Genomic DNA, 138272 nt, shown 5'->3' on the forward strand with positions numbered 1-138272 from the left:
CTAAATACTTCATTCTGAAGGTGCATAAGGCATCTTTCTATGCCAAGCAAGTTCCTCACTGCCAACATAGTTACTGCAGATGTGGATAACTCTGAATATTATATACTATGTCAGTTTAACTTGGAGGGGCAGGGGTCATCTTGGCTGTTTACACATTACCTTTTAAATATTTTTTGTTGTGTTTGAACAGGATTACTGCTAAACCACTAAATCACCCATCCAAATGATTTACTGGACTGAGTTAAGAGAGATGCCCACTCAGTACTAAAAATCTGAGGTTGCCTTATTGAATTGAGTTGGTATCTCTATTCTGTCCCTAAAACAACAATTTGGACAGCATATTTACACTGTGGCTGAAACCCTAACTTCTTTCTTTGTCTCCCCTCAAATCTTTTATTGATGTTGGGGATGATTAATAATAAGGAATATGCTTACCATCTCAGCTTATAACTCATACCTGGGTTGTGCTCTCCAGCAAAACCCAGGAGACCAAGTGGCCCACAGCTGAATTCTTTTATTACTACAATCCATGAAAAAGCTGGTTTTGATGGATGTGACACACTGCTTCGGCTCTGAGGCCTGCAATAGGTAGTCTCACCTAGACTTCCAGAAGTGATGAGCCAGAATTTAGCCATTTTGTACTTTTCAGCAATATTAATACTTTGTATGACCTTCCCCACCTCTTTGAGAAAAGCATGCCCAGTAACAGGCATAGGAAGTTAACAATGCAAACCACCTACCAAGCTAAAGTGATAAATTAGAGTCATAAAGCTATTTTGTTGTTCTGGCGTCTGAGTAAAGTAACCCTGACAAGTGGAGATGAAAAATAACAGACCTGACTGATTTCAGTTTGCTTTTTGATGCCTATGTGATATATACCAGATCTGAGAAATGCTTGTAGGGAGATGTCAGCTTGTTTTGATAACCTCTAAGACCACATGATGCTTGCTTGAGACCACAGGTATAAAAGCTGTTGGGATTTGATCAGGGTTGTACGTGCTTTGAAGAATAATCCCCAGGTGCCCTGTTCTAACTTGTTCTAACTCCACCCTTGGTGTGTGATTCAGTCAGCTGTAGCACGCCAGGCACAAATCCAGCGTTTCTGGGACAACAGAAGGAAACAACATGAAGCTTGCTGGAGATCAGGCTGATGTATTTGGAGACTTCTTCTGGAATCTTTGATGCTTCGGGCCAAGTTTCAGCTCAAATACAGCACTCAACCAATGTAATAATATTGATTCAAATATGTTTTCTTAGAAAAGCACATTTATCTCCACTGAAGAAACAATATTACAGTAATGTTTTCTTCTTTCGGAATACAGTCTGTTCCATGCCTCGGCAAGATGTCTAAAGGACTGAACCCCTCAGGAACTGGTGGCAAAAAACGATTTCCAGATCCAGCATCCCAGCCAGCCAGTAGCAAGACTTCCCGCTCGCTCCTCACAGTTGAAAATGTGAAAAAACTTCAAGAGGAAGACCCTGTTGCTAAATCAGATCTTGCTCAATGGTCAATAGAAACATATATTAAAGAGAGTAATCGCTTTTTGAATGCAAGTGGGACCAATACAGTGGGAAGCAGGGAGCAGACTGTGTCATATGAAGAAGAATCAGGAGTTCCTCATGAAGGTTACTCAGAAGATGGTGAAGAAGCTTCAGGAAAAGGTAGCAGTAGCTTATTTTCCTAATATGTACCTGGAAGTACATTCCTTGAGTTTCTTCCATAAAACGGTCAATCTGTGACAGAGATTACTAACTAAATATTCTTTTAAATAAAGTTCAAAGGTGTCTGGAGATGGATTGGTCTAGTTCAGGGAAGTGTTTTCCTCAATGGGCCTGAAACCCATCTTTCTCTCCCAAAAATTCTCTTGCCAAGAGGCCCCACTGAAAAAAACTATTTTGCATTCAGCAAAACTATTGGAACGTGTCTGTACTGTGCATTCACAAAGAAACAAAAGTGAAGAATTAAATAAATCTCAGTACTCAGTAAGCTTTAAAACATGTTGGGAGGTATCAGTGGAAAAACTCAGAACTTGGTTCTTAGTTTTATAGTGACAATTCTTAGGATGCTCCGGGGACAGAAGGATAAAAATGGGTACTTGGGCTGTAATTTTTAAGTGAGCTGAATGTGGTTGGAGATATATTTTTGTTTTATCCCTTTAGTTGAACAGATTTTGAGATTTTTTATAGATTACGTAGACAACTCCGTTATTCCCCTCCTGATTCAGCCCTATCTCTTAAGCTAACCCCCCCAAATCTTACAAACTTTTCTCATAGGAGAATTGCTGTAACCCTTTGATCATTTTGAAGGCCCTTTCTGGAGATCTTTTGCAGATTTTCCATCTCTTCAGAACTGCAAGCAACATTCCTAGTGAGGACTCTTCATATATTTACTTAAAGGCATTCTAATCTTAGTAATTTTAGTTTCCATTCCTTTCTGATGTCCCCAAACATGTAATTTGTTTTTCACAATGGTAGATCAACGATTCCATCAGATTGTCCATTACATCCCCCAAATTATTTTCTTGGTCAGTCATTGCAAAATTTTAAAAAATTGCAAAATCAAAAAATATTTATAGTTAGAAACTTTTATGATAACAAACACTTTTTTCACTGAATTGGTATTGCAATGTTATATTAAAGTTTGAAGCCATCTTGGTGGAGCTCCTGATATCCTTTTTTGGTTTAACTACTCAGAAGAGTTTTGGGTCCTCTGCAGACCTGGCCTCTTCCTTGCTCAGCCCTCTATTTCAGGTCATTTATAGAGAAGCCAAAAAGATGGCTTCCAGCAGAGATACGTGGTAGATATTGGTAACATCTCTCCATCAATTCATCTACTTCTAAAACAAAAATTACAGTGACCCCACCTTTATTGAGCCAAGTTATATTAAAAAATCATCATGGGGTGCTGTGGTTAAAAACTAGAAAAACGGAAGGGAGGGGGAGTATGTTTGATCGATAGGAGAACTATTCCTGCATGGATAGAGATAAGAATGTACTGTAGCTTTGTTTTTCTCTGGCACAACACAGCCCTCTCTTGTAGATCTAGGACAGTGTTTCTCAACCTCAGCAACTTTAAGATGGGTAGACTTCAACTCCCAGAATTCCCCAGCCAGCATTCACCCACAATTCTTTTCCTGTTACAATATGTGTGAATTAGACCTTAACCTCTTCTCCATATACTGCTGCTGAGTTTATCCTTCAAGGGAGAGCTGCAGCTAGTCCTAACTTTCTGACAAACAGGCCTATATGATACAAGCATTTAGTTCATGCTACCAGATCTAGGATGCACAAATTCAGACAGCTACTAAACACTGAAGTTAGAGGTTTCTGCATCTGTTTGCTTCCATCCACTAATCATCCAGGATTTTTGCAGCCCTAATTTACCATAGCCATGCTTTATGTTAGAATGGGTTTTGGCCCAAACCCTGGATTTTGCTCCAGACCCCTTCCTGTAGGCTGTAGGACATCTTTAGGGTTGGGGCCAAAGCTCAGCATGGGAGCATTCAATTGCAGAGAAGAACTGTTTTTCCTTGGTAGTTAAAACTTAAGGACCCTCCACCCCCATGAAAAGTATTAGGTGATGAAACATTTAGCAAATAGCACTTGAAGGATGAGCTGGCTTTAAACTACTTGGCACCTGTTCTGAAGGAGAAAGATGCAGGACAAAGGTTGCTATGCTTAAAGGCTCTTGCAAGTTTTGGCTTGAGGGAGAAAACACCCTTGCTCTTCTCCTCCCACCCAAACCTCTCCTCTCCACTCCCAGATCCCCAGCAGCATGAAGACTTTGGCTTGCAGGTAATGTCACTCAAGTGCCTGCAACTTCTTAGATCTCTCCACAGCGTTTTTTGAGGGAAGAAGGCAAGGGACAGCCCAGGCCAGAACTCTCATGAGAATGCTCCTTCTAGAGTGTCTGCAAACACTTGGCCTCCTAGTGTTTCCGTTTGGGGAAAGTTGTGGGACCAGCCAGTCCAAGATGCCATTGCATGTATTCCAGCTGTTCTCCATTCACTGATGGAGGAGAGCTCTCACAGGTTGGAGTCAGCTTGGGGGCTGGATCAGGCCTGCAGCTTGGAGGGTTCCTATCCTACTCCCCTTGATAAGGGGACATGTAACGTATCTTGCACAGACATGACAGAAGACATAATCCATGATATGAAATATTCTGGAATGCATTAAGTTGACATGAATCCTCATTAAAAAACACTATCTAACCAATGGAATCAGAAAATCAAATGCGAGAACTTTAAGGCATTTGAGGATTTACTTGCAAATCAAAAATGGATAATCTTGCATCTAGTAGAACTAGTGAAAGCAACTTTCACACTTCTATTTTTATGATTTGAAAAGCCATCTTTTTTCTCCCCCCATTTAGATTTCCAGACAAGACCTCTGTCAACTTCAATTCCTGAAGCTCAGTCATCAAAGTAAGGATAGTTTCTGCCTATTTCGGTCACATTCTTCCTAACACTGACTAATAGCAGGAATTGCACTGTGTCTGAACACTTCATTAAGTAGGGCAACCAGATCTGCAAAAATTCAGACATTGATTAGATGGCAGCAAAGAAACACAGAAATATCTAACGTTTGGGGCCATTTATTTAGTCCAGATCTGGTTGCCCTAAATTAAACCCTCCAACAGAGCCAACAATGGTGCCTGTTTCTACTCCTCCTCTTCTATCACAAGGTTCTGAGGACACAGAAACAGTGTTACCCCCTATTTTAGGGATGTGTTAGATTCAGTGGTAGGACTGAGTCCTAGTCCAGTTGCTCCTCTGGCATTTCTCCTCCCAAGCTATCTCAGCATAATGGAGGGCAGATTTCCATTTTCAGTTATGTACCATCTGAGTGCACCCATCATACTAAAGCATGGCTGGTTTAACCATTGTGTGAGGATCATGGCCCTTGCACTCTTATTAGTAGAAATCCACAGTACAAGCCATTAGGATATACAAAGATTCTTTAATAAGGAGAATTGACCAGCACTCTGTTTAAGTCACGAATAAGGCTTCGCGCCCAAAGCATTTGAATTAAAACTTTTCCTTTCCCCCTCCTTCCTTGTTGCCATGGCTACCAGTCACTCATGTGCCCTCTCTGTCCTTTGATCTTCCCAGATGGTGCCAGGCTATGATAAAGTTTCCCCCAAACAACCTTTTACAATCTGCAGGAATGCAAGCCTTCCTGCTTTCACACTGTTCCAAACTGCACTATCTCTAACGCTGTACTCTAATGGTTTACTTGACTAACTCAAAACCCATGTCAGGAGGATGAATCCAGATGCCATCAACTATTGCTTCTGGATTGCTCCAGTTCTGAGACATTGTTTATGGAATAAATCATAAGTTGCTGGGTCACACAACATACTAAGCCGTAAATCATGGTATATAAACTCAACGGCTGGATTGACGTAGTCTCTTAAACCCAAACCAAAAGTCACATTTAGCCCAGGGCATGAAGCCTGTCCAAGTGGCGTAGTGTGTCTCTTCTTCTGCATATCACAACCCAGAGCACCCCCTGTTGCTTCTGATAAAGCCTTGCTGATTATCATGGGACTTTTATTGTTTGTTTGTTTGTTTGTGTAGCTATTTGATCTGAAAAACATTGAAAGGAAAGCTATAATTAAGCCCACCTCTTTTTACAGGGGATGGAAGTTGAATAATCATAGAACAATAATAGGGAAAATTGATCCTGGTCCCCAGATATCAGAAAAGGCACTGGTGGATATTTTAGATCATAGGTAGGCAAACTTTTGGGACAGTGGACATGTTTGGCATTCTGAGGACACATTTTAGGTGCCACACAAAATGGCTGCTGGGAATGTTGCACCAGAAGACAACGTCACCGTATGTTGAGATGGCCCCGTCCTTTCCTTTAGCCCAGCAAGATGCTCTATGTCACCCCTAAATTAGCTTCCTCTTTTTTTCCCGTGCTCATGAGCATAGCGTAGAAGAAAGCAGATGATCGTTATTTCAGTAAAGTGTGATCTTCCTCCTCAGAGTTGCACTCCATCTTTTGCACCCACAACAGTTTTAATGGATATGTCACTGAAATAAAGCGCTCAGAACATTTTAGAGAGTCCTTTGCAGATTGTTGTATTAAGTAAATGGTAATATATGTAAGAACTATTAATGAGCAAGCAAGCATACAGTAGTTCTTGTCATTAACAACGATGCTCAGAAACAACAACATTGATTTAGCAGAAACTGGCTTCATTTATGAGGAGCGTGAAGCTAAACGTCCCTTTCATAAATGAGCAATTCTGATTTTCCCAATGCATAATGACATCTCTCGCACCACTGCAGGAATTTAAGTGTGATAAAAGCAGGTGAGCAAGAGTATTCATTTGATTTTTTTCCCCCTTAAAGCCAAGAGAGAGGCAGAACTGAATTCAAAGTTCCTTTTCCTGTTTCTCTTTTTTCTTTCATGTTTGATATTTGGAAGATTTAGGACTCTTTATATAAGGAATAATAATAATAATAATAAGCTGCTTCTGCACTGTTGCCAACATAACTGCATGGACACATGTAGGTTATCCTCAGATTGACAGATTTATAATATATAGAATGATTGACTGAATGACTGAATGAAAATATATACACACACACACACGCACACAGAGAGAGAGAATGAGAGAGAGAGAAACAGTATATATTTTCAAATGTTTTGAATGGTCTTATGTCAGGGCCAGCTTCGCTTCGCAATAAGGCACAGACTCACTTAATGGGTATTAAGGATTTCTGGTTTATTGGAATGATAGCTGACAGAATGAAAAACGGGAATGGGGTAGGTAGTGTGGGGGCGCCCCTTTTATACCCTCCTGTATTGCCCCGGGCTTCCCCACCCCTCAATGCCTCGATCCCTCTTGATGGGACCCTTGATGGCTGCTTGGGCGTTTTCCCCGGTGTCTGCTTTGTCTCCCTGCGACGGTTGTGTCCTCCGGGGCACCATGTGCGTCTTATCTTCATTCCTCTGACGTCTCTCTTTTCAGTTGCCTATGGGTCCATGGGTGTGGGTGCCTTTGGGTGCTTGTGTTAATCCCTGGTTTGATTATCTCCTTCCTCTTTTCCTTAATGATCATGATCCACGTTGTGAGGCTCTTTGTGCCTTGCAACGAGGTCATGACACTTATTTCTGAGAAGGTATACTTATGTTCTTTTAAACAATTTGTTTTTGTAAAATGGATCTAATATATTTGTCTAAGTATTTTGAATATATTTGCAGATGAAGAAATAATTCTGAAATGCATTGGACAATAACCACCAATATGCATATTTTTTTCTCTCCTGTCTTATGTGATACACGTAATATTTTGGGGTTATATATTTCACTGGCATATCTGCAGAATAAGGTCAACAAAGTCAGGATGGGAGCCACAACAGTGCGATTGAAGCTTTGCCCATTTATACTTGCTTATGAAAAACAGTGGAGCTTTGATTGGACTATTGCATCCACCATCTTGATTTAGGTGACAATATTCCTGCAGACTCCCCTGATATTTCAGACTGGTCCCTTCTGGTACAAGGCAAGCTAACCAACATCACCTGCTTTATAGGTGTCATGCGCTGCCTACCTCTGAATAATGCTCAGACACTGGTTCTGTGGAACAGGCTCTGATTTATTCACGGTGTAGGTACAGTATAGAAAAAAAAGCTGAGAGTGACAGGAGCGCGCCGGTGCGGGGTTTAAATACCCCGCGCCGGTCAGCGCCCCCTCACTCGCGGTTACGTCACCCCCCTTTGTCCAACACGTTGTCCTGCCGGTAGGTGAGGGGTTGCGAGGCCCCGCTGGCGTTCCGGGATCGCCCATCATCGGTTTCTCTATTCCTCCGGTGATTGCTGTCAGCTGGGCGATCTCCGTTGCGTTAGCGCTAACAGCTTGGGTGCGCCTCGCGATCCGTTTAGCCATTGTTTCTTGTCCTTCAGTCTTTGTGAGTTGATGGCTACTTATCTTGAGCCCCTTCCCCTGTTTCCTTGCTATTGTCATGTGTGCCATTGCGCTGATGTCTTCAGCTCAACGGCACTCATGACAATAGGCAAGATTGTGATAATTTTAATTTATTCTGCTATTGCTTCTCATGTTTTTTTTTAAAATGTATTTTGGTGTAATGTTATTTAATAATTATCTTCCATTATTTATAGTAATGTAGTTTGGTTATAAATTATTACAACAGTTAAGTAAAGAAATAGTCCCCGTGATAACAGCAGAGTGTCTTCCTGAATTTTTATTCACCTCCTGCAGAAAACGGGAAGTTGCCAATTTGGAGACTCAGACCGAATGGAGTTATTCAGACAGCTTTGCAGACCTGAGTATGCAAAGTAAGTTCTTGAAGTGGTTGTGCTGAGAGTTTGGGTTTCAAAGAGAATGGTAGGAACAAGAAAATAGAATTATTTTTTTGTTCCTACCATTTCCTCTAGGCCATCCTAGGGTTCCTCTAGGGCATCCTCCTTTGCCTACCTGCATATAACAAATCAGTGGGGCTTTGATCACCAACTTGACTTTTTTGACCCATTCCCCTTCCCTGTGGTCACCCTGATTCAACCCTGCTCAGTGCAGAAATCCACTAAACTGTTTCCAAAGCTGGCCTGCCAACCAGCTAGATCTTGCTCTAACTTCTCCACATACTTTTTAAAGTGCAGTGTCCATAATTGGAAACAGTGTGACTAAGAAAGCTTACGAAGAATTGTATCAAAAGCTTCTTAGCACTAAAATAAATGATATTTTCTTTAGGTAAAGCAAGAAGAACTGTTATGGTTAGAACACTGACTTCCCAGTTTCATAAATTTAACAATAGTCACAATTTTGTTTGAAGTTAATAACCAGATCCTGGGTAACTGTGGTAATTTTACATTCTGCAAAAAAGAATCTGACTCACCTGTTGATGAAGAATTGGAACTATAAAAATTTTTTAAAAAATTAAAGCCCTGTTGATTAACAGATATTCTTGCCCAAAGAGATGATACATTATTGTGCTGTTTAATTTGTTGAAGCCTAAAGGCATGTTAGTTACAGTATTAGAATTCTCTATCAGTACGAATCCCTGGTGCAATATAATGAGAATTCAGTTTTGGAAGCATAAAACTTGTAAAGTTCTTATTTAGCAGAGACCAAAGATTTGTATTGCTCAGAAGATGGATGAGGTGCATAAAGAGTTAGCAATTCTTCTATTTTCTCCTCTAGAGAGTTAGCTTTAATTGCTGTGTCTTTTAATGAGAAACAGATGGGATAATATGACCTCTAATACGATACTTTTGCTGCTTCCCATACCAAAGACTGTGATGTAACTTTTTTTGTTCCTTCCAGTCAGAGCTGACTCCTGGTGACTGCCTGGACAAGTCCCTGCAGTTTTCTTGGCAAGATTTTAGAAGTGGCTTGCCATTGCCTGTTTCTTAGGACTGAGAGAGAGTGACTGGCCCAAGGTCACCCAGCTGGCTTTATGCCTAAGGCAGGACTAGAATTCACAGTCTCCCAGTTTCTAGCCTGGTGCCTTCACCACTGGACCAAACTGGCTCTCTCTGTTTAAATGGTAGCTGAGGCCATAAATTTCATAGGAGCATGGTCTGAAATAATTACAACATGTCACATGCTTTAAATTCAGTTATTAAAGAATAAGGTACCAGGAAATAAACTAAAGAAAAACATTTTTTTTCTGTTTTCAGAGAAAAGAAAAGGAAGTATATTTTATGTTAGGAAGTATCAAGAGGCATCAAATATCTTCTTAATTAAATTCAGGCATGTGAATTTGCAAACACCAAGAATAGCATTTTGATAGTAGCAGGTTACAGCCTAAACAAATGAACTCTGATCGTTATATGATCCACTGATTTAGTATGCCAATACTGAAAACAATTATGTATTTGTTTTGGAGGATCTGTAAATTGGGCTATGTAGATTCCGGATTGCTAAATGTTGATCATTCAGTCTGACATGTTAAAAACAACCTTCTCATATTTCTTCTTCAATTTCTTTCTTTTAGAAAATTAACTAATCAAAATTGTAACATTTGAATTACCACCATGTCCAAGTTTTTTCTCACCTTTTGGGAGAAAATGCATCTCCCATAAGAAAGCAATTTCAATTGCCCTTTTAAAGACTTAGATAATTCTTAAAAGGAAACCCCAATCTCTTGATACCCCGTGTTTCAAACGATGTTGCCTTCAAATAAAATAATATAGAAATTGAGAAGAAGAAAAAGGCATTGTATCTGGAGTATCCGTTCCAGATCAGAAATAAAAGTCAAAGAAACCTGAAAGGTGGTAGATGATAAAAACAAGAACACACACACAAAAAATGACACTTTCCTGACTGTACAAAAAATCATATTATAGCAATTCTACCACCCCCAGTAATAGTCATACAGCAATAAAAATATTTTAAAAATTAAAAATAAGTCTTGTAACTCTTAAGTCTGCAGTGGTCAGTATTGTACAGAGCATTCCTGATAACACCTACATATAGTAATAAACAGTAATTATTAATATTACATGAAACAATAGGGAAGGGAAGGGAAGAGAAGACAAGAAACAATTATATGGAAACATAGAACCTTTAAATAAATGTTAAATGTTTAAAAAGGGAAGCACTGGGAGGGTGGAAAAGAAAAGTCAAAACACAGCTGTAAATTGTAACTTTCTTGTATCCAAAGACATAAATATATAGAAGAAGGAATAATGGAAACCCGATTCCATACTGAAGATTCTTCTCTTGAGCAATATCAAGTCAGTTGTATTCTGACTCTATATTGTAACATAATGAAAAATAAAAAATAGGAATTCTAATTACAAATTCTTGATGTGACAAGTTGTATTATTGGAGAATTGATTCTATAGTAGTTATCCTCAGATATAATGTGATACAAAATTAAATGCAATTCACCTGATAAATCACTGAGTTTGATTTTTGTCATAATATTTCTATTTAAAAACAGAGGAAAAGGACCAGAGAAGTACAGATGGAAAAGAAAAAACTGAGAAAATAGAAAGTAGTAAGTTGCAAAAATGGCAATATTTCCTTAATGTTCCTGAAGTTGGCATCAAGTCCAATCCTATTGGGATTTCTTAATGTTTAGAAACCATTAATAGACGTTATAGTAAATCTTAATATGGAAAGATCCAATTGTGTATCATAACATAAAGAGGAAATTCTAAGATACTGGTTGCTTCTACACTAGGATTGTCTATTATTGCTGAGGCAGCATTCTGCAATCAGCTGTAAAGAGAATAAAAATTGTGGTTCTTGCTAGTATGTCTAATTTTGTCATTATAAAGCCAGATTGTGCAATATAGCAAGTCAGAGTCCATATTTAGAAAAATGCATATCATATTCAGTACAATTTAGTGTATTTCTTAAGCAAGCCTTCCTAATAGGGGCTTTATAAATATATTACACTACACTGACCATCATCCACAGTTAAGGAGCTGTAGTTCTTCTATTTGGAGTTCTTAGACCGTATCAGGAGGAAAAGAAGAAAAATGGAAAGTATGGTGGAAGGAATCATGTTCATGGTACCATCAGAGTTCAGCCAGGAACATACAGAAGAGCAAAATCTGACAACCACTAAGTCACATTACTAAAATAAACAGAAGTCTTCCAAATTGGAATAAGGTTTGGATGTGCCAGCAATACCAGGATAGATCTTATATAACTCCTGGAAGAGCCTGTTTCTCATGATTTTTTAAGGAATTCCCAAACCGCCTCCTGGTTTCTGAAAAGGCTGTACCATTCCAAATGGGTCTTCTCATAGAGACTGGGGAGAGGGGAGTAGTTCCTAAAAGGAAAAGGCAGGCACTGGTAGACTGGTCCACACTGGAGCCAGCCAGTGGACGGGAAGGGCAAGAAGCAGAGGAATGATCAATCTGTTTGTGCCGTGGCCATAGACTGGGCTGAGTACCAGCCTTGCCCTTGCCCAAGCCACTGCAGTCTGGACTGGAATGTCTGAAGTTGGCTTAAGACCAGTCAAAGAGTGTGTTTGTAGCTCAGGGTTGAACTGTGGAGCCCTTGGTGCTCTCTGAGCCTTGTTGTTTCTTGCAGTCGTTTCATTGCCAGACTAGGGAACATCTTCAGTGCCCAAAAATGTTGCCTAGTCAGGCAATGAAAGATCTTCAAGAAAACAACAAGGCTCAGAGAGCACCAAGGACTCCACAGTTGGCTTAAGAATCAGTTACAAGTTGCAACTTAGGCAGCCATGCAAAATGGCCTGATGTCTAAGCATGCGTGTTGGTTTCCACAGCCCCTCCTTTCCCTGTTTCTGACCCAACCTCTAGGAAAACAGGTCTTCACTTGTACAAACCCACGTACAGTCCTTAGTAACCCACGTGCTTAGGCTATCCTGCATTTACACTTTTTACCCAGAATCCTTCCATGGTATTGCTTCTCCTGTTCCCTTTCATGTACCTAGACCTACATCATCTCTAGAGAAGGCTTTCACTTGAGACTTAATATGTGTTCAGGCCTATCACTTTTTTGTTATTGTGATTTCAGGAGAAATACTCTATAGTGCAGAAGAAGGAGGAATGTCTGAGACTGAGACGGAGACTCACGGTATGCTATGTTCTATTAAAGGTCCTCTGAAACCCTGAGCTATTTCATACAGAAATAAAATGGTTCCACAGCCATTTGCCCATGGAGAATTTTGCAGATTTGCAGTACCTCTAAGTTAAGAATTACCTATTACATAAAAATCTGTGAACTCAGCATTGATATTTCAAGATAGACCGCAGTGAGTAGATGCTTCAGTGGCCTGCATGAGAGAATGAGGTTTTCTCTATTCATAGTACAGCTTTTCCAAGGTCTGCTTTCTATAGCACCAGCGAAGTCTACCATATCCGTGCTTTGCTTCATAAATTACAGCGTATTATATAGTATAACCAGTAACTGCTGTAATTGCTAGACTGTGAATGTGTAGAACATGGAGGTGAAAACACGCTTGTGTCTATGGAACATATCAAAACAGAGCCAAAGAAGAGACATATATAAACCTACTTGGTTACATATTTAGTTATGTATGTTAAGTATATTTTTTTTTTTAAAAATTAAATTATATTTTTTCCTGATCTAAGTTTTCTAATATCTAAATTAGTCATTATTTCTCATTATTCTTGTGGATCTTTTTTCACAGTTAGGGAGCTTGGTCTTCGATTTAAAAAATGGTTATGTAAATAAGTGTAACTTTTATTTATCCAGAATGTTTCCTAGACAGTTCTTGCATATCATTCCACCTGGAATGTTCTTTTGTGAAAAAGGACTAACTTTGGAGTCCTTAGTGCTCTCTGAGCTTGGTTGTTTGCTTGCAGACATTTCATTACCTGACTAGGCTGATGGAGTTTTTAAAGGTTAATAAAAGAACTCCAAGCAGCTAACAGCAATCTTGCAGAGTAGAAGCGTGAACCAAAAAAGGAACTTGCACATTAAGCTTAATTACGTTCAGAAATAAATTCAGTCTTGACACTGTAGTTAGATGAAGAAAAATAGAGATAGCTTACTTTTATTCAGTAGATCTGGATACAAGTAGATTCATAGTAGAAAGCACTTAATCCTCACTGGTTCTTTGTAGACACTTTCTACGTGGAATAGAAAGGGCGAGGAGCTGCATTCTGCAGCCCCCCTGCTTGCATGTCTGCCCCCAAGGTAATGGAGACTGTTAATCCCTAAGCCCAAGAAGGAGGAGGAAGTGGAAGTCAGGTGACCCACCTGACATCCCACAAGCACAATAGAGATGCGTTTGCTAGAGCGACCCCCTTATGCTTATGAGACAATGCTGAGTTGACCCCTGATAATTCCAACGTAGGTAACATCATCAGTGCTAGTGAGTGTGGGGTTCTCTTCTATTGGGATTAACTTTATTTTCTTTCCTATTTTTCCTAGTGAAATCAATTTCATACATTGCAAATCTATACTTCAAAGACAGCACTTCTGAGGAGGAGTCTTTTCCCAAAGATGAGGTAAGATTTCAGATGTCTTATTTCTTCCCCAAAGCAGGATTATCCAGCTTTTGATGCAAACTCAGGGTATTTATTGCAGCCAGAAATAACACAACATACCTTGCAAACTCAAAGCTTTCTGCGTAGAAAACTGGTGTGAAGGCTTAGTTCTGCAAAATTATCCAGAGAGATAAATCTGAGGTTTAGGAAAATCCAACAACACTCTATTTCCAATTCAAGATTCCAGATAATCCAACAACAGCATACAGGTAGTCCTCGCTTAACGATCACAACTGGGACTGGAATTTCAGTCACTAAGCGATGTGGTCATTAAGTGAATCTGACCCAATTTTACAACCTTTTTTGCGGTGGTTGATAAGTGAATCCCTGTGGTCGTTAAGTGAATCACATGGTTGTTAAGCAAACCACATGGTCATTAAGCAAATTGTGTGGTTCCCCACTGATTTTGCTTGCCAAAAGCTGGCTGAGAAGGTAAAAAATGGTGATTGCATGACTGTGGGACACTATGATGGTTGTAAATGCAAACCAGTTGCCAAGCAACCAAATCGCGATCACATGACCATGGGGATGCCACAACAGTTGTAAGTGTGAGGACCGATCACAAGTCAGTTTTTCCAGCACTGTCGTAAGTTTGAACTATCGCTAAACAGATGGTTGTTAAATGACCTGTTACCTGTACAGACTGAACCCCAGGAAAATCAAATGTTGTTTGCCACAGAGATCCAGTCACAGAAGCCATCTCTTTTAGGCAGCCCTTGCTACAAATTCAACTAACTGGATGAGTCACCTTTCTTTCAAGGAGACATCTCCACTCCCTTTGCTCTTTCCTTTATAATTTGCCGTGAGTTGCTGGGCTTGGGACCTGGCCTAACTCAGGCTCTGGATCAGCTGACTCAGAGGCTGCCCCTGTGTCTCCACTGGTCAATCTCTTCAGGCTGTGAATCGGAAGACGCAGACTGATCCCTGACACATATGCATTTTTCGGGAAGCAACTGCATGGCAAAGATTTCTAAAATCATAAACTCGAAAGCTACCGTTGATCCAAAATGTTTCAGAATGGAGATGTTTTCTTGTTATGTGACTGCTCTGGAAAAAGGCAGAGGACACAAATGCTTAAATAATAGGTTGCGTGCAAGAAACGTTCCTCTCCTCCCCGTAGCTTTACGTTCTTTGAGAGCCTTTTTGCACTTTCACCAGCCTCTTTCTCTCTGCCATGTCTCTGTGATGGTGTAGGAAGACTTTAGGTGTGTAAAGCCGTGCAGTGGTCTGAGCACAGAAGATGCAACAACCATTTTAAAGGAGTCTCACTAAATTCTAAGAAACAGTGTCACCGGAGTCAGAGGAGAAAGCAGGGAGCCAGTTCTTTAGGAAGAGAACAGACAATTCCCCACCCAGTGGGTCTCTTGGCGAAACTGAGAGATTCTCAATTCTTAGGGGTCTTCTGCAAATACCAGCTGATTGTGGGCAGGCACTGCTCAGCAGTCTCATTGAGAAGTCTTGAACAGGAGACACCCCTCGTAGTGTGCCCCGTCTGCCACGGAAGGAGTCTGCAATCATGCCTTCCTGCGCCACTTCAAAAGTGGTGTTTTCTGCCAGCATGAGCCCAGCCATGCAGTTTTTCTGCCACGCTTTAATTCAGTCCAGGTACAGTCTACACACCTATTGGCTGTCGTATGGAGATACCTGCGTGCCCCCTCCTCTCTGGTCCCAGGTCGCTACCCTCTGTGGACATTTTTGGGATGGCTGTGGCCAAGGAGAGGAGAGGAACAGGCCCACATAAAGCCTGAACCCCACTGTGCTTTGTAAGGCAAGTCTCAGGCATTAGGCTGCTTCGTGTGAGATGGGCAGTGATGAAATTTGAAATACAAACAAACAAACAAACAAATAAATAAATAAAAGCAGTGCTCCGAAGCACTGATTCACCAGCTCCTTTCTCCACGTGCCTTTGAGGTATCAATAGTTACTGTAAGAACCTGTTATTATAGCCTACTGTATGTTGATAAAGTAGAATTCTAGTATTTCTTGTAATATCCGTTTCCTGACCTGGCCTATCTTGAAGGGCTGACATCAGTCTTGAATGCCTGACAATGTGTCCCCTCCACTTCCACTTACACCAAAGAGGGTCAAGGAGGGGCAATCTTCAGTTTCTTTCTCACCGTCTCCTGTTTTCCAGGAATAACTTCATGTTTTACTAATGGTCGCTGCATGTTTTCTCCAAGGTCCTCTCTGTACTCATCCACACCATCATAACTAAAAAGAAATCCTATTCACAACGTCCACTGTTTTTCTATCCAGCTGCAAATACAAGGTTATTGTTATATGAAAACAATTGTTTTCATGAATGTAGAAGCAGTTTGTTATACTGGATGAGCTATGTATAATCAGGTTTACATACAAAACTTTTCACGCTGCTAATTAAACCTGAAGAAAAAAAATCAATGCCTTGTTTCTTTGAGGATCTTTCCACTGATCTGTGCTCCATCGGTCACTGTGAGTTTTGTACCACTCGCTTGAGGCCTTTACCAAGGCCAGAGGAACTGGAGGGGAAACCAGAAAAAATGGATCTTGTATGTATCTTTCTAAATATTTAATCTGCCAAACAGTCCAATGATTGTGATTTCCTGGCAAACTAATTGCTTTTTTTCCTGATGAAACTGTAGATAAAACTGTAAAATTGTAACGCCATCAATTGTTAATGGTATGAACCTTCCCCACACAGTCATTATTGTTGGAAAAGACCTTTGGCTTTCAAAACTTACACACCTGTTGACCACTAGGGGTAGTAGATGCAGTTTCGCCTAACAGAAGAATTGTGCAGTTTTCATTCCTTGGATGGAAATTCATATTTGCATATCTCTATGTAACATGCCGCCTATTGCCACAATTAACGTCGAACAAGTTTTTAAAAATAGTGGGTGTGCATATTCCTAAGCATTTAAGGCATCTGAATTTGGAATATTTATTAACTACATTTTTATACTGCCATATGGCATAAGGACTCAGAGAAATAGAGATGTCTATAATAGTAGGTATAACGTTTTGCAGTTTAGGAGGAATGTCAGTGCAAAATGACTGACTTTTAAAAATTAATCATAAAATCTTATCCTTTCACAAAAGCTTGAAGTTCCTCCTTTATATACGAAGAAACCTATGCTATTTTAGACAGGGTAAGAACCATATCACCCACAGATAAAATCAGTAAACAGTCTTTACCTTCGACGTATATTGATTCCTTAGATTTAAAATCTGCTTATAAGGCACTTGCTGATAGTTACACACGAATATTTCTGTAACTAAGCTGAACAATAAAGGAGGTAGCAGCAGATGTTATCTGTTTAGTAGCTTTAGAAAGAGTGAGCAGAGCTGAGTCAAAATTACTGATCCTTATTTTTGCCTCTGTATATTGGTATCTATATATTGCCTAGAGTTCATTGGATGAAGGCCATATGTAAATCTCTTAAGTAAGTAAGTAAGTAAATATTAGTGGCTTCATTTGGACTCTTGACCAGGAATACCTGGAGAGACCGTGAAGAGTAAGATCAAGACATCTAGACAAATCCAGGACCAGGAAGGCTGTGGTCCAGGATAATACCATGAGCAGTGTAGAAAATCTAGGCGGAAAGCAGCTAGTTAGGACATTGCCCCTGTCTCAGCCACAGTGGAAAGGCAGATTTGCTCATCCTGACCAAGCTGAGAATGTCCTCCAATCAGCCATTTGGAAAATCAAATGTTTTCCCATTTTAGGGGAAAAAAATCAGGAGATGCCCATGAGCAGTACCAGGACACAAAGCACGCATATTCTTTCCTAGAGATTATTAAATACTGAAAAGAAAATGCCAGTCCTAAGGAGGGTCAGCAGTGGCTGTCCCTCATCTGAACACTGGGGTCCTTTGCAGTTTCTGTGTTGCAGGACATATAAAGAAGTTTTCCAGCAGGTGATACAGGAACTTATGGAGACCCCAGAAAGTGAAATTGACATCCATCCTCATCTCCATCCCCCACTGCAACAAACAGTGATGGAGACCAAGATTAAACATATGCTGGTGGAAGAGTAAGTAATGTTCAAGTTGAAAGTCTCAGTCTCCTACTTGAATTGGGTCCACTTGACAAAGGTATGGTAAGAAAATAATACTCTGGTAGGAAAAAATACTTTGCAGGGAATGGTGGAAACTGAGTATTAGACGTGGACTGCAAAAATCTAGTTGACTAGTGGTCAACTAGATTTTTGCAGTCCACGTCTAATACTCAGTTTCCACCATTCCCTGCAAAGTATTTTTTCCTACCAGAGTATTATTTTCTTACCATACCTTTGTCAAGTGGACCCAATTCCAAATGAAGCACTGGGTGTGGCCATATTTAAGTTTGACAATGTAAGAATTGTCTATGTAAGAAGCAGAGTATCCCTGGGAATGATTTATTTAACTAAAGCATGTTCTTTATTTCATTACTGTTATCAGATCAGGGCTGCAAATTCAAGGAAGATCAGTAGACATCCAGATTAATTGCAGTCCAGTTCTGGCAATGTACCAGATTTCCACTGAATGAAAAGACACTTCAGATAAAGTCGGATGGGGAAGGGTCACAATGAGGCCCAAGGAAATTTGCCTGTCTGTAATTTAGAGTCTTAACTGTCCTTCTCATCCATATATTCTTCAATTGCTTTTCCTGATGAAACATTGCCCATGTGGTTTTATGGTGTAAAATATCTTAGTTTGCCTACTGATCATTTATTTTCAAGTATTTTTCTCCTAGACTACAAGAACAAGGCTTTGAGAATTACAGGGAGATATTTAAGCAATATATAAAACTTGGCGCAAGTGAGTATAAGCCTTGTGTTAATCCAGAACCCATCCCATCCTGCTCTTCCGTCACCTGTTCATTTCTCCAAATGATGCCTCCCTTCCCGCCCTCCGCATCTCCAGAAGTACAAGCTCAAAAGCGAGAACACATATTTCCTTCCTTTTTCACTTTGATAAAAGAGACAAATCCTATGGTCCTTACCATACTGAAGTTCCAAACTATTTAATCTTCTCTTCCCAATATTCAGGCACCAAAATTAGTTTCAGATTATCAGACTATCCACCCAAACCAGCAATGACTGTCCCAGAGAAGCAGTATCCAAGTCCCAAAGAGCTACTGGAGATTGATCTGGAGTTCAAAGCAGAGCAATTAAAGGTGAGTCGATCTACTATACAGTGACCCTTTTTAGTGCCCTCGTACTCATGAACAAGAGTGGGAACTCATTTAAGAAGTTTGTACTCATTACCTTTTCTTTGGGGTCAATAGAAAAATAAAGTGCCATATTCTTTCTCCGACACACAGCGACCTGCAGTTTTTTAATGTATTTGATTGATTTCTATCAAGCCTTTCCTCCCAGGAGCTCAGGGTAGCATAGATAGAATTTCCTCCTCCAATTTTTACCCACAACAATAACCCTGTGACAGAGGTTGTGCTGAGACAGAGTCACCCAGGGAGACTCTGTGGCTGAGGATGGATTTGAACCTGGCTCCTTTCATAAAGGACTAAGAACCTGGGCTCTCTCAGACTCATTTAGCTAATCCAGGTGTGAGCTGATAACATCCCTTGGCCAAAGTTTAGGTGGACCTCCACTTCCAAAAGGCTTCTGCAAAAGATCATTGCAGACCTCTGGTGCAAGTGATGTGTCCCTTCCATGGCAACCAGGTAAGCAAAAAGAAAGAGAAGTCCTACACCCTAGTCTACCATTTCCAGATTTGGGCTGCAAGAACTCAGAAGACCACTAGAAGAACTCTACTACTATCTAGTGGTCATCCAGATTTTGGCATTCAGGTATGGTAGTCCTCTCCTTGTCCTAATGGAAGCACTTCCTTCTCCTGCTCAAATCTAATAGATTTTGCAACATTTGGACCTGTCTTCCTCTTAAAAGAGAGCTGCCTTTTTCATTTCCTTTTTTAAATGGGAGACTTCTGGACTGAATAAACATGCTACCCTAAAAGATCCAGAAATGTAACAAAAATGTTCTAGATAGTTTCAGAAATTCATAATTTAATATTTGAAATGCACAACATCCTGAGAGAATTAATGTTTACATTGTTTACATTACTTTATTTTTATGGGTCATCCCTTCAGAAACTTGGAGGGGATGTTGTTGAGTCGTTAGCTCCTGTTTGAATATGTTGATGTGATGGATTTCGAAGCTGCTGCTGGTTCTCAGGAAAGAGAGACCGCATTCCAGGGAGATAAGAGGACTCGCAGTGTGGAAAGCCTTGGCAGAGAGACAAAGAAAGGTAGAGTAGCCCCGCCCTAGAGTCTCCTGGGTTATTTCCCCGTAGGTCAGTTAGGATAGCTTTAGTCTGGCAAGATTCTGTCTATTCGGCTGGGACAATAAAGAACTAGAGTTGGAATACACTGACTCAGCATCATTTCTTGGTTTGGCCCCAACGGTTATGATCTCTATAGAGACTCTCTTAAGCACCTGTTCTCACTCAGGGTGACAAATACGTTTTATGTGCATCATCTTCTGTCAGACGAGGACTCTAGAATAACACTTATCATAGCCAAATCTGTCGCCTGCAGGGTACAATCACTCTTAACATCAGACCTTTTTTTGTGTGTGCCTTCAAGACAGTTTTTGACTCCTGGAGACTGCCTGGAATTTTCTTGGCAAGGTTTTTCAGAAGTGGTTTGCCATTGCCTGCTTCCTAGGGCTGAGAGGGAGTGACTGGCCCAAGGTCACCAGCAGGCTTTGTGCCTCAGATGGGAGTAGAACTCACGGTTTCCCGGTTTCTAGCCTCATGCCTTAACCACTGCACCAAACTGGCTCTCATAACATCAGGTGTAAGTACAATAAAAGGTATCAAACTTCCCTCCACAAGCTGGACTCGAAAGAGGTGCAACAGTCATTCAAGAGACAGGAACTTCTGATAAGCAGATTTATTGTAGAAAAGCTAATGAAGTCATCGCAAAAGAGTTCCAGGAACTGCTTATGTTTCAAATGCGTGCCCTATCCATAGAGAAGTCACAGTTTAAATTCTTGTGTCTCTTTCTCCCATCCATGCAGCATAACTGGCTTGAAGCCTGTCTCCACCTCTTTCTGACTGTCTTTGATCTGGTAAAGAACTAGTCTGGTTTTCGACTGGTTTATGCTGATCTTGTGAGAATGAGTTCCTTCCGCATGCCTTGCTCTGCTGATCTTGACGGTTACCGATTCCCTTGTGTATATCAATAGTATTGATATACTATTGTACGTTGTGTTATTTTTGTATGTTGTGTTATTTTTATTTGTTTTTTCATTATTGATCCGTGATCACAGTAAAATACATGTCAGTTTGAATATGAGTTAATATCATGCTATAGCTACAAAATGAAAGCAAATGCAATTTTTGTCTGCATCAACAAAAATAGAGGTTCTCAATTATGAGCTTTGCTTTAATTCTGCATTTGTCAGATTCCCCCTGGGTATTGTGTCTTGTTCTGGCCATCACACATTAAGAACCTGTGCAGATAAACTGGGATAGGTGTGGAGATAAGGCAGTGAAGAGCTAGAAAGCACGTCTTCTGAAGAGAGATTGAAGGGACTAACGGGTTTAGAACTGAGAAGGAAGACTGAGGAGGGGATATGAATGAAATGACACACAGGATATTGCCAAGGACTTTTCTCTGTCACCTAGAATGCAGGACACAGAAAAACAGGTTTAAGTAATGGAAAGATTTTTACTGAGTATTGGAAGAGAATCTGCAGGAAGAGCAGATAGACAGTGGGGATGATTGAGTAAGCTCCCCTTTTCAGTGCTGTTATGAAATAAAAATAGGAAAGAGCTTTGGGATGGAAAAGGAATAGAAATTTGCTTGTTTATAAAATTGAAGGACACTTTAGCATGAATGAGAATGGGATGTCATTTTGGAAGCAATATAGATCACTGGTTTCTTTTTTGAAGAGAGTGTCACCAGAACTGAAGACACTGAATCTCCCTCCCCCCTGCATTTTTTTTACCCATCCAAAACACTGCAGATGAGGAAACCAGTTGCAAGAACCACCCTGACTTGAGTCTTGTCCAGCTGATTCCTGAATCCAAACCTCTCCCTTCTCCTGTCTTTCCTAAGCACCAAAATGTATGTTATTTTTAAAATCCTTCTTTTTGATGCTGGGCAATGCTTTGTCTTTTCCAATTGACGCACTGGGTTTTTCAACTATATGTCCAAAGCTATGTGACTGGTGCTGGAGGACCCAGGTTCAAGTCTACCCTTAGCCATGGAAGCTCACTAGGTGACCTTGGGCCAGTCTCTCTCAACCCAACGTATCTTATGGGGTTGTTGTAGGGGAAAATGGGAGGAGGGAGCATTATGTACATTGCCTTCATTTTCTAAATGAAAGGTGGGATATCAATCTAACAAAATAAAAGTTCAAAAAGTTGCATAGGCTTTGAACACAGATGAGTTCAGAGACACAAAGCACCCCATGCCAGGTTTGGAAATCAGACTCAACCAAAAGACAGCCTTTGTTTGTTTTGAAGACCTGTAACTCTGCCTCCCTTAGGAAGGGAGTTAACCTCATACCTCTTTCTTTCACGTATCAAGTCAATTCTTTCTTACTTCCTCTTGTCTGAAATCTTGATCACTTTCTCTGCTCATTAACCAAATGAATATTTTTCTGCCAGAAACTTGGCATGAACAGAACTTAGGAGAACCTATGTTTAAACAGCATAGACAAGGAAATTGTATAGTTATTTGTTTATCTGTAAGCAAATAAGAAAGAATCTTTGTGTTTACTATTAATGAATGTTTTCATATAATTTATTCTTGTTTTCTATTAATTATTAATACTATTAATAAAGGTTTCCATATAATTTATTCTTGTTTTTGTGTAATTTATTCTTACTAGTTATTAGGTAACTATGATTAATTCCAGAGAACCTCTTTCTCCATATCTTTATTTGTTAAACAGCTCCCTTATTTTCACCCTAAATATCTGTTTGCTGAAGTTTATTTATTGTTTAAAATATTGCTTATTGTATTTATTCAACTTGTATGGATGCCCAACTCACAAGTTACTCTGTGCAGTTTACAAATTAAAAAGAATCATATCTAAGACAAAATAAATTGGAAGCTGAAGACAATCCCCACCCCCAAACATTCTGGCTCAAGGCCATCTTAAAAGCTCCCTTTCATTTTAGTGGCTGTACAGCAGGTTGGTACTAGTGAGGTCATATGATCAAATGGGTGTGCCATGTTTCAGAAGGACTGCTGCCTTCCCTCTTTTCTTCTGCTTTCTTCCTCAGCTTTGCCATCCTTTCAAGCCTGTGAAACGATATTATCACAATGGAAAGATATTCTTCCTTCTTTTTCCAGATGGAACGGGCCAAGTTTAATATCCACCAATACACACCCTTTAGAGAAACAAGAATGAATGGTTTGGAGATGTATTAGCTCAAGATTCCTTTCTCTCTGAAAAATAAGAGCCATATGGAATCTGAGTGATGTAAAAGCCTAGGGACGCCTGGTAAGCCTTGTTGGGTGGGGAAGGGAATCCTTGGTTTATCTCTACGATGGCCTCTGGGTTTTGAGATGCACCCCTGGCTTGGTGGATAGAGAGGCAGAATGACAGTGGATTCTACCTCCTTTTCCAGGTACTTCTCTAAAAATTGTCCATTTCTGTATTTGCTGCTGAGCTCTTCCATTAAACTGGAAATTTTAGTATAATCAGGCATAGTTTTGTCAATAAAGAGAAGACCAGGCTACTGAGATAAACTTAATATATCTAGCACTCTATATAAAAATATCTTTCCTTAGCTCTTAATCAATTACCCATCAGGCCGTATTGCTATCCTCATTACTTATATGAGAGAGATTCAGTTCACGTACTTCATCCTTAATGACAGCAAGTCCCATGAACTTCGGGCGTTGTTCACAAATCAGGGCTGTGCAGCATGTTACCAACAAAATGGAAAGCTTAGGTAAGTAAAGGGTAGTTGTCACAACCTACATTTTACAGGGTAGTTGTAATAGTATGATGGAAAATGTTTACAGAGTAATTTTTATATATAAGAAGTCCAAAAATTAGGGCCTAGATTAGGGCCAATCTAGGGATCTGCAGGCTTCCCTTGGTTGATTCCACCATCAGAAAAGCACTGGATAAAAATGGGATTCCTGGAATAGCAATGTGAAAGCCAGGCTTCACTAAGAAGAACATGGGTGCCTGTCTCAAGTTAAAAACTGCCTGGTGATACTCTAGGCTTCTGGAGGAATAGTCTATAGACAGATGAGTCAAAAGTGGAACTTTCTTGCTAAAGTGAGGGTTGTTATGTCTGGCAGAAACCAAACACTACATCCCACAGTAAGAATCAAGCGTAGCACCTTTTTTTACTCAGGGTGACAGATGAGTTTTATGCCCATCATCTTCAGTTAGATGAGGACTCTAGAATGACACTTACCATAGCCAGAGCTGTTGCCTGCAGGGCACAATCACTCTTAACATCAGCCTAACACAACTCCTGGTGACTGCCTGGAATTTTCCTCGTAAGGTTTTTCAGAAGGGGTTTGCCATTGCCTCCTTCCTAGGGCTGAGAGGGAGTGACTGGCCCAAGGTCACCTAGCTGGCTTTGTGCCTAAGGCAGGACTAGAACTCAACCTGGTTTCTAGCCTGGTGCCTTAACCTACACCAAACTGGCTCTCAATAAATAATGACAGACTGACTAAATAAAAGCACATGCTGAATCACCATTTGATCCTTGGTGGTACATCTATCATGTGCACAATGAAACTGAGAAGATGGATTCACATTATTAGAGCACATGTGACTTTTTAAATATTATTTATCTCTAATGAGATTTCAAGGACAATTGTCTCAGCACAGACAGTTATGTAAATCCTTCTCTTGTTCTCATTCTGACAACATCTCTTTGACATGGGTTACACTGAAATACTTCATTTGCAAATATTCAAATGAAAGTCTCTTGACTACTAACATTACAACACATACAGTAAGCTTCTTGGACCTTGTCAAATAAAGCATACACTAGGGGAATAAGGTACCTTGAGTAGATATTTTATTGCTTTTAATATCATCATAAAAGAAGGCTAAGGATTTGACAGCCCAACAATTAAGCCAACAAAGGGCTGAAAATGTTCACAGACCATGAGACCAATAGGTCTGAAGTTATTCTAACCTGAGAAATTTTGCTGTTGCATATATCCTTTCCCCACTAGAAATCCAAAAAATTTCAGTAAGTTTTAATTTTGTTCTTTGCTGTAGGTTAAAGTTGGACCTTTGCACTGGCTCTTCCTTTGATAAGAATGGACACCGGCAGAAATACTGGAATTGGTGGGACTACGGGTGCCATGTTCACATGCCTCCTTTCCAGCCCATCTATATTCAACTAAATGTTTATATCCAGGTTAAAATTAAAGCCCAAGATCAGATTTTCCTTACATTTACGAAGCACCATGATTGTCTCCATCTGAACGTTGGTGCACGGCTAAAAGTAAGTGCTGGTGGCCTTTTTTGTCCATGGGCACATGACTTATTTTGGAAGAATGAGGAGCAAAATGTCTTTATCATTAACTAAAATCAATCATTACTTATACATGGAGATCTAAAAAGTGGGTAAGATTGGCAGATATTGGTCTGCATAGTAAGAGAGTAGGGGTAGCTTGCTCATAATATGACAAGGCAGTTATAACTCCTATGAAGGAGGCTGAGCAAAATCATGAGAAAAATTTTCTTTCCTTCCTATTGGAAATGGGAAGAAGTATTTTTGAATGTTTCTTTATATCAGAAGGCTGTCTTTCATAAGGTGGTATTGAGAAAGGCCTTGTTTCATTTATGGGTTATTGTTTGTAGAATAAGCTCTTCAAAAAGATACATTCTGGGATGAACTTAAGAACTAAATTAATTCTATCTTGTTATTGTTGGAACTATCAGGGGTCAACTCAGCGTTGTCTCATAAGCATAAGGGGGTCTTTCTAGTAAACACATCTCTATTGTGCTTGTGGGATGTCACATGGGTCACCTGATTTCCACCTCCTCCCTCTTCTTGGGTTTGGGGATTAACAAACTCCATTACCTCTTGGGCACACCTGCAAGCAGGAGGTGCTGCAGAATGCGGCTCTCGTCCCTTTCATCTCGCTTGCACACAGACATTTCTATTCCACATAGAGAGTGTCTACAAAGAACCAGTGATGATTAAGTGCTTTCTACTATGAAGCTACTTGTATCCAGATCTACTGAATAAATGTAAGCTACCTTTTTTTTTTCTCTTCATCTAACTACTGTGTGCAGACTGAATTATTTTCTGAACGTAATTAAGCTTAATGTGCAAGTTTTGGTTCACGCTTCTACTTTGCAAGATTGTTGTTAGCTGCTTGGAGTTCTTTTATTAACCTTTAAAAACTCCATCAGTTATGTGTACTTATTATATGGCTCTTTTTCTGTTGATTTGTTTTCTTCTTTTGTCACACTTCTTTTAATCACTATAATTATATTTCTTCAGCAAAGGATCGTTACCTTGTCATGGTGCTGGAGCTTGAGCACCTCAATGATGCCATGAGCTAAACCGTGAAGGGCCACCCAAGACGGGAAGGTCATGACAGAGAGGTCAGACTAAATGCGATCCCTGGGGAAGGTAATGGCAACCCACCCCAGTATTCTTGCCGTGAAAACTAAATGGATCAGTACAACCAGAGATATGTCGGTATACCATCGGAAGATGAGACCCCCAGGTCGGAAGATGGTCAAAATGCTACTGGGGAGGAACAGAGGATGAACTCAACTAGCCCCAGACATGACGACGCAGCTAGCTCAAAGCCGAAAGGACGGCTAGCGGCCGACGGTGCTGGTGGTGAACTGCGAATCCGATGTTCTAAGGATCAACACGCCATTGGAACCTGGAATGTAAGATCTATGAGCCAGGGCAAATTGGATGTGGTTATTGGTGAGATGTCAAGATTAAAGATAGACATTTTGGGCATCAGTGAACTGAAATGGACTGGAATGGGCCACTTCACATCAAATGACCACCAGATCTACTACTGTGGACAAGAGGACCACAGAAGAAATGGAGTAGCCTTCATAATTAATCGTAAAGTGGCTAAAGCAGTGCTTGGATACAATCCAAAAAACGATAGAATGATCTCAATTCGAATTCAGGGCAAGCCATCTAACATCACAGTGATCCAAATATACGCCCCAACCACAAATGCTGAAGAAGCTGAAGTAGAGCAGTTCTATGAGGATCTGCAGCACCTACTGGACAACACACCTAAAAGAGACGTTATTTTCATCACAGGAGACTGGAATGCTAAGGTGGGCAGTCAAATGACACCTGGAATTACAGGTAAGTATGGCCTGGGAGAACAAAACGAAGCAGGACATAGGCTGATAGAATTTTGCCAAGACAACTCACTCTGCATAACAAACACTCTCTTCCAACAACCTAAGAGACGGCTTTATACATGGACTTCACCAGATGGACAACCCCGAAATCAGATTGACTACATCCTTTGCAGCCAAAGGTGGCGGACATCTATACAGTCGGTAAAAACAAGACCTGGAGCTGACTGTAGTTCAGATCACGAACTTCTTGCACAATTTAGGATCAGACTAAAGAGATTAGGGAAGACCCACAGATCAGCTAGATATGAGCTCACTAATATTCCTAAGGAATATGCAGTGGAGGTGAAGAACAGATTTAAGGGACTGGACTTAGTAGATAGGGTCTGGAAGAACTATGGACAGAAGTTCGCAACATTGTTCAGGAGGCGGCAACAAAATACATCCCAAAGAAAGAGAAAAGCAAGAAGGCAAAATGGCTGTCTGCTGAGACACTAGAAGTAGCCCAAGAAAGAAGGAAAGCAAAAGGCAACAGTGATAGGGGGAGATATGCCCAATTAAATACAAAATTCCAGAGGTTAGCCAGAAGAGATAAGGAATTATTTTTAAACAAGCAATGGCGGAAGTGGAAGAAGACAATAGAATTGGAAGGACAAGAGACCTCTTCCAGAAAATTAGAAACATCAGAGGTAAATTCCAGGCCAAAATGGGTATGATCAAAAACAAAGATGGCAAGGACCTAACAGAAGAAGAAGAGATCAAGAAAAAGGTGGCAAGAATATACGGAAAACCTGTATAGGAAGGATAACAATATTGGGGATAGCTTTGACGGTGTGGTCAGTGAGCTAGAGCCAGACATCCTGAAGAGTGAGGTTGAGTGGGCCTTAAGAAGCATTGCTAATAACAAGGCAGCAGGAGACGACGGCATCCCAGCTGAACTGTTCAAAATCTTGCAAGATGATGCTGTCAAGGTAATGCATGCTATATGCCAGCAAATTTGGAAAACACAAGAATGGCCATCAGACTGGAAAAAATCAACTTACATCCCCATACCAAAAAAGGGAAACACTAAAGAATGTTCAAACTATCGAACAGTGGCACTCATTTCACATGCCAGTAAGGCAATGCTCAAGATCCTGCAAGGTAGACTTCAGCAATTCATGGAGCGAGAATTACCAGATGTACACGCTGGGTTTAGAAAAGGCAGAGGAACTAGGGACCAAATTGCCAATATCCGCTGGATAATGGAGAAAGCCAGGGAGTTTCAGAAAAACATCAATTTCTGTTTTATTGACTATTCTAAAGCCTTTGACTGTGTGGACCATCACAAATTGTGGCAAGTTCTTAGTGGTATGGGGATACCAAGTCATCTTGTCTGCCTCTTGAGGAATCTGTATAATGACCAAGTGGCAACGGTAAGAACAGACCACGGAACAACGGACTGGTTTAAGGTTGGGAAAGGTGTACGGCAGGGTTGTATACTCTCACCCTATCTATTCAGCTTCTACGCAGAACACATCATGTGATGTGGTGGGCTGGATGAATCCAAGGCTGGGGTTAAGATCGCTGGAAAAAACATTAACAATCTCAGATATGCAGATGATATCACTTTGATGGCTGAAAGCGAAGAGGAACTGAGGAGCCTTATGATGAAGGTGAAAGAAGAAAGTGCAAAAGCTGGCTTGCAGCTAAACCTCAAAAAAACCAAGATGATGGCAACCAGCTTGGTTGATAACTGGCAAATAGAGGGAGAAAACGTAGAGGCAGTGACAGACTTTGTATTTCTAGGTGCAAAGATTACTGCAGATGCTGACTGCAGTCAGGAAATCAGAAGACGCTTAATCCTTGGGAGAAGAGCAATGACAAATCTCAATAAAATAGTTAAGAGCAGAGACATCACACTGACAACAAAGGCCCGTATAGTTAAAGCAATGGTGTTCCCCGTAGTAACATATGGCTGTGAGAGCTGGACCATAAGGAAGGCTGAGAGAAGGAAGATTGATGCTTTTGAACTGTGGTGTTGGAGGAAAATTCTGAGAGTGCCTTGGACTGCAAGAAGATCAAACCAGTCCATCCTCCAGGAAATAAAGCCAGACTGCTCACTTGAGGGAATGATATTAAAGCCAAACTGAAATACTTTGGCCACATAATGAGAAGGCAGGACACCCTGGAGAAGATGCTGATGCTAGGGAGAGTGGAAGGCAAAAGGAAGAGGGGCCGACCAAGGGCAAGATGGATGGATGATATTCTAGAGGTGATGGATTTGTCCCTGGGGGAGCTGGGGGTGTTGACGACCGACAGGAAGCTCTGGTGTGGGCTGGTCCATGAAGTCACGAAGAGTTGGAAGCGACTGAACGAATAAACAAACAAAAAAATAATAATAATATTTAGCTTTTCTTTGTTCACTTTATAACCACTATTTGGGTTTGTGTACATATGTTACAGTTTTTTGTATTTCACTATTATGCTATAGTCTGCCAAGAAAACGTTGCGAAAGCGGCATCCGTCCAAAGGCTCAGACATGACTCGATGCCTGCACAGGGGACCTTTCACCCTTTTCATTAAAAATTAACCTGGCCCTTGGAAATGTCCCAGCAGTAGATTGTTACCTCTTTCACTGACGTCAGTTCTTTTGAAACTGCAGGCTTTCTTTGGGTCCGTATGAAAAACCTAGATGCAGAAGATAAACAAGTTGTTAAGCAGGTAGCTTTGATGGTGGAAAGAATGTGTATGTCTTTATTCTTTTGTACGTAAGACATAGCTTGTTTATTATATATAAGCAAACATATGAATGACAAACAAAGGAACTATTGATATTAATGTTATGGATTAATAATAATGATACCATTTGTGCCCCAATACTTCAGTCTCTGTTATTTTGGCTATAGTCAATGCTGTCTTTTTTCTAATGGATTTTTGCAGTTGAAAGATCCAAATATGCTTTGGGTTCTTCAGCAATATGGAACCTCAGACCAGCTAGGAATCCATTCCCTGCTTGAGAAGATAAGCAACGTCTTGACCCGTGTGAAGATGCTATTGAAGAAACTGTGTTCTGATTCGTCTGAAGAATCCAGAGACCTGGGTCTTATCCCTGAGCTGTATGACATAATGTGCCAACGATGCAAAAAGGCAAACTACAAACAACGCAAAAAGAGGAATTAATCTGTTAGGCAGTGGGAAGCAAATCTTTCTAATATTTTAGTAGTAAGGAAACTACTAAGCTAGCTTCATATAGAAACCATTAAACACCTTCAGTCTGTCTATAGTGTATCTTTTCATGTCTCTGTATAACAGCCTTAGATTATACATCACATTTGAACTAAGAGTTGACTGACTGTCGAAAGTCTCTTCAACTGCTCTGTGAATGGAAGAAAGCTAGAACTGGATGAGGCCATTTAGGCCTGGTTTAATGTAGGGATTCAGACTAAAGCATCTGTGTCAGGTGGATGTCTAACCTTGATTTGAAGTCATCCATTGAAGCAGAGCTTACCACCTTTCTGGTTCTACTAATGAACTTCCAAAGTGGCTCCACTGATGAATTTTCTAACATTTTAGGCCTGGAACCTAAATCCATTATCCCATGTCCTGCACTCTGGAATGTTAGTGGAACACTGATTGCTGGAGATGGAAAATCCCTGATATCCCATAAGCCCTTGCACCAGCATGATTGAGGCATCATGACATTACCAGCCTCACTCCCATTGCTTGTTGCAGTGAGTGTGGAAAGGAAAGGGAGAGGGGAAAAATGGAGAAAAGCAAAAAAGCTGCACCCAGATTTACAACCACCACTTAGTCTCACCTTTAGCCAGTTCCCCCTTCCTACCCTGCTTGTATCCATGATTCCTGCTAGCGCTACCACTTCACCCCAACACTCAGGCTGTTGGGCCAGCACCTCAGAAGTTGGGAAAACTTCTGTATGGGACAATGCATACATCTTGCAAGGAAAACAAAACCTTCAAGAAGTGGAAAAAAGAAATCTATCCCAAATTGGGTCATAAGGCAGCCCAACAGGCATAGAAAGGGGAGGTACAGAAACACACCAGTAATTCAGAGCACCAGGATACCCTGCCATCCAGGATAGATAGTCATGACTGGCAGCCCCAGGAAAAAGGGAACCCGCCCCCCCCCCCCCGCACACCTCCTTCCCATCCTCCAGGCCAAGTGCTCCAAAGGGATGCTGCCCAGCAGAATTGATGGCAACCACCTTCCCGAGCCATGGTCTCACCTACCAGCCCATCCAAAAAACTCCAGGTGTAGCCTTTTCAGCAGCCCTTCAAGATGCTCCAAGGCTACCTCTGGTAGTAGAGAAGCCCAGCAGGAACCCGAAAGAGTCCTGCAAATGGACTCCAGACTTACCTTGTGGGACCATTATTGCTCTAGCAACTGCCCCGGATGGATTAACAGCAAGTCAAGGGAAATTTAGGAGGGTGCCTGTGCAAGGACAAGGTTGGGGATATTCTTCAAGTCAAGCCTTCAGCATGGCCCCCCACTGTGACTGGGACTTCTATAGCGAATGTCACAGAACTTGCAGAACTTTGAAATCAATGGTCCTTCTTGCTCTCCCCTGGTGTAATGGAATGACCTTGGGAGACATGGAAGAGCTGCAGAGAGGGCAATGGTTGGATAAGCTGCATCTTAGCCTGCAGAAGGAGTGGGGGCATGGCAAACGTCTCAGAAGGGGCCCTCCCTAGTTTCTTGGGCTGTAAAGGAGACGGGGGAGAAATGCATTTTCAGACGTGCAAGATTCTGTTAATGTAACTTTATAATAAAGTTAGAGCTAGTACTTCTGGGTGTGCTTCTTGGCTGGACTACCTTGCAAGGCTGACACCTGATGGGGCTACTTCCAGCAGTCTCTCACTTGCCTGGACATCCCACTGTGGTCTAGTGCTTCTAGCAAGGGGAAAGCATGCACACTCATGGAGGCTGGTAGGCATCCATTGAAAGATAGTTTTCTGGATGGAGCACCAAACTATGCTCCCATTCCATGTGAAGTGTGTACGTTGTATCCCACATGGCCCCAAGTGGCTTTGAAAGATAGGTAAGAAGCCATCTCTGAAATATATGCACAACTGCAAAAAAAAAAAGATGGAGGATAATTTTATTCCATGTCTTTAAGCCACAACGAGGCCATCAGGAGTAGCACACATTAGACACCTAAAGCAGTTGTCAGCTACTGCAGGAACTTCAAGGTCAGCTGGCATGTCTGGTGAAGTGCATTACATTGTCTTGGCAGGAGCAAAACGAAGGCAGACAACTATCCCACATCCTCCTAGAGACATAGGTCTAGAGGACAAGCTCTGTTGTCATGGCAATGCCTTCAGAGGAATGATGAGGAACTGCTCTGAAGTCAGCTGGAGAATGCCTGCAGAAGCTGAACTGCCAGGTTATGCGGGGGGCGGGGGGGCTGAGTCAGGAGCTGAGCAAAGCTGCTGTTATGGAAACAGATAACCCATCAGAGGGCTTTTCTCAGTTGTAGCCCCGTATTCTGTGTCTTCCTCCCCCTCTCACCCCTGCAGAATCTGTGAATGCATGCACTAACCATTTCCTGTCCATGTACCTGGCAGGTATGGCAGAGACCTTTCTCATTTCGTTTCATTGGTTCTTTGATCAGCCTGATTATTTACTCCCTTTTCAAGGGGTTTGGGTTTGCCCTTTGAAAGGTGAGGAGTCTGATGAGATAGACAGTGTCTACCAGGTCAATGGACTTCTGAGTGGATGTCTGAGAGGGTAGTCTCAGATGACTGGGGCTTGCGTTCCTCTACTGATGTTCTTCTGTGGCCTGTTGTGTATTTGGGGCTCAGGGCCTTTGGGAACCGGTTTCGGGGTGCTGGTAATCTCTGGGATCTGTGCGTGAGGGGTGGCTGGAGCTGTCAGGGCATGGTTTTGCCAGGCAAGGTTGGCAGCCACTGGCACGCTTACTGAAAATATACCTGGTCTTTCCTGACCTGAATTGATTAGAATAGCTATGTAACTTTTCTGGAGAAGACCATGGTCATTTATCTTCAAATAATTTCTACCCAAAATCATGTTAAAATATTTAAATGGGGCTGCCCATAAATGGAGCCACCAAACTACTGTCAGGGGCAGTTTACATATGACTTTGTTGTAGCTTGATCTGTACTGACTATTATTCCAGGCTCAATTTTAAGAAGCAGATTCTCTCTTTCAGAATGTTTAATTACTTGAGATCTGCTCCAGCTACCTCAAGTTTACGTAATTGTAACAGGTATTGATGAAGAACTGGGGCATTTCTATTTACTATGTAGAAAGAGGAGAGAAAGAAAGATAGAATAATATGCAAATTGTTGGTTTTTGTTCATCATCACATCACAATGGGATTTTAAAATTTTTCCTGCTTGTTTTCATGTGGTTTGGGCTGTTGCTTTGTGTTTTACCATTTCTGTTATTTCCCACTGTGCTATTTTCTGATTACTGGTGTCAAAAAAGTGAAGATGGCAGCCGTGACTGCACAATCAAAGTCCCACCCCCTTTTTGTGTGCATTGCATGTGACACATGTAAAAAGGGGCTGGGGCTTTAATCACTTGGTTGCAGCCACCATCTTGACTTTTGACACGTCCCTGTGGACATCCCTGTATCTGGTTTTTAAATTATGGTGCCTCTTGATTTCTCTGTTAGCCACTTTCATTTCTTCTGAAGAGAAATCATTGACTAATGGCCACCTAAATGTAATGGTATTGGGAAAAATCTTGGGAGACCAGGCTGGATAGTGGGCATGGCAAGGGGCTCAGAAGGGACCCTCCCTAATTTCTCAGACTGTAAAGGAGATGGGGGGAGAATAGTACTTTCAGACTTCCAAGATTCTGTTAATGTAGCTTTACAATAAAGTATAATTAGCTTCTGGTTGTGTTTCCTGTCTGGTCTACCTGGTAAGGTTGACATTAGGTCAGGGAAATTATTTTCTTCACTGTTTGGTCAGACTTATCAATCTGAGTTCAAATTCTCATTGCTTCATTGATTGATTGTATTTGTATACCATGGATTCAGAAAACAGTTTCTGGTGGTCTGCATCAACCAAGCATAAAACAGAGTTAAATCTAAACTAAAGATAAAAACAGAAATATGCCACCATACATTGTGTGTAATGGTGACCATTCATTACCCTAAGGTCAGCTGTCTATAAAGCTTCTGGAAGGCCTGTTGGAAGTCCTGGCAAATCCAGCATGCCTCATTAGCATGTGAATTAGCATGTAAATTGAGTTGTCCCACAATGCAACTCTGAGGAAGCTGTTGCCACTCCCACTTCCTCTCATTCTCTTTCCCCTTCTTCCACCCAGGGAGAAGCAAGCATGCTGCTCTGCTCTCCATTCATCAGGGCCATGTGCTCGGTCCTTGATGAAGGATTCTGCCCTTTTTGTTCCACACAGCTCTTGGCAGCTGTAGGGCTGAGAATTTAGAGCCAACTAAATATTTAGAAAGAAAAGAACAAAGGAACTTCATCTTTTCCACCAAGATGGATGTAACAGAACAAAGAATAAAGTCAGTAAGATTCTTTTTTACTTCTTAACCTAATATGTCTAAGCGTGTGATTCTTTATGCTTGGGAGGGCTGAATGTGTAAGATCAATGACCTGTATTTCTCTGGCATGCTCATTAAAGCTATCTAAGATAATTTTCTTTTTCTGTGCCAGCTTCTCCGCTGTGTTATAAGCTCTAGCAGGCCACTAAATTGGCTTCAAGGCCAACCATGAGTGTGTCAGCCTCATTTCCAGAGGGAGGCTCTTGCAAAATATGGGGGCTTCAACTACAAAGCCATTGCCTGTGAGCTCCCGTCCCCTTCACTGCACCTATGGAAAAGCCCCACGTAGCTGGCAAATCCAAGAAGCGAGAACCACAGGATTTCAGAAAGGAATATTTAATGTTAGTCAGGGCTAAAAACATAACCTTGAAAATGGCAAGAATACATTCCCAGAAAGACTTATACCATGCCAATTAAGGTGGAGTTTTTTTTGGAACCATTTCTTCCCCACAGGCCCCATGCCTGGGCTGGTCGGCTTCTTCTCACCTCAGCTGAACTCTTCCACTGACTTCTCAACTTGTCCCCCAACCTACCTGGAGGGATCTCAAAAGAGGTTGGTGGCACTCATGCATTGGACAGGTTGGGCAGCCCACTTCTATACGGAGAAGGCGTATAGACCTCCACAGGTTAAAATCAGCTGCAGCTGGAAACATACTGGTACCCAGTGCACTGACTGTAAGACAGATGTTGCAGGATTGCAGTGGCACTGCATTTTGTACCAGTTTGACTATTTGAGGGTAATGTTTCATTTACGGCTTTAAGGTTTTTAGTATTTTTAAAATTTTCAATGTTTACTCACTTGTTTGATTTGTACTGCTTTGATCAGCAAGATGACAGAAAAATAATATTAATAATGTAAGTTTTGCATATTTCAGTTAGAAGACTAAATAAAAGGAACACTAACACCAGGCAAATTTTGCTTTTTGATGGATCCTAAAAAAAGTTGAGCAAGATGGCGCCCGCATAATACTTGGGATGCTTAATAGTGAATACAACCATTGCCGTGAACTCCATTTCTGCAAACAGAGAATACACAAATCAAAGTAAGGTGGGGAAGGTATGATCTTCACATAGTCAGTGTGAAGAACTGCAAGCAGACCCTTAGTGTCTAAACCACTGACAACACCAACACCAACACCAACACCAACCGGGTGTGTAGCACTGATAGTATTCAGCCACAGGAAGTATTCAACCGAATATGATTTATTTCTCTGAGCAAATCCTCAGAGGGAAATCTGCCGAACACCTGGGACATCTGAGGCTATAGGGGAGGAATTGGTGTGTGCAGCTAGCTCTCTTTTGCCTACATGTGGACAGGTGATATACCTGCATACAGTAAATGACTAGTGTAGATGGAAGTATTCACTATCCGCCATCTGAATCCAATTCCAAATAAACAGAATTTCATATGGAATTGGGAACTAAGTATACTGTTCCCCACTCCCCCAGGAAGTATACTGAGAAATCGTGTTACAAACATGCCATAAGCCTTCTTAAAAGTGGCTTACGGTGTGTATTTTGTAACACTGCTTGAATTGCTTCCTTATTACTCACTTACTCTAGAATTCAATTAAATCAGGATTAGCTCCACTGACTATCATACCATCTTAAGACCTCAGGATGGTATTTTGTGAGATGAGTGCTTAACATTCTCACTTCCCATACAGTCAACATGGCAGTTTTGCAAAATTACTCTCAATATTAAGAGAACTATTTAACTTATTAAACTACTACCCTTTAATTGCAGTTGGTTCAAAATTCCTCCTTCTAATGCAGTATTCTAACACTCTAACAAAAAGATAAAAACCTCAAGCAGATCTCTTGTTCACTGAGATGATTTTATTTCTGATATTTGTAAGCCATTGCTTTAAGGCTGAGGTCAAGTATCAGACATTTTCTAAGTAAAAACAAAAAAATAAACGAATGCTTAATATATTACAAAAATATCCCCCACGTTTTTCATTAGAAGTAGACTATGAATAATTTCTGTAAGGACCAGAGAAAAGAGAACAATTCACAAGGCACGTAATAAACTATATAACAGATAATTTATTTTACAGCTTTCGTTAGCAGATTTCCTTAACTTTCTATACTACAGTGTGACTTTCTGGGGGTATTTCATTACAGTGGGCTACGTATCCCATGACCAAAGGCATTCTGTGATGCTTTAAAGTGAGAAGTAGAGCCACTTTTCCAAATCTCCAGAACTGGATAAAGTTGCAAGATCTTCGGTCTGGGTCCTTCTTTAATTACAGTGAAAGTGGTATTTTAAGTTAAAAGGTCCATTTTTGCAAACATGGATGTGCAATATGTGGATGCTCTAATTCAGCCAACTCCAGTCAAGACTCTGTAAAAGAAACAGGGCAATAAACTGAAGTGCTTTCTGTATTGTTATGACGTAATAAATATTAAATGGGCAAAAATTCAAACTAGTAATTGAGGAGCTCTCTCCGTTTTTTCTTTACTGTGATAACTGCATGGCAGTTCTCTTGCACAGAAGTCATCTAAAATATCTGCGTCCCAAACAAAGTGAATTGTGGCTTTCCCGCAAGTTAGTCTTCAAGCTCCAAATATTTTTGCAAGCTCCAAATTGCAAGGTCCAAATGTTTTCTCTCAAGTAAATGCTTTTGAGAGATTGCACTAAATATTACTGGGTTTGCTGTTTGGAAAACCCAAGTATTTTCTTTGGTAGTAGGAATATTGCAATTTGGTGGAAGAATCTGGGATTCCTATTGGCTAGCACAGTAGTCAATCAGGGCAAGAGGAGAAAAACCTTCACAGCCCTGAACAAGACTATTTGCATAATTAAAGCAACCAAGTATACTAGAATTAGCAAGTCACTCCACAGTGGCCTTCATCTGGCAGGGTAAACGGTAATCTAGATTAATGGACAGGGGAAATGGCGATCTGTAACAGATTAACAGGAAATGCATGGAGGACATTTAAGCCCCCGCTCCCCCATTTGAGATTTTGAATTCTGATGCTGAAATTTTGAATCAAGTGTGCGGGAATTGTTGGAAAAAATGGCCAAATCCCAAAAACAAAACAAGAGGCAGAGATTGGGAGCTGTTGGCTTTAATAGTAAAAGGACCAGGGATTGGAAGATTCATTTTTACCACTCCCTTTTACTCACAGGATGGGATTGATCATCCTACTCACTTCATCCCACAGAGCTGATGTATTTCTTGTTGACTTTCCAAAATTCCTTCAGGGCACCTGTCTTGAGCAAACTAGGGGAGAATTCTTTGCATTCCAGTTCATATAAGGTCAAGTGGTGTTTGTGGAAGAAAGCATGAATTATCTTTCTTCTCACCCCACCCTCAGTTAACAGGATGAAACAGAAAAAAACCTGCTGAAAAGTCACCCCAATTTAAATGGTTTTTTCCCACAAAAATGCTTATGCAAAGTATTTGTTTGGAGATGAGCTTCTCTTGCTGAATTAGTGAATTACCCGCTTTCCAAACTGCCTTTTCTTCTTAATAAATGAATTGTTTATTACAAGCAGCAGTGCCAAACGGAGTCTTCAACTCACCATCATGTTGCTATTCTCATCGTGTCTTGCTTCTTGTATAACGGTGCTAAAACTGTCAAGATAGCTTAGATTTTCTTCTAGCAAATGTGCAAAAGACAGTCTGTCAAGAAAAAAACAAAGATGGCTGCTTTCTATTCCAGCTACTCCTAATAATAAAGAAAACCATTTAAATAGGAGTATCAAAATCAGGAGTCACAATTCCAAGTCTCTTTCTTTTTAGAGGATGGATGAAAAGATGTTTTGTGATATGAATTATAAGATCATATGCTTTCATCAAGTATTACAGACAGGTCTGCTTGCCCTTAAATGTGTTAAGTTGCCACAGAACTGAACAACAAATAAGGGGAAGACAAGTAGGGGCAGATTTGCAACGCTCTGTTATTGTAGCCTATCTCAATAAAGTATCATTCTACATGGAGTCAGTTTCCCAGTCTGGTCTACCTAACAGAGTCGTTATTACAAGATGGGCGGTAAAGGAATATGACAACTAAATAAATACATAAACATCAGTCTTGCAAGTCTCCCCATGTCTTCCCTTCCCTCCCTCTTGTATCTCAGGGAGTTGGGGGGGTGTTTATCCCTTTGCAACATTCTCCCCCCTCTCTGGACTTAGCACATTTCTTCCACAGCAGATGTCTCCCTAACGGCCACTGGATTCCTTCTCCAAGGTCATCTCCCTGGCTCCCTGCTGCGCAGAACATCATGCAATATTATTTGATTTTGTCTTTTACCAAAAGATTTGCTCACCTGCAAAAGCTTAGATAATAATAGTTTTTTAAGGTGCTACTAGATTTCTTTTTTGTTTTTGTGAAAATTAAATTCATGGCAATACAAAATGTTCTTTTCTTAGCAGAGGAAAATGTTATTAAGATGGTAATAGAAATGTTTATATTGCAGGAGACTCACACTCTGCAAAAAAGACCTGAGGGATGGGAGAGCAGGCGAAGTATGAAAGGAGCAATTTCAGCCTGCAAGAGGTGTTGCAATTTAATTAGCAGATTTGCTTGCTGATTGCTGAAGAAGAAATGTCAGGTGAAAAAAGCCATAATTTAATACCTATTCTTAGATTAGTGAATTAACACCATTAAAAAACAGAATACACAATTGTTTCCAACATTTATAAAATCAAACTTTGGAACCTTTTTGGAACTAATTATATCCTTGGATTCATAATATTCTGCATGATTGTAAGTGTAAATCTAATTGAAAGAACATTGACATTCGCTTAACCCACCCCAATGGACGAATGTGTCTACAGCAAAGTGGCAGCAACTAATAACTTGGCTGATCTCCAGAGAAGCTAAACAAGATACTGTATAACCTGGTTTGTACTTTGAGGGAAGGTCCCCCAGAAACCCTTGGTTTCAGGGGTGGATTGGGAGGTTAAGAACATATTGCCAGGAGAAGGCAATAGCAATTTTGGGAGAAGAGAAATCTCCGTATTATTACCAAGGAAACGACATAAAGATATCCAGAAATCACCAGGTGTCAAGCTTAACCTTTACTAATGTGGAGACATATTTCTTCTGTACACACAGAACAACTGTACATGGAGTTGTTTTGTCTATTTTCAAGCATTCTTTTCCTTAAATTAAATTTTAATTTTAATTTCATATCATATAGATTTTATTTTTTTCTATTAACTGTTCATTCAGAGCATATGGTTTTTAAATATTGTTAAAAATGAAAGATGTCATATTTGTGTGTTTTAGTTGCCATCATCATTATACTGTTATAGCTCTTTTTTGTTTGTTTCATTGTTTAATGAAGCATTGCATTTCCTGACAGAAGTATAAATCACCAACTCTGAGGTATGATTTCAAATAGGAAGAAAGAGCTACGTTCCCCTCATCTTACGCATTTCTAGAAGCTTCCACAAAAGGAAGGGGTTGAAGCACATTTGCTGGCGCTGTTTGGGAGAGCCAAGCAGGCACAGAAGATGGAACGGTACCGTCGACACTGGAACTGGCAGACCGAGCAGAACTTTGAGTCTACAAGGAACAGGAAACATGGGAGGAGTCAGAGTAGAATTGCACGCTTTTAACACAGTATCTGCATCCTGCAAGGCTATGCTCTTATTCTCAATGACTCTGATCGCATGATATTGTAAATGGGTCATGAGGACAGATGTTTGTTGTGAGAATAGGAAAACTGGGCCAACTGACCCAGCTCTGGAATTGTTTGGCTTTAATTAAACTCTCTCTGGTGGGCAGTAGCATCCAGGAAGTTAAGTAACTTTTCCTCCATCAACAGCATCAATTGTTTTTCCAGTTCCCTCTCCTGGCCACATGAGAATGAAAAAATGTATAAAATACACTTGGCTGTTGTATTGTTAACATTCAGAGGTGAAGTAACTGACTGGGATTAAAGATTGCTGGGTCAGCTATGTCCTATGAACATGGCCAATATGGTGTCCAAGGTGTAGCTATCCCGTAATTACCAACTTAAGCCTTAAACAGTTGTGGGAAATGAGGCAGTCTAGGACAGTACAAGTCCACTCATGATTGATATTTACCATATTCTGTTCTATATGGTGCAGAGGTGACCAAGGGCAGTGTGTCATGAGTACTGATGGCGAGCAGGAGGGGGCCTCTATCCAGGGGGGAAAATGCATGCGTAGTACTGAGGAATTAAGCAGCCATTCAAAGAGACGCAGATCAGACCCGCCTTAACTTTTGGGGTTTATCTGTCTGGGATTTCCCACGCTTCTTCAGTTTGTTAGGATTTTCTGTCTTATGTAGCAGTAATAAACACTAGAGACCTACTCCTCGTCTCAGCGTGATTCCTGACTGTTAGGACACAGTGTCTTTTTAGTACGCTAATCTGCAACAGGGGTGAGGCTGGTAACACTGGAAGGTCATCAGAATCAGCGCAACCCGTTTTTCAGACCTGTTGTTTTGTGCCCAAACATTTTTGTTCTGCCTAATCTAGGGGTACAAAATGGGGTCTTAAGAGTGCTGCATCCTCTCATGTCCTGTGATGTCCAAATCTGTACTCAGCTTTTCTGAATGATGTACAATGAGACTCTGAATTCTACACATGACTGGAGAGAAAGTTGACTGAATACTTCTGACCATTTCTCACTTTGGAAACAGACATACGGTATGAATGCCTCTCCACATGGCAATCAGACACAAGTATAGGCTAGTATTTGAAACAAATTTCATTTACATGTTAGCAATGTCAGCAAACTGGTACAGGTAGTCCTCGACTTACGACCACTTGTTTAATGACAGTCCAAAGTTACGATGGCCTCGGAATGGGTTCCTGTAAAGCACTTCTGAGCATCGCAAAGTGTTGCACCCCTCCCCGCAGTCACACGATTGCATTTTGGGCGCTTGGCAACCAGTTCGCATTTATGAACAGTTGCAGTGTCCCAGGGTCACATGATCACATTTTGCAACTTTTTTGTCGTTTTCCAGCAAAAAACGCCCATTGGGGAAGCTGGATTTGCTTAACAACTGTGGTGATTTGCTTAACAACTGCCATAAAAATGGTTGTAAAATTGGGTGTGGTCACATGGTGACTCAACTTAGGACTGCAATGACCTGTGATGAAAATTCTGGTCCCAACTGTCATAAGTCAAGGACTACCTGTATACAAACACAACACTTATTTATAGTGTAACATTGATAGGCTGTATTAAATATTCATAAACATTGCATTACTGCTTCTCTATCTGGAATCCAATTCCTTACACAAGCAATTTTCAGCAAATGCCAGATTTCCCTCTGCCTTTTCCCTTGCATTTGCATCACTGAATTGTCCGCCTCCTTGATGCTGTTCAGAGCCATTTCGATCTTTGGAAGCAAGTCAATGATCTTCTGTTTACAGCCCAACAATTTGCTATGATTCAGAAAGAAAAGAGATACTTAGAGGATAGGCGTTGATCTTTTCCCTCAAGAGAAGTACTAGATTATCCAGAACAAATAAAGGACAAATTCAACAGTACTTTTAGGGATGTGGCGGCCTCCATAACAGCCAAGGAACAGGTACAGTAATTTCTCTAGCTAACTTCCTTCAATCCCCTTCTTTTGCCACTGTTTTCACACAAATGTTCTGGCTCAGTGCTTAGTGTTTCCTTCACAGAAATTGTAACATTTATTGCTATTCTATTAAAGAGAAATTCAGCATGTGTAAAAAAAAGTATTTTGGAGCTTCACAACTGTAGTGGCACATGTTTTAGTGCTTGTTTGTTTTTTCATTTGCTGAGCACTTTAAAGAAAATATATAAACAAATATAAGAGAAAACATGAAAAGAGAATAAAAAATATAATACAGAAAAATAAACCAGGAATTTAAATATGTCATGTAGGTTATAGCTTTCTAAAATATTAAACAGTAATAAATAAATAAATATCTCACATTAAGAGATTAAAATCACTTAAACTCAAGCTAAAAAAGAGTAACAAAGACGGTCCACACACAATAAATTGAATGAAATCGCACATTGTAATAAATTCAGTCCATATTATTAAAAATATTGTCTGATTTAGGTATCTCGTAAGATTGAAATATAGATTCTATGCATAAATAAATCCAAATTTGGCTCCTGTTTAAGTTGAATCTGCGCCAGACTTATTTTAAGATAGGAAGTTACTCGGGAGATTGAAGCATATTCCCACAGCTTGGTTAGCCATTTTCCATTGAACAGTTCAGCTCTCTTTCCATAAAGAAGCATACAGTATAATATCCTTGCAGCAGTTTTCATATATAGCACTCATTCAGTATACCTTGAGAGGGGAGAGTGAGTGTAATAAGAATATGGTAGGTTAAATGATTTCCCAGAATAGTTGAGCTTTATGGCATTGCCACCAAATGTGAAAAAATGATTCAATCTGCTCATTTCATTTCCAGCAATGTTTCAAAAAACAAATCATTCATTTTGGCAATCAGAACTGGAAAAATACACCAATGACAAAACATTTTATACTAGCTTCTCCGAGAGGACACGTTATGGTTGCCTTGCAGCCCTTGACATCTTCCATTCTCTGGAGCTGATTTTGGCCCCTGCAGTGTCCACAACCCATTCCTAAGGGTACACAGGATGTTTGTTTCTTTCACAACAAACACCAGATCAATTTAAGGAAGCATGTTTTGAGACCATGAACAAGCTTTGATCGACTAGAAATACATTTGAAAGAATTAGTTCCACATGGTTAGTATTTACTTTTTTAAAAATGAGGAACAAGAGCAAAAGGTTGAGTAAATTGATAGAGAACAGGCACCACATATGAAACTCCACGCTGACCTACGACGTTCCTTGGATCATGATCATTCTGTCACCTGGTCACTGAACAGGAATGAAAAAAACAGTGTAGTGGTGGATGAAAGGTGTGCCTGCAGTATTACCTAAGATGTCTAAAGAGCTCCTTGAGGACCCAGTCCTGACTCTGAACTGTCTGGACAATTATCTTCACCATCTCTGTGCTGTCACTGTATGAATGATCTGGAAGAGAGAGGCTCCACATAAAAAGAGGGTATGAATGATCTGAAAGAGAGCTGTCCACCTAAAAAAGCACTGGCAGTCAGATGTTAACTTGAAGGATGACGTTAAAAAAAGCCACATAAACTTTTAATTAGCATTAACGAGAATACTAATCTGAACTTTTTTAACCGTTCAGATACATCAGAAATCCTGGTATATATAGCTATAAAATTCTGCTGTCATCAAACAAGACTTTCAATATTGCATCTTTTAATATTTCCCCAACCCTTAAGAGTGCCCCAAAGACTGCCAGTTTGGTCTACTGGTTAAGGCAACAGGCTAGAAACCAGGAGACTGAGAGTTCTAGTCCCGCCTGAGGCATGAAAGCCGGCTGGGTGACCTTGGGCCAGTCCCTCTCTCTCAGCCCAAGAGCCAATCAGGCGTGGTAGGAGAGTTCTAGTCCCGCCTTAGGCATGAAAGCCGGCTGGGTGACCTTGGGCCAGTCCCTCTCTCTCAGCCCAACCCACTTCACAGGGTTGTTGTTGTGGGGAAAAGAGGAGGAAGGAGCATTAGGTATGTTCCCCTCCTTGAGTTACTTATAAAAATAATAAAGGTGGGATAGAAAATAAATTTTAAAAACCCACCATTTAAAGGAATGGTAAAGTATCTGACTAGACATGAGATAACAACATCACTGTAGGAACAGCCTATATATTCTAAATTTTCACCCTGTTTCTAGTGGGGACAGCTAGAAATGACCATAAAAACTTAGAAAACCAATGAAAAATATGCAAAATGAATAAGATGATTAAGCTGTTCAGTTTTGTTTTTAAGAGATAAAGCAAATATTTGGTGTTCCCAAGCTTGCTTAACACGTCTATTCAGGCACCTGCCTGCCTTTGAAAACTTCCCACTGCGGGCCAATGCCTCTTCCATACCTGTGACAGATTCCTGTCCTAATGCCATACCTGGAGGCCTCAATTTCAGCTGCTTGTAGAGTTCTATAGCTCTCTGTTCCCTGTGGAGAGATGCTGCAGCTGTGAACACAATTTCCTTGTCAGTTCCCCTTTTGTAGTCAAGGGTTAGGAGTTCATAAGGTTTAGAAATGCAAACATGACTAACTGTTAACTTTTGATGGTAGTGAGAGTGGGAGCTTGAAGGTGTTTACGTTCAACAAAACTGTGGGATTTTTAAGTAGATCTGGTAGAAAAGGCAGCAAATAAAGGCCGTAGCAAGCAAGATAATTATAGTTCTGCTCGGGAACAACTGTACAACAGGAGAGGCAGCAAAACCATACAACTGATCCTGTTAAGGCTAAATGATGTTTTGTTGTAAATGTGTAGTGCACCCAAGACAGCCAAACTTTCAGCTTTTTACTCAGTTCAGTTTAGAGGGCCACTTATAGAGCCATGGTGGATTTAATGTTACAACTCAAAAAATAAGGAATATATGGACATAAAGCTCCAGAATCATGTTATAACCATAAGTACTGTATCCTTTTTTTCCAATATAGGAATTGATTAAGAAGGGAGAGGTGACTTCAGCCTTTCAGCCCATATCCTTGACACTGATGGCCATTTTCTCATCTCTTTCACATCACTCAGCATCGCCCAGCCCTCCTCCTCCCACTCTTCCTGCTACTGGATCTCAGCCCCATGAGTCAAACAGAGAACACTGGCAACATGATACTGCATCCGCATCAGAGGCAGGGGGTTGCGGGGGCCAGGGCCGCAAGTAGGGGGGCAACAGGGGCATGTGCCCCGGGCGCCACGCTGGTGGGGTGCCAAAATGGGTGCGGAATCCATGTTTTCCCTGGGTGACACAGACCCTAGTTGCGGCCCTGGCGGGGGCGGCATCTATAAATAATCCTGATCAGAGAAGACTCTGAATGGCCAGATTAAGACATAAAAACTTGAGGTCTCTAGCTGCCTGTTGGTAGGTAGATTTATTTATAACATTTTGGGGCACATCCAAGGTTTATTAGTTACGGCTCTATTAATGATAGAGGTTAGTCGAGGTTAATTAATAATAATAAACCGTACTACTGTTAAGTCAGTTGCATAATGAGAAAAGTTTATTTTCTTACAGATTTTCCATTATATCGCCTTGACGTCGTACATGGAGGCTTCTCTGCAGTTCTACAATTTCAGTGTGCAGTGCCATGATCTGCTCATCTAGGGAGCCAATATCTGCAACCTGCAAAGGAGAAATAATAATCTCTATACAACAGACCGAAAATAACTTTGGACTGGATTACTCGTCCCCCCAGGGTGAATAAAAGGGTTTGCACTGTACATGCAATAAAATTATAAATTTTATATGTTAAATTATTCTCCACTTGTGTGCTGATGACTTACTACCTGAATACCAAGAGGCAGATCAATGAAGGAAAAGATGGGGTGCACATTATGTGGAGAAGAAGTGTCCATCAAACTGGTTAGCTGTGAAATCATGAGAGGCTGGTACACTCTTTTGCAGGGGTGTCCATAGGGGGGTGTCAAAAAAGTCAAGACTCGTTGCCCCAGAGGGAGAACCAAGCTTAATGTTACAAAGAAGGGGGTTCAGGCTACAGATGAGAAGGAACTTCCTGACTGTACAAACTGTGAGCCAGTGGAACAGGCTGCCACATGAGTTCTCCTTCACTAGAGAGTTTCTAATTGCGGCTGGATGGTTATTTGTCAGAGATGCTCTAGTGGCTTCCACGCCAAGCAGCAGGTGGGGCTAGATGGCCTATATTTTGAATAATAAACAGTAAAAATGTGGAAGATTAGAATGTTCTCCATTTAAGAGACCTTGGAAAACCAGAAGGGCTTCATCAGGGACTCAGGGTTACCTCTGGGTGATGGGCAGCATGCTACCAAATACCAGTTTTTTCAGGGGTACAATGATGGGAGAGTTACGTGTCCATCTTGAATGGCAATAGCTGAGCACCTGCTAAATGACAGCTTTGGTTTTTAATGATAGTCTCAAATTAGTGATAATGAAATGCAGAACAAGAAGGAAGTGCTTAATTTTTATTAGCTTCCTATTCTTTCTCTGTATCTGAGGTGCTATCTTGGATTTAAAAACACAAGTTCTGATAACAACACCACCACCACCACAATAAATCTGGGTTTAAAGCAATGCACTCTGCTTTTGATAATGGGAAGATTTTGATCACTTCCCTATCTTTCAGTTTAAATTTAATTTAATTTAACTATTTAATTTTGATTAGTTTCCTCTCTTTTCTCTATATATGGATGAGGTGCCATCTCAGAATTAAAAACACAAGTTTTGATGATGACGACGACGATGACGACAATAAAAGTAATAGGTTTAAAGCAATCCATTCTAGTTTTGATAATGGGGCAGTTCCATACCTCTTCACATTGCAAGGCCTTTTCTTCCATGTCTTTCCAAGCTTTTAACATTTTCTCTGAGGCTTAAAGAAATATACTGGAGTTAATTTAGAGAAGCAATATTCTCTGAAAATGAGCAACGCTTATTTTCAAACAGACACTACCTCAAAACAGAAACAGTAATACTGATGATGCATTTCGGAAATGGGTAATAAATGCTCCACATCCAACATTTTATCTTCACTGTGCACCAAAATTATGCAGTTTTTCAGCCTGGCTTCCTTCATCCCCTTGAACATCCCTGCTATTTTAACACGTTTTGTACATTTCAGACAAGAAAGAGGTAGAAAACAAGGTTTGGGATTTCTGGATTTTAGGGCATTTATAGGCTTTGGACTGTTAAGAAGATGAACTGACTGATAAACAGATTCAGTTAGAAAGATTCTGTTCGATCCCGATCATATGCATTACAACCACCCACGGGAGGCTGTGTGTGAGAGGGGAGTGACCTTGGGCAGGTAGCGTTCCCATTGGTTAATAAAAATGTGTGCATTTTGGACAGCCTGGGGCTATCACTGCCCCAAATACTTACAGATTCCATATGTCATTTGATCACTGTATCTTTCCAAGTCAAGGTGGATACTCTGCTGAAAGAATTTCAGTTTTGCTTTCAACTGCTGTGATGCTGATATCATATTGTTTTTCATTTTGGTTAAATTGGTATTGTACCTTAGAAGACTTAACCTAGAAATTGGGACAAAGTTAACATTAATTTCTGTCATATCTACATATACACTGTTGATAACAGACTTGGTCATTTGTTCCATTGGATGTTTGTTGCTCAATCATTACAACCACCACAGTTTAAGTATAATTTGAAGTAGTTAATGTCCATTTTACTAAACGGATTCATTTTCTTCTTCACTGTATATATTCATAAGAGAATACTTACAATTTAGTAATAATAAACATGCCTATATGTTAGTTTTGTTGTAACTGCATCTAGATCTAGATTTTCCCTTGGCTTAATGCATCACCCTGCTTGTAAGAGAACATCTCTTTGAATATTCAACAACGTTTACAATTTCAATCCTTCATTTCCCCAGGGCAAAACTGGAATATCCATACTTACCATAAAAGTTTCTTCCAATTTGCTATGTGGAGATAGCAAAAGGGAAGTGGGTTAACTCCAACTGACTTGGAAGAAAGGCAATAATATGGCTTCACTTTTGTACTGTATCTTTTCCCAGGGAATTCTCTTGCCACCTTGAGGTCTGAGAGAACATCCTGGAGAACTGAACTGATTATCCAAAGGTTTCTTTATAAGTGTTCATTTTTTTCCTTGTACAGTATACCATGTTGCTAATTCATCCAGTGTACTATTGATAGATGATGACATATACCACATTAGAAAATGAGCGACTGCATGTCCCTCTGGTGCTCTAGGTGATATTAGGAGGTCCTATAATAATGTTTCCAATGTAGGTATGGGAATAGAATTATCTGGGTCTGCCATTCTACTGGGTGAGGACAAATAAATGGAAAAACCCACAACCCTTTGGTTGTCTCTGTTTATAGAGTTGCATAAGGGCTACATGCTGCCATCTGGATAATTATTTTGGTCTTCAGTTGACTGATGTAGATTATGGACCCTTGTCTTGTGCATCAGTTCAGTTCTGCTGAACATCTCTGCTGACAGGCAGTCACATAGAGGAAAGGTGAGAAAATAAGATGCTTTCATGCTATCTTCTTTCTAGCATCTTTCATTCCTGTCGAGTCCTTGGTGCTCTCTGAGCCTTGTTGTTTGATTGCAGATGTCCCATTACCCGACTAGGTAACATCATCATGATGTTACCTAGTTGGGTAATGAGACATATGCAATCAAACAACAAGGCTCAGAGAGCACCAAGGACTCCACAGTTCAACCATGAGCTACATATATTCTCTTCTATTGGTATTTTTCATTTTCCTTCGCTACACCTGTTCCTGTTCTGTTTCCTGAATCATCCTAAAAGGTGTGCCCAGAAGTACTAATCTCCTGATCATCTACTGAAATGTTAGCTATTCCACTGGTGTCATGTGCAAATCTGGGAAGCATGTGCTCCACCTCTTCATTCAAGCACTAAATAAAAATAGTGAAGAATAGAAGGTCAGGATTATACACTTTGGCACCCCAATTGATATCTCACTCCAGTTTGATGAGGAAATAATAAGAAGCACTCTTTGCATCATGCCATGCAACTAGCTTGCTAATCAGAATGTCAAAGGTGCTTTCTCAAATGCTTTGCTGAAATCAAAACATGTTATTTCACCTGTTATCAGCAGGGTCAAGATGGCAAGTCACAGGCACAACCAAAGCTCTACCTGCTTGACATTCTGGATAGCCCAATGGATGCCTACTGGGGATCAGAGGAAGGACCAGAAGGGCCGCTGAGCCGATCCTGCAACCCTCTTATATGCATGTCCTTTTCACCGTTGACCTTTCTTAGGGGGACCTGGGACTTACATCGCAGCTCTCTGACCCTGGAACAGCCGGCTGTAGTCTTCCTTCAGGCCAATGACGTAGTGCACAGCTTCAGCCCAGATCTTTCGAAGCTGGAAAATGGGCAGCTGAATTTTGCTGTCTTTTACTGAGTGAGAGAGGAAAGGGGAAAACGGCCATCCTTATTACATATATTAAGAAGTTATAAAAAGTGATTCCCTCTGTGTTGGTCAGGCTATCATTGCTTAATGCATCTTTTTTTTCAAAATAAGAGCAATGCCTAACGCTTTTAAATTAAATTATGAATTATAAAATTTAGGAAAGTTAACACAAATCCATTCACATCAAATAAAATAAAGCAGGAAAATATTTGTATCATTCTAAAAGCTCCTTGACCCACTATTTGGATGGACTTCTTCTTACCCTGAAACCAGTTAGGATTGCGGCCTTTCTCCTTGCACCTCCCTCTCTGAAGAAAACGTTACTGGAGCTACAGCTGATACAGCAGTGAGAAGAGAACTGAATGGGAAGGGTTTTGCTTGGATCCTTCAGGCAAAAATCCCTTCCGAAGGAGAGGGGAAGTGAGAAACAGCACTAAAGTTATTGCTCTTTCATTTGGCAGAACGGGCTCTGTGTAGATCCCATCGTCATGCTCCCAGATCAAATGTTCCCAGAACAACTGATCCGACTCGCATGCATGAATGGAGTCAACCCAGGTTGAGACTTGCGAGTCAGTAGAAGTGGGAGGGGGGACAAGCCAGGAGCGTGAAAGCATCTTGTTTGGACTATCTCTGGCATCCAAGGTCAGCCAGCAGAGACATCTGCACAGAACTGAACAGGCTGGCACGGAAAGGGGGGCTGTATTCTGAAGAAGGGGGAGGGGGTTGAATTAATTGGACTGTTTAACTTGGGGAAAGTGCAGGAACTTCTATTCACAACTTTTTCTCTGTACTGCACACAACAATATCATTAAAGAGATTACTACTTAGCATGTAAGGGACGCGGTGGCGCTGCGGGTTAAACCGCTGAGCTGCCGATCGGAAGGTCGGCGGTTCGAAACCGCGCAGCGGGGTGAGCTCCCATTGCTCGTCCCAGCTCCTGCCAACCTAGCAGTTCGAAAACATGCAAATGTGAGTAGATCAATAGGTACCGCTTCGGCGGGAAGGTAACGGCGTTCCGAGTCGTCATGCTGGCCACATGACCCGGAAGTGTCTATGACAACGCCGGCTCTAAGGCTTAGAAACGGAGATGAGCACCGCCCCCTAGAGTCGGACACGACTGGACTTTACGTCGAGGGAAACCTTTACCTTTACTTTACTTAGCATGTATGAATCGAATTTAATGGTAAACTGAGTGGCAGTCATTACACCATGTGACTGCCCAGAAATTACAGCATTTACTCAGAAGCAAGAGGACACTGAAATTAAGTCAGTTTGTCCCCTGCCCTGAAAAGTAGGCAGAACAATTTTTGAAAAGCAGGCAAAACCAGGCAAAAGTCAACATCTTCACCTTCTCAACCTTAGGATGGCCACTTCCAGCTGAAACTAGACCTGGATATTCCCTTATTCCTCACTCCATAAACTGTCCATGGGACACATGTGTATTCAAAAGTTTAGGCCCCTTGGTCATATTATACAGAATATTTCAGGGTATTCCTGAATGAACCAAAGCTGATACAATTCCTGCATATTACCAAGTTGAACATGACATATTTTTGCAACTTTGAATGCATATTTACAATTTGTATGTAATTGTTTACAGATTCAAAATAAGAAAACAGTAAATAGGGCAGGTGCAGAAGCTTGTATAACCTTCTGACTGATTCAGTGTCAGTATTTTTTTTTACTATAAAGTTTTAATAAAGCCTCAAAGGTGATTGCAGAATATTTTTCCTACATATGTTTTAGCTGAATCTTTCAGAAAATTAGTTATTCTGAAAATGATTAATAATTGTTATTAAACTGCAACATACTTACCAATATAATTTACGCAGTCAGAAAGACTCCTAGAAGCGAAAGGGCCTTCATATATAGTTTTGCTTTTATCAAATAAATATACCATATAGCTATCCCAGCCTTTCTGGTAAAGAAGAGAAATTATAGAATTAAAACATTTCCATGCAAACCTTGAAAAAGTACCAATAATTCAGATAACCACTAATATAACATGAAGAATGAGTGAATGAACTCATATACTATATATATACATATGGTACACATATACACACACACACAAATTCTGGAATAATTTAAACTGAATAATTTATTTTACATGTCTTAAGAAAGGAGTTGGAAGAACATAGCTCTGCTCTAGGTGATTTATTTAAATGATTGGCAAGCGCTTCTGATTTCCAGTTCTTGCACTATCAGTCATAAAATGCCTTCTTCCTTGGGAACACTAACTTATTCTGTCAAAATGAAGAAAGCTTGAGCTAACAGGAAAAGGATCTCTGTTCCTAGGACACAAAAGTAATACAGTATCTGCTTTTTGAACAGTTTAGCATTCCATGCATTGCAGGCTAAAGTTCACTAGTGTAATAGTGTAACAGACTTGTAGCCTTTTATAATCCTGCCAATGTGAAATTTAAATGAAGAAAAGGATGCAGCTTACCAATGCTATTGATCAAAAGTCTGACAGAAAATAAAATAGGAGACAGCAAAATGTTTCCACTGTGGCATAAATTCATATATTCTGCCTGACTGCTGTGAATCATCAAATCAAAGAGGCACATATAGCAGATCTCATTTATTAGAATTCAAAAGGAAATCTTACTACGCCATCAATGACACACTGAGAGGCTGGTTTCCGAGGATCTAAACAACTTCCCATCTCAAGGAGAAGCTCTTGGTTTCCTGTGCTTATTCCAGTGTCAGATTCGATTCGGGATTGCAGGGAATGAAGACTTTCCTCTGGATGCAACGAATAAGAGAGGATCTTGGCAGAAGTCATATTTAAGATGTGAACAATCTGAAAAGAAAATGCCACAAGGAAACATCAAAGTACGCAATAATTTGAAAGAGTTTATTTTTGAAGATGAGTTTTGCAAGCCCCTATGAATTTAGGAGAGAGAGGTTTAAGATGTTCAAAATAAAATGGAAAAAAACTATGATCAAAACTATGATCAGTTGTTCTTTGTAACAACTGGAGTTTCCATCTCCGTTTGCCCCAAGTTCCAACCATGTACTGTTATTTCAAAAATAAAAGTGTATTGGGAAAATGGTTTTAATTAATTTCCTACCTTTGAGCAAGGGCGAATATTTTGTCCTGATGTTTCAAAGTCTGAGTATGTTGAGATTTCAAAGCAACGAATGAAAGCTTATAAAATGATTGTGTTCTTAATTAGTTGTTTTGATCGAAGTATATCATCTAGCTACTTACCTTCAGACCCAACAATTGTTCCATTACTTGAAAACATCTGTAGCTACCCGTGTCTGGATCTATACCGCCTCCTCTTTGCTGTGGATCCCAAGTTAGCATCAACTGAAGCCAATGCTCCATGATTTCTACAATTGTACTAAGCCGAAAACAAAATAAAAACATAAGCCCAATAGATGGCCATCAGCATTACAAGTAGAATCAGTAAGATATATTTTATTAAACAGAGTTTATCAGTATATTACTGAATACAAGCATTGTAAATGTCATGTTCAGTAAAACGGATAGGCATTTATATACATTTAAGAAATAGCAACAAAAATTAGCAATGATCCATTTATTTCTTATGCTACATCAGGTTACAGTATATTTAACTATAATCTATTGATCTAGCCACGAACTCTCTTGAAGATGATAAAAGAACAGGACCTGCCATCCAAGTTGGTTAGTTCCCCCCCCCCCCCCTGCTTTGGGATAGAAGCACTAAACTTGGTTTGGTGGCTTCTACAAACCCTTCTAGGCACCTCAATCCTTCAGTCAGGCATTCTTCTCCTTGAACACATGTAGCTTCTGGGGTTTAGATAGTTTATTTTGTGATTGTAAGATGCAAGCATGGCTACCAAGTCTGTCCTGTGGCCACAAGAGAAGGAAAAAGAAAGGCTGATGCTTGCAAAACGAGGATAAGAATAGCTGGAATTAAAATGCCATCTTTTTGGTTCATGCCTCATGAGATCCTAGTATCTCCGAGGCAAGATTTGCTATTATCTTATAGAGCTGTATGATTATGAATGGTGGTCTCATGGGCTTCTTAATGCACTGTATAATGCAGTGAAGGCTCCCCAAGCACTTTTCCTTAGAGGATACTTAAAAATACACTAATTTTATGAAGCATGTTTCTGAGATGCTTTTACATTTCCAGGGTTATCTCTGTCTCTTATACAGAAGCTTTGGACTGAATTCTGACAGATGCCCGAAAATTCTCTGTGTCTTCAGCTGTCATGGATGTGTTGAAACTAAGGAGGTTCAAAATGTTCTGGGCACAAAACAGCTGGTTTTGGACATATGTAGGGTATTTGGGCCCATGCGCAGCGCAAGAAGGATCAGTTTTGCTCCAGCAAGAAATAAAACAGGTAGGAGACTGGAGAAAAGCCAGACTTCAGTGGTTGAGTGGAGGCAGTGATATATCAAGAAGATCAAGGGTGAACAGGTCAGTGGGGCATCCTACATTGGGACATAGCTGGGAAAATTGGGAATACTAATGGGGTATCATGCTAGGGCATCAATGATTGCAGCCAAGTTTTGTATGAATGTAGTTTTGGCTCCACCTTTTTCAGACTTCGGTCCTACCCATATATGAAAGAATGCAGACCTCTGGTTAAAAAATTGTTCTATCCCATTAGTAGAACTTTATCCCAAAATGAAAAGGGGCAAAACTAAGTAAGTTCTTGGTCCTTAGAATTCACTTTTGTTAAAGTTGATATTCTATCTTGCTTGCTTGTTTACCATGTTAAGACTTAACTACCATAATGCCACACTACATGGCATAGGGCATGGTTACTTGAAGGACCACCAGCCTTTCATAGTATTTACCTTGCCAATTTGATCAGGCAGGATTGATGTGCCCTAGGTGCCTTTGATTAAACAATGCCAGCTATCGGGACCCCAGAAGCCACTTTCTCTGTAGTTCTACCCTCTGGAATGTGGTCCCCCCCCAAAAATCTGAATGGCCCCCAACCTGCTTGTGTTTCGAAGAGCTGTGAAGACCTGGCTCTTCTCACAGGCCTTTGTTGAGAGAGTGTTTTCCTTTGTTCCAAGGAAGGGAGGGAGGGAGGGAGATTTAGTGCGGTGAAGAATTCTACCAATTAAGGAGAAAAGAGTAGAATGAATGTTACCTGCACAAGCTGTTTGGATTTGGCAAATAAGCGCTGAATCTAACTTCCCCAGTCATCTCTTCCCATGCAAAAATGCATTTTGGGTCTTTTCTCTTGATTCTGTCATGCCTACAGGAAAAGAGTAAGAAGGAAGCAGATCAAGGACTAGAAAATAATAAATTAATCAGTTAAGTCCAGTCTATACAATATGAAAAACAGTCGGTATCTTAGAATCTACGACACCCATAGCAGGATGGGTGACCTGCAGCTCCTGAAGAGCCCTCTGGGACCTATCAAAATGCTTATGATTCATTCTCCTTCCCCTGCTGCCAACTGCATTAAAATGTGAGCATACAGAGGTATTTCAGAGCAGTATACATTTAAATATGGGCTGGATGATATATCTAGCAGGTGCCTCTACTCATAATAGCTCACGAAAGCTTCTTAACAATCTGGAATGAGGTATCCAGTGGACTGAGATGAGGTTCAGTCCCAGACCCAGGATTCTTTTTCATTTCATTCATGACATGGATGAGGAGCTGGAAGGGCTGTTTCTCACGTCTGCAAACGACACACAATTAAGTGGGATAAATAATATTTCAGAAGTCAGAAGTAAAATCCAAAATCATCCTGGGCTGTGGATCCTTCCAACTCTGTGATTCCACGGTGATGGCGGTAAGAGAACGAGGCAAAAGGAACACCAAGAAGTGTGTTGGGGCAAAGAGATGGAAAAGAGTCGGCTGTTTCTGTAACTGCCTTTGGCAACGAGGAAGGAGCAGTCCTATTTCCAGGGGTTGGCAGTAAAGTCATGGGTGGGCACCCGTTAACTGGCACAGCAGGCGATCCTGATTTCTAAGGTTCTTTGTCCATGCGTTCTTTCCAAGCTAATTTTTTATACTCTCATCCAAGATGGCTAGTACAACTGGAGAACTGGGTTTTCATTAGAATATACGTGTTCCCTTCCAGACTCTTGCTTTATTCTCTATAGTCAAACCAGCATTTCATGTTCCTCTGTAATCTGTCTTGGAAGGATATTTTTATTTATTTATTTATCAGATTTTTATCACCGCCCAATTTCCGCCCAAAGGAGGGACTCTGGGCCGTTTACAAGAAAAACAAGGTTAAAATTCAAAACAATTATAAATACAAACTGCAATGAGAATAAAAATATGATAAAATCTAGATGGCTAAAAGTTACATATATAGTCTTGAAAGGCATATAAAGTAGATTAAGCAAACAAACAAATCATAAACGATTGTTCCACTTATTTCATTCTCAGATGTCTTCCCTAGGCAACCCAGCACCCATTCCTCTGGTATTTGCTTTCTAGATGGTTGATCATACTCACAGATTTTCTTCTTCACTTCCTGTCTTGTCCTCATTGTCTTGAATAGTGACACCCTGAAATGTCTGCAGTCCTTTGCAAATGTCCAGCAAATTAATCTCCATTCATGGATATACATGTCCATAAGTCACCTACAGGGAAGATTTGCTCCACCTATTTTTGACCAAGGGTGCTGCATCTAGTTGCCCAGAGCTGATCCTAGCACCATGAAGATGTGACTGTGACATGCATAAAGCAATACTCCACACAGAATTCATGACTACCCACTGGATTTTCCGAGCAACAAATATTATTGTTTTAATTCTTGGAAAATCCTGTTAGTGCTGCAGATCAGAAAGCATGGCTGGAGCATTTATAGCACGTGTATAGTATAAAAACAATAGTCTAATGCAATGTTTCTCAACCTTGGGAAATTAAGATGTGTGGACTTCAACTCTCAGAATTCCTGCTGACTAGGGAATTCTGGGAGTTGAAGTCCACACATCTTAAAGTTCCCAAGGTTGAGAAGCACTGGTCTAATAGTTAAACATAAAAATACACAAATTGCTCCAGTTTATGTTCTTAACTGTAAGTGTATGGTGCAGGGGCATATGCAGAGGGCCAAGATAGTGGTCAAGATCATGTGATCAAAGTCCCATTCTTTTCTTTTATGTGCATCACATACATGGAGAGCCAGTTTGGTGTAGTTGTTAAGGCACCAGGCGAGAAACCAGGAGACCGTGACAAAGCCAGCTGGGTATCCTTGGGCCAGTCCCTCTCTCTCAGCCCTAGGAAGAAGCAGCAAGGGCAAACCATTTCCAAATATCTTGCCAAGAAAATTGCAGGGACTAGCCCAGGCAGTCACCAGGAGTCAAGATTGACTTGAAGACACACACACACACACACAAAAATCGCTCACATAAGGGATGTAAAAAGGGCAGGGCATCCATTGTGCAATTGCGGCCACCATCGTGACATTTCCATCGCTCCACGCGTCAGTCCCTGGCATGGTGGCCCAGTCTGGATTGGAACACTGTGATTAATTAAAAGGACCTCCCTGTCCTGATAAGCAGAACTCACCGCCTGCAGAATACCACAACACAAGATTCCCCCAACACAGCTTTTCCTGGACCTACAGCACCCTGGGAAAGAACATGTCAGAGGGGAAACTGAATCTCTTTCCCTGTTGAGTCTTCCTGCTGACCATCCTCCCTAACCACAAAGCCCCTGCGCCTTAACGTGGCCTTTTAAAAAGCGTGCGCCTGCCTTAATACCCCTGTGTGTATACAGAAACAAAACCAGTTATTTTGCAAACACAAAACGTAAACCAGGTTCTAATTGTCCATTTAGTCAGAGAAACTTACCAGGTAAAAGGCTGCTGATTATGCAAAAAGGGTCTAAATCCGGTAATGCACTCAAAGATCACAGTCCCAAAGCTCCAAAAGTCCACAGTCATTGTATAGGGCTTATTATCAAAGAGTTCGGGGGCCTTAAACAAAACAGCAGAAATTGCGATAAAAATCAAAGATAGAGGCTTTCCTCCATAGCTAAGACTGCAATTTGCATTAAAATCTTACCAAATACTGTAAGGTCCCAACAAAAGATGTGCATATGCTTCCTTGATCCAGATCCTTGGCATATCCGAGGTCTATTATCTTGTAAATTATCTGGCAATAAAATCACATGCAAGTTATTTTTCACATAAGCTTCTTCACGTTTTCACTGTTTTTGAAACTGAAAACTGTTTTTTCTCCACTTTTTCCCAGCTGAGCCTCTGCAACAGGAGAGACAGGGAGTGCCCTGCTTTGGTTGGCTCAGACTGGACAAGAAGGAACAGAGAGCTGAAATGCATTTTTAGACATTGCTCTGATGCTGGAGAACCAAGACAACAAGCATCTGCCTGTGGCTACTATTTTGCTGGGCTTTTGACATTTCTTGGTTATGAGCCGTGGCTTCCTGACTTATCCGCCCCTCCTCCCCAAGTCCATTAACGATTGAAATGCTTTAACTTTATTTTTAAAGCAGTATAAAAGCTGGTGAGAGCCCATTCGGTGTAGTAGTTAAAGGCACCAGCTGGAAGCCAGGAGACTGTGAGTTCTAGTCCTGCTTTAGGCAGGGTGACCTTGGGCCAGTCCCTCTCTCTCAGCCCTGGGGAGAAAAAGGCAAGGGCAAACCACTTCCAAAATCTTGCCAAAAATGCTGCAGGGATTTGTCTGTATAGTTGCCAGGAGTTAACACTGACTTGAAGGCATGCCCACCCACAAGAAGCTGGCAAGTGAGAAGGAAGAGAGATCGGGGTGAGGGTTAGGATTAGGTCTGTCTAACCCTAACCCTCTCCTTAACTTGCTTTTCAATTCATCCCTCTTTAAAATTAAAATGACATTTCTCCTACCTCCTCCACATGATGTTTGTTTGCTCTTCTGGAAGAAATGAATTCTTCTAATCAGGTTACTTGTCCAATAGCACCGCTCCTTTTGTTTTAAATCAACATTTGTTTTTGTGGGCCCTCCCTGCCCCTCCCTCCCAGGCTATATCTGGTCTCTTAACACCTATAAAATTTTCATTCCCCAAAGCCAAGTACTGCAGTCAACTCAAATCTTTCTTTCAGTCACAGACTGAAAGGAGCATGGGCAGAGGGAGAGTGGCTCCTGCTGGGTTCTGGGTAGGTATATAATCCATAGACGCCCTAAAGAAGAACCCAGGGAAAAATCAAGTATACTGCTCACTAAGTATAATCCTTGGCTCAAGGGCAGCCTTGTGGTCCAAAAGAGTAGGATGAGAGGACCTGCTGGTGTAGAAGATGAGGGAGGCCTAGGCCGACAGGCAGGGTCCAATTTCTCAAGAGAAATGGTGCTGCAAGAGCACCACTTCCTCAAATCTATTCATGTACCTCCTTAAAAAGACCAGTCTGTGCAGCACGTGTGGGAGTCAACAGGTCAGGGCAGAGTTGCAACCCAGGGGCCCACTACTGTGGCACGTTTCTTAGAACAGTTGATGGGAAATGACAGCAGCCTTCTAGACCCACTATTACAACACTCGGAGCGTTTCACCCACCTTCCCAGCTTCATCCTGAAGAACAATATTTTCTGGCTTAAGATCTCTATGAATTATTCTGTTTTCATGTAAATACTGGATACCAGACCCTAGAAATCATGAAAAAATACGTACATTTAGAAAAAAAATATTTAGAGATACTTAGACCTTGTCTCTAGAAACCCCTGAATTGCAATGACATTGCACTGAAATTACTGCTTTTTCCTATTATCTATCCAACTTTAAAAGAGTTTTGTCATTTGAGAGTAGAGGAAATGAAAACCTTTTCACTGAGAAGCCTTGGTAAGTAAATAAATAAGATGGCAGTGCAGCCCAACACTCTACTCTCATCCGTGGGTTGTGTGTACACATCTGAGAAGGGAAAGCTCCTAGGCATCAGCGTCCTCACCACCTGGAATTCCCAGTGATGCGCTGTGAGCCAAGCGTCATGTGAGAAATGGGACCAAAGTCTCAGAGCAGCTCAGGGATTCTACTTGTATCTTGTCCAGGTAACATCCTGTTAGGTGGTACAAAAAGGAAGTGTAGGACTGGCCCAAGATCACCCAGTGAGTCACGTGACTGAAAAGGGATTAGAAGCCAGGTTTTAATGCACGGGAGGTCATTTCACTTTGGAGAAAGTTGATACAAAGCACCGTTAGGATGCTGCTTTGCAGCCTTTTCCCTCCAAATCTGAAGCAAGAACACAGCTTGGCTCCAAGACCACACCCAGAAAAGCTTTGGGGCATGCCTACTCCTTTGGTCAACAGAAGAGGCCTCTGAAAACACTGAATCCTCTTCCTGCAGCTGAAACTGGCAAGTGAAGCAAGGCCTCGATGGAGCAGATGGTGCTGCCTCTGGCCACGCAGTGCCCCTCTGAGGGGAAATGCGATTGCATCACGCCCTCCGTTTGTACTGCCCTGAGTTATAGGAACACGTTAAATACATTTACTGCAACAACACTACTTCCACGGCCCTAGTCCAGCAGAATGTGTAAGGAAAACAGCATCACGCCAATGGGAAGCAAGCTCTGCCCTTTTTGTATGTTGCATTCTGATGTCGCACACGTGTGTGAAAGGGGCGGAGTTTGCATCATGATGACATGACACTGCTTTCATCATTTTGACAACAGCAGTGAATCCAGGAGATGCTCTAACTTCTACCCCAATGCCCTTCTGTAGTCTAAAGAAATAAAGAAATAGTAACTATTAGTACACCTTCAGGCCTGCTTGGCTTTTTGAATAAGCTTGAGGCACAATAAGAAGACTGGGAAGCAAAGAATTTTCAAATCACAATATCGTGGGAAAGAACAGTTGACATACCAATGTCACTAAGCAGAGAGAGGATTTGGCTTTCCTTAAGACCACAGCAATTTTCGGGTGTGTTCAGCAGCTACAATGATAACAGTAGTAATAATATAAAGGTTAATAAGTTTATTCTATTTAACAACCAGTATGCATAGTTCAAAGGACAAAATGCGTTACTAGCAAGCTCTATATTGGAGAACACAACAGATAGTTGTGCCCACAAAGTGAGTGTTGCCTTTCAGTGAAGTGAAATAATGAGCCGGCTATTACAAGCTGAAGCTTAAAAGAGGGGTGACTCCTGGTGTCACTGGCATTTGGCTCTGAGGCTCAACTTCTGGGTCCCAACATCTGGAGTGGGGGAGAAGGAAACCAAAGGGCAACCAGTCAATATGGACAGCAACCAAACAGGCCCAGAAATGCTTAAAATACAGATAATCCTTGATTTCACAACCTTTTTTGTGGTGGTCATTAAGTGAATCACCATGGGCATTAAGTGAACCACATGGTAGTTAAGTGAATCAGGCAGTTTCCCATTGATTTTGCTTGCCAGAAGCCAGCCAGGAAGGTCAAAAATGGTGATCACATGACCACAGGATGCTGCAAAAGTCATAAATGTGAACCAGCTGCCAAGTGCCCAAATTGTGATCGCGTGACCGCAGGGACATTGTGACAGTCTAAGTGCGAGGACCGGTCACAAGTTGTTTTTTCTCAGCACCGTCGTAAGTCTGAACTGTCACTAAATGAATGTTCACAATTGGTGAACATTCTATATTTGTGAAAGACTTTAGAGCTGGTCCAATGTCCTGGCCCAATGTCAGGAAGGGAGCATTAAGGGAGGAGAAAAGATTACTCAGATCTGTAAAGAGGACAGTGTGAGAAAGAAATTCAAAACATTCCTGCCTTGTTTTTGTTTGGTATAAGATGTGATAGAAAGAAACTCTGACAGGCTTTCAAGATTCTGCTATTATACCCTATTATTTTACCCTACAACAGTGTTTCTTAACCTTGGCAATTTTAAGCTCTGTGGACTTCAACTCCCAGAATTCCCCAGCCAGCGAGGTTGAAGTCCACACAGCTTAAAGTTGCCAGGATTGAGAAACACTGCCCTACGATAATAAAGGAGCATTCCAGAACCTGTTGCTTCTCTTTCTTGTCCTGACCTACCTCTGAGGACTGACAATATTATATAACCATTAAATTTCTGCATTCTTCTATAAGAAACTGTGTAGTGAATGTGAACTTGGTTGTCAGCGTTTAAACAGTCTCCTAGCTGAGATAAAGAATGAAAGGGAAGGACAACTTTAGACAATGTAGAAACTTCTTTCCCTATTTAGCAACTTAGCAATTCATTATCTATGGTATCTTGAAAAACTGCCCCTTCTCTGAGAATGCTAGGGAATATACTACTTTTTCCATTCTGCTCAGGCAACAAAACTGACCAATAACGAATGTTATACAGACGTTATCAAAGTGATATAGTTTAAAAAAAAAACACTGATTCATTGGCAAATCAATATTAGGCACATTACCAGGAACTTACTGAATCAAAATTACCTTTCATTCATGCTGCTGAAAATCTCTTGCCGGTATTTTTTAGAAAGAGGGCAAGCATCATGGAACTTGTGCCAGAGCAAGCAAGAAGAGGGAAGTGTTGTGCGGGAGTTAGCCAAGACGGACACTGGAGGAGTAGGGAGTGGCCAGCAGACAACTAAGTCGGTCTCCTCCCAGATCAATTACACTTTTTGCTAATGCAAGTCTATCTCCTTCTTGGAGGAGAACGTGAAAAGACTGCAGATGAATCTCCCAGTAAACTTTGCAGCTGGGTGGGAATTTGAATCAAGGACTTCTTGAACCCATTCCAACATCTAACCACTACAGGATGTCAGTTCTCAGCTACTATGAACTTAGTAGAAATTGGGGTCATCTCTTTGTTACACATCTGGCTTCAAGGACAAGGGTTTGTATGCTTACTACCTATTTATTTATTTATCAAACATTATCACTGCCCATCTCCCCCACACGGGGGGACTGTGGGCAGTTTACAATAAAACATGATTAAAATTCAGAATGATTACAAATACAATAATACTACTATTATAGAGATATAATAGAATCTAAACGGCTAAGAGATTTTAATCTGTCCGTGAGTGTATTAGGTTCATCAAAGTCACTTTAGGGCGCTAGCCATCCCCAGGTATGACTGTTCCCCCTCCCATTCCAAGCCTGCAGACAAAACCAGGTCTTTAATCTTTTGCGAAAGTCCAGGAGCGAGGGGGCCTGTCTCACCTCTGGGGGAAGGTTGTTCCAAAGGGCGGGAGCTACTGCAGAGAAGGCACGTTTCCGAGACCCTGCTAGATGAAATTCTTTTATAGATGTGGTCTGTAACATGCCCTCCCTGCATGACTGGATGGGGCGGGTCGATGTAATAGGGATGAGACAGTCCCTCAGATATCCTGGCCCCATGCCATGTAGGGCTTTAAAGGTGATGACCAACACCTTGAATTGGACCCGGAAGCAAACTGGGACCCAGTGCAGCTCACACAACAAAGGTGTTACATGTGCAAACCTTGGGACACCCAAGATTGCCCGCGTGGCTGCATTCTGGACCAGCTGTAGCTTCCGGATATTCTTCAAGGGTAGCCCCATGTAGAGCTCATTACAGTAGTCTATATTCAGAAAGTCTTTGAATGATAGCATCAGAATCTCTTCAGAGCAGATCAGGTGATATGGAGGGCAGTGAGAATAATTCATGGTCAACTAACTATCTTCTAAACTCAAGAATGGAAGTAGGCCAAGTACAGTTTATAATCCAAGGTAGATCTGATGGTGGAAGTCAAAAAGGAATATTTATCTCCAGCATGGGGGTTTGTTATAGGCGACGCTACTCAGCACACTGGAAAAGAAGCTGGTGAATATGGAGTCAAACTTATTTAGGCATTCCATGTCTGATTCCATTGATAACATATCCACATTGTATCAAAGATAGAGCCATACAATTGAAGCCATGGAAAAATAAAGATCTTTCTCGAATAGATATTTTTATAAAAAGACAGTGCTTTACAACCAAGATTGCGAATAAACATCTATTTCTTTTTTGGATTTTTTTTTTCCACAGAACCTAAGGGTATACCGTATATTAAAAATTTCTCACATTTTCTTTGAAATACATTACAATGAATCCACCACAAAGTTAAACGAAGCAGGAGATTTAGATTGAGCGATTGGTAGTCTCTATGGCAACATGAGGGATTCTTACCAGCATTTATACAGGAAATATGTCTTAAACTTTTAAATCAGCGACATCAAATCCCAATAAGAATCTCACATATATCTTTTAAATATTCACTGAGTTGCCGGCAAGGCTATAGACTGAAAGAAACATTATTTCATCTCTCGTGGGAATGTGATGAAGTTTTAGATTTTGGAAGAAGGTGTTTAATAAAATGTTATATACTGTCAGCCCCACTACGTAGACCAGACCAGGATATCAATCCCACAGGCTGATATTAAATTATAAAATTAATATTAATCATTTGGATGAGTTGGAGAGAATGCTTACCAAATTTATAGATGACCCTGAATCCTCTAGATGAGATTGTTTGTTGTTTATTCGTTTAGTCGCTTCCGGCTCTTCATGACTTCATGGACCAGCCCACGCCAGAGCTTCCTGTCGGTCGTCAACATCCCCAGCTCCCCCAGGGACGAGTCCATCACCTCTAGGATATCATCCATCCATCTTGCCCTTGGTCGGCCCCTCTTCCTTTTGCCTTCCACTCTCCCTAGCATCAGCATCTTCTCCAGGGTGTCCTGTCTTCTCATTATGTGGCCAAAGTATTTCAGTTTTGCCTTTAATATCATTCCCTCAAGTGAGCAGTCTGGCTTTATTTCCTGGAGGATGGACTGGTTGGATCTTCTTGCAGTCCAAGGCACTCTCAGAATTTTCCTCCAACACCACAGTTCAAAAGCATCGATCTTCCTTCTCTCAGCCTTCCTTATGGTCCAGCTCTCGCAGCCATATGTTACTACGGGGAACACCATTGCTCTAACTATGCGGGCCTTTGTTGTCAGTGTGATGTCTCTGCTCTTAACTATTTCATCAAGATTTGTCATTGCTCTTCTCCCAAGGATTAAGCGTCTTCTGATTTCCTGACTGCAGTCAGCATGCGCAGTAATCTTCGCACCTAGAAATACAAAGTCTGTCACTGCCTCTACATTTTCTCCCTCTATTTGCCAGTTATCAATCAAGCTGGTTGCCATCATCTTGGTTTTTTTGAGGTTTAGCTGCAAGCCAGCTTTTGCACTTTCTTCTTTCACCTTCATCATAAGGCTCCTCAGTTCCTCTTCGCTTTCAGCCATCAAAGTGGTATCATCTGCATATCTGAGATTGTTAATGTTTCTTCCAGCAATTTTAATTCCAGCCTTGGATTCCTCAAGCCCAGCATGTCGCATGATGTGTTCTGCATACAAGTTGAATAGGTAGGCTGAGAGTATACAGCCGTGCCATACTCCTTTCCCAATCTTAAACCAGTCCGTTGTTCCGTGGTCTGTTCTTACCATTGCCACTTGGTCATTATACAGATTCCTCAAGAGGCAGACAAGATGACTTGGTATCCCCATACCACTAAGAACTTGCCACAATTTGTGATGGTCCACACAGTCAAAGGCTTTAGAATAGTCAATAAAACAGAAATAGATGTTTTTCTGAAACTCCCTGGCTTTCTCCATTATCCAGCGGATATTGGCAATTTGGTCCCTAGTTCCTCTGCCTTTTCTAAACCCAGCTTGTACATCTGGCAATACTCGCTCCATGAGTTGCTGAAGTCTACCTTGCAGGATCTTGAGCATTACCTTACTGGCATGTGAAATGAGTGCCACTGTTCGATAGTTTGAACATTCTTTAGTGTTTCCCTTTTTTGGTATGGGGATATAAGTTGATTTTTTCCAATCTGATGGCCATTCTTGTCTTTTCCAAATTTGCTGGCATATAGCATGCATTACCTTGACAGCATCATCTTGCAAGATTTTGAACAGTTCAGCTGGGATGCCATCGTCTCCTGCTGCCTTGTTATTAGCAATGCCCATTCAACCTCACTCTTCAGGATGTCTGGCTCTAGCTCACTGACCACACCGTCAAAGCTATCCCCGATATTGTTATCCTCCCTATACAGGTCTTCCGTATATTCTTGCCACCTTTTCTTGATCTCTTCTTCTTCTGTTAGGTCCTTGCCATCTTTGTTTTTGATCATATCCATTTTGGCCTGGAATTTACCTCCGACGTTTCTAATTTTCTGGAAGAGGTCTCTTGTCCTTCCAATTCTATTGTCTTCTTCCACTTCTGCACATTGCTTGTTTAAAAATAATTCCTTATCTCTTCTGGCTAACCTCTGGAATTTTGCATTTAATTGGGCATATCTCCCCCTATCACTGTTGCCTTTTGCTTTCCTTCTTTCTTGGGCTACTTCTAGTGTCTCAGCAGACAGCCATTTTGCCTTCTTGCTTTTCTCTTTCTTTGGGATGTATTTTGTTGCCGCCTCTTGAACAATGTTGCGGACTTCTGTCCATAGTTCTTCTGGGACCCTATCTACTAAGTCCAGTCCCTTAAATCTGTTCTTCACCTCCACTGCATATTCCTTAGGAATATTAGTGAGCTCATATGTAGCTGATCTGTGGGTCTTCCCTAATCTCTTTAGTCTGATCCTAAATTGTGCAAGAAGATGTTCATGATCTGAACTACAGTCAGCTCCAGGTCTTGTTTTTACCGACTGTATAGATGTCCGCCACCTTTGGCTGCAAAGGATGTAGTCAATCTGATTTTGGTGTTTTCCATCTGGTGAAGTCCATGTATAAAGCCGTCCCTTAGGTTGCTGGAAGAGAGTGTTTGTTATGCAGAGTGAGTTGTCTTGGCAAAATTCTATCAGCCTATGTCCTGCTTCATTTTGTTCTCCCAGGCCATGCTTACTTGTAATTCCAGGTGTCATTTGACTGTCCACCTTAGCATTCCAGTCTCCTGTGATGAAAATAACATCTCTTTTAGGCGTGTTGTCCAGTAGGTGCTGCAGATCCTCATAGAACTGCTCTACTTCAGCTTCTTCAGCATCTGTGGTTGGGACGTATATTTGGATCACTGTGATGTTAGATGGCTTGCCCTGAATTTGAATTGAGATCATTCTATCGTTTTTTGGATTGTATCCAAGCACTGCTTTAGCCACTTTACGATTAATTATGAAGGCTACTCCATTTCTTCTGTGGTCCTCTTGTCCACAGTAGTAGATCTGGTGGTCATTTGATGTGAAGTGGCCCATTCCAGTCCATTTCAGTTCACTGACGCCCAAAATGTCTATCTTTAATCTTGACATCTCACCAATAACATCCAATTTGCCCTGGCTCATAGATCTTACATTCCAGGTTCCAATGGTGTGTTGATCCTTAGAACATCGGATTCGCCGTTCACCACCAGCACCGTCTGCCGCTAGCCGTCCTTTCGGCTTTGAGCTAGCTGCGTCATGACGTCTGGGGCTAGTTGAGCTCATCCTCTGTTCCTCCCCAGTAGCATTTTGACCATCTTCCGACCTGGGGGGTCTCATCTTCCGATGGTATACCGACATATCTCTGGTTGTACTGATCCATTTAGTTTTCACGGCAAGAATACTGGGGTGGGTTGCCATTACCTTCCCCAGGGATCACATTTAGTCTGACCTCTCTGTCATGACCTTCCCGTCTTGGGTGGCCCTTCACGGTTTAGCTCATGGCATCATTGAGGTGCTCAAGCTCCAGCACCACGACAAGGTAACGATCCTTTGCTGAAGCTAGATGAGATATAAAATTCAAAATATCTGAAGAACTTAGAGCCATGATTCTCCACATTTTCTTAATATAAGAAGCAGCTTTTAACAAGGAAAAAATGTATGGACCCCCCATGAAAAGAACTGCATTTTTAGTGTCTTTTAGTATATTTTTAATGTCTGTTGACTGAAATAAAACATAATGACAAAAAACTACTTTTACTTCATAACGTTTTAAATGAATTGATATTTTATTAATCACAAAATTAGTATTACATACACATGTCAGTATTTATTCATCCTGCAGGAGGTTATAATTACCTTTCTGTTCAGGGAAAAACTCCTGCAGTTAAGTGAGCACTTTTCTCACTTAAGGACAACCAAAAGAAGTTGAAAACAAACTGGAAAGATTTATAACAACCCCAAATCTCACCTATCTATATATAGTTATTCTCTTAGATGGAGATGCAACAGAGATAGCCTTCCTTTTTTTTAAATACTCTCAAACTACAGAGAGCTGTTAATTCTGCCTGGCCTCATAGCAGAGGCCCCAAGACAGTGCAATTCCTGTGTCTTCCAGATTAACTGCAGTTAGAATTGCAGAGAGTAAACATGTGCTTACTCATGGAGGCATACTTGGAATCCACAGTCATCTTGGCCCTTTCTTAATGAACTTTCCTTTTTGTTTGTTTTAGTTCTTTCGTGGGAGTTTGAGAGTCCCTGACAGACTTGAGTCAGGCAGTTTACAGACAGGAAAGAGAAACTCAAAACAAGTTGCCATTTTAGAAGCTCAAAAAGAAATCCTAAAGTTTCTTGGTTTTGATGGTGAACGTACTGAAGTGAGGGATAACTTCTGTCTTTTAGGATCAACTATCAATCGCAAAGGAACCAGCAGTTAAGAAAGACACTACAGTGCTCGTAACACTCGGCAAAACAGCCACAAAAGCCTTGGAAAAGCTATTCAAATGCCACAACGTGTCTATCCCAACGAAGATCAGAACATCCCAAGCAATTATTTTCCCCGGAACACTTTATGGAAGCGAAAGCTGGAGGCAGGATAAAAACAGGATTGCCACTTTTGAATTTTGGGGTTGGTGAACATTCCTGACTATACCCTGGATAGTCAAGAAAACAAACAAATGGCTCATAGAACAAATCAATCCAGAGTTCTCGCTCAAGACACAAATGGTCAGGCTCAAATTATCATATTTTGGACATGCTATGTGAAAACCTAGCACTCTTGAGAAATCAATAATCTTGCGAAAGGTGGGAGGAAAGAGGAGAACAGGATGACCAGTGGAAAGGTAGGCGGATTTGACTGCAGCAGCGATGGGGGCCTCATTGAAGGATTTGAAGGGCCAGGTTGGGGGCACATCACCTTGAAGGAGCTTCATCTATGTGGTTGCTAAAACTCAGTACCAGTTTGATGGCATACGATCTGCCAAAAAGGCTCCTGTTCAGTTTGTTCGTCAGGACAAACTTTTAGGAGGTTCTTTAATAAAAATATAAGAAGTAAGCATGTTAATATTCTCTGTTGGTAACAGATATACGAGGAGAGATTGCCTTAAGCCTAGAATGGCATTAAAGAGTAGAAGCACAATACAGTGTAATCTGCTTCTAAATTCTAGAGACTTAAGAATATTTGGGGTCTCTCCTGTCGTGTACAGGTTGGCAGGGATTTCATCCAAACTTCCTGAGATGGAATGCGATCCTAGTGCAAAAGGAGGCCAAGTAAAGTAGCTGCCTGTGGAGAAGGACCAAGGTATCTTCTTCAGCTTTTCTCCACTGCCCGCATAGCAACAGAGCAGGAGGTAAGAACCAAAAGGCAGATCCACCAGTCCAGCCATTTTTCTTGAGGAAGGAGGACTTACCTTCCGGAGGTCTCCTCTCGAGCAATACTCCATAGCCAAAAGGGGCACATCGTTGACAAGGAAATTCATCTCTTCTGGCACATCCTGCGCTTTTACTACATTAGGATGATTCAGCCTGAAGAAATGAGAGGAAGGAAACAGGCTGAATGCTTCTGATAACATGCTAGATATTCAGTAAAAGCTCAGTGTGATCTTTTGGTATTACCCAGGAAAGTGGAAAACATCAGAGGAGTAGTTAAATACTGGCCCTCCATCCAGGGGTCCTAAGTGGAAAAGCTATGGGCGGGTTGGGGTGCAGAGCACGCCTGCTTGCTTTCACCTCTTGCCCCAGGCTCTGCCGGCCCACCAGAGGATTCCTACTTTAGGCAAGGTCAAAGGGAAGCGGCCCCCCAGGGGATCCGCCAGCCGAGATCTGCAAGGTAACTGGCTGGTGAAGAACAGCAGGACTATGTCCCTCCCCAGTCCCATCAATACCGGACGGAACTGCCCATTTGCAACCCACCGCCCTCCCTCCCCGGCCCGACCGTTCTTCCCAAGGCATGCGGCCTCCCCGCAGAGCGCCGGCGAGGGAGGGGACGCTTACTTCTTCATGATCTGCAGCTCCTGGCACCAGCGGTCTTTGTGTTTCAGACTCAGCTCCAGGCGGCAAGCCTTGACGGCGATCTTCGTGCCCAACTCCTACGGCGCAGCAGGAAGGAGGAAGCGCGGAAGAGGACGGCGTTAAGGAGACCTCCCGGGGCTGCGCGGACCACGGCGCCGGCGGGCGCTCAGGCCTCTCCGGAGAAGCCGGAGGACGCTGGCCAGGGCGCTGCGGCCCGGAGCCCGCCCCCCCTCCCGCTTTCGCCGCGCGCCTACCCACCCGGTGCTGGTAGAGGGAGACGTTGCCGAAGCCGCCGGTGCCCAGCCGCTCCCGCATCTCCCACGGGCCGCACGTCGTGGCTCCGGGCGAGCCTCCCCGGAGCGCCACGGCGGCGCCCGCCGGCAGCCTCTCCATCCCTGCCCAAGCGCAGGCCGTGGTCCCGGGCTCGGCGACTTCGCCGCCGCTCCTCCTCTTCCGGGACCGAGTCGGTGGGTGGAGAGAGACGCGGCCGGTCCCGCTTCGCCACCTCGGGCTGCGCTTCCTGCGGGCGCCCGGCCGGCGCTCCCCGCCGCCGCGCCGCCCGCCGGTTCCTTCTCCCTGGAGGAGCTTCTCCCGGCGCAGTCGGGAGGCTCCCCGGCCGGAGCGCGGGGGCGGGCGGCCAGGCAGGAAGCGGGAGGAGAAGCCTTTGCGAGGCGGCGGCGCGCCCAGCGGGGCAGCAGGTCCGAGGCGCCCCAAAAGCCGCCCGCTGGGGCAAAGACCCTCGGCCGAAGCGGAGAACGCGACCCCGCTCCGGCTCCTCAGTCAGGATCTGTCCCGTCCTCCCGGGTTCCGGGCCCTCTTCCCTTCATGCGCAGAATTTGTGCCCTGGTTTATGGCCGAGCGCAGACGGGGGTACCGCATGAACTTTCCGATGCACCCTTCCTTCTTCACGGACTCATAGTCGAGAGGGGCCGTTTAGTAACCGGCCTCACTTTTCTTCCAACATTCTTCTTTCCTGTGACTTAAATCTATTGCAACGCGTCCCGCATTCCGGAAGCGAGAGAGGATCGGTCTTGTTCTATGTAACGTCGGAAGAACGCGATCGCTACCCTGCTCAGGTGGCCCTTCTCAAGGCTAGACGGGCGGAGATCCGCCCGTCTCTTTGCAAAAGACTTCGCTTTAGCGCTCTGTTGCCCGTCTCCAAACCTGCTAAAGGCTAAACGCTTCTTAAAACGCGATGCCCCGAACTAGATGCACCATTCAAGATGGAGGAGCTGACCAACCCGAATAAGGTGGAATGATTCCTCCCCACGATTTGGAAATTTTACTTGCCTTGATGCAACTTAAAACTTTGAGTCACTTTTTGACAAGCATTTCTGCTAATTCATATTTTGCAATCAGCTACCATTTCAACGTCTTTTTCCTAAGTACTGTTTCCATTCCAAACCTGGGCATTTGATGTTTTTTCCTAAGAACATTGCCCTTTTCTCCGTTAAAATTCACTCTTGTTACTTCTGCTAAATTACCAAAGTCATTTTGAATTCTATTTCTATCTTGTAGGAATTTTGTGTCATTGAAGATTTGTTAAGCATCCCCTCCACCACTGCTTCCAAGTCATTAATGGAAATATTGAAGAGTGTGGAAAACCTAAAAAACTAACCCTAACCCTCTGGCACTCCATTTGATACTGTTCTCCAGTTTGATGAGGAACTATTGATGAATACTCTCTGGGTCTGATTTGTGAGCCAGTTATGTATCCATTTAATTGTCATGCAATCAGCATGTCATGAGATGCTATGTCAAAATCTTTTTTAAAGTCAAGATGCATTATGTCTTAGCATTCCCCTAATCTATTACATTAGCACCCATTCAAAAATATGGTAAAGTTGTCTGGAAAGATTTGCTCTTGACAAATCCATTCTGATAATTACCACATTTTTTCAAAAGTGTTTACAGAACTATTTCTTTATCCTTTCTAGAATATTCCCAAGTAGTAGTTCTATAAAGAGAGCCAGTTTGGTGTAGTGGTTAAGGCACCAAGCTAGAAACTGGCACTTGGGCACAAAGCCAGCTGAGTGACCTTGGGCCAGTCACTCTCTCTCAGCCCTAGGAAGGAGACAATGCCAAACCACTTCTGAAAAACCTTGCCAATACATTTCTAATAAATGTATTAGAAATTAATATTAAATACGAATATATAAATATTAAATATGAATATATTCATATTAATATATATGAATATTTACATTAGATAAGTATATATAGAATTGTAACTTAGTTGTTATAACAATATATTATCCTGTTCCTTTTTTGTTTTCCTTTTTTCTGTTGTATTTTTTTCACTTTTTTAAAGCACTTTTTATACATAGTTTTTTTTTTTGAGAATGTATTTATTGGCATTATAATTAACTTTGTGTTTTGTTTCTTTTCTTTTTCTATTATTATTTTAAAAGCAAAAATGAATGAATGAATGAATGAATGAATGAATGAATGAATGAATGAAACTTGCCAAGAAAACTGCAGGGACTAGTGCAGGCAGTTGCCAGGAGTCAACAATGACTTAAAGGCACCAAAATAAATAGATCTATAAATCCCCCTTTTCATTATAAAAAAAAGGGGTCACATTTGCCCTTATCCAGATCTAAAGACAGATCCCACCTTACTGCAGTCCAGCAAGGTGCTAGAGATCATCACAGGTCAAGATTAGCAAAATACAAATCTTGCTGGGAGGATTGGCCTTTTTCTAGCAAGGGGACACACCCTGATCCAGGGGAAGCATCATTCCCATTCTTTCAAATCTTGATGTAATTGTCAAACGGAGACAACGCACCATCCAGTACTGGGGATTTTGCATGTCTGTGTGCTAAAGTTCCAGGTGGAAGGGCAGCTCTGCCCCCGTCCCTCCTGCCAGAGGGGCTCTGGCACACCCAGTACACATCTCCTTTCTGGTGGGGTCTTTAGCACATGAGCAGCAGGACGTTTTATGAGCGGCTCTATCAGCATGCCAAATAAATAAGCTGCTGTGCTGTGCACCGTCTTCCCAAACAGCTCGGGTAAGTGGGAGGAATTACCCCAAGATCCTGGTGAGGATCGAGGGGCACAGAAGCAGAGGACTGTGTTTTGGGATTCAGGGGTATCTCTGACAGAATAGGCAAGGAATGTGCACTAGAGCCTTGATGTTTATTTCTTTCTGCTATGTAAGTCCTGTTTTTTGTTCTTCTGTATCAACTCAGTAACTGTGGCTTTTTTTTTTTACCCTTTTCATGCATAACCCAGATTATGCATGCATTGTGAATTTATCTTCAATCTACAGGGGGATCCTTTTTTTAAATCGTAGAAGATTAGTGCCATCTGGTGGCCTTTTGGATCTTCCAATTTATTCAGTTTATCAGGAGCTTCAAATTTTCCTTCTTGTCTTTGTAACCAAATTGTTTCCCCATAAATTGGGCAGCTCTGGGCCCTTTCTTTTCCAGCAATGCATGCTTGCATTTGAAGGTTGAAAGCTAAAAAGTGATGTTTACCTTTTATTTCTACTTGCGACAACACCAGAAATTGCATTAAAGGTAGTCCTCGACTTATGACCAATTGTTTAACAACTGTTTGAAGTTACGACGGCATTAAAAAAAGTGACTTATGATCGGTCCTCACACTTATGACCATTGCAGCATCCCTGCGGTCATGTGATCAAAATTCAGGAGCTTGGCATCCAGCATGTATTTATGACAGTCGCAGTGTCCTAGGGTCACGTGATCACCATTTGTGGCCTTACCAGCTGGATCCAGACAAGCAAAATCAATGGGGAACCATGTGGTTCACTTAACAATCATGTGATTCACCTAATGACTGTGGTGATTCGTTTAACCACTACGGTAAAAAGGTTGCAAAATTGAGTGCCACTTAACAACCACATTGCTTAGTGACATAAGTTCCAGTCCGAATTGTGGTCATAAGTTGAGGACTAGTGGTATTGAAGTTCTTTTCCCTCCATTTTTATTTTGTCAGAATGGAAGCACTAGCTATGGGGCCCCTTTCTGCCCCTCTCTCTCTCTCTCTCTCTGACTGAAATTGGAGGGGAAAACCCTAGGTCAGTGCTTCTCAACCTTAGCAACTTTAAGATGTCTGGACTTTAATTCCCAGAATTCCCCAGCCAGCTTCAATTCTGGGAGTTGAAGTCCAGACATCTTAAAGTTGCTAAGGTTGAGAAGCACTGCCTTAGGTGGTGGCAACAGGAACAACGTACACCTGGGCAGGAGGCTAAAATCTATCCTTCCCCCCCATCCCCATGGCCAAGCACCTGCTGCTACAGTTCCCTTTTGCTGCCTTGCATCATAATCCTTGAAGAAAAGCCAGCAGTTAATTAAACCAGAGTCAAGGCTGAAATAAACTCCTATGTCCCCCATTGTCTGCATATTCTATTTACCACTTCAGGAGCTTGATCCTGTTGCCAAATACCCAAACTGAAATGCTGCCATCCTTAAATATAGCCATTTGTTTTGATAGACCTCTTGCATAATTTGTCATAAATAAATAGACGGGGATTGAGGCAACAGCTCAGAAGCATAACGAGCAGGTCCTGGGGTGAGGCGCAGGCTTCCGTGGGGGAAAGGTGGTAGGTGGAGCAAAGGGAAAATGAAAAAAAAAAGTGGGTCTTTTCCTTCAAAGCTTGGTTAATGTTTGACTTTCCCGCCAGGCACTTACCACATGCACAAGTAATGAACTCTACCAATGTGTAAGATATCATAGAAGAATCCTGTGCCTCACCCTGGCCCCATTTATTAAATTGCATTTATTTATTTATTTAGAACATTTATATCACCATCCATCTGAAGGCTGGCTGGGGAATCCCGAGAGATGGTCCCCACATCTTAGAGTTGCCAAGGTTGAGAAACACTGCTCCACAGCCAATTACTTACGGTTTGCCATGAGCGGTAAAACTGCTTGCGCCTGTTTTATGATCCCGTTCTTCCAGCCATTCGCTGTAGCTGGAATAAAGAGCCCTGTGACAGCAGCTGTCCCATTCAAGGATATGATTCTTTACCGGATTTATATCCACTTTTGACTCCGCCAGCGCTTAGGCTGCTGTAGCAAAATACTGCGCCATCACAGGAAAAGCAAAGGTAGCTGGGATCCCTCCTTCCACGCCAGCCAGCTGCCTGAACTCCTTACCCTCCAAAACATTTTCACACTAGCCCAGGAGAGCCACCCTCATTGCTACCATCCTCCCAAAGCTTAAAAAACCATTTAATCTGCTTGATTTATTTATTTAAACTCATCAAATTAATTATTTTTCCCCAGCTGTATCTTGTGTGCCCATTGTGGCAATTCCTGGACTGGGAAGCCTACCCTAGCCACTCACGCCACAGACACCGTTTGGATTACTGCAGTGTGCCCTTTGTGGGGCTGCCCTTGAGCATTCCAAAGCTGCAGCTGGTACAAGCCATTATGTTTTTCCTGTGACGACCCCACTGTGGGGTTGGCTGCAGGTGGCTGCTGAATGCATTCAAGGCGCTAGTAACCCCCTTTCAGGCCCGATATCACTCCATCTGGAGGCTGCCCAGTCCTGTCTTCATATAATCAAGTCAGGGCTGTCGCAGGATATGGTAAAAAAAGCCAAGATGTTGGGCACAATGGTACAAAGCTCTGCCTTCGATTGCACAACTGTGGCCACCATCTTGACCTTTCTTTTCCTATACCCTGCGGACTGCCCTGAATTGGGCTGAATGGGGTGAACTCCCTCCAGGTCCCATCTATGGCAGGGCCTGGAGGTTGGTATTTGCAGGCATTGCCCCTCTCCTTCGGAGCCCCCTGCCCATGCAGGTCCAGCCTGCTTCCTCCCATCTAGCCCGGATGAAGGCTCACTGGGAACGTTGGGGTGTGCTGGTGACCCACGGCTTGCTTTCCTTTGTCCCTTCCAATGTTGTTGGGAGGGCTTATTCGTTCACTTGTTTTGGAGGGCTTCTTTGCATGCTGTTTTCGATGGCTGGCCGCACACAGCCCCCCAGAATTGTCAACACATAAATATACTAAGGAAATTAATATTTTAAAACCACTGACAAGTGAATTCGAAATGGAAATAATAAAGGATCCCCCCTTTTCCCCGTGCCGCCCCATTTTTTCAGGCTCTTTTCCACCTAGCGCTGGGAGCTGTCCTGATTTCCTGCCCAGCCTTCCCGATGGATCCTGGGGGGGGGGCGCCTTTCTTTCCCGGGGCTTCCTCGGCTTTTGGTTAGAGGGGTCTCTGCCACGAGCGTTCGGATGCCAGGAAGGCAGCCCCGCCCGCTCTGACGCCGAGGGGCGCCCAGAACCCCCTCTCTGGAGAGCCCTCAGTCCTTGCCAGGGATGGTTCGAGGGCCGCGTGGCCCGAGCGGGGCAGAGGGCAGGGCAGGGCGCTGCGTGGCGCGGCCCGGAGAGAGCAGGGCTGGCTGCGGGGAGGGCGCCTCTGCCCCCCACCCACCGGTCGGGCGTGGAGGGCGCGGCAAGAAGGCGCGGGCGGGGAGGGGGTCGCGGGCGAGGAGCGCGCAGGCCCTGCCGGCACGCGGCGGGGAGGGGGCCCAAAAGACGCCATCTGTCCCCGGAGGGGCGGGGGCGACTGCGCGGGGGAGGGCGCGCGATGACGAAGGGCGAGCCGAGCCGAACCGAGCCCAGCCGCCGCTGCTCCTCCGCTTGACGGAGCCGCCGGGGCCGCGCGGAGGGGCCGGGCGCCGGGGCTGTCGGAGGGCGGCTTCGGCTTGCAGGCGACGCTTCTCTCCGGCGGCTGCCGGCAGACCAGAGCGGGCGCGGCGCGGAGCAGCGCCGGGGCTGCCGCGCCGGGAAAGCCACGGAGCGACCGAGGGGGAGCCGGTACCCGTCCTGGCGGCGCCGCGCGTTGCTGGGCAGAGGGAGGGAGGGAGGGAAGGACGGAGCGCTTCTCCTGCCCCAGTGCTGGGCGTGGGGGGGGACTTGGGGCGGGTTGGACTCATCGCCTCCCCCCGGGGCGATTGAAGGCGATGCCCCTGTTCCCGGGCGCGGTGGGGAGGGGGCTGCCGAATCGCGGCCGCAGTCTCCCTCGGCAGCCTTTCGGGGAGGAGAGCGCCGTTTCGGGGGGCACCAGTTGGAGACTGGTTTTTGGACCCTTGGTTCTTCAGGGAAAGCGACGAGGGTGGGACCCTCAAGAGCACACACAGCCGCTGTTCCCTCGGGGGAGGGGGGCGATAATCTGAATACATTAGAAGTCGAAATCTGCAGTGAAATGTGCTTTGGGGGGGATTATTTTAAAAGCCTAGCCTAGAAGTTAAGGTTTGTGCATGCTAAATCGATTTAACCTTGGCTTTCCAATAGCTACATATAGTTGGGTTCACTCTTCACGCTAAGCCATAAGCAGGCCACAGTATTTAGGTCTGTATCAAACAAACCATGTTAAAGCTTAGGAGATAGGTAAGCCCAGCTGATGTCTCAAAAAAAGGAATCAACATCTCACAGGGATGCCTGGGCAAATGAGAAGTGGGATTCTGAAAAGATAGCTAGCGGCTGATTTTAAAAGAAATGTTCTTTATTGATAGCAGTTTGATCATGCAGAACAGGCTTGGATCTATTTTGCATTGATCAGGAAGAGTTAAGCCAGCCCATGGTGAGAACTGCAAGGGCGATCTAAGAGGCAACGTTGCTGACTTGTGGGGCAGCATGTGGGATGGAAAAAAAGGGAAAATGAGGCTGAAACGTTTTAACAAGTGCATATGTAACTACCTTAAGACATAAAACAGTTCTATACAACAATTAATTATTATACAACATTTAAACAATTAAGACAAAACCATTCTATATATAAGAAGGAAAGAAGCAATGAAGTCTACAGACCTCATTCCATTCCATGCAGGAATTGCCAAGCACTAGCCAGATTGTATTGTGATCAAGGGAGGGCTCTCCCTGGTGGACACATTTGACATGACATGAATTCGAGAGTTTTACGTGTTGGCGGTGATCTGCCCCTACCAAAGATTGCGAAGAAAAACCCGGCCTTCTTTCCACTATCAGGAAAATGGGCCAATTCTGACCTTCCCAGGTTGGTTTCATGGCAGAGATTCTTAATCTAACCCACTGAAGCACCTGTTCACCCAGGGGTCTCTTCCCTGAATTTCAGTTCACCGCCTCACTGCAGTCAAAGGGTAGCCACTGTCGTTTCCTGCAGTGTCAGTTATTGCCAAACAATGCAAATTGTGTCTTGGTTAGCAACTTCAGTACCTTGCTGGCACCATCCCAGGAGCACCCATGCTTCTGAGCTCAGTTAGAGTTTGACGACCAGGCACTGTGTATCTAAACTTAACAGTTGCCATGGTGACAATTCATTTACCAAGAGCATTTTACTCCGTTATCAACCATTCCCTAGAAGGGAAACTAAAGAGGCTGCTCTCCTTTCCCTCTTAACCCCCCGGAATGTTCTACTCCATCCCAGCTTCCACCTGATTTTTTCTGTGGGCCCCCTTCTGTACAAAGCATTGGGCTGCAGCCCCCCCCCCCCCCAATTTGTTTTCTGACAATACCTTCCAGTGGGCCCAGAAGCTTTCTTGGGAATTATGCTTGAAGCTGCTGCGTTGTTTTGTAGTATGTTTTTATGTCTCTCTCTTGATCTCTAAAACAAAGGGGGAACAGAAGTCTTCCCAGAAATGGCACCATCAGTCCCACACCAAGGACCCAGGCCCTGTGGCCTATCCTTGTCTGATGAGAAAATGGAGGGCTCTAGATCACTTCTGGAGGCAAACTGAGAGCTGCTTGTCTCCAAGCAACAGCAGCCCTCATGTTGGATGCCAGGTCTAACAAAGCCAGAGAAAGTCTGGGCTTTTTAGGGTTAAATCTAAAATCCCAGGAACCCAGGCAACCATGGCTGTACTTTTCTCCACACTGCTGATAATATCCCTCTTTGTACTTCCTTTGCAGATCAGGCCCACTCCCTGGGGACAATGATGGTGAAGTGCAGCCCGGCTGTTTGTTGGACACTCGTTTTCCTGGTGGCCATTTTCGTGGACGGCATTGTCTGCAAAGGGGGACGGGGCGGGGCTCGGGGGGCAGCCCGGGGCAGTGCTCGGGGCACCTCGCGGCGGTCCAAGTCTTCACCCCGCTACAGCTCCTCTGGGACAGCCTTGCGAGTGGCAGCTGCTGCTGCAGGAGGAGCAGCGGCTGCAGCTGCGGCAGCTGGCATGAGCATGGCCAGGCCAGACAGCCCAGAATATGCAGAGACACAGCCCGGCAACAACACTGCTAGGGGTACTTATGGCCCCCATCCCTGGCACCTTCTGTATGTGTCAGCTTGCCTCTGGTGTGTGGCCCTTGCGCCTCATGCTCTCTGATGTTCAGAGCGAGTTGCCTCCACAAGTGATCCAGGGAGCTCAATGTTCCTACCCTGTGCTAAGAACTGCCCAAGGGTGCCAAAATGCATTATGACCCACTCTTACCCCGACTGGTTTTCAGATGTGTCCAGTTTTTAGTTATTTATTGAGAGTGCCATTCTAAAGTCAATCCAAAGGGGAGGGAAAGGGCGAAAGGTGTCTGCTGATGGACATTCTGAGATGCAGCATACCTTCCTATTCTACCTGGACCATATCTGTCTGCCAAATTTTTTCATGCAGCCCTTTTGCAAAGATTAAGGTATAAAGACCGTCTGTCAACAACGCATTGCTACTTTTATACGGTGGATCTCTAGGGAACAATTTATCTCTCCTGTGCCTTGTAAAAAAAGGAGCGTACTTCGGAGTCATTCCATGCTGGATCCACACCAGGTGACGCAAGAAGTCAAGAGTACTAACACAGAGAATGAGTTGGACATGGGAGAGCCCGACTGAAGTCGGACTCAACTGTGGGCAATTTTTGGCTACTCATTCTTTGGGCCAAGTTGTGGATCTCAGGGTAATCTTGAGGATAAAAGGAGGGGACGACGCCTTGTCTGCTATCTTGAGCAACTAAGAGAAGTTAAATATTACCAGCTGCATAATATTCAAGACTTCTATTGAAAAATCAATTATAATTTATTCCTGTTTCCTCCCCACACTGTCCTTTACCTGAGACTTTGCTATAAAACATGTTCTTCTTTTGGCCAAAAATGAGGTAAACACAACCTGTAATACACAATAATAGTCTGGCATTATATATTCTTAACTGGCTCAAGGGGGCAGTTACCATAGTGTACAAACAGCTGAATTACCTGGAGGCAGCCATGGTCTTTGAATAGGCAGGAGAAGATGAGGATTTAACTGCCCCATCAGTTGCTAAAACACAAATGTTGCCTGATAAAAGCTGGCCTGGTACTCTTTCTGCTGCCATGCGGTGATGGATGAGGGCAGAAGGAGTTGTGGGGGGGAATAAGGTAGCCTGAACAACAGTGTTGTTACGAATATGATTTTATTTCATGTGGAAAACCCCCTCAAATGCCTTTGCAACAGCTGGGAGGATGCTGAAAATGGCTATTCTTTTGGTTGGGATATTTCTGCCATCAAAGTCCAGTAAAAGTTCATTTTGGGGAAACTGCTAATTGGGTCAGCTATGTCCCATAAACCTAACCACTAGGTTTTTGAAAACATGCCAGGTTTTCAGAAATTCTGTAGGGAATTTCAGGACCAATAAACAGTTTCCTACACGATGTACTGTTAAAATGAAATTTGCTGCCAAGATATTATGATGGCTCTTGAGATGGTTTTAAAATGGATTAGACGAATTTGTAGAGTTATTAATCTTGATGGCTATGAATTCTGAATGATGTACCAGAGATGTATCTTAAATGCCAGCTCTTACAGAAAAGGCAAGAAGGCCTTCCGAGCTTATGAACTTGAACAATGCATCTGGATGTATACTATGTCACACAGAACGCTGCTCTAAATTGACTTTTACCCTGATTTAATAGGATATTTATCTTATTTATTTATCACACTTAGAGGCTCCCCAACTCCACAATGTTTAAGAAAAGTAATATTTTCATACATTTCACCATCTATGATGTCTAGGTGCAAACAGAACAAGGAATGGTTTACAAAGTTTATTTACCTGCTGGTGATCAGTTCATTTAATAAAATTCATTACAATATTCTGGTGTATGTATGATATTTTGAGCTATAAGGTTCCGAAAAAAAATGCATAGGTTTTGTGTCTGATAATGAGCTGGTGAAGAAAGGGACATTACAGTACATCTATACTTTTGCATTGAATGATCTGTGTGTGTGTGTGTGTGTGTGTGTGCGCGCATGCGTGTGCGCTTGCCTTTGAGTCAGTTTTTGACTCCTGGTGACTCTGTGCAGTTTTCTTGGTAAGGTTTTTCAGAAGTGGTTTGCCATTGCCCCCTTCCTAGGGCTGAGAGAGAGTGACTGGCCCAGAGTCACCCAGCTGGCTTTGTGCCTAAGGTGGGACTAGAACTCATGGTCTCCCGGTTTCTAGCCTAATACTTTAACCACTACAACAAACTGGCTTCAATGATCTGTTTAGCAACACTAAAAATACCTTCCTGCAAATTTGAGCCATTATATTATTGATCCATTATTTATCCATCCACCCATGCATCCATGAATCCATGCATCCACCCACCCCCAATATCTTATGCTTTCAGTAACCTACTGTATAGTGCACTGAAGTCTCAGCATGAAATGAACTACATTAAATAGTGTAAATCAATTTATAATTCAACAAGCATATCAAGAATACAGCTCTTGGAAATCATACAACTGAAAATCAGCCACAAGCAACCAAACAGATTTTTCTGGCAAGCTTCGTTTATGCATAATGTCTGTTTCATAGAATTAAGACTTCAGCATCTCCCTCAATGATTTGTTCACTGCTGAATCAGAACCTAACTGTCTGTAATTTGGAGCTGCTACTCTGGATGCTGGGGATCCAGTTCAGTGGTTATGTTGTATGTTGTGAATGCTTTTGGTAACTCAGCTGCTGAATGTGTTAGGGTTTTAAATACGGTTTTTAAACATGGTTTTATATGTTTTGTTTGTTTTACTAGTACTTTGCTGTTTTTCTTGACCTTTTAATTGTTTTGTGCCATCCAGAGTCACACATGTGAAATGGGCAGCTATACAAATGGAATGAATGAATGAATGAGAGACACCCACATACTATGTGGCACCCATTTAAGTTCTGCTCTCAAAACGTCGTAACTGGACAAAGTAGTTGTGGTGGGATCTGGCCAGGGCAGAAAAGAATGGGACTAGTTCCCAAGATTGTGATGCAGTTTTGCCTTTTTATACTGTTGACTTGTATTCCACTCATGATCAGTAATAATTCCAAGATCCTTTTCACAATCAGTATTGCCAAGCCAGGTACCCTTTGTTCTGTCTCAGGGTATTTGATATTTACATTTCTCTCTAGAATTTTTTCCATTTTTTTTTTTAAATTATGGCTTGTCAACTATTAGCTCTGCCACCCAATTTTGCATCATCTGCTAATTTGATAAGCATTGCTTCTATCTCTTTGTTCAAGATATGAATTAACATGTTGGAAAGTTCACTCCCAGGACTGAACTTTGCATCCATGTTGTACCTTGCTATAGTTTGATGAGGAACCACCAAACAGCAGTCTGAGTTGAATTTTCAAGCCAGCCATGGATCCATGTAAGATGGTTATGTTGATGGGTGTTTGTGGTTTTATCTTGGTTGCCAATCACGTACTTATTGTTATGGTTTTATGTTGGTTTTTAACTTTTAGCTGACCAGAGTTGTCATAATGAGATGGGCGGCATATAATTTGAAATAAATATACATAAAACATACCACGCAGCCTGCATATAATGAGCTTGCTAACTAGAATGTTGTGGAGTGAGGTATTTTATGTCCACAGCATTCCCATGCTCTACTACTTAGTACTTTGTCACTGCCTTTTCAAACTTGCACTTTCCTTGGACCACAGTCACTACAGGCAGTCCTCGTTTAGCGACTCCTTTGTTTAGCGACTATTCGCAGTTACGACAGTATGAAAAAGTAACTTTATGACCAATCCTTGTATTTTCTACTTTTGCTGGTCTGTAAAGCAAAGGAAAGCTGAAGTAAGATCATAAGCAGTGTCACGGTTTCACATAGCCACTTCACTTAACGACTGAGTTGCGGGTCCCAACTGTGGTCGCTAAATGAGGACTACCTGTATATGAATATGGTTTCTTTAAGGAGCCATAGTGAGATGCACTCTAACAGCAAATGTAAAGTACCATTCCAGTTTCAGATGTGAATAGCTGCATACCCCTGCAGTATGGGTGTGCAGCTATTTGCATTTGAATGTCATAGATCATGTTCTGGTCAATTTCAGAGTAAGGCTGGTATAGTTTGAAGGGGTACAGGACTTGTTAAAATCTCCAACCCAGGCCTCAGGAGGGTCTTGAGTGAGGTTAGGAAAGTCCACACTATGTGTCAGTGATATTGACATAACATGTTAATTTTCTATGTGGTCTGTGGAATAGGCAGACTGACCATGAAGTTGACAATTTAGCACCTACGTGCCCTCTTCCCTCTCAGTCAGATCAGTCCCTTAATTTACTAGAGCTGAGAGCAATGAAGCAGTTGCAATGACAGATGGGCAGCATGTGAAGGAACTCTTGGTACAGATCAGATCGTACAGGATGAGGCTCATCTGAAGGCCTGTTTGAATTCCTTCGGTAGTTGCAGTGGAGGCAGCCAAAGGGCCTTATTTTTTACCTCCACTGCCTTCATACAGAAGAGGCCACCAGAGATTTTCTGTCTTCTGCAGTGTGTCCTCTGCCAACCTGTTACAAGAGGGGAGCCAGAACAGGTGTGCACTGTGAACAACCTGCATTATTCTTGGCAGAGAAAATCAATTGTGTCTGTCTCAACTTGGACACCGGCTCTGAGGCAGGACCTTGGGATGTGATTTCAGCAACAATTTGTCCTGTTATTTTGGGTTTTTTTTTTTTTTTGGTTTGTACATTTTGAATATGGACAGGATGTATCATGAGATGAAGGCCACTAACTGTTTAACCAAACCTTATAGTATTTCTCTGTTGATTAGAATACCATGTTTTGGCCTCTGTCTTGCAACAGATAATCAAAAAGCTGATTTGATGCAAATTAAAACTTTATCATAGATAAAAAGGGCTGTGATTCAGAAGAGTCAGTTTACCACTTCATTTCATTCTTGCTTTTATCCTTTTTAGTCTTCTGCATCCGTGATGGATTTATATTGTTCTTTCTACCTTGGCAGGAGTAAAGTTGGTGTAATACCAATGGTAAAGCAATGTTAAATTGTTTATTCATAATACAGGTGGTCTTCACTTACCGACTGGCCGCTTAAAGGCCTTTCAAAGTTATGATGGTACCCCAAAAGTAGATTTCTGACTGGGGCCTGAAATTATGACCCTCACGAGGCCTCAGCAATGACATGACCCAAATTTGGCCATCCCTGAAGCGATGGCCATTTTGGTCACATGACCGCCCTTTGGTACCAGGAAGTCCTCCAGGCTTACCACACTGGATTTCCAAAGAAGCAGGCCTGGTCATGTGGCCATACCACTTCCTGTAATTTAGCAGCCTGCAGAGGGAGCCTTGTGTGTAGGAAGGCTGTTCAGGAGCCTTCCTGCACAGGAACATTTAAGTACTTTTTCCATGCTTGTCTTTAATTTTTCCCCCAGTTTTTGTTTAACTTAAGTAGAGATTTGTATGGTGGCTTGCGGGTTCCATCCACTCCCTAATTTTTAGTTATATTTAACAATACTGAATGCTGATTTACTGTTTTTAAAACAGTTGTTTTATAAAAATCAGGTTTGTATACAGTACTGTGCAGTAACAAAAGCTGCAGAGTGTACTACAGCAGGAAAAAATGTCACCGTACCGTACAGTACCTTTAAACCTGTTTTGTACTGTACTGTAGAACAAAGATTCCAATGAAGACCTTACAGTAAAGGTTTTTAATAGTCAACCAGTAATATTAGTTGAAAATAACAGTAATATTAACTGAAAATACTACTGTAGCTGCAGAAGCATTTCCATAGTCATGTTTTGATGGAAAACATGACTATCACACTCTGCCCCCCACAGTATTGCAAACTGACTCCTGGTTTGCTTAACAACTGAGCTGTTCACTTAACAACCGAAAGAAACCACAAGCCCTGATTTTGAATGACTTAATGACCGCTGTGACTCGCTTAACAACCATGGTAAAAAAGGTCGTAAAAATGAGTCTGGACTCACTTAACAACTGTTATGACTTACAACCGAACATCCGGGCTCAACTGTGGTCGTTAAGTGAAGATTACCTATATCCAAAAAGGGAGCCAAAAACAGGACACAATCCTGTTACAAAACATGGGATAGCAATCATTTAACTTGGAACAATGTATTAATTTTATTGTAGAACAGCAGCATTTGTTAACCATGTCTCATGTTGTTGGAACAAATTACAAAGCCATACAATCTTCCTCCACAGATTTTTTTAAAAAGAGGAGATAAACAACAGATCTCTCTCGCTATTGCTTTGTCATGAAAGAAAAGCTGGTACCAGTCACCTGAACATGCAGCATTGAGGACTGGAAAGAAAATGTGAAATGCTCCAGGAATAGCCACAAAAAAATGGCCAAGGGCAAATTATTTCAAGGGAGTTTGCATAAACTCAAAAAGGACAACCTGTAATAGCCACTTTTATATTTCTGGGCCCAATTTATCTGAGCTTCTAAAGAAAGCAAACTACTTCACAAGGTAGCACAGGAAGTTGTCAGTGACTATATATAGCCCAGAGGTTGTTTTTTTTAATTGTATGGCGTAGCAGTTCGGTGTTCATGCTGCTTTTCTTGCTGGGAAATCCTTGTGAGGTCCAGCAGCCAGATGTGTAGACTAGCCGTGACAAGTCACGTTGCCCGGGGTGCACCACGAGGCGGCTAGTCTACATTGCACTGAGTTGGGCTGAGCGAGAGGGACTGGCCCAAGGTCTCCCAGCCGGCTTTCGTGCCTAAGGCAGGACTAGAGCTCACAGACTCCTGGTTTCTAGCCCAGCACCTTAACCACTAGGCCAAACTGGCTCTTGCCCAGAGTTACTGATGAAGTCACGCTGGCACAGCCTTTCTTAAGCACACAATGTTGGTCCTCCTGCTCCAGGCAGATCCTTAGAACTTTTCACAAGAAAACTTCAGAGCAGCATCACACGAGGATCTAATTTACTTGATCAAGCATTATCTTCCCCAGAAGCCCTTTGCGGAATGTGTGGATAAATTCACAGGCTGCTGCATTATAATTAGGTGCTGATACTCTCACATTTCCTGCCAAAAGAAGGAAAAGCTTCAGCCTCATCATTATCAATATTCCAGTTATTCTTCTCTCCCAACAAGGGAAAAAAGACTTGTCACTCGCAGGCCCAGAACAACTTCATTTACTGAAGCTAACATTCCCTTGTACGTTCATCTTTGGGCTCTGGCGTCATCTTCTCATGGAACTTCCACTTCCTACTCTGAAGCACCAGATCTCAGGTCAACTATCCACAGAGAACTTCATAGCAGCAGCTGCTGCTGATGGCAAGAGGACAGGACTCACCTGTGCCAGTCAGAACCTGGAGTTTTTGAACCTTGCCCAGATGCAGTGCTATGCTCTTGAGTACACTCTCCACGTCATCACAGGGGCCACTCAGCCCAAAGTGCTCCACATAACTGCAGAGTAGGAAAAAAAGTTGATGCCTGAAGCTTACGGAGGACCCCACTGGGGTCCACACCCAGGCCCAGGGACCATCCCACCTGAATTGCTGCTGCTGGTTCAGTACGTAAAGAAGATAATCAGCAATGACCTCTACTCCGACCAGGTGATCATGAATTGCTCCTGCGTAAGTGAAAAACAGACAAACTCTTAGCAGGATGGGAAAATGTAAATATACTCCTGCTGGCAAAGTTGGACACAGGTTGGGATTATTACTGCAACCCAAAGACCCCCAGACATACTGTGAAATAGCCAGTAAACCAGACTTAAGATGGGTATCAATTTGGAAATGATACAACACACCTGAACTCTACAGAAATTAGATGAACACTGCAGAAATTAAAATCACAAGGCTGTGAAAACAGCAAACGTCACTTTCTTTTTTCCCTAGTAAGTCTCACACAAGGAAGTGTTAGGTTACACAAAGGATCAGATATCTGCACAGAAGTGTTATACAGAAATAGGGTTAGAGATTCGAGTCAGGGCAGCTGGATAAAATGGTTGTTGACTGGCCTATTTCTCTGGCAACAGTCTGAGTCTACTGCCCTTCCGGGCTCATCCAACAAGGTCCAAAAGCTGTCTTGCTCACCAACCCCATCATTCACATTTTAATTTTTAGAAATGGGTTAAGTTGTATATCCTGCCTTTTCTTCAAGAGCTCAGGACAGCTTCTATGAGGATCTTCTTTCATTTTATCCTCATTACAATCTGGTAGTGGGGACAGTATTTGGAGTGAGGGAGAATGACCAACCCAGCATCACCCAATGAGCTTCCACAGTTGAAGGTGAACTTGAATCTAGATCTCCACAATCTAGTCCAGCTCCTTAACCATAAACCCCATATTGTAAGAATACAGCTTCCACATAAAGTCCTCTCACCACATAATGCTAGCTTCAGCCCCGTCTCGACAGACTCAATTTGGGGAGACAGCACCCCAGGAGTATCCAGTAAGTACATAAGGGGTTTTTCAGACACCTAGAATATGAAGGTACCAGATTCAGTTTTACAATCTCCAAAACTGGCACAGAGGATTATAAGACAAGATGGTTTACTATATGTCTAAAGCCTATTGAAGACATCAACTTGCTTTACATTTTTGTAGCATTATCCATCATGATTACAAGATCAATGTTCTGGCTGAAGCATATCCCTTAAACATGTATCATCCTGGATTCCATCTCTAGTTTCTTTATTTAAGCTCTCATGGAGTACGCCAAAGAGTATTCATCAGTTCCAGATACTGCAAATGATTCTGGAACCCTGTTCTGGATTTAATTTCCTGCCTTTTCAGTTCAATATGTTACTTGGCCTATCTGTACTGCCTTCAACATATTAGAAGGCAAACTTCTGCAGACTCTCTGCCCAATTTAGAATGCTGCTTAAGGGTGGACAGCTGAGAGGGTGCAATAGAAGGTATAATATTAGTCAGAGCACACCCTTAAGTTCACACCTGCTCTTATACATCAACAAATTTAACAGTTAATTGGTGATTGTGAACTCAGGTGGATTGCACACTTCCAGATGGGTGCTTTGATCATTCTGACCCATGTGCCTGAGGAAGAGCTGGGTTTTCAGTTTCTTTCCAAAGGCCTGAAAGGTCAAGGCCAACCATATGTTGGGGGAAGATCATTCCAGAGGGCAAGCACCACCATGGAAAAGGGACACTCCCAAAGTCCCATAAGATGACATTGCTTCAATGACCACCCTTACTGGACTGTGTGGGGCAGGCAGATACCATTGGGAGAAGGAGGTCATGCAAGTAACCTGGTCATGTGTCATGTAGGATTTTATAGGTGATAACCAGCATCTTAAATTGTACCTATAGGCCTAAAGGAAGTCAGTGAAGCTCACAGAGAAGTGGTGTTACATGAGTGTATGGAGGTGTATCCATTACTATCCATACTGCAGCATTCTGTAGCTTCTGGTAGTCTTCAAGGACAGTCCTATTTAGCTGCAAAAGTCCAACTGGGAGATGACTAAGTTGTGAGTGACTGCAACCAGGGTCTCCTGATCTAGAAATGGGCACAATTGGTGCACAAGACTGAAGTTGTGCAAAGGTCCCCCTGGCCACAGCTACCACTGCTCCTCGACCAGGAGCTGTGAGTGCAGATGGAGCCCCAGATTGTGCGCCAGTCTGACTGAAGTAGTGCCACCCTGTCTGCAGTCAAATATGGAAATTCTCCAGTCTCTGACCTGGGGCCCCCCAAACCCCACTCAGTCTTAGTAGGGTTGAACCAACAGCTCATCCAGGGTTGAGACTGGATGGGCTGCTCCTCCTCATCCAGACACGAACAGCTTCCAGTCACTGGGACAGAACCTTGACAGCCTCATTTGGTTGGCCAGGGTTGGAGATATACAATTAAGTACGTCAGGGTACTGATGGATAACTGCAACCTGTGCTGATGGATAACTTCCCCCTGGAATGGATGACTTCATGTAGATATTCAAAAGAAGTATGAAGAAGGTAGACTTGGGGGCTAGACTGTTCCTCCCCAACACTGACAGAAACTAGCCTGGAGAAAGGAGGAGAATGGTCATAACGTTGTGTCCCCCACTCCCAATCCCCTCATCTGGTCCAGAAGGATACCACGGTTGATGGTATCAAAGGCCGCCGATAATCCATATATCTGATGTATTTCCAATGTATTTCACTCTGAAGTTAAGAGGAATAGTAGGATATAAAAAGACTGGTTGTTTTTGTGGTTGTTTTATGGTCCTTCAGTTCAATCCTGATTCCTGGTGACTATAAGAACAAGTGCCAGCTTTCCTGGCAATATATTCTGGAAGTGCCTTGCCAATAACTTCTTCCTAGGGCTGAGAAAGAGCACCTGGCTCAAGGTCACTCAACTGACTTCATGCCTAAAGCAGGATTAAAATTCACAGTCTCCCCTCATCCATCTAATCCAGCACCTTTAACGATTATACCAAACTCTTTCTCAGGATATAAAAATGTTAACTACCAAGGCACCATCTTTTGAGACATATTGCTTTTGAAACTGTTAAAATGCAGAAATTGGTTACTAGTTGCAAGTTCTTTATTTCCATGAAAGCCTGAAATATAGCTCAATCCAATCTTAACTTTATATGGATTTGCACCTCTAAGTCCACAGGAGTTGGACTATGCCGCGTTATTAATCTCCATTATCCCTTCAAGATAAACAGTTCTCTCTAATGAGAATGAAACAGGAAGCAGCTCAACTAAAAACATCAACCCTATTATCAATAAGTAGCAAGAGAGAAGATGAGATGAGAAACAAGGTGCATTTTCCAAGCTTTGCTGAAAAAGATCAACTCTTTCAGGCATCCCCTATCTTGGAGTATATCCGTTCATTACTTAAGAATCAATATTTAAAAAAAGAATGCAAGTTTGTATATTTGTTTTCCAGATAGTAACTCTGAAGTCAGGGACTATTTTTAATGTGACCCATTCTGCAAGTGTCAACTTAGAAAGAAGTTAAAAATTAATATAGAGAGATTAACTTCAATGTAACATCTTGCCATGCATAGAACAGATGGGGGACTTGCAAAGACACCGTGCAAAGCTAACTACAGATGGAGCACATCTCTACACACCTTACAGAGCCAACTTTTGTGACACAAATACTTTCTCTGTCACATTGTGATATTAAACAGACCCACCACATAATCACTCTGTCGTGTTACTTCTAGCCATGCTCAGAAATGCAGTCCAGGGTTCTACTCCCAGTCACTTCCCACGGGTGCAGAAATTATTGGATTACCTGGATCCTGGTGAGAACGGCTCTGGTTATACCTGGTGCAGCACCAACCGGGGAGGCTTTTCCTTTATCACGGGGAAAGGAAGAAAGAAAGAAAAATGCAATTATGTGCATTGAGGATGCAGCATTTAGCAAGTTCTGTTGTCACCGTCTGGGCAACTAATCATCCCTTTTGCTTTTTAGGCTGGTAATCAAGCACAGGCGAAAGTAGATATTGGCTCAATATCTACTTGTCAATCCAGTCAATCCAGCTATCCATTCCTTCTCTGGCAATCAATCAGGGATGTCCATGCCCATGTGACTGTGTAAACACGGTTTCTACTACTGCTGGACAGACTTCTGGCCTCAACAGCTGAAAAGCTTAAACACATTTCTTCCCTTGGCCTCCAAGAGCTTGTTTTGCTGGGTCTTTAAAGAAGTATTTTAAGAATTGAATCCAGATCACTAATGTGAAATATTTTGCAAATTTGAACTAGACTACCATGTTTGCAGGTTATAATAATGCCCACATTTTTTTTCTCGTACACCAATTCTACTGAATACTATATATCTATACCTATCTATTTAAATAAATAAATAAATAAAAAATCAGGTCAAGAACAGAAGCGATAGGAAATACCGCCCAGAGTCCCTCTTTTGGGGGAGATGGGCGGTAATTAAATTTGAATAATAAGTAAAAAATAAAAAAATAAAAAAATACCTTTTTTGAGGTGTAGCTTTCTCAATGAATTGATGATTGATGATTTCCCCACATTTGGCACACCAATTACCATGATGCTATTTTCCACATTCTGGAACCAATCAGAAACAGCTGAAAGTAACCTTGAAAACATATTTGGCACTAGGAAGAAAGAAAAGAAGCAGGGGGTGGCAACCCAAACCTTTAGTGATTTCTAGATAGCGAAATATATGGAGACATCCTTCTCAGTATCCAGGATCCCATTAACTTCAGGTCAGTGATGGTTGAAACCTGGGGTTGTACCAACACCCAGGACACTCTTCTTCTCCCCTCTCTTTTGAGATGCTTACACAAGGCTGGAAAGAAGCAGCCCACACAAAGCCCACCCTGTATCTACTGGAGCCTATGCTCTGATAGGGTGTGAACCAAGTCTGCATTTCAAAACGAGATGTGCTCAGGTGGGATTCATCTTTTAAAGAAAAACACAGGAAAATGCTCAACTATTTGTTAACCTATAAAATTTAGAATTTCTCTGAAGAATTCGTTAATAGGAGTATATACATAAGATGGATCTTCTACAGCAGGTCTATTTTGGTTTATTACTGTCTTTGTCCTGGCAATTTTTTGCCATTTTATTTAATCTTAATTTTAGGAAGGGAAGGAAAAGAGGTATCATCAGGATCTTCTGACAGAATAGCTGTCATTCTGAATAAAGTGAGCTCATGATCTTCAGGTTAGGGTTTTGTAAAATTATAGGAGATAGAGAGGGCCAGTCTGGCATAGTGGTTAAGGCACCAGGCTAGAAACCGGGAGGCCCTGAGTTCTAGTCCAGCCTTAGGCACGAAGCCAGCTGGTTGACCCTGGGCCAGTCACTCTCTCAGCCTTAGGAAGCAGGCAATGGCAAACCACTTCTGGAAAACCTTGCCAAGAAAACTGCAGGGACTTCTCCAGGCAGTTGCCAGGAATCAAGACTAACTTGAAGGCGCACATGCACACCCACAAACACACAGAGGAGATAGATCTAATGGAGCTCTAATAAATCCCATTAAAAATTATTCAATTCCACACATCAGGAACTGCCACAAGAAAAAATAAGATAATCCTTTTTGTTATTAACCAAATAGTTATTTCAGTATGAAGGAAAAGCACAGCCATGCTTTTGTTCTCAAAAATGTCCAGGTTAACTCACCTCTGCCCTCTGATAACGCTGACTGTTTTTGATCAATGCTGTGAGAATGGGAACAAGCTACAATAAAAGAAAAGATAGATTCAGTGGGACTGTAGGTCTTTTTTGCTCTTAGAGAGGGAGACTAAGGTTACATGCCCACCTCTCTCTCTCTCTCCCCTGTAGCTATTCCATAAGCTAAAATTGCTTAGAGGTAGGGACAAGTATTTATTTATTCATTTTTAAGAAATGTACAAGGCTACCCAACTCTATGACTCTTTTGTACCAATTGAATTGCTTTATCCATCGATGAACAGGCAGACTGGTTCTAGAATAAAGAACTCTCATCCAATCTTACTGTACTAGAATATAATTTTGTACATTAGAATTGTACCTTCTTGATATTTTCATCTTTTAGGCATTCTGTGAAGAGAATGTGTTGCAAACCTTGCTGTTCCAAAAGTTCCAGAATTCTCTAAAAACATATCAAAGAGATTCATAAGAAGCGTTGTTGTTGCTGTTGTCATTTAGATGTATTACAGCTGCCCACTCTTAAAAAACTCTGGGAAAAAAACTGGGTATCTTCTTTACAGGTAGTCCTTACTTAACAATCACAATTGAGACCAGCATTTCAGTTGCTAAGTGGAGTGGTCATTAAGCAGTCATTAAGCGACCTGATTTTACAACCTTTTTTGTGGCAGTCATTAAGCGAATCAACACGGTCATTAAGTGAACCGCATGGTCGTTAAGCGAACTGCGTGGTTCCCCACTGATTCTGTTTGCCAGAAGCCAGCCAGGAAGGTCAAAAATGGCAATCACGTGACCACGGGATACTGCCACGGTCATAAATGCGAACCTGTTGCCAAGCGCCCAAATGCAATCATATGACCACAAGGACGCTGCGACAGCCGTTAGTGTGAGCATCGGTTGTAAGCTGGTTTTTTCAGCACCATTGTACATCTGAACAGTCACTAAACAAATGGTCATTAAGTGAGGACTAACTGTATAATGTTCAAATGTACAAGCCCCATATTCCACCTTCATATGCAAACAGGCTCAGGGCTGCATACAGCTTGTACACAACTATAACAATTTAAAACCAGTAAGGATTTGGTATAAAAGAGTAAGAGATAGTAACACAGGAAAAAGTGGTGCAGAAAGGTCTACAATTAAAGAGAAATAGTGTGTTACAGTAGTTTTTATTCTATGTTATTTACTTATTAAATTTGTATTCCACCAAATCCTTTCAGACTCTTGGAAGCTTGCAATAAACGAAGCATACAAGAAAATTCTCATGATAATAATTATCTCCCTCAACCATGAAAGCTCGCTGAGTTTAAATCCACCCTTAGCCTTGGAAGTTCAGAGGTGATTTGGAGCCAGCATAACCTCCCTCTCAGGATTGTTGTTCTGGGCAAATTGGCAGAGGAGTGCCATGTATGCCACCTTGAACTCCAAAAGAAAAGGTAGCATCTAAAACTAATGAGCAAAAATAAACAAAAACAAAAGAAAAAGAACATTTTTCCTGTTCACTTAAAAGCAGTCAATGGGGACTAGGCAAAGGCCCTTCTTCCCTACAAATTAAAGTTTTGTTCATATGGGACAAAGCCAACCTGAGAAAATACTTGATTTCCATTTCCTTTCAGATCCTGAGGCAGTTTACTCTTCCCATGACATTTAGTGATTTAACTGGATCTGGAAAAAGACTGGCAGGTCTATCATTGCTAGGGATGCTCCTATTACCAGTGGAGGAAGAACGTGTAAGTACTTTGGAAAGAGCGAGCTGTTTAAGGTACTTGGTGTGGTGAAAGTGGGACTCATGGCTGCCCCTACCATATTTGTGGAGCAGTGGGAGCCCTCCAGTTATTAACATCTACCAATCTCTGCCTTATTGCCAACATCCTTTCATGCCAACAGTGGACACCAACAAGTCCACCCTGAAGTATTTTCAGTCTCACACGTGCAAGACAATTATTTCATACATGGTTTACATGGAGCCTGGTCCAAATTCAGTACTATATACAATTTGAGCTGAACCACAAAATTCTTAGCTGCAGCTGGTACGTAACAGGCTCTTCTACTGATGATATCATATGCTGAACACTTATAGCTATCTTGACTTTGATTTTTCACTATCACTGATTGAAAAATTACTCCCAGGTATTTGAAGCATGCCTCCTACCCTACAAGTTGTTGATTAACTATCCAGGTAAGCCTTTCAAATGTTGCTTTCTGAAAATTTATTTGCAGCAGTTGTTCCTAGAACTCCAAGGTGCTGGTCCCTACCTAAAAAGTCTTATATGGCTTGGAGCCATGAGCCTGCCTTGGCCAGGTAGATTTTGCTTGCCCAACCCAGATGAACAGGAAGGCCCCCTTCATACATGGTTTACATGGAGGGCACAACAGGAGGGGGCTTGACAGGGGGTGTTCTTTGTGGAAGCTCTCCTTCTCCAGAAGAGCCCATCCCCCCACCACCATGCAAGGATGGCTCCCAGTCTCATGACCTTCCACAGGCAGGAAAACTGGCTCTCCTGGAAGGCATTTGGAGATTGATTATGTGGGGTCATCAGCACCAGAACATCGGTTATTAAGACAACACCGTTATGTTTAATATTTTGTATATTGCCTAGAGTCTTCTGGGATTGGGGTGGTTATTATACCTTATGAATGAATATGCTAGGGTTCAGTGCCCCTTCTCTTATCTGTAACCAAGTGAAGTTACTGCTTTGTCAGGATATGATAGTCATGCTCTATGCCGTAACTCCATTTCAGTTATGCACAACTAACAGTCAACCACTGAACTGATATAAAAGTTAAACAGAAGACCAACTCTAAAGCCAGCTTATTCTTCTGCCAAGATGTTTTCCAACTCTAGAAGTTTCCAGTACAGATGTCTGACAAGGATTTTAATGACTGAGCTTAGTAGACTGATCGGGCAATAATAATTGATAGGGATCTCTACTGCCCTTCTTAAAAATGAGAGTAATTATTGTTAGGCCCCAGTCAATTAGCATTCTAGCTTAAATGTCAATACATGCAAAATGTAAGGCCAGAAATAGGGCCATAAAATCTGTTCCAAGTGCCTTACCAGATCTCAGCTGGCTGATCAGCTTAGATATTTCTGAAACTGTGACTGGGGCCTAAAGGAAGAGGGCAAAAGAGATGCCATTCTGCCCTATAAGACGACAAAAAAAAAAAAAAAAGTGTCATGGTAGTTGGTGACTCATTACAGCAAAGAATCTCAACAGACATATGCTGATGGAGCCCCTGGCTTGCAAAGGGCAGTCTGCCAGAAGCAAGGATCAAGGATGCAGAACCCTCTCCAATTTCTAAAAGTTATCCAGTCCTCTGAAAATTATTCAGTCCTGCTATTGTGAGGACAAACGTTAGCACAACGAACAGCCACAACTGTACCCCACAAAGACCTTGTGAGTTCAGGTGGTATTCTCACCCTTCCTTCCAGTCTGTGAAAGAGGACCAGAACGGGAAAGTCATTGACTGGCATCAATATGTTTAATTTCTGGAATCCACGGTCTGAGTTAGTTCAGTGGTGGACTGCTTGCACAAGGTGGATTGCATCACATACAGACTGGTGAATGTGTGTCCTGGCGAAGCGTGGCACGCTGGATTAAACTGGGGGAGTCAAAACCCGGGATCTAAGAAAAAGGACTATGCACTGTAGGGGGAGTGTACTGCCGAAGGAGGTCTTAAACCACTGTGTGAAAAATTAAGAAGAACCCCGGCTTATAGAATGCATGGCTTTCATATTCTCTGCATCAATGCTCAGAGAATGGGAAATAAATAAGATGAGCTTTGGCTCTTAATACAGAAGATCAGATATAATTTAATAGCTTTAACCGAGACCACGTAAGATGAATCCCATTACTGGAATGCTGTAAACATAATACAGTGAAGCTAATGAGCTAATGGGGGGGGAATGAGTTTTCATTATTCAAAAATGTACATTAAATAAAAAGTACATCATCATCATCATGATTTTTATCATCACATGACGTAAATGTCAAGAAGGCCGATCCTCACTGAGCATTGAGAAAAATGCCTCAATAATAAGAGCAGTCTGACAGTGGACCCAGTTACTGCGGAAGGTGGGGAAATTCTCCTTCGCTGGATATAGTAATATGAATTAAACAGTGAGGCTGGGATCACCAGGAAAGAGTAGCAGCAGTTTATGCTTTCTCTTTTTCCACTGCTGTTAGTTTCTTCTCAAGATGGTGGATAAAACAGTACAGCAGCTGAACAGCATTGACATAATTATGCTAGCTAGCTCTTATTGTGGTATGACCGGTAAACTACTCTATAAGCATTGCAAATTAGACTGAACAATAGATAGTTAATTAAATATAGATTATGTCTCCTAATATATAGTTTATTTTCTCACATCCTATTTCCAAATGGAGGCTTCTTCTTCATAGAAATGGGGAATAGAAGCAATAGGTATGGTTTGGAAATACCATCTCAAATAATTGCAGCTTTCTTTGTACTATTCTTGCTAGTACTTAGGAGGAGTATACGCTATTATCCAATGCACTGGCATGTGAGAGTCAGTTTGGTCTAGTGGTTAAGGTTCTGGGCTAGAAACCAGGAGTCTGTGAGTTCTAGTCCCGCCTTAGGCCTGCAAGCTGGCTGGGTGACCTTGGGCCAGTCCCTCTCGCCCTGCCCAACTCACCTCACAGGGTGGTTTGTGGTGGGGAAAACAGGAGGAAGAAGGAGCATTAGGTATGTTCGCCGCCTTGAGTTATTTATAAAAATAAAGGCGAGATAAAATTTAAATAAATTTTCATAGAACACTGTAAAACATGCCACTACTATGCTCTTGGCAAGATCATTCTTTTTGTCAATTCTTTTACTGATTTCTGGTGAAGAACTGTTACCAGACTCACACAATACATACAAGCAGGAACTGTGGTTAGCTTGGAGTGAGCAACCTCTCCACCCTTCATTAATTTGTAAACTAAATTAAGCAAACACCAATAAGGCAAGAGGCTGATGAAGAAGCCAGGTGTTATCAAACAGGGAAATGGCAGATATGAAACTTGAACATCAGACACAAAACAGTATGGTTCAAACAGGAGGTGTTCAGGTTCCCTACTGTAAAGTTAGCATGAAACATTTGACAGGATGAACATTTCAAAGAACAATCTAAACTAGAAGAACTACTTCCCATCCTATGTCCTTATTTGATCTAAGCAGAGTGTTTTTCAAACTCTGGTTCAGCCTACAGTCTATGTCAGAGGAAAATTGACAAGATTCTACTTACTGACTTATGGGTTAGATCTGCCAGATCCATTTTATTCAATACCAACAAATGTGGACGGATGCCCAGGACTTCCTGCAACATAGGATTCCGGCCGGAAAGTGGAATGTGTATGTGCTAAGGAAACAAAGACCCACAATCCAGATGCACAATGGCGAGCACAGATATCCTACCTGCACCATGGAGACTGCATTTAAAGTGAAAACAAAATGGTAGGTGAACTCAGCATGAGAGCCCAAATCCTATCATTCCCAAATTCATAACTTGGGAAGGACAATGGAAATTATAGGTTGGCCAGCTTAATGTCTATTCTAAAAAACAGGAATTGGAATCAATGGAAAAATAACTACTGTAACCCTATTGAAGAACACACTTTGTTCAAGGAAAATCAGCATGGATTTCACAAAAGTAAATCCTGCCTCACCAACATAAAAAGCTGGGAAAACTGAAGAAGAGGGAAACCAAAAAAATAAGAAGCTTTAACACTACAACAAAGGGCTGAAGGACAGGACTGAACAAAATGCTGGATTTTGAGACCATCCACACAACTCGTTTTCCCGGCATTAAGATGTAGTACTTGTTTACTAAGGCCATGTTCTCATGACCTTGCTTCTATCTCATGGTCAGTCTGCAGCTAAGGCAGCCCAGGTCTTCTGGTGTAGAAGTGATGTTTTCCCCCAGCAGAATATTCCATCTAGGGTATGTGGGAGAGGCAAACTGAGATGATACAGATAGGGTATGTGATCTGCTTGGCTCCAACTGGTCTGGCCTCCAATTGAGGAACTGCCCCTTCAGTCTCATTGCTGAGCTCTGTGGTTGTTCTTCAGCTGAGAGACAGTACAATTCATAGCACCAGGCAGATGATGCTGGTCTGTCTTGCAGACAGAACAATGGTGAATATAGAGAGGAAGCCCCCAGACTATCTGCCCCATAGCACGGCATAAGTAGGACTGGTATTCAAGAGCAGGAATGGTGTATGTGCAGGATCCATCTGTCAGGGGCTTTGGGTTCCACAGCCTCTCAGTCAATGCAGTGATCTTTTAGACTGATGGGTCAAGCTATCCATCAGAAAAGAAAGAGTCCAGAAATAAGTTTTTGCAGAAACAAGCCTTCTGGTCTCCCACACAGCCAAGCCAGCAGTGCAGAACAGACCCAGAGCCAGTGACTGGATGGAAGGAGGCAGGCCATTTGCAGATCACTGAGCTCGACCGCATCGTCTCAGACAGACACCTCCACGCACCCCGGATGGCCTTATGCCAGCATAACACGGACATCAGTTCCACACCAGAACACCTAAATCAGCTTCTGGGATGCTTTAGGAGCGGGCTGACAATGAGACAGAGGTGATGGCATGGGAACCCTGGGTAGACGTTGCTGGGCAGGGGGCTCCATGGACGTGCTGTAAGCAGGGCTCCTCTCATGTTCGCGATCGCAAAGCCACTCTCCGGGGCGCCTCAGCAACACGATCCGGCGAGGGCTGCGCGGCGAACCACTTCCCCGCAGCTCCCAGAAGGATATTCGGGCATCGTGCACTTCCAGCAGGCAGTCCACGGCTCGCAGGCTCCTCCTCATGTCCTTCAGTCCTGCGGGAGTCAAGAGGCACCGTTGCAACCGCCGCCCCGCCGGAGGAGGCCCTTCAGCCGCCGCCGCGGCCCTTCCCGCCCGTCGCCCCGGCCCCAGCCGTGCCTCGCGCCATGTGCCCGGGGAACCAGCGAGCCACGTCGCGCCCACCGCACTCGAAGCGCTCCCGCCACCCGCCGCCCGGCGCCCGTAGGAGAGCCGCCAGCCGCATCCTGCGCCCCCCGGGGACCGCTGCGCTGCCGCGCCTGGATGACGACAGCGAGGTCCTGCGGGGCGCGCCTGGATGACGACCTCTGAGGCCCCGCCCCGCCGGGGGAGGCGCGCTTGTGACGCCATCCTGGAGAGGGCGGGAAGCGACCCTGAGACGTCCGGTCGAGAGGGGTGTGTCGGCCTGCCCTGGGCTCGTTCTCCGCCTCTGGCGCCCGAAAGTGCGGAGAAGGAGCTTCCCGAGGAGGTGAGGCTGCCCGGGCCGCGCCGGTGCTTCCCAGTGCCCGCAGTCCGCCTCGCCTCGCTGGCCGCGTTCCCACGAAATGCGGGGTTCGCTGGACCGAGTGGTTGCCCCGCATCTCGGGCCTGCCCGGCCCTCAGGGGCAAGAGTCGTCCGAGCGGACGCTACTGAGTTAAGCTGACCCGATCTGCCATCTTGAGCCAGTCTGAAGTACTACTCCTCTTCAAGAAAACGTTACGAGAAAGGTTTTTCTTTGATTTTACCGTGTAAACCAGTTTGGAGTCGTGGTTCAGGTACCGGGCTAGAAGCCAGGAGACTGAGTCCTAGGCCTGCCTTAGGCATGAAAACCGCCTGGGTGACCTTGAGCCAGTTCCTCTCTCTCAGCCCACCCCACCTCACAGGGTTGTTGTGGGGAAAATAGGAGGCAGGAGTGATAGGTACGTTTGCTGCCTTGAATTATATATATAAAAAAGATGGGGCAAAAATACCATCATCTTCCCATAGGGAGACAACCAGACTTGCATTTGGGGTTGAAAAACATCTATTGAGGTCAGGGCGGGTTCTTGGCTTGTGAGAAAACGATTAGTAATTTTCCTCTTTCCATCCTCCCAGCCTCTCGGAATGAGCTCTGACAGCCAAACCTTGGCAGAAGCCAAACTGGATCCTACGCAGGCTCAGGAGGAGCCCGTGCAGGAAAATGCCAGTGGCAGCCCAGGGCAGCTGCCACCCCCGCCTCCTGAGGAAGCCAGTGGCCCCAAGAGCGACTGCCAGGCCTGGCTCCTGGCCCCGCTAGAGGATGCAAGATACCTCATCTGCTGCACCAACTGGTACTAGCAGCTCTTTCTGGGCTCACTAGCCAGCGCAGCTCACTGGACTGCCTCAGAAAGGCGTCAGCATCCATCTGGAGGCTCAAGAGACACATCTCTGAACAGACCCGAGACGTGCAGCTGTTATTAAAACATTGGGCGTGTAACAGTTTGGCTTTACCTGCCACAGGCTATGTTTGCACTATCTGCTTGTTCATGGTTAACTTAATCGTAATTTCCCGTATCAGTTCCCAGCCCATTCTCACAATTGATGGTATTGGTGTTCAACCTGTTTTTTTGAGATGTAAGGGGCTGTGATTGTCCAGCACTTCCTGAAATCACCAGGTGGAGAATCCCTCTGCTGCTTTAACTCTATGTTCACATGGTGCACTTAAGCATGGTTAACTTAACTGAGTAACAGAAAACCCAGCTTCCTGGGTTTACACATCACACTATATGGACTAGGCTGGGTTTGCACAACACACTAAATAAAAATGTAGTCAAATTGTGACTTAGTGTGTCTTGTGAACATAGCCATAGATAGGCTGAGAAGTGTAAGAATGTGACAGAGCAAATATATAACACACATCTGCTCCAACACTGGAATGACAGACCTATCTGAAGACTTTGTCCTGGAAAAGGACTGATAGGGAATAAAAGCAAGAGGGTTCTCACTCTCCTCTGTCCTTTGTGGCAGAATCTGAATTCAGTTCTAAATGTGCTCCAAGACACTTCAAAGAATGTGAGCCTTGCATAAAGAGACTTTCTTCTGCTGCATATTTATAAGTGAGTGAACAATGATAAGAACTTAGAACTTTATTATCATTGTTGTAAAGTTAACGAAGCAAGGACTGTGTCATAAAATATTAAAAAGATGATTAACAAACCTTAACAAATCTTACCCTCTGCACCACATATAGCTTTTTAACCAAAGCTTATCCGTGTCATTGGAATTATGACCACCCACAAATTTTGAGTTCATGTAAACCAGAATTTCTAACAAGGTTTTGGTTTATAAAATAGAATCATGTGACGATTTATAGAAAAGCAACGAAACCATATTTCAGATATTAACAGAACATTTTATAGTATTTGACTCCTTCACATTTTCTTTCAATCAGCTTTGCTAGTAAGAAATTACACTTGAGTGGGAAAGAAAGAGTGCAGCTCTGTGGACAATTCCCAATATCCCGAGTGTCTTTTAACTTGAAAGACCAAAGCTGTGTGTGTGTGAGCGAGCGAGCAAAGGCCTAGTTAATACTTGGATGCGAGAGCAGCAGGAAATTTCAATACTATATGCTAGATTGAAGCCAAAAAGCATTCCAGAAGAACACAGAAGTAAATCACTAGATTCATATTGTTGCCAAGAATACGTGGATTCCTCCATGAAGCCACCAGAAGATGAGCTCAACTTGAGGGTGCCTTTACCTTAATGTAAATGTATATGCTATGTGTGAATTACGTTTTACTGCAAAATATCACTTTCCACTTCCTTTTCTGTCTGTCTCCTGCCTACCTCTAGTAGAACCTTTCAGGAGCTTTGATGTCATCCCAATGGGGAGGGGAATGAACATAGCTGTCCCATAGGCTCACAAACTAGCCAGCCACATTGTACTCTAGCCAAATTGTGTGAATTTACGTGGTTGGCTAGGTTTATGGTTCAGGAGGTGACATGAACCCAGAATATTGGTTTGATAAAACTAAGTTTTCTATGGATAAGTGTGCCATGCAAATACAAGGATAGATACCTAAGCCCTTCCCTCTTGTACAATCATGAGGACACCCAACGCTTCTGTTTTTAATATCTGCAGCTTGTACTGGTGAATAATAATAGCTAAAGTTAAATACAGCTTATCTGAAACAAATCAGCTTTATAATCCATGATCTGAAGACGTTTCAGACAAAAGTTATGAACTGACGATTCATGTACTGCATTAAGCAACACGTGCACACACTACATAGTGTGAGAAGGCAGCCTATTACTGATAGAGTTTCTTACTTTGTTAAAGGATATGCCTCAGCAGCATACTGAGAATGTCATAAAAAGTACATTTAATACAGTAGCTGGGTTCTCACATAATGCAAATCCATAGCTGCTTTATCACAACATCGTATTTTGCTTTGTTGGTATAACAGACCAAGCTGTAAACCAGGTTTACAAACATACTAGGTTTTTTCACATAGTAAGCCAAAGTCAAATAATTCCCAATATGGCTTAGCATGCTCCTACCTGTGGCTGAGTAAGCCAAAATAGGATTTGCTTATTTGTGGCTTAATGTATTGTGTAAACTTAGCCAGTGTATTTAAAGACCTCAGCTCACTTTCCATGGTATGTAGTGACTTCAGGAGCGTTCCTGGAACAGATGAAGTAGAAATAGTGACATAAGCAGAGGGTTATTTAAACTGAATAATGCACACAGTTGAGGTATTAGTTTTGTCATCCTCTGACAAAAGTGCTCCTCGTAATTGAGTCACGGAACAATGATTCCTGGAACTTTATCAGACTCGTTAAAAGTATTCATAATGCTTCTCATGACTTTTGGTGAGAAAATTTGCAAAGAAAAAGGCGTTGCTTCAACTGCTAGTTTCTAGCACAGCATGTGGAGACTCAGGCACATTGTAGAGATGGATGAGGCGGTTTGCTTCTCTCCAACCAGACAGCAAGGCGCCGTGAGTGGTAGAATAGAAGGTGTGATGTGTGGCTTCTCCTGCAAAGAGAACCTGGGGGAGCTGTAACAAGAAACAGCAACGTTACACTAGCCTGGATTGCCTTGGCTCTCAGCACACTGAATCAACACTGATCAGACCAGCAAGCATTCTTGGATTAAAACTTTTAATGGTTGGTTTAATCTCTTGACTAAGACTGAATGTCTGTCAGGCTAATACAACCATGGCCCCAGCAGTTAACTGTTGGAGTGGCAAGGCTGTGAATGCCATTTTTTCTGTGTTAGCTTCTCTCTGCTCCCCTGATCTCTGTGGCATTATATCTCACTGTGCCAGTCTGCTTCTACTGTCTCTGCAAGTCACAACTCTGTCACCATGGAATCTTGAGGGTGATGAGAGGGTCCTTTCCAGGAGTGGAGAATGTGCTTACCAGCCATGCCAAATCTGGCACCCAAGAAATCCCACCAATCAGAGGGAATTAAACATGATCCTACAAGGGCAGGTTGTGGCAAGTCTGGCATCCCAGAAAAGCAACTGGAAGGATTAAGAGTTTGTTTTTTAAAATCAGGTTTTGGCAGTTTATATTTACAATTCAGGATGGGCCATTTTCTGCATTGGTTTCAACCTGCTTCTTTGCTGGACAGTTTAATAACCATTCATTAAATGTATGTGCTGCCTGACTCCCAGTGACTGGCGGTTTACAGTTGTTAAAACATTTAAAAACAAGTAACTATAAAAGAAACACAGAACAGCACAAGGCAAAAGAACAACAATGGCAAAGAAGGTAAACCCAGAGGGGAACAGGAAGGAAGGAAGGGCCATCAGTCGTCCTCTCCAAAGGCCTGGGAGAAGAGCCAGGTCTTTAAGGCCCTTGGAAATACCAGTACAGTAGGGTGGGAGTGAATTTTGGGGGGACCATTCCAGAGTTAGGGAACAGATTGTCATGATGTACTTAATTCCGCTAAAATCTGCCCCAAAAGAGGTACAGAAGACATACTTCAGAAATGTACTGCAGTAAAATTCTGGGAGGTATCCAACTGAAACTTGGATTAATCTTGAAGGATTAAGGTCTTCTAACATCCCATTCTGCAGAAAAGTGAACTAGCTTCAGATGTTTTGAAGTTTCCCCATTATAGTTTATTTCGAGCTATATCTTGAAATAGCTTGAAGCAGTAAGTTGTCCTTGAATCGCAAACTTGAGTCACCCTCTTCAAATCTTGAAAGTCCAATTTGAATCTAATGTAAGCTGATTTACACAATCCTACAAGATACAGGGGTAATACGCAGGGATCTGCATAGATTGCTCATTGAAGTATAGTTTAAGCTGTCAGTGTAAACCTTTTCTAAGTGGTTTAGGGTTTGATTATCTGAGGGACTGTCTCTCCAATTACAAACCAGCCTTGAAAATTTAAAGAAGCATCTCCTCTGAAAATACTCCTGTTGTTGAAAATTTATTTGCCTAGTAGGTAGAAAAAGCCATTGCTCCCAAGGTAATTGAATGCCCTTCCTGGGCTCTCAGCTCTGCCTTTTAAAAATCAATTTTAGTATTTTAATTTTTGTTTTAAGTGCTTCATTTTTTATTTGAATCAACTTCTTTGAGTATCGGGGTAGAGTGGCAGACTGTACATCAAATAAATAAATAGAAGAAACTTGCAAGTGTTTCGGTTTCACACTGTAAATTGTATGTTGTAACTCAACTGATGTTCAATAAAAGTTGGAAAATAAGACTTCCATAGTGCTACAGACCCATAACAGTTACCTTGCAATCAGATGTTTCCTCAGGAAGGGGCTGAGAAAGTACATCAATATCATCTCCACTGCTTCCAACAGCTACATAACTGTAGGACCCTTTGGTATAAGGCTCACTCTGCCATTTAGATCTCAATATATTCTTTGGAGGATCCAATTGTGGATTTCCTGATCAAAACAAACACAGAGCAAATTAACATTTTATTTTCCAGTTTAGCAATTTATTTGATTTATGTCTCACCTTTCCCACCAATTTGGGAATACAGAGTCCACTAGGGAATATTGATGTTCAGTGAAGATAAGGTGAATGATATTTCCTCCCTCCCTCCCTCCCTCCCAAATACTGCATGCAATTCTACCCAATGTGGGAGGGAGAGAGGGAAGAAGGAAATATCATTCACCTTACCTTCACTGAACATCAAGGTGAGGCATAAATCAAATAAATTGGTAGGTGAGGCATAAATTGGTGAGGCATAAATCAAATAAATTGGATGGTATACATCATCCAGCACTTGCTCAGAAAGAATACATACCTGTTGCTTTACGAAATATTTGAGTTAAAGTTGTAAGAACCTCAGAATCTGTGAGAGTTTCCATAAATTCAGACTCTTTTCCAGCAATGAAGCCACAAAGTACATGCCCATACCTGTAAAGTCAAAAACCAGAGGTAGAACACTGCAAAGCAAGATCGCCTACAACCCATTAATACTTGATCTACCCATCTAGAATGATATCTGTATAGTGTTCTTATTTACTATACTATGGAATGTATTTTCTTGGAAGTTGCATTTGGCTTCCACTTTCTGTTCTTAGAAAAGATGTACTGACACATTTCTTTTGCTAGGCCTTTAATGTTCATATTTTAATTTACCTTTTTGAACTTTGTAACATCTTTTGTTTTCTGTTCCAAATAGTAAACTGCCTTGAGCATTTATTCTGAACCAAAAGGTGGCAAATAGAGCTAATTTTTTCAAAATTTTGTTATTAAAATTGAGAAATACTGTTGATTTTACATAGTTAACATAGTTTATTTTACTATTTTTACAAAAATAGTAAAATAAAAATAAAAATAAAATAGTAAAATAAAAATAAATCACAAAAGTATCATGAAATGATGTAAAATCATTTACCCAGTATTTACTGTACAGAATAGGCACATAAAATCTTAAAAAACAGACTGAAAAAAGAAAAAAAGGAATGGGAGAAGAAGAATGTTTTATCCTGGCACTGAAAGGACTTGAATATGGACTTTGGGCACGTCCTTCTTGTGGAGGGGGGTGGATTTTACAAGGGCTCCACAATCAAAAAGGCCTTTTCCACTACAGCTGTTCTCAGGATGGGCATTTTCAAGGCCAATCAAATAACTTTGTGCCAGGATACAACCTAAGAGGAGGAATTTTTCTTGATTGAACTAAACAACAGTCTTCCTAGCAAACTGGCCTAGCTTAGAATAATTCTGTATGTTCTGTACGACTGAGGAGGGGGAGCCTCCCTAAGGACATCCATGCAGAAAGCCCAAACGATCTTTCTCCAGCTGTTCTCCCTGCAGCAGAGTCTGCAGATGAGCCGAAACCTTTGACCTTATTCAAGGAGGCACTAGAAGCATTTTGTTGCAACCATCAACAGCCGCTCTTACAGTCCAGCACTCAGGTCTACTCTGCGACCCCTGGAGCTTTTGTGATCCCCAGAGACTACTTGGAATGTGCAGACAGACACTTCAGACCTTGGAAAGCAGCAATGCCTAAACTGTGATCATGCAAGACTCATCCTAATTCAATTTCTCCTCCAAGTTGTAAGTTAAGATATACGATAGAACAAAATAACATCGGCAGATGGATAGCAGTGCTGCAAAGCTTGCACTCATCATTATGGGTTACAGACCACTGTGACTTGTTTGTTATTAGTTCTTCAAGCCCAGCCATTCTCTCTGTTTGAGCTGATCAAAGCTTTGCTCACATGATACCTTCCCAGAGTATCTCATTTCAACCTTCCCTTCCCCTCACCTCTCCGGTGGTTGGAGAACAACATAGCCACCAATCTTTTGGAACCAAGTATTCTGCAAATCAGCAGGAGGCTCAGCCAGAGGAGATTCGTTTTCCCACACCACCTCAATTATTTCAGAATCGGGCTTCCAGAATGGTTGTTCAAATTCCAAAATAATTTTATTGTTTGTCCCAAAACCCATATGTCTTATTGCTACCATCTTCCGGGATGGAAGAGGAGGACAAAAAAAAGTCTCCTGGTGTTCTTTGAGGAAACCTACAAAGACAAGAATGACACAGCCCAGATTAGAACAAACCAGAATTAGACGAAAATGTCTCCAAAACTTATTGAACAAATTCTCGAGGAAGCATTCAAGAACAGTATAGGAGTTGAATTCAAGGAAATGTAATTATCTAGTGCCTGTTTTTCAGATATTGTTTCAGAATTAATTAGTTATGAAGACCAGAGGAAAAAAAAAAGGGGGGGGCATTTTTTTCTCTCTCCAAAGCCTTTTAAAAAATGGGCATGGAAAAGGATAATGAACTATTTCCTAATATTTTCATTTTGGATGGTGTATCAAATGGTTAAGATGTGAGACAATTTGGCCAATGTTTGAAAATACATCAAATCAAGAAACAGAGTAACTTGAGAAAAGGTAGAGAAGCTTGTCTCAATACAGGCAAGCCTTCAATTTTCTGATGAAAATCGTAACAATGAAGGATCAATAGTAGAAACTTGCTAACGGTAATACTTTGGATATCAAAAATAAGAGTGATTTAACACTATCTTGTGTGGAAAAATAAGAATTTTGATTTCTCTGCCTCCTGTTTCTCAGTCTTCTAATTTTTAGGAAAAGAGGGAATAGGGAAATCATTTGATACAACAGAGGACAAAGTCCAAAATACAACATTTCCTTTGTTTTGCCACAGTGCTGATAGTGGCTTCTGTTTCAACATTAACTTCTTTTCTGCCTGTTTTTCACAAAGAGAAAATGAAGAGAAGCCACATTATTTTAGAGAACAGTAGCTTAGGGCTTTACGCATGCACCCTAACATACGGATACACACAACAATTTTAAAATAAATACATTTATAATTATTGTCTAAATAGAATAATGTTCCCATGTTATACACTGAACATGCTTTTTTAAGCCAACCAAATTATACACAATTCCTTTTTATAAAGCAACAAAGTGACAAGTTATTTAAAGAATGTTAGGAATATTGGATATATTTCAATTATGCCCAAGAACACCATAAAAAAAAGAAAAGAAAACTTGGTTCCCTCCATTGCTTGCTTCAAAATCCTGAAAATTTTACATATCAGGGACTAACGCTGCACTGAATCCCCTTTGTGTGTAGTTCATGGAATCTCTCTTAATAAGGATGGCATTGGCTCCTGCCATTTTGAGGCAACAAACACAAAAAACTGTAAAGAAAGTCCTAAAATAATCTTACCACAGCTAAACCACAAAGACCTCCCTGCTTCCAACTTCAGCGCATATGTATATGCATATGTATAATAAAATAAATGCAAGAAAAAATAGGCCGTTCCCTCACACATGATGCAAAAGCATTCTCTTTGATGTTTGATTTTGGCTTAGTACAAACTGTGAACCCACCCAGTGTGGTTTGTAAAGCTTCTAAAGCTTAAATGTCTGTGAATCAGGTCACCGTGGCTTGTTTGACAAACCATGGTTCAAATAAGCCATGACTTAGTGAAGAGTATGAATCCAGTGAAGAGCCACTGAGGGTCTCTAATCTTACAGGTAAAGCAGGAACCAGACAACCTGTAGCTGGAGGAAGAAGCTGTTTGTTTATGTGCCATCAAGTTAGTGTCTGTTCTTAGCAACCACCAAGATGGACCTTCTCCAGGACGATCTGTCCCCAACCTGGCCCCTCAGCTCTTCCAACAGTGCCATATTCAAAACAATCTTGTGGCAAGGGGAAGAGGTTGCACTAATCTTTAAGTATAAGAATCCTGATCCTTGCATAAGGGAGCGGAGTGTGGGCGCCTCTACATGAGCCTCATGCTATGACCTACTAGGCTGATCACTGCACAGAGCTGGAGATCTGTTCAGAAAAGGAAGCTCACAAGCATATGCCAAGTTCGAGACCTAGAGCAAGTCCTAAGTGATTCCTTTCCAGGTGTTTTTCCCATGGCCTTCTCCAGCTCGCTGCTCGCCAACCAGGCAGCATACACTGACCAGGTAACAAAAGTAAATCTATTGTGTTGTAGTGCAGAAAAATGTTGACACAATGGTAACAAAACGAAATGAAGAAAATCAGAAAGCCACTGAGATTTCACCTAAAGGCACGGTAACGATGACATGATCAGCTAAGAACTTCTCGCCATCTTCACATTCCACCTGCACTCCAAAGAATCGGCCTGTGGGAATCTCCTCCAAGTCGGACCTTCCCCAGTGAATTGTCTTCACTGGCTTATCAAACAGCACAATCCCTTTGGGTAGAGATGCCATTATGTGGTCTGTGAGGCCTTCATAACCACTACGAGGAACACACATAAAATTAGGCAGCCTGATCTGAAATGTTCTTTGGTACAGATTTGCTCCCTCCCTTATTAAATTGGAGGCTCAGGGTCCAAGCTGCCCTCTGTAAAAGAGGAAGGGTGGCAATAACAGAAGAGAACCACCAGAACATGTGAGGGAAAAGAACTTAAAATTTCATCTAGAGGACGGGTTACAGAAGACATGACACATGTGGAGAAACAGTTGAAAGACACCTATTGAACAGAAACTCTTATATGCAACAGTGTGTCTCTTTCTTTGAACTCATTTGCCCTAAAACACCACATCTGTGTCTGAACAACCGAGTCTCAAGGACACTAGAAAAACTAGGGGGTGAAATAGAAGGATTTTCATTATTTCTTTTTTAAAATGAGAGTTGAGGCAGCACTCACTTGGGAAAGGTACAGTCCAGGCCAGGAAGCATGGTATACTCTCCAAAGGGCCCCAACGCCACCAGGTCCAGACTATGAGTCCCATTCACACAGCACTCCATCTTGAAGTAAGAATTGAGGATGGCCAGGCGCTTTGACTCTTCTTCATCAGGCCATTCCTCCAGCTTCTTAACTATAGCATTTTTCAGGTACTGCCCCACGCTGGGCACCGGCACTTGATCCACATGCACAAACTTGCGCGATTCTTCCAAAAGACTTGAAAAGAGGATCCCCATGGAATCCACTAGCTCGGAACTCAGCTCCCGCCCCTGGCTGGAATACCAGGTAGATGGCCCGACAGGATGCCCTTCCACTTCTATCTGTTGGTTTTCTTCCGTCAAAGCATCTTCATCAAGCAACCCAGCCTCCGATGCCAGCTGGAAGACTGGGTTTTCTCTTGAAGGCCCGTGTATCCACTGGGCACCAATCTCAACCAATTTATTCCCTGGGGGGGAAAAGTAACCCGTTTTTAACTCAAGCTTTTTCCAACTTTGCAACAGACCACAGTTTATTGAGTTAACCCAATTGCTAGGGTTTGCAGAAAATGTGGTTGGATCTGCCTAACTTGTGCAAACCCAGTTTAGATGATGTGTTTACAGTACAAAGGCCCTGTGTCCACAACATTAGGTATGTTTGTTGCATTGAGCTATATGCTGTATATCAAAAGGCAGGATAAAAATCTAATGATAACATTAATAACCTGCTTAACTGAGTTGATGGTGTTGGGGGAAGGTAGGGTGTTGTGCAAATTGCAAAACCCACAGAACAAAGTAGGAGTTGATGACTTTTAGCCCTGAATTACCTGGATTTGTTCGAAGCTAAACTCACTCCCCAACGTCATGTGAACTTGACTTAACTGCCCCTTTGTGACCATGATGACGGCCTAGAGAGGCTTTATGGAAATGCTCTTTGTGAAAGTGCCTCTCTAGGCACTCTGTGGCAGTTTCAGGTGTCATGAGAAAAGAGATGGGAAGGAGGGGGACAGCCTCCCTCATTGTTGCCAGGACTGAAAAATGTCTGTCTGAAAACTGATCAGTCTTTCACTACCGCATGCTGCCAACTCAGCCATGCTGTGTGAATAGGGCCACTGTAAAGCCGTGCCTTCTGAAACAGGAGGAGAACAAATTCAGCAAGTGGGTGATAGCCTTCATCTCTCCAAACCCCTGCTGGTGTCCCTGAGAAGCAGATCCCCAAAATACTAGTGATGTGCAGGGTCCAAAACCAGCTTGACCCAGTCCCAGACTTGCTCTCTTCAACTGGGCCACTTTGTATCCTTTCATCCTGACACGTCACCAGCTGGTCTTCTGACAGGAAAGGTCCCACAAAGAATGGGAGAGAAATGTGGAAATATGACCTGCCTGTGCCTAAACCCTGGGTGAAAAAGCAGCTTTAAGGGTGCTTAAAACAGAGAAGTCGCATCCTTCCTGTTTGCACCCAGGGAATGGGATGGCATTCCTGGTGGTGATGACAGGCCACAGGCAGCAGAATTTGGCACCTCTCCCCCTATTTCTGGGTTGAGAAATAACAGACTTTGGCCCCTGCAAGCATGTCACCCCTATAAACTTTTTCGGGCAGGTTTGCCATATTTGGGACAGACAAATCCAGGCGCCCGCTGGTGGGCCACAAAGGGGTACAGGAAACCCTGACCCTTGGTGCCCGCTGGTGCTTATCTGGATATTTGCAGACCAGAGATGGCAGCAAAGTACCAACCTGCTCGTCTGACTTTGCCATCTGTTTATAGGGCACTTTCTGCAAAAAGCCACGAAGGGCACTGCCCAGGAAGGCCTCTGCTCTCTGAAGAGCCCTTAAGCTAGCCCTGAAAGGAAAGGACCTTGGAAGGAATGCCCTCCGCCCGAAAGGGGCCAAGGTCAGCCGGGGGGAATCCGGTTCCGTCCCACGGAGGTCCAACCGAGCGAGCCACGCTTCTTCCCGGGCCAGCCTCTTCCTCGAAGGCCACGGTCGCCAAACGCGACCGGCCCTCGTCCCTCCCGACCTTGCGGCGCCTGCTCACCGAGCTGCGCGGTTCGGATCCGGCCCCCGGCGCGCCACGACGCTTCCAGCAGGCGCAGGTCGCCGAAGCGCGGGCACCCTAGAAGCCTCTGCGCGGCACCCAGCCCGGCGATGCCCGCGCCCACGATCAGCACCCGCGGCCGGGCCGGCGCTCCGGCGCTCCCCGCGGCTCCCGCCATGGCGCGGCTGTCCGGCTGCGGCGCGGGCCGGGAACGGGAGCCCCGGTGCCCCGATTACAGCAGTCCGCGCTTCTTGGTCGCCTGCGGGGCATGCAAAAGCCGGGGCGGGGCGGCGCGGCGCGGCGCGGCCCGATCGGGGCGGTGCCAGAAGCAGCCTGCTGAGGAACCCTTCAAAGCCGCTCCTCGTGCCCTCCTCTGCTTTTGAAGCGCGGCGGGAAGGCGCTGGGTAAAGTTTGCGCGGGGATGGATGGACCGCTGGTTTCCCTCGCCCCAAGAGACGGGGGGGGGGGCATTGCATCTCACAGCATGCCTACGCCGGCCCTTCCTCCGGATGATTTTTACAAAAGCAGAAAGCACCCCACTGATTTTTCTCGGCTTGCTTTTAGGCCAGGCCTTCTGAGTAACGGTAATTCCCGTCCCCGGAACACTTTAACGCAGTGTCTCTCACCCTTGGCAACGCCAAGCTGTGTGGCCTTCAACTCCCAGAATTCCCCAGCCAGCCATGCTGGCTGGAAAATTCTGGGAGTTGAAGGCCACACAGCTTGGCGTTGCCAAGGATGAGAGAGACTGCTTTAACGAGTTTCAAGGTGTTTCTTCTCCGAGGGGAATGGGCTATGAAAGAAACCCTTTTGAAGCTGAGGAGAGAAGGACCATTCTCCTGGGAAATGAAAGGGCAGTGTTGCCCAGGTTGTGCCTAGCCTTTTTCATAACTGGGCTTAGTTGTAATCCTTCAGGGCTGTGCTGCAGAATCTTCCAAAATAAATTGCTAAAATTAAAATTGGAATAGCAGAATGATGAAATGTGAACTCTTGTTTTGGATAGTATTAAAGGTAAAGTAAACAAAATAAATAATCGCCCCGATAAACTATTTGTACGGTAGGGTTGACCAAGAGAATTAATTTGAATAGCTTCAGATTAGTTGTCAAGGTTTCCATCACACACCAACCCTTGCTATCCAGCTCATTGTGTTGTGCAAACACCATGATCCAGATAATCCCTAAGGTTATGGCCAGGAGATTGCAAAGAGATTCCTCCTTAAGAACACTGTGTGTTTTTTTAAATCCTCTCCTCCAAAAGGGCTTGAAGCCACAGCCATAACTTGACCACTTCTCACCCCCATCCCTCTGAAGCTTTTCTTTAAGTTGTGTGACAACCATTGATACATCTAGAAAAAGCAGAAGTGTAGTTTCTTCATCATTCCCCTGGGTACAGCATTGGTCAAAGCAGTTGTGGATATCATCAGATGGATTTGGCACAAAAATCACAAGGATCCATGGAGACACTCAACATTGATGGGCCTGTCGTTGCATCTTTGCTTAGACTGACCATATTTCCTTGAGACAAAAACGGGACATTGGGATGGCAAAACGGGGCAGGGCTGGGCGATGGGCTGGATTGGCAGACAGGAACTTCTCCGGTTTCCTCAGGCTGGGAATCTTCAGATTCCTTCATTTGCAAAAGGCAAGGCTGGGCTGGAGAGTCTAGTGAACAGTTGTCCTCGACAAGCTGTTCCTCCTCTGGCTGTGCTTTTACGTTCTTTTCTTCCCACAGTTTCAAGGCAGGAGCCAATCGGCTCGCCCTTTGATCACTGCCTATCAGCCGGGCCTGTTTTTTTCTTTTTAGGTTTCCCACCGGGTTGAGCTTTGCAGCTTTTTTCCCACCGTTTCTGCTGAGCTCCCCCTCCTTCCACTCAAAGTCAGACTGCATTCTGACAGGTTTGCAGGAACTTTAAAATTTTTAAGTAAGGTTTTTAAGAAAACGGGAGAAAATGAACATTTATATTAAAACGATGGGATGGTCTGGAAATGTTAAAAAAACAGGACTGTCCCATTCAAAACGGGACGTATGATCAGCCTATCTTTGCTGCACTGTAGATGCGATTTGATGATAGTTTTATGTAGATCCCATGTGCAACCACGAAGATTCATGAAGATCTCCATGGGTCCAACTTGTACTCAGATGCCTTTTTTAACAGCAACAGCTGAGAGGGAAAAGGGTAGGCTTGTGTTGGGCACCTTCTCCTTCTAAAAGGGCCAGAGGGGAAAAACTGGCACATTTCTGAAACTGGAAGCATGGAAGACTGTTAGGACACTGCAGGAATTTTGTGAGGGAGGGGCTGCAGCATATGGAGGCCCAGAATCCATCACAGAGGAAACTGACTATGTGAGACTTCTCTGGGTGAGATCTTGGGCACTGGGAACCCTTCATATTAAAACAATGGGAAGCTGGACTGTTTAGAACAGTGTTTCTCAAATCTCAGCAACTTTAAGAAGTGTGGACTTCAACACCCAGAATTCCTCAGCTGGCTGGAGAATTCTGGGAGTTGAAGTCCACACATCTTAAAGTGGCTGAACTTGAGAAACACTGGTTTAGAATAAGCTTTAATCTTTGTTTCCCTAAATTATTGGTATATGGCCACATAATTGTTTGAATGTTTATGGAGGGGCAGGTAGTTGGCATAGGGAATCCTTTTTGATATTCTAAAGCAAAAAATAAAGAAATTGTGTGTTTCGGATCTCTTCCTTTCTGTGCTAATTTATCAAGGAAGAGGGTTTTCAGGTGCCCCTTTCCTTACCTCCCACAACCTCTGGACCCCATTCTCACTGTGGGCATTATTGTTAATTCAGTATGTTCCTTCTCATGCAAGCTGCTGTGATCTTCAACTATTTTGTAAAACCATTTCACGCAGGGAATGTCTCTACCTCTGGAACTCCATCGCGGTGGTTTGTACAATACCCTTATGCACAAACTGAGCCACTGTTGATTCAGGTAGCCCAATATATACTTTTGTATGACATACTGAACCAGGAACTAAACAGGTTGGATTCACACAACAAATTAGGCTAAATTGTAGGTGGCAAGATGCAGGGAGCAGACTCTCTGGAGCAGACTCTCTGGCTCTATTGAATCTATTGATGTCTGAATCCAGTAAGCCCTCTCTCACCTCTCTCCATTAAGACATTAAGCAAGCCAGCTGCAAAGCCCTTTCCATCCAGCATGCTTTCAGCCACAGGGACCACCAGGAAGCACAACATTTCCAGTGTTGTCCTTATTGGGAATCTTCAGATGTAGGGAGCCAGATGTTATTCTATGGATTTCAAACCCAGTAGAGGGTTTGAAATCCATAGAATTAAACCCGCAGAACTTCGTACTTTAAATATTTATATACAGTGCATTAACTTTAGGAGTTATCTAGGTCCTGGCACTCAGCAGTTGCAGGAAGGCATATCTTCACAGCACTATCAGAGCAGTATGGTGGAAGTACAATCCTGTACATGGGAGCATGACATAATGTGACATCTGTATCTCTCTGTGCTGAGACCTTAAGGGAAGGTGGACTGTATACACCATTCTAATAGCACATCCAGCATGCTGAGTTCCTAAACACATATGGGAGGATTTTGGATGAGAGACAGACCAAGTTAATCACACCAGTCATCCTATATTGTTTTATTCTGCATCAGGGTCAGGCTTCTCACCCAGCCATGCACAGACAGCCCTGATGCTAAGTCATAATACTGCTTCTTTGTTTTAGCGATATGTGTTCACCCACATGCTTAGCATTATCTGTGAATCAGCAGCTCTGGCTGTGTTTGCTTGACCTGCTGGAGGAGACACTTTGGAGGGTGAAAGCATGTATATACACACGTATGTGCACGTAATTTTTAATCCTCTACAATTCTGGTTGATCTGAGCTTTCAGCTACCCCAGGACAGAGGGCTTTTTTTTTTTAAAAAAAAGTATTGGTTAAGTACCTTCAACTTGCTAAACCACAAACTAGTCAATCACATTTTAGTATGTTGTGTGAACCCAGGCACCATCTTGGGGTGGGAGGGGAAGTAATCAATTGTGGGGGTGATTAGTGCCCTAAAGAGGCCCCCGTGTATTTATGAATTTAAAGAACTTTTAATTGCCATCCTGGATTTTATATTTTATATTTAAGAGGTACTGTTTTTATTGTATTTTAATCTCTATTTATTTTACCTTTATTGTAAAGCACCCAGAGTCCCTCTTTTGAGGGAGATGGGTGGTGACGAAATTTGAAATATAAATAAATAAATAAAATCTTTTAATTCATACACTTTAACCAAGAACAAACCTAAGGTGGAGCATCCAGGTTAAAGAGTTTCAAAATGGCATTGATACTGAGTTTGTACAACACAGTGAGTCTAAAACATGGCACACTGGCATTTAAAGGTGGTGCCACACATGCTCTCACTGCATTTAGTATGTCAAGCGAACATAGACTATTAAAGTATAGTTAAATATCCTGTTTTATTGTTATGTATGATACAGGTCACTCTTTTCTGTCCCAAGATATCTGGAACTTTTATGCTACCCACTTCTGGACTGTCTTTGGATTCTGCTACTTTGATTTTATTTATTGCCAGAGTATTTTCCTGAACCTTGATCTTGACTTGTTTATGATTCTGCTTTCTGGACTTCTGACTCTGCTTTGATATAATTGAATTTTCTATGGGTTCTTCTACAGTGACAACTTTGCACCTTGAGCCAGCCCAGCCTGTGCACAAACTGATTGTCATCTTCGCTAAACACATGGTTAGAACTAATTTCATGCAGACTTCCAAGATGCACAAATAAATAAATAAAAGTTTGGTGGCTCCTTAAAAATTGGCTGATTTTGTTAGCACATAAGCTTTGGTGGATGATAGTTCAGTTTATCTGCAGTATGAAATAGCCCTGAGAGAAGAACATTATACTTAATGCAATTACGGGGAGGGGGGTCTTGGGGGGGAAGAAAAGCAGGGAGAGGGTGAGCAGAGAGGTCACAGAAGGAGAAACAGAAACACTTTTGAGGTGGGAGAGAGAAAGACAGAATTGCTTTAAATATTGATCATAAATAATTTCCAAGGGAGTTGCCATGTTAGTCTTTGGAGTAAAAACACTCCTGTGTTATCTCAAGGAATAATAAATCTATTACTATGTGAGATTATTGGCTTGGGAGAGAAGTAAAAAAAGGGAGGGGAAAACAGTGAAAAGACAATATGTAAGACAACGGTTAGGTGTGACGCATGTGGGAGGGAACTGTTAGCTAACAATATCACCTGGCAAAGCCTTGGTTTATATTTATTCTTTTAGAAAGAACGTTTAAGAGAGCGTAGGTTGAGTATTCTGGATGATGAATGTTGGCAAGAGAAGTTGCACTTCTTGAAAGGCTGTTTGGCCAAAGCATGGTGAGCTGAATCAGGAGGGCTTTGGACCAAATCCTGCCAGGGTTGCAGACAAAAAGCCTGAAGCAAGTGGGTCAGATCAAGGCTCGTGAGCTTTTGGGGGAAGATGGAGGATTGCTTTCATGGGGCCTAATAAAAAAAATCAGAAAGAACGTTGGCTTGTAAAGTCCATGGCTTTAGTTGCCCACAGAGTACAAGAAATAAACAAGATGATTTTCAGTGTTTAGCAAAAGTGAAGTTTCCTTCAAGTCAGGCTTGACTTTGAGTGACTTCGTGGAAACTGAATTATGTTTATTTATTTAGAATTATAGCCCTTCACAGTTCTAAGTGGCTTACACTCCTGGTTTACAGTAAGAAGGATGAAAAAAACCAGCAAACATAACCATAACATTCTCCCTCATCATAGCACGCCGAAGAACTGCAAACCCCAAATCAGTACAATTAAGTAAACTCAAGACAGGAGGTGCTCCAACCATATTGGCTTCTTCTGGAAGAGCCAGGTCTTCTGGACTTTCCTAAACCTCAACTGGGGTGGTGCTAGTCTGGTTTTGGGAGGGGGAGGCTCATAAGAAGCAGGCCAGCAATGGAGAAATCCTGTTCTTGTGGCTTGTGAGGGGGACATGCCTTTGGAGCTGGGCCTGAAGGGAGCCATTCCTTCCTTCCAGAACTCACGGAAATTGCCTGCCAGCAAGGGGTCTCCAAGATATGCAAGTCCTGGGCCACATAGGCCTTTCAAGGGACAAACAGCATCTTGAAGGGCATCCAGAAGCCAGCTAGTGACCAGTGCAGCTGTTGCAGTCGGTCACACAGGCAAAAGGAGAGCCTCCTTGCATGCTCCTGGCCCTTTTGCCCCCTGCAATTACCCTTGCCTTCTTCTGGTGTGACCCCAGTTTCTACAGCCCTGGATTTCCTAGTGGGCTCCCATCCAATTTAACTAGGCCCAACCCTGCTTAGTTCTATAAGATCACCAAGATTGGCTAGTATAGAAAGCCAGATATGAATTCAAAGGTGTAATGGTGTGATAGTCATAAGATCACCAAGATTATTTCTTCATTTATGCATTCATTTGACATATATAGCCAGCTATTTTATATACCATAACCCTGGTAACAACACTCCCCCAGATGTTACCACTACATTTACTGGGCTCCAGTCTCACCCTAGGCCAACACTTTGAGGAAGAGGCAGTTCTTCAAAGCCTTCCAGAAAGCTAGAAGCGGGGGGAGCATGCCAGATCTCGGGGTGGGGGGAGGGTATTCCACAGGGCAGGGGCAGCTATGGAGAAGGCACCCGTCCTGGATCTGCTGGAGGGCAACATTTAAGGGAAGGGACTTGGCACGCACCCTCCCTGACTGCCTGAAACAGGCAGATACCTCAGGGAGAGGTGGTCCCACAGATGACCTGGCTCATGCCATGCAGGACTTTAAAGGTGATAACCGGCACCTTGAACTGCACCTGGAAAACAACTGGAAGCCAGTGCAGCTCACTCAGCAGCAGTGCCATATGGGCAGAACTGCGCACGCGACTGCGTTCGGGACCAGTTGTAGCTTCCATGTAGGGTGCATTGCACTCGCCCAACCGGGAAGTGACCAGGGCACGCGTGACTGTAAACAAGCCTCCCAGTCCAAGAATGGATGCAACTGGGGCAGGAGATGGATCTGTGCAAAGAGCCCCTGGGCACAGCTGCCACCTGCTCCCTGAGCAGGAGCTGCAAATCCAGGAAGACCTCCGCATTGCGCACTAGCTCTGTCCAGGGAAGTGCCACCCTGCTGAGCCTGCAACAAGACAGCAGGACAGAAGCCAGTTTATATCATATATGCTATATTATAAATGTGGGTGGAGGAAAGCAAAGTTGGAGATCCGCCCATCACTACTAAAGAGATTTCTGTTCCTCATTATTTTACATCAGCTGGTGCTGTCACTGCTGCTTTAATATGGTGCAAATTAAGGTAAATGATTAGTGGTTATACCCAGTCATGTTTCTCCTCCTACCAAGTGTTGTCTGCTGACCAGAAAACAATAATCAATCATTCTCCCTCGGTAGGACAATGATGGGTGAGTGTAGGTGAGTCCTTAAAATGGATGGTTTAGCCACATCTCAGATTGCCCACTAACACCGGGAAGTGTTCTGCACTTGTTACCTGTCACTCTGACTATTTCTGACTGTGGGACTAGCGCTCTTCTGAAAGAGTGCTAAATCTGTATTCAAAATTAGCCTGGCTTAAAGGTCATAGGCATGGAGGAGAGGGGTCAGGAAGAAGCAGGAGGGAGTGATTAATTGCAAGCAAGCTCTGTCCTTCACTAGTGCTGCAAAGAAAAGGCTGGCAGCATCCGGAAATAACATGTGAAGCAGGCAAAATGGTATAGGCGTGAAAAAGGGCGGAGCATTGATCACACTGTTATGGCTTCCATTTTGACTTTTTTAACCAAACCCTCCAGACCATCCTGTGAGCTAAGCATTCCAACTGGGGTGCCTGGAAATATTAAGCATTTGTTTCTTGTTACAGATAGTCCTCACTTAATGACCGTTCATTTAGTGATGGTTCAGACTTACAATGGTGCTGAAAAAAATGACTTACAACTGGTGCTCACACTTACAAGTGTCGCAGCATCCCCAGGGTCATGTGATCACAATTTGGCCGCTTGGCAACTGGTTGGCATTTATGACTGTCGCAGCATCCCGTGTTCATGTGATCACCATTTTCGACCTTCCGGCAAGCAAAATCAATGGGAAACTGTGATTCGCTTAATGACCATGTGGTTCACTTAATGACCATGGTGATTGGCTTACTGACTGCTGGAAAAAAGGTTGTAAAATCGGGTTGGATTTGCTTAACGACTGCTTTGCTTAGCAACCAAAATTCTGGTCTCAATTGTGGTCATTAAGTGAGGACTACCTGTATTTTATTCAAAGGAGGCAGTAACTCAAATGAGAATCCATATTTTAAGACTGCTAAAATATGGATTCTCGTGTTTAAAATAATGTTAAAAATATGGTAGCTTTTCAGCTATTTAGCAACTTATTAGCCCAGGGCTTTAAAACAGAGGTAGCGAAGGCTTAAGCCTCTGATTTCCTCCCATAGCAATTAATCTGCCTAGCTGAGGGCCCCATGGCAATCAGGCCCTTGCATGCATTTGATAGATTTGTCCTGCACTGAAATGCCGCAAAAAGGGAAAGAGCCTCAGGCATTAATTGATGTGTTTGTTCTGCTCGGTAATCATTAATTGTCCTCTGAAATAAAGCAGAATAAATGGCAGCACAAAGAGGTCAGTAGGAGCCCCTCAGAGGCAGCGCTGGCTGGTTCAAGGTGGTAAAAAAGGCTGTTCTTGGGGGGTATTGTTTGGCTGTAGATCTCTGGGATTATATGCCTTTAGTCTGCTTTAGTACAAGGCTCGGCCTTGCCACTAAAAACTCCGTCTACTCTGAAATCCCCCAAACAGACTTAGAGGGAGCAACTCAGGAGCTCCGAAGCCCTTCCCTGCCTCGCCAGCATGAATCAAGCCGTGTTTTGGAACGTGCTGGAATACGTTTGCCGACTGCTGGGCATCTCAACCGGAGCAGGTGAGAACCACGGCTGGGGAGCTTCCCTTCCTTTCCTTTCTCTTACTGAAGTGTTGCTCCTGGCACTGTACAACTTGAGATTTTTATCTTCATTTTCTTGGGCATTACAAAGCTTCTCCCAGGAGGGGAGAAACAGAGCAATTAGCTTTGCCCTCTTCCGACTTGGTGGTCTTCTTGTGCTTTTTATCAGTTTTTGTTAAGAACATTTGGGCCAACTTTGGGAGTCGATGAAAATTGGAGGAAGGAAAAAATTGGCAGAAGGAAACAAGATAATACTGTATCTCTTACCTCCCCCGTCCTCTAAGAGAGAGTTTACAGGTAACCTCTAGACCAGCGTTTCTCAACCTTGGCAACTTTAAGATGTGTGGACCTCAACTCCCAGAATTCCCCAGCCAGCATGGCTGGCTGGGGAATTCTGGGAGTTGAAGTCCACACATCTTAAAGCTGCTAGGATTGAGAAACGCTGCTCTAGACAACTGAGACATGGATGTGAACTCAGCATCCCAAATACTGTAACTACGAACTGTGCTGCTTGGGGTGGTAGTTATGGCAGTATGGCCTCGCCATGCTATTAAGTGCTTCTCCACGAATGCCCTACGGTCAAAACGTGGGTTAAAACAGGGCAAAGGAAATAAAATAGATAAACAAACCGTCATAAACGGTCGTCTACATTAACACAGCAGCTGCAACAGATGCCTTATGAGAGGAGACAGGAGGAGCTGCCCGGTCTGAGACCCACATTTGTTCATGCGAAGCCTTCAGATATCCGCCTGGAGCCCAAACAGGCTGGATTAGAGCCAGAACTGCAAAGACTGAGATGGGAACCACCATTCCCAGGCTAGAGATGGCCATGATTCCAACAAAGCAACTGCCAGGCTTCAAGGCCACCAAGCACCATGCCAGGTATCTGTTAATTCAGACCGGTGGGAGGAAGAAGACATGAGATTAGACATCTGAGTTTTAAAAAATCTCACTGGCAAGCCACTGTTTAGTATTACTTTATTTTTCTCTGCAATAAAGATTTTTATCCTTCTGAGCCATGTCTGTGAAACTTCTGTCAAGTCAAGCAAGTGAAGATAAGTGGTGAAGTGTTAGGGGATTTGTAATCTAGTGCTGAACCCACATCTGGAACCCTGGCACTACATCTTTTTCTCATACATGTACCACTATTCCCATTGTTTAATTTCTATTATTTCTCTTCCATTTCTTGCTTTCCTTCCTCTTCCCTCTTAGGATTCACCATTTCCTCAATATTAGACTTCCTTGATCAATAAATATGTCCCATTGTCTAGGTGCTTTTCATATACTTCCTTCTCCAGATGTTCTCCCCATAATGCTCCTGACTCTTCTAAGATTTTCTCCTTCTACTGGCATAAGATTCCTACCTGAATTTATCTTTGGTTGCTGCTAGTAGGGGATTTAGGAACAATATCAGGGATAGAAGTGCATTATAATTAACATAGCTGTTTAATGATCATATGAACGGCTATCAAATCAATACACACACACACACACACACAGAGTCCTCATTTAGTGACTGCCTCATTTAGTGACCATTTGCAGTTACAATGTTGATGGAAAAAGTAACTTTACAACCAACCCTTGCATTTACAACCTTCACAGGTTCGTAAAGCAAAGGGAAGCTGGAGTAAGATCATAAGCACAGTCATGGTTTCACTTAGCGACCACTTCACTTAACAACCAAGTTGCCAGTCCCAATTGTGTTGCTAAACCAGGACTACCTGTATTAGAATAAAAATCCTCTATAATGTTATCTCATTAAATAAGTCTTATGTCAGTAAGTCTTATGAGGAGAGGCTGTAGGAGTTTGCATACCTTTTTTAAGACTTTGCTTAGTTCTGAAATGATGTGGAAGAGGTGCTTTGGAACACACAGGGGCACCTCTTTAAAACAGCCATGTCTTTTTTCAGGCTTCTGAGCGATCTGGAAAAAAGACACTGCTGCTTCAGTGAGTCTACTCGTTTTATAGGGTGCTGTAGCCTCTTCTGAATAATTTTTCAAGTATGCACAGCTCTAATGTTTAACCTTAAGAAAAGATGGCTGAAGGGGAATATAATAACAGATTTCAAATACCTGAAAGACACAATACAGAAGAAGATCAAGATCTGTTATTGATAACCCAGAGTGCAAATTCAAAATAAGGGACATAATTCAGAATAATTTAATGGGAAGGCAGGTCCTCACTGAACATTAGGAATAAACTTAGAAGAGCAATTTGGCACTGGAACCCATTGGCCAGAGAGGTGATGGGCTCCCCTTCATAGAATGTGTCCGAGCAGAGATTAGACAGTCATTTTTCGGAGATGTTTTAATTCGGATTCCTGCACTGATTAGGGGGTTGGACTTGACAGACTAAAAGGTCTCTTCCAACTTCAGAATTTTATGATTCACTTATTTTATGAATGCTCTTTGTGAAGGACTTAATTACATTTGCCTAACAGTTTGTAATTACAAAAATGTGTGGAGGCTAATACTGAAAAATGATTAAAGAGGCCCTGAGAAGACTTAAAAAAAACATTCCAGCTGTAATTTGAGAACAGCGTCATGTCCCTTATTTACAAGATGTGTCGCCTTATGTTGGTTGGTATTCCCTGAGTTACTTAGTTAAACTCTTCTGTCCTTTCCTACTCAGCAGTGAAGGGTGAAAAGATACCACTTATTAATAAGTTAAAGAAAATAAAGAGATGTCATTGAGTCTAAAAATATCTTTAGCCATTAAGAATTACTAGAAGAAAAAGTTAAGGAGGCAGACTGAAAGCTCAGTTCCCAGTTTAGGTGGCAATTAAATGTGCTGGTTACACATACAACCTGGGTGTCCTAGGTGGCATCCTTAGGGGATGGCATGCCCAGTGAGACTTGCTTGGTGCCCAGCAGGCTCAATAGCCCACTCCATTTTACTTTATTCATTTTTCAATTCTTTTAATTGAAACAAAAATAAATGGAATCTGGCCTGCAGCAGACTCTTGGTCCCACACAGACTAGAGGCATTTTCAGAAACTAGAAATGACCTGTGGCTTAATTCGAATGCATTGTTTGGAATTGTGCCCAACCGCTCAGAAAAGAGACAGAAGGAAATTGAGGTAGTTGAGAACATCTGGCTGAGGGATCTTGGGAGAATGGCAGGGAGTGACCTCACCCATTTGTCTCCTTGTGAATTAGTGATTTGTGTACCCTCTTTGACAGTCTTTTTATGAGAATGTCCATGAACTGTGAACACCAAAAGTGCAAAAAGAAATGCAAATGGAGGGTCAAGGACCTGACTTAGTTTTGATGGATTAATTCATTGCATATTTGCAGGTGTTGAGTGAAGAAGAATGTTGCTGGATAATGAGATTTGTTCTAAAATCTGATCCTTCTTGGCTTTGTTGAGTTACTGAAATGTGCTGGTTTTTAACCAATACACTCATGTGATCTCTGCTAGGCCAGCACTGAAGGCACCTTCTGTAACTAGGTGTAAATAATGGCAGGAAGGGCATGTGGCTGAGGTGTTTTATTCCTCAGCTAGCTGAGATCAGTTTTCTGAGGGGGACCAAAACTTTCCCTATGCTGGCTGGGGAATTCTGGGAGTTGAAGTCCACACATCTTAACACCGCCAAGGTTGAGAAACACTGCTTTAAAGGAGCAGGGAGCAGGTGGAAATGTTCCAGGAATCACAGACTCAATCTAATACCTTCCTTCTAAGCCAAGTCTATCCAGGCAACACTTATTACAGTCCCCTGGCTGTGATTTCTTGGTTCTCTTTCTTTTGTTCTCATAGGCCTACAGATAAGAAGCTGAGGGCAGAGCCTGAGTCATGGCAGTATGTTTTAGGTGACTGAAATTTGATTGGAAAAAGAAGGGGGAATTACGTGGATACAGCTTGACAGATCCCAGTCAGTGTTAGCAATCTGTGGCTTAAAAGCTGCAAGTGGCCTTCTACTATAATCCCTTTTTGGCAGTGGCTGCAATACCTCTCAAGGCTACTGTGAGCTGACGGCAGTTTCTGCTATACCGAGATAGGGGAACACCTAAAAATGGTAGTGTATGCTCTGAATGCCAAGAAAACCCATTCAAACTCCCTCTGAAACCCACCCACCCACCTACATGTGACGTGGCTCCATCCCTTTTGTGGCTCTCAGCCACCCCAACATTGTGAATTTCACTTGAACCACCTTGTAAGGTGGCTCAATCCTTCCTTACATATATAGTCTCTTGCATCACGTAGTGCCCTCATGTGCCATTGCACAGCTAAATAGCATTATCGTTTGATAGAGAGCTACATTGTTCTGGCAAAATGTTTGCCTTGGCCTCAGGCTCTTAGGTGGCATGGCAATGATCTTCTGAGCGACTTTAGTGGTGACCAGATGTCCTACTCCACAGGTGACCTTATGTGAGTCCCTCTGTTTGAAGCCAGACCCAAGGACAAGTCGGGGATGCTGCTGGTGTACTGTTGATCCTGCTGCCCAGCAACATTTCCCCTTGAGCTTTTTGTCCTGCTGACAGAGCTGATGTTTGATTCTCCCAGATGGATGGAACTGGGGGATTTCAGGTTCTGTCTTCTGGGAAGCAGACTGGCTCAGGATTTCACGGCCTCCATGGGAATCAACTCATACCTATTGGATCTAACTTCCCCTTGGGCCAATTGGTTTGTGATCTGAAAGTGGAGGACATTGCTGTAAGTTCTTCATCAGAGTCAGATTACTTCTGATCACCCTGAAGCTCATTGATACTCCACAGGAAGGGAGGACATATTATGGGGATGCATCCTGGGTGCCCTACAGGTCTTACTGGTTTGTAATGGCCACTTGGGAAGTGTCTCAACAATTTGGTGGGCAATTCTGCCAGGTACCTAGCCAATCTTGGGAATACAGAGTTGGCAGGGCAGTGGTTGAAATTGCCCCCTTCTGTTCACTGATGGTTCACAAAGAAGCTTTGGGAGCTGAATTGATAGAAGAGACACCTGAGCATTCGTGAAATGAAAAGAAAAGTGAATGTAACTGAATATGGGTATGACTCCAGGTTAGGGCCTCCATAGAGGTAAGGCAATGAAGCATTTGTACTTCTCTGCCCTTATTGCACCCACAGAATGTCATCCTGCAGTCTTGTTTAGAAAGCCAGTTTGGTGCAGTGGTGAAGGCACCAGGCTAGAAACCAAGAGACCATGAGTTGTAGTCCTACCTTAGGCATAAAGCCAGCCGGGTGACCTTGAGCCAGTCCCTCTCTCTCGGCCCTTGGAAGGCACAATGGCAAACAACTTCCAAAAACTGCAGTCATCAGGAATCAACACTGACTTGAAGGCGCATGCACACACACACACACACACACACACACCCCTTCTCAAGGTGACCTGTGCCATAATGTGGAGTAATGAACAGAAAGGTCACTATAATTTATTTACAAGGCATGTCATGGATACAATTTCACACATTCACCCTTATGTTTATTCACTCTTCCTTTTTGGACAAAATTCTGTCTTACCTGCTGTGGCTTCCTTTACAATTCTTTCTTTTGAAACCTATGTGCCAGCTTGCAGGTGATTCTAAGGAATTTAAACTTTCCCCCCCTTTCTCTGCATGGGCCTCCCATGCCTAAGCTGTGCACCTGATAGTCAGACCATCCAAGAGAAAAGAAGTTGACTTTGACAGTTGCACATCCATTTTTTGCTGATTTCAGGGCAGTTCATCCTTCCACACAATCTACCTGGGAGGATAAGACTTTTTCTGTGACGGCCCTGCTTCATGGAATATTTTTTGCCCCCAAATTCAGGACGTCCTCCCCTCCCTGATATAATTTAGGAAAGCGGTGATGGCTATTCTGTTGTGTCAAGTTTATAGAATGTTAGGAAGTTGCTATGTATTGTACTGAAGATCTGTTTATAATTCTTAGGTTTTTCTTTTATGGTTTTTATCATCTGTTTTTATACTTGATCGCTGTGAGCTGTCTAGAGTCTTTGACAGGGGCAGTATACTATTTTTGTGAAATAACAAAGGAAGCAGGGGTAGTGCAGTTCTTAGAGAATTAAAGAATGGGAATAATCAAGGATTGCCAAGGAAATTCAGCTGGTGTCCCTCCAGATGTTGTTAATCTCCAACTTCCATCTGCCTTACTCAGCACAGCTAATGGTAAGCAATGCCATGAGATGGTCTAGCGCAGCCTTTTTCAACTTTTTGACCTTGGAGGAACCCTTAAAATATTTTTCAGGCCCCAGGGAACCCCTGCACATTCAGGCTCAAATATAGGCTAGAAGTTACAAAATTATTATATTCGTTTCATAGGTAGGCCTGTATATATGCGTTAACAGTGTTCTTAAATTAAAAATAAAGAATGAAACTACCCTCTTTAATGTGAAGTTGCCTGAATTTGAAATAATTTTTTAAATAACCATGATTTCCCAGGGAACCCCTAGTGACCTACCACGGAAACCTAGGGTTTCACGGAACCCTGGTTGAGAAACCCTGGTCTAGTGACATCTGGAGAGCCTCCCTCTCTAGCCTAATGCTCGGTGCTAACACTACAGTCCATAATGCAGCATTAACACCTGTAATATCTGTATCTGCTTTAGCATTACCTCCTAAAATAGTGTTTTCCACTGTAAATCAACTTTTACTACTAGAAGCTTCTCCTCATGCTTTTTCTGAATTTTTTGGGAAACCCAAATATTATCTGATAAATGTTCCACTGGCCTGATAAAGACCTGGATTTTGGATTCCATGATTTCCCAACAAACATACTTTTTAGTCAGTTTTGGTTTGGTTTGGTTTGGTTTTCTTACTTGTTGTATTTAGATCAGCTCCCTTGTTGGAGATTTGAATTGAGCAGGAGACCTTGCGAGAGGATATAGTTGTAAGCATAGGCCAAATGGTGAAAGAATACCAAGTGACTAAATAGCAGAATGTCTCTTTAAAAAGAAAATAAATGCTTGTCATGTAATTGTCTCGGATGCAGAATATGGGCCAATACAGCCATCAGTGAACGCTAGCAGGCATTCATTGTGTTTGACCTGAAAACGATAGTTATTAAGGGATACATCAAGGTAGAAAAGTCTATTTAACCTATAATTTGAAGATAATGGAGCACAAGAGAGAGAAAGGGACAGAAAGTTTCTTTGTCTCTTAAATAAAGAGATGCACTTAGCTAACAATAGGCCAGAAGAGAAGCAAACCAGAGACAGCCTGTAAAGATTTTCCCCATCATCTGTCACTGACCATTTGCATTAGTCATCAAATAGTCTCATAGGTGCAAAGAGATTATAGGATCTCCAGTATCCCGGGAGCAAGATAGAAATCTGCTCCGCTTGGCACAATATTTTTTTCAGATATCTTAAAACCACGATTCTTTCTCCTCTTATGTCTCCTCTTAATATTATCTGTTCCAACTTTTTCAACTGTTCCTCTTAGGACCTGGTGTCCAGACCTGTCCTCATCATTCACCCAAACAGCTTGTTTGTCAATACCCTGCTGGACTCTCTATTCCAGATGTGGCCACAGAATGCAGAATATAGTAGAAGCATTTTTCCCCGTGATGTGGACTTGATTAATGTAGTCTGAGTTTCCATTAGTCATCTTAGCAGCTACATCACTCTTGCTCATTCATTAAGACAACTGCCCCATTTCACATGCAATGCCACAATGCAAAGTTCTGGTCACCAGAATACAGAAAAGATGCTGAGGCCCTAGAAAGAGTGCAGAGAAGAGCCACAAAGATGATAAGGGGTCTGGAGGCTGAATCCTATGAAGAACGGCTGAAGGAACTAGGTGTGTTTAGCTTAACGAAGAGAAGACTGAGGGGAGACATGGTAGTGGTCTTCCAATACTTGAAGGGCTGCCACAGGGAAGAGGGCGTTGATCTATTCTCCATGGCACCTGAGGGTAGGACAAGAAGCACTGGGTGGAAGCTGGTCAGAGGGAGATCCAACCTGGAAACAAGGAGGAATTTCCTGACAGTGAGAACTATCAAGCAGTGGAACAGCTCGCCTCCCGGAGTTGTGGGTGCTCCATCGCTGGAGGTTTTCAAGAAAGGATTGGACAACCATTTGTCCGAGATGGTATGAGGACTCCTGCCTTGGGCAGGGGTTGGACTAGAAGACCCCCAAGGTCCCTTCCAACCCTATGATTCTATGACTCTAAAGTTGTACACTTGATGAGCAGGGATAATGGTGGAATTCTAACTTTGTTGATTTTCATTGAATTAATTTGTTTAATGTTTATATTATACAGTCATATGACTCTCATATGACTTTGATCATCTTTAGCCCAGTGTTCTAGTCCTTAGAAACTTGAATTGGTTGAATTGGTTTGCTATGGCACTATGCATTCCTTTCAGTTTTCTGTCAAATTTGGCAAGTATCTGTCAGAATTGGGCAGCCTGTAAACCACCTGCCCCTCAATTTGCCTTTTATAAACTTTCGGTATTTTTTTTTGTTTTTAAACAATCATTTTTAAACAGGAATGAAATAAATAGGTCAAGTTTCTGCTAGGCACAATTAATCTGTTATGTGTCAATCTGCCCCAGAACCACCGTCAAAAATAGTCCCCCCTGCATTCTACTGCCAACCATGTCCCCACCACCTGTCAGAGGCTAATAATAATAGTATCATCATCATCATCATCATAATCGATGATGAGGCCTCCAATGATGATGATGATGATGATGATGATGATGAGACCTCCAATGGCTGCAAAAAATTGCTTACCCTGGATCCAAATTATCTAACAAGTGAACAAATTTTCTGTCAATCCTGAATATATCAATCAATCAATCAATCAATCAATCAATCAATCAAATCTTTATTATAGTCATAGACCAGCATAAATCTTGACTATATGTTCCAAGAAGAAAAAATACCTCTGAAGATGACATCTTTGTTCTACCCACAGCCACTTCCATCCCTTCCTTTCTTTGGAAATTCTTCTCAAGGGAGTTTAATGGCTAGGGAACAGGCTAATGTTGTTACAGCTGAGATGTGACATGCATCAAAGTCTGGCGTGAGATACAGTGATGTTGTGTGTGCCATGACATATCATAGAAATGATCCAAGTTATGTAATTTGTGTTATTTGCAGAATGATGGCACATGTGACTTCCCTTGTTCTCCATGGAAGCCATGGATGATCCCCCTCCATTGTTAAGCTAATGTGTTTCTCAAGCTCTTATTTGTTCTTTTTCTTTTGCATTTCAGTGCTCCTTGGTGTGGGCATAGACACACTCCTGCATGGACAGTTTAAGAGCCTGGCTCTTTATCTCCTGTGAGTATGACTGTCAGATCTGAGGAAAGAACAGTGGATCTGGACCATCTCTTGAATTACCTCACGGTCTCAGATCATTATGGAGGGGAGTCCACAGGGCTGAATAACCTGCAGCTGGACTGCAGCTCTTGGCTTGGATAAGTCTAATGGGAATTGTAGTCCAACTACACCTGGATAGCCATCTCTATTCTAAACTATGCTGGAAGTGAAAAAAAAATGCATTCTGAGCCACCTGTTACGTGAAGAATAAGAGATTCCCTTCTGAATCAGTCCAGGTTCTTTCCTTCTGAATGTTTATTAACAGCGAAGCCGAAGATTCTTGGAAGCCCACCAAAAGCACCAAAGATGACAGTCATCTTCTGGCCCTCTGGAATTGAATGCAGAGGTTCAAACACTGCTTCTGAATGCAGAGGTTCAGTGTAGCTATTGTGCTGGGCCCTGGATAAGTTATACACAATAAATCTATCTGGCTTCCTTTAATAGCATCCATGCACTCGGTTTTCATCACATTTTATGGTAGTGAATAACTGCTTTCCCAAGGTTCTTTACAGCAAAGGGGCAGGGCTTTCCCCCTTAATCACAAGGATTATAAGTGTTCTGCAAAGAATTTGGGGCCAGGAGGAGGGCAGCACACCTCCTCTTGTCAATGGCTTCTGGGTATGTTTCTTTTTTCTTTCCTTCAAAAACTTCTGTCTGTATTCCTTACAGCATGAGGGTTTTTTCTTCCCTCCTTTCTCCATCATCCCTTCCTTGTTAGAGAGATCACCAACCACACAACTTTATATAGTCCTCCCAATCATGTGGCATTGACTCTCTTTCACGAATGGGAGATGTCAAACCGAAGAGAACATTCAGCAGAGTAAAAATAGCAATTCTAACTCTTTCCCTCATCTATGTTCTCTTTGCCTGGATCTATTCTAAGGTGGTTGTATGTGTAGAGAGCCATGGAGATGACCTTGAGAGGAATATTCAGAAACTGTTACAGGAACAACAAGGGCAGAAGCCTTCATTAAGGAGAGAGCATTTGGAAGAGACTCAAGCTGGCTTTTCCCTGTATCCATGGGATATAAGACTTGTAAGGCTATGTCTCAATAAAATATAGTTCTAGTCTTCCTGGGGGGTTGGTTTCTTGACCCAGTCTACCTTGTAGGGCTGACAGTAAGTTGTGGTGGACATTCAGGATAGATTAATGTTTATATTAATGGAGAAAGCAATCTGCTGTCTGAACCACTCTGTCTCAGAGTAGTTCTCCTGGGGTTTCAGTTTTAGTAGTCATGCCATGACCAGTGTCTAAATGCTGCTATGACAACCATGGGATGTCCCAAAATGTCATCAGACTGATGCACGGAGCAGATTGCATTCTGTTTCTAACTTTTTCTACTGGATAGGAAAAAGTTGGCCTGGAAGAGACTCTTCCGTCCATTTCACTGTTATGTTCCAAGTGCCCATCTCCACATGTTAATAGATTTGAGGGGCTGGGAGAGATTTTCCAAATAGTGTGGCAGTTCTTCCTCTCAAAACACTATTTGCTGGACTCTTTTTCCTGTTCTTCATTTCTTCCTCTTATCTCAGCACCCTGAATTTTTGCATGGGGAGACACTTCTCTTTCTGCCTGTCTCAGTTTCTTTAGTCAGTCATTTTGGTCTGAAGTGAATTATTTTATTCTTTTAGGGGCCAGAAGCTCATTTTGCAGCATCTATTAGCTGCTGAGGGGGCAGATATTCCTATAACTGACTGCTATTGGGGGTGTCTGAGGTGTGTGCCGGGGTGTTGAAAAATCAAGATGGTAGCCGCATCCAGGCAACCAAAGCACTACCCCTTTTTTGTGTCATGACACATGTAAAATAGGGGTGGGGTCTCCATCATTTCATTGTAGTGGCCAGCCAGACTTTTTGGACATCCTCCCTGTGGAAATAATAATCTGTGATTATTATCTTTCCAACTGTTCTGTGCTTTATTATTTTTTAATCAAACATTTACTGCACAAGATCAGAGAGTTTTGTTTTAAAGCTCTCAGTCATTATTGTTCCCTCTTCTTTGCCTTTAAAAAAAAAAGAAATATTAACAAAAGAGAAAAGAAAAACTACAGCAATGTAACTAAACATTAAAATTAAGGGACACAAAGAAAAAAATAAGATTACTAACAAAACCACCTTAAAATGTCCTCTTCTTTGTTTGACAAAAACAAAAACTCCGATATAAATATTGACAAATAATATATCCATTACTGTGAATCTGATATAGATTTATCCTTCCAATGCTAAACGTTATTGATTGTTCCCCCAAGCATGAAAAGTTCCTGATGTCTTGAAAGTTTCAAAATACTGGGGGTATAGCCAAGAAGAACATGTGCATCTGACATGTAATGAACAATATGAACTCATATTAAGTTAATATTCTTATGGATTTCAGCCCAAAATGTAGCAATTATAGGACAAGCAAAATAAAAAATTCTGTTGTATTAACCTCATTTTGAGATTAAATCTCACATTCCTTAAAGAAACTTGTATCAGTTTACATCAATAGGTCATTTTTCAAAAGGTTGTGTAAACAATATCCATTTCATCCAGTTCCTTCAATCCTGGAATGAGCAGGGATTGGACTAAATATATTTTATTTTCATTTTATTGATGAAACTTATGTGCTGCTCCAGTTGCAAAGCCAATAAAGCCCCTTTCAACTCACACGTTCCCTGATCCATGGAAAATGGATTGCTGACTTCGCAACATGAGATCCAGGAGAGCCAGGACAGTTGCACCAGCCCTGTCCCAAGCCCTGCAAAGGTCATCAGCAAATGCATAATTTACTTTTTGCAAATTATGGCCAAAAAGTTCAAAGAAAAACATCCAAGCCTGGCTACATTTTGCAAAAACCTGAATCAAGTCAGCATGGCTGGCTGGAGAATTCTGGGATTTGAAGTCAACACAACTTCAAGTTGCCAAGCTTGAGAAACACTGATCTATCCTATCTACATATATCATCTCTCACTGATGTTTCTCTTATTTTCCACCTAATTGGCTGGTGTATTTCCTCTTACTGCTTCTGTCTTCATCCTGGATCTCCTTTCAATAGGGAAAGTGATGGTGATCTAAGAGACATATAGTAAAACTCTTTCATGACAAAACTATTCTACGTGTGACATTATCTACACTTTTTAAACAGTTACTTACAATGCTTTTATTCTGAAGTAAAGGTTGCTATTTGAAATGTGGTCTGGATCCTTTGCCAATTTCCTCCCCCAAATCTACTCCTGGCCCTTAGAAGTGGATGTTTACTGCAAACATCAGATTTGATGGCAACCATGGATGTGTGTGATTGCTGCAGAATCCCCATTAAAACTGAGTATCATTCTGGATCAGTTTCTTTTAGTTGCTTTGTCGGTAGAGTAAAACTAGCTAGTTTGAACACATTCTTTCAAAAGGTTTGAATAATATCATGTTAGTTTGGCCTTCACTCTTTCTGGTGTGGAGATTTTCTGAAAGCCACCCTGGATGTATTCCATTTACTATTTTTAGATGGCAACTCAGATGTTTATGACTATTTTGATGTGATTTTTTTAGGGTGCTGATGAACCATGAGATGTTGTACTTCAGTTGTTGAGAATATAACTCACCATGGCTTCAGAGAATGATTAAATGTGGAAATATAATGTCTGGCACAATGCATTAACTCCCACCCCTGAAGTAGTTATATTAATGGTACTACATTAGACCCCATCCCCAAATGGCTGTGGGAATCCATTTGTAGATTTAATGTGGACGCACATTGTAAAATGTTGTGATGTGATGTTATCCAGGCCTTAAAACCAATCCTAGATTAATGGGAAGAAGGAAGGACATCTCTCTCTCTCTTTCCCTACTAGATTTATCCGGAGAAGGAGCAGCAATTGTTGATGTAATGTAACACAGGAGCAGGAATAAGGCTTTATCGTCTTCCTCCCTGTGGTCTGAAGACTACAGGTAGTCCTCGCTTAGCGACCACTCATTCAGCAACAATTCAAAGTTAAGATGGTACTTAGGACCAGTCCTTGAAGTTCTGGCTCCCTGGAACACGCTTAACAACCAGAGATTTATTTATTTATTTTGGTTATCATATTTTTCCACCGCCCATCTCGAAAATGACTCTCGCTTAATGACGGCAACAGAGAGTCCTGGGATCGCTGTCGCAAAGCAATGTGGTCACATGACATTGTGCTATACAACCCGCATCACTTAGCGATGGAAATTCTGGTCCCAATTACCGTTGTTAAGTGAGGACTACCTGTGGTGTATTCCCTTGGCTTCCTACCTGTCCTGATGTATCATAATGGATTCCTCCTGTCCATCTGTCCATCTACCCAATATTCTCCCTTGTCTAGCAAAGCCTTGCATGCGTCATAGCTGCTTCTCCTTGTCTGTTCTTGGCATCATCCAACTCCACCCCTCTACTTATTTGCTAACCCTTGATTCCTGCTCAGCTTTCCTCCTGGTCCGCCGGCAGGGACTGTGAGCAAAAGTCTTCTGCACAGGGACTCTGCCACATCAGCTTGCATTTTGCCTTTGCAGAGCCTGAAACTGGCAACCAGAAGGACAGATACTCTGCGGAAGCTGAGGCACCCGCCCCAGTTTGTCTGGTGGCTTTACAAGGCTTGCTTTCGGTTACCCAGTTCATCTCACTTAATGGATCTCCATGCTTTAGTATTGCAGGGATGGCTGTTTTTCTGTGGGAAGTAGCGTACTTTGCCAGCCTCCTTTTGATCGCCTGCTTCAGGTGAGTTTCATTCCTATCCCCATTTTGTCAGGAAAGCACTTTCTAATTCAGTTCAGGGCCTTTTTAAAAGGGAGGCAGTTGCTCAGGGCCTCACATGGGAGGCTACGCAAAGTGTAATGCAGTATTTGAAATGACCAGATGGATCAATATTATTCATTTGAGGCAATTAAATATAAGGTCAGGAGTTATTTCGGTACCGGTAATCCTTGACTTATAACAGTTCATTTAACAACAGTTTAAAGTTATGTCAACCTTGGAAAAAGTGCTTTACGACCTGTACTCACACTTACGACCATCATACCACTCCACAGTCTCATGAGTGTAATTTGGGTGCTTGGCAACTGGCTTGCATTTATGACCGGTCGCAGCATCCTGCAGTCACGTGATCGTGATCTGCGACCTTTTTTGACAGTTTTCACAAATAACAGCAAAAAACATTCATTGGGGAAGCTGGATTCACTTAGTGACCATGGTGATTTGCTTAATGACTGCTGTAAAAGTGGTAATAAAATCAGATCCAGCTACATGGTGACTCAACTTACGACCGCAATGACTTATGATGGAAATTCGGGTCCCAATTGTGGTCATAAGTTGAGGACTACCTGTATTTCAGGTTTCCACAAATGCAGTGGGTTATTAGGGTATGATGTCAGTGGACAAAAAGCAAAGGAAAGAATTGGTGGACAAGGGAGGAGACAGTAGGGAGAAGGCATGCTCAAAAGAATCTTCTCCAGTTGGTCTCTCCCAGCCTTGAAAATGTATACTTTTGCTGAGTGTCCTCCCTCTCTCTAACTGCAGCCCCAGGATGGGACCCATGGTGCACACTTGTTGGGCCCGAGCCAAACGTCGTGGGGCTTTCCAGAAATTCCTAGCCTATGCCCTGCTCTCTGTAGCCTGCTTTGTCAGTCCTGTCCACGTCTGGCAGGTCATATTCCCAGGTAAGTGGGGACGGTCCACAGCTTTGGGGATGGAGGTGCAGAAACCGGAGATAGCTGCTGCAGTTGGGAGAGTATTCAAAGGCCTTCTGTTTGAAAGAAGGACGTACAAATTCACTCCTTGTAGAGGGCAGAGGGAATGGCCTTGAAGGACACGATGATGAGCTGCTACCCAGGCAATGGTCAGATAAGAGGGGCTTGAGCCCGGGCCAAGAAAATAACTTCAGAAAATGTCTCTGACAAGCCCCTCCCTGGTCCACACAAAGATAAAGGGAGGGAGAAGTACATTCCAACTTGCAAGATGCTGCTGCTGCAGCTGTCACAATAAAAGTAGTTCTGACTTACATGGCACTGGTTCCTGAGTCTGGTCTACCTTGTGGGGCTGACACTCCTTCATGAAAAGGTATGGAAATGACGTATTATTAAATAACTTGTCCGTATCAGCAGTGATGCTGAATAAGGTAGACCTTGGGATTTGAAGGAAAAAAGAGAGTGCTAAGAGGGGCACAGCCATTCACAAAATGCCTGACATGGCTGTGTGGCTATTTACAAAATGGGGAAGGGCCAGTCCTTAAATTAAATAAATTCATTTAAATACATAATATGCCTCTAAAATTATATAAATAAATTAATAAAAACCAGTTAGGTGCCATTTTCCCTTTCTCCCTCACTGACAGTGTGATAGCAGTAGTGATTGACTGCTTTCTTCCCTTTCTGTAAGATTTCCAATCCTCACTTTTAAAATAAATTGAAATCAATAGGTTAAGGTATTGGGTGAATTAACCTCCACCAAAGCTCTAATTTATTTACTCCTGGTTTCCTCACTGCTACTGTTCTAGCCCAGAGTAGCAGAGAAGAAAGATGCAGGAGCTGCACAGAAAAAGGGGGTGGGCCTTTGATTGTGCAGTCATGCCTGATGGAGTTTTTAAAGGTTAATAAAAGAACTCCAAGCAGCTAACAACAATCTTGCAAAGTAGAAGCGTGAACCCAAACTTGCACATTAAGCTTAATTACATTCAGAAAATAATTCAGTCTTCACACAGTAGTTAGATGAAGAGAAAAAAAAGGTATCTTACATTTATTCAGTAGATCTGGATACAAGTAGCTTCATAGCAGAAAACACATATTCATCGTTGGTTCTTTGTAGACACTTTAATAGAAAGTCTGCATGCAAGTGAGATGAAAGAGGACGAGAGCTGCATTCGGCAGCACCTCCTGCTTGCAGGTGTGCCCAAGAGGTAATGGAGATTGTTAATCCCCAAACCCAACAAGGAGGAGGAAGTGGAAATCAAGTGACCCATGTGACATCCCACAAGCACAATAGAGATGCGTTTACTAGAAAGACCCCCTTATGCTTATGAGGCAATGCTGAGTTGACCCCTGATAATTCCAACAATGCCTGCCATCTTGACTTTTTTGACCCCTCTAGAGATGCCTCAGCATTTTAGCCCCTTCTTCTCACAGATCTCTAGTGCAATAAGTGATGGAAAAAAATCCTTCTGCTACAAACAAACTTAGCTGCTGCTTCCAGCTTAACTGGTTACACTTTGAGTGCTTTCAGAAGGGTGATCCTTCGGTAGCTAAGACAAAAACTGCCTGCAGTGTAGCTTTCTCTCCATGTGTCCTGCAAACAGATTGAAGGAATTATGATTCTTGATTATAAAAGTTCAGGACGTTTTGATTGAGAAAAAGGAATATGTGAAAATTTTTGGAGGGAATCCAGGATGAAAATGCTGGTCTGGAAAATCAAGTAGTTGGAGCTATTAGATGGGAGAACTGGCGATCACCAGTATTTTGCTATGTATTTTATTCTAACCAGGACATAGCTACAGCTTTCCTTCCTTCCTTCCTTCCTTCCTTCCTTCCTTCCTTCCTTCCTTCCTTCCTTCCTTCCTTCCTTCCTTCCTTCCTTCCTTCCTCCCACTTTTCCAGGCACCCTGCTAGTGCTGACCAGTCTAGCCTATTTCCTGCTCAGTAAGCAACAGAAAGAAGCCACAGGAAATGGACCACGAGAACAGAACAGTGACCCCTGTGATGCAGTTATAGATGAAATGGCTGAAGACAAGAGTAGACAAACATCCTCTTTCCGCCGTAAATTCAGTTCCCTTGATGGATATCTGAGGAGCCTCTTCAAGGGCTGCAAAAGGCCGGATGCTTTCTTGGCCTCTTCAAGCATTCTGTCTGTGAGGAAGCAAGCGGACTTTGAGGAGCAGGTAGAGCATATGATGCTGCCTCTCAGAGGAGAGCCAGAGGGCCTGGCCAAGGAAGGCACATCTGAAACGGCCCTCATCCTTTCTCCCCAGATGTGATGCCCCAGGCACCTCAAGAATAAGCTCTTCTCTCCCAGCCCAGAGAAGTCTAAGGAAGGGACACGTTTGGCAAAAGCCAGCACTCAAGAATCTTGACTGGTTGCTCTCTTTGCCATATTTCACTGTCATTACCAAAGGGATGGTCTGCTTTTCTTCCGCTGTATTTAATTATTCAGTCATAGCATCACAGGTAACAACTCTGACAGCCACCGGAAGAGAGAAATGGCCTAGTCTGAGAAATGGACCTTGATAACATTGCTGAAAAGACTTCTACTTGGATGGGGGAATATACAGATAGCAGAGGGACATCTCTAGAAAGCCGTTTGCATTATGTATCTATATTACGCCAAATGTTATCAGATATTGTAGCTTTCTAGGAGAAAATAAGCATACAGAAATATCCTTGTCTAAGTGTTGTTTAGTAACTTTTAGACTCTGGAAAGAGGAGGAGAAACAAATGACTATAGCTTGCTTCAGTGATCTGCTTTCTCTGCCATGGCTGCGCCTGGCTTGCTGGACAGCAGGCCTGGCAGTTCACGGGGTGAGTTGGAGAGGTGGGAAAAACGTTTCACAGGCTGAGAACCAGGGCATCATGCTTCAGGAGTCATTACTCCAACTCAGGTAAGGACAAACCAGACATGCAATTTTAAAGTCGGGAGTCTTTCCTCACCCAGTTTAACTGCGTAGGATGCAAAATCATGTTTCTTGTTCCAGATATTGTTTCGCT

At 42.6% G+C, this 138272-nt stretch overlaps 5 protein-coding genes and 1 long non-coding RNA gene across 8 annotated transcripts; 3 read left to right on the top strand and 3 right to left on the bottom strand.

Annotated features, from left to right (window-relative positions):
• Nucleotides 1-1343: 1343 nt before the first annotated feature.
• ERICH6B (glutamate rich 6B) lies at nucleotides 1344-30518 on the top strand. Its single transcript, XM_063304368.1, has 13 exons — nucleotides 1344-1662; nucleotides 4373-4424; nucleotides 8236-8312; nucleotides 12475-12534; nucleotides 13858-13934; nucleotides 16391-16501; nucleotides 17831-17985; nucleotides 18687-18751; nucleotides 18982-19109; nucleotides 23192-23279; nucleotides 23713-23866; nucleotides 25165-25393; nucleotides 30163-30518. Exons 1-13 carry the CDS (start codon nucleotides 1344-1346, stop codon nucleotides 30400-30402), a joined length of 1755 nt encoding a protein of 584 aa, XP_063160438.1. The 3' UTR covers nucleotides 30403-30518.
• A 6190-nt stretch (nucleotides 30519-36708) lies between these two features.
• On the bottom strand, nucleotides 36709-70157 carry CHUK (component of inhibitor of nuclear factor kappa B kinase complex). Of its 2 annotated transcripts, XM_063304617.1 has the most exons (21): nucleotides 69978-70151; nucleotides 69702-69796; nucleotides 69119-69233; nucleotides 60481-60550; nucleotides 59183-59271; nucleotides 57706-57795; nucleotides 57493-57617; nucleotides 54825-54932; nucleotides 52936-53071; nucleotides 52330-52524; nucleotides 51534-51636; nucleotides 49582-49705; nucleotides 47668-47819; nucleotides 47097-47158; nucleotides 45824-45933; nucleotides 44706-44755; nucleotides 43662-43758; nucleotides 42008-42155; nucleotides 40167-40300; nucleotides 38310-38409; nucleotides 36709-37124 (listed from the first exon to the last, which is right to left on the bottom strand). In XM_063304617.1, the coding sequence occupies exons 1-21, from the start codon at nucleotides 70110-70112 to the stop codon at nucleotides 37098-37100; spliced, it is 2265 nt and encodes a 754-aa protein (XP_063160687.1). In that variant the 5' UTR covers nucleotides 70113-70151; the 3' UTR covers nucleotides 36709-37097. The 2 variants fall into 2 exon arrangements, 1 of the variants encoding a protein (XP_063160687.1); XR_010068045.1 differs by lacking the exons at nucleotides 36709-37124; nucleotides 38310-38409; nucleotides 43662-43758 and having other exon boundaries at nucleotides 69978-70157.
• Nucleotides 70158-85668: 15511 nt separating this feature from the next.
• MTG1 (mitochondrial ribosome associated GTPase 1) lies at nucleotides 85669-99003 on the bottom strand. Its single transcript, XM_063304613.1, has 11 exons — nucleotides 98863-99003; nucleotides 98695-98759; nucleotides 97180-97284; nucleotides 92296-92376; nucleotides 91926-91982; nucleotides 90758-90848; nucleotides 90061-90122; nucleotides 87199-87295; nucleotides 86362-86443; nucleotides 86165-86277; nucleotides 85669-85893 (listed from the first exon to the last, which is right to left on the bottom strand). The coding sequence occupies exons 1-11, from the start codon at nucleotides 98966-98968 to the stop codon at nucleotides 85787-85789; spliced, it is 966 nt and encodes a 321-aa protein (XP_063160683.1). The 5' UTR covers nucleotides 98969-99003; the 3' UTR covers nucleotides 85669-85786.
• A 222-nt stretch (nucleotides 99004-99225) lies between these two features.
• On the top strand, nucleotides 99226-100685 carry LOC134498493 (uncharacterized). Its single transcript, XR_010068044.1, has 2 exons — nucleotides 99226-99450; nucleotides 99818-100685. It is a non-coding gene; the product is annotated as an uncharacterized LOC134498493 (long non-coding RNA).
• Nucleotides 100686-102042: 1357 nt separating this feature from the next.
• On the bottom strand, nucleotides 102043-111563 carry PAOX (polyamine oxidase). 2 transcript variants are annotated; one of them, XM_063304614.1, is made up of 7 exons: nucleotides 111377-111563; nucleotides 109327-109810; nucleotides 108715-108914; nucleotides 106428-106683; nucleotides 104958-105070; nucleotides 104435-104592; nucleotides 102043-102741 (listed from the first exon to the last, which is right to left on the bottom strand). In XM_063304614.1, the coding sequence occupies exons 1-7, from the start codon at nucleotides 111552-111554 to the stop codon at nucleotides 102586-102588; spliced, it is 1545 nt and encodes a 514-aa protein (XP_063160684.1). In that variant the 5' UTR covers nucleotides 111555-111563; the 3' UTR covers nucleotides 102043-102585. The 2 variants fall into 2 exon arrangements, with proteins under 2 accessions (XP_063160684.1, XP_063160685.1); XM_063304615.1 differs by lacking the exon at nucleotides 104435-104592.
• Nucleotides 111564-120205: 8642 nt separating this feature from the next.
• Nucleotides 120206-137684, top strand: TMEM72 (transmembrane protein 72). The gene is made up of 5 exons (XM_063304304.1): nucleotides 120206-120308; nucleotides 129486-129552; nucleotides 134230-134301; nucleotides 135100-135239; nucleotides 137169-137684. Exons 1-5 carry the CDS (start codon nucleotides 120239-120241, stop codon nucleotides 137543-137545), a joined length of 726 nt encoding a protein of 241 aa, XP_063160374.1. The 5' UTR covers nucleotides 120206-120238; the 3' UTR covers nucleotides 137546-137684.
• The last annotated feature ends 588 nt before the right edge of the window (nucleotides 137685-138272 follow it).

This window comes from Candoia aspera, chromosome 5 (assembly GCF_035149785.1).
Source record: "Candoia aspera isolate rCanAsp1 chromosome 5, rCanAsp1.hap2, whole genome shotgun sequence".
In the NCBI taxonomy this organism is placed as follows: Eukaryota; Metazoa; Chordata; class Lepidosauria; order Squamata; family Boidae; genus Candoia; species Candoia aspera.

Bases quoted from the DNA above. Each gene is read 5' to 3' on its own strand.
- CHUK (XM_063304617.1), bottom strand. From the start codon at position 70,112: ATGGAGAGGCTGCCGGCGGGCGCCGCCGTGGCGCTCCGGGGAGGCTCG. The intron at 51,637-52,329 runs GTAAGATTTCCT...CTTCTTTACCAG, and splicing joins AGTGTGTCATTGATGGCGTA to AAAGGCTGGGATAGCTATAT. The intron at 38,410-40,166 runs GTAAGATGAGGG...TTTTCTTGACAG, and splicing joins GTGGAAGCTTCTAGAAATGC to ACTGTCTTTTGCACATTTGC.
- TMEM72 (XM_063304304.1), top strand. From the start codon at position 120,239: ATGAATCAAGCCGTGTTTTGGAACGTGCTGGAATACGTTTGCCGACTG. The intron at 134,302-135,099 runs GTGAGTTTCATT...CTCTAACTGCAG, and splicing joins CTTTTGATCGCCTGCTTCAG to CCCCAGGATGGGACCCATGG. The intron at 135,240-137,168 runs GTAAGTGGGGAC...CCACTTTTCCAG, and splicing joins CTGGCAGGTCATATTCCCAG to GCACCCTGCTAGTGCTGACC.
- PAOX (XM_063304614.1), bottom strand. From the start codon at position 111,554: ATGGCGGGAGCCGCGGGGAGCGCCGGAGCGCCGGCCCGGCCGCGGGTG. The intron at 104,593-104,957 runs GTATGTATTCTT...TGTTTTGATCAG, and splicing joins AATATTTCGTAAAGCAACAG to GAAATCCACAATTGGATCCT. The intron at 102,742-104,434 runs GTAACTGTTATG...TTCTTGTTACAG, and splicing joins AGGAAACATCTGATTGCAAG to CTCCCCCAGGTTCTCTTTGC.
- MTG1 (XM_063304613.1), bottom strand. From the start codon at position 98,968: ATGCGGCTGGCGGCTCTCCTACGGGCGCCGGGCGGCGGGTGGCGGGAG. The intron at 92,377-97,179 runs GTAAGTAGAATC...ATATGTTTTTAG, and splicing joins CAGATCTAACCCATAAGTCA to AGAATTCTGGAACTTTTGGA. The intron at 86,278-86,361 runs GTGGGATGGTCC...CCTACTCTGCAG, and splicing joins AACCAGCAGCAGCAATTCAG to TTATGTGGAGCACTTTGGGC.
- ERICH6B (XM_063304368.1), top strand. From the start codon at position 1,344: ATGTCTAAAGGACTGAACCCCTCAGGAACTGGTGGCAAAAAACGATTT. The intron at 1,663-4,372 runs GTAGCAGTAGCT...CCCCCCATTTAG, and splicing joins TGAAGAAGCTTCAGGAAAAG to ATTTCCAGACAAGACCTCTG. The intron at 18,752-18,981 runs GTGAGTATAAGC...CCCAATATTCAG, and splicing joins ATATATAAAACTTGGCGCAA to GCACCAAAATTAGTTTCAGA.